Below are 144,179 nucleotides of genomic sequence, written 5' to 3'. Positions count from 1 at the left end.
TTTGGGAAAGAGCAATCTATTTTAACACTCGGGTATAAAACTAAAACATTGCCACACAAAGTACAGTCATAATTAAGTTCTACCTACATACTGGTCTATGCACAGATGCCTTTCGCAATTTTCCCAGTCAATATAAAAATGGGATATTATTCCAGTTTTATTATCAACCAGAATTCCATCACCAGATACCTTAATAAATAGTATTTGTTAATTAAAAGCAAATATTACCCCTGAAAGTTCAAACTAGTTCTGTTTTGCTCTTTCTTTACAACACACCTCAGTTAGTAGGTATTAAAAATGAAATATTCCCTAGAAAAAGCAGGAATGTGTTACCTTAGTCCACACCTGCTATAGAAAGCCACTTCTTTGTCACTTCTATTACAGTTGATTTAAATCTCGATTGCCAAAGGTTGGCAGGAAAAGAACCTACCTACAAAGGAAATGTACTTCCTGTGCTTACTCTTTCCTATATATTCTGTAAAGAACTTCTCCATCTCCACTTTTGGGGAGACTGGCTTTGTTCTAACCAGTTCTTTACATTTATACTCATAGGAGATGAATAATTTTATTGCCAATAATCCAGTGCTTCTCTTTCTTGTACAGGGTGGACTACTTTGGTGGCATTACTGAACAGTCTCTCCAAAGTTTTTGCAGTTTTATTTCTGTGTGCTGTTCTTTCTTTGTCAAATTAAATCTCTGACGTCACTGGGCTTTGCATCCAAATAATGGTCTTTTTGAAAACAGAGCTCTGGAATTTACATTTGGATTGTGTATAGCTAACTGGAAGACTTCAACTGTTGCAGAAATAGTTTATGTATACCATAAGCAAACACTGTAAATGAGGAACTGGAATCAAATCAATATTGTAAAAGGAATTTGAGGAGGTTCATCAAGCTGTCTGTCAGCAGCCTCACTCTCTCTAATTCTTTTATTAAAACCAGCTTTTAGTAGTTTATTACATGAGATCATTTAGGTTGAAACACAACCCCCATTCATCCTGTGGCCAGAGACTCTCCAGAAGCAGCAGAAATAGTATTTTAGAATGGGAAGAGCTGAAAAACTGTAAAGTAGCATGGAGAAATCCACAGCTTCCTTTTGAATCCTACAGCCGTGACACATGAAGGCATTTTCTATAGGTATGAGCTCTGACTACGCTGTAAATCAGTACACAACTGCCCTTAGGGTAGGAGAGGCAAGGATTATTCTTGGATATTTCCCCCACCAAAGCTCTTTACTCTTTCTTCTTGAGAGAAGATGGATTTCATCCTTAGCTGATGACTCATACTTCATTTATTCATTCTCTGCCATCTGGGAATATAAATCCTTTCACACTGGCTTTTGAGTAGCTTTTCAGCGCTTTACATCCCTGAGCATTTAAGGACTAATCACATCCTCAATGCACAGTTTTGTGTGCTGGATTATCCGTGACAGTGTGAGAGGGAGGACTTCTTTCCTGGCAGGCTGCATAACGAGGGATGGAGCACCCTGTCGGCCCGTGTTCATTCCCTGACAAGAGGGTGAAGAAGAGATTTCTTGCAGCTTTGGCATCCAACAGTTCTGCCATTCCCCATCCCTGCAGCAACTACACCCTGGGTACGGACTGAAAGGAAACACCCCCCAGCGCACATCCCAAGAGCGGCCACAGAGTCAAACACGGGTTGGGTTTCTAACAGCATCACCTCTCCCAATAGGAATCACAACATCGTTTCACCTGCTTTCTGGGTGGTGGCATTGGGCTATTTGTGATGAACACTGACTGGCAGACTTCAAATGTCCAACGGAAATAAGTAATGAATTTTAAAACAGTTGTGTGCTGGTTGGGACCAGCCTCTCCAGGAGGCTTTGGGCAGCCACAGAAATAAAGTGAATGCATGGAGATCGGTCTGAAACATTCTAGGTGTAGTTGGTGACAAATCAGGTACTGTTACCCCCCCTCTAGACAAGGACATCCTTGCTTGCTCCTGACCTTCTACCTCAGTTCCTGTGGAGACAGCGATCCTGCCGCTGAGACCTGCCATGAGCTGGTGGCAGCTGGGGTCAGGAGGTGGTGGGAAAGGGAAAGGAAGGGTTTGGAGCTGGAGACATAAACCAGGGACTAGAACTCAGCAAGTTCAGAAGACTAGAGTGTTGCCTCATTTAGTCCAAGACAGAGAGAAGCAAGAGAAGGAAGAATTGGAAAACTCAGGGTAAAAACGGAGAGACTGTTCACTCCTTCTCTTGAAGCTGATTTGAACAGGAGAGCATGATCCCTGAAAGTGAAGGAAGTGGCATGGTAGCGTGGGGCTGGTATAATATATGTTAGCTCCGAGTTATCTTGGGAACTACTTTTTCCCAGGAAGAAGACGACTGTACAGCCATGCCCCCTGCCCCCCTTCTCAGCTGGGTTGAGCACAGTCTTAGCACAGCTGACAATCTAGCCCTTAATCTTGTTTCTCTGGCTTTCATCCATTTATCATCCCTTCCCTTGTTGACTTTTACTTCTGGCAACATTTGTTTCCATTTCATTTTAAGGTCAGTATGAATTGTCTTGGGCAAAAAATGACTTAATGATGAAATTAATGAAATGAAAAAATGTTAAAGTAATACTACAAACACATCTTTTGGCAACCAGTTCAACAAAAGAGGCTTTGGATCAGATTATTCTATAATTATTTTTTGTAAATATACCTAAGCTATTCCTCATCATAAACTTTAAGATAGCACAGGCACGCAACAGTCCCTCATAGGTTGCAGATTCATATCTTTCAAAAAACACAGCAAGGGTTTTTTGCATGATACTCTTCAGTCTAAAGACTGTGATATAACTGATTGCTTTAATATATTTTTCTAACAAAATGTTCCGTGGAACATTGTGCCCTGAGATACCATCTGAAAGTTGTTGTTTGGGAGAGGTGTAGGAGGACCAGGAGACTACACTCAAGATTGCACTGCATCTGACAAAATGGGGTCCCAAAGTCATAGTAAAAATGATTCTTTGAGACAGGAAGTTCTGTTTATTCTTTGAAGCTGAGAGTAAGAGAAGAAAAACAGTATTTGATACCTAACCAATTGGAACAGGTGGGGCATTTTAAACTCCCATCAGAGGAAGCAAGTATGTGATTCATCCTGCAAAATAACAGCATGAGGCATGAAATAGGAAAGAAAAAAAGTCCATGGGAAGAAGAAAATAACATCCCTATAAAAAATGATTCCTTAGGAATAGATGAGTTTCCTAGCCAGAGGCACAGCAAATCAAATCACAGGCCACAGGAAGTGACTAGTCAGCCCACAGGAGTATATGGAGGAAATGAAGGCAAAAAAGACTGGAGTACATCTCTTCAAGCAAAAAAGCGTGGCAACACTCCAGTCAAGGCTAAGTAAGATCTGGGTCTAGAAGGGATTCATGAATACACAAGGTGTCAAATGATTTTCTGGTGCTTTACACATTGAGCTCAATCTTATGTCTGCATTAAAATGTGTAAAAAAGTGCTGCTGTTTTGCATAGATGACTACCTGAGGAGCAAAGCACTAGCTAGTCAGGTATTTCATCTTGATATTTACAGAAGAGGAGCAGAAAATGATTTTCCACTAATGTCATGACGCAACTTTTCTTCCACAGAAGACTAACTGCATTCTGTGAATTAGCTTCTACCCTTCTCCTGATAAGCAATGAATGACTACTTTAACTGAACACAGTAGTAAATCAAAGAACTGTGTATGCATAGTAAAATCACTTCTTTTTCTTTTTACAGTTACAAAAAGACCATCTGACTCTAATGATAATCAACCATTCCACATGATCCCCATTAGCTCAGTCAGTGGAACACCTGAATAATCGCCAAAGGAACTTGGATGCAGTCCTTATTCTGTCTTTTCTTTATTTTTTTTTCTGCTAAACATCTGTTTTCCCATGTTGACGTATGAGCTCATAACTTTCAGAACAAAGACAAAGCAGCCTTCGTTTAACAGCATGTTTATGTAGGCAGTTCTGGGCCCTCTGATACCTTCTAGATATCAGTTCTACCCTTAAGCCTGTTGCCCAAATTCACTGCCATTTTGTAAGGAATGAGAAAGAGGCACTGAATGCTCCTCATGTGGAGTTATTATTTTCAAAACATAACAAGAAGTTACAGCATAATTTAATGAGAGGCATTGGTTAAATGCAGTTTCACAAAGAAAACATGATCATGATTACTTCACAAATAGCAATGCTATGACCACTATCACCAGTCACTTCTATTTAGCTGCACGACACCATAGCATTGTCAAAACAAATGGAACACACGTGCCCTGTTCTGAAGCTCTTATATTTTAGGGTCACAGTGCACTGTAAAAATGCACTTTACATAGATGAGGGGTACCTCTTGCAACATCCAAAGCTAAGTACGTGTGCGTAGATCTTACAGGATCATGGCCTCAGCATCCAATCTTCATCACTTAAAAATAGAGTTATCCTATTGTATTTAAGATCACATGATCCTATGGGAAGGCTTCCATGTGTAAAGCTACTAAAAGTGTAAGTGCTTGCAGACTCAAGATGTGAATTTAGAAACAAGATGAAAGATAAAAATGGAGTACAAAGTGGGATTGCTTCGCACTGTAATGTGGTTTGTGCTTGTCCTGATGGTGTTAAATTCTCTTTGCTTACATTAAGAACTCTATATACAAGAATATAGTTCCTCCCTTGTACATATTTCCTAAGTATAAATAAAGGTGGATTCAGTGTTAAGCACTAAAAAATTTTTAAAGGCATAATAGTTTACAGTATTAAAGTTTTTCCTGCACTAAACACAATGACTGTTTTCTTTAGAAAAGCAGTTGATATGGTTACATTAAAAACAAATATCTTCATTTTATTACTTTATTCTTCTCAATTACATAAGGAGAAGCTGGAGTACTGAGATCAAGAAATTAAAGGGTAGTGATAGGTAGATGATAAAGGTAGTGACAGAAAGATGATAAAGGACATAGGAGTTGTGGGAGAATCTTGGAAATGAATGAAATAATAAATGTTGTCAGTAGGTTAAGAAGGTGAAGCAGTAATAATATGGATGTATAGATTTGTAGCCATCCAGGCAATCTGATTAGTAGAGAAATGCTGAGTGCCAAACACAGTTCTCTGTATTCTCCCAGTAAAGTCAAGAGAGCTGTGAGTGTCAGGAGTGCAGCGTTTGGCTCCAAAGGTGCAGTCAGGCTGCTGGCAGAGATTGCCTGAGCAAGCCGGCTGCAGGGAGCTGGGATGTTAGAAAGCTCCAGACACTGGTTGCACAGAAGTGGAGAGGATCGTGGGGGCTTAGAGAGGCTCTGTACTCTTTGGAAAAAGTCTAAGGAGGGGAGAAGCAAATGTGGTTTCAGCTGACTTTGGGTTCGTTCAGTTCCTTTTGCTGTGATTCTTCAGTCACAGATTCTTTTACCTTGTCTCAGCTCATTTCAGGGAGCCTGTGATGTCCATCGTGGACTTCTGGAAATGCCCGTTTCCATCATGCTTGTTGTTTGAAGGCGAAAGATCTAGTCATAATTACTAGTGATTGAGCCACAAAAGATAAACATGGCTTCAAGTATTAGCCACTACCACTCCATCAGCTACAGGAACCATCCCTGGAGCTTTTTTTCCCATCAAGGAACAGAGTTCAAATGCTAGTTTGATCTGGCTCTGTCCTGTAACAAGCACAGATAAAAAGAGCAATAGATTCTTAAATCAGCTCTATGTACAGCGGATGCAAGAGAAAGCAGTTGGTATCTATTCTTGTCAAGGTGTGTTGCATCTGAGGTAAAAACTGAGTTTTACTTATACTGTATACAATGGGGGGAGGTATTTATGCCATCCAGTGTGAGGGGGAGACTGGGGAGGACAGGAAGTTAATATTCCTGTATATAGGAAAAATGGGCTCTGGGTGACAGAATGTGCTTTAGCACCTTTAGCCAGCAATTTCTCCCACACAGGAAGCCCTGGAGTGTCCTCGATCCACACCAAAAATCCTTATAAGCATGTTAGCACAGATTTTGGGTGTGAAGCTGCCTAGCCTTCCTGCAGATTTTGCTAGTTCTTGCTTCTAGTCTTTCTCCTATCCTCTATTTCTGTTTTTCAGGAAGTAAAAGAAAATGTTTAAGTTACAAGACACAGAGGGGCATAGAAATGGGTAGAGTTCGTAGTTCTCCCCCAGATAATTTAGCAGGGTCAGGAAGAGTTTCCCAGCAACAGTATTAGGAAGTACTTTGCTATTGTCTCCTATGACAGCAGTGTGGAGCTTTGCTAGTTCCAGGGAAGATGAAAGCCACCTTTATGAAGGTTCGGGACAAAACCTGACATTTGGGCTCACTACACAAGCATAGCCACACTATGATAAGCTGAGTTGTATCATCAGCTGAGTTATGCTGGTATTCTGCTTGTGCTTCAGGATCCTTCTGAAGGCATCTCTCTCTTTTCACTAGGTAAGGAGCTGAAATGGTTCATTTAAAAGACTGGATCTGTTGTAAGTTCTTGCACAGAGAAAGCAACTGCTCACTGGGGGTAAAGGTAGGCCCAGACACTTAAGAGGTCTTGAGTCATGTGGTACACAGATATAGAAACTTATCTATCTGGTTGCAGCAAGCACTGCATAAACACAGCTACACTGCTGTCCCTTCTCTAAGAGACTTAAAATCTAAATTGGGAGAAGACCAAATGGAAAGGGAAAAAGGAAAGACATTAAATAATAAGAGCAAATATTTATATAGTTTCTTGCAAAACATGGTACCTGCAAGCTGCTAAATTCTTACAGATTCAAGCAAGATTAAACATCAATAAAAAATTTTATAACAGTATGGGCCACGAAAACCTGGGAAAGATTGCTTAGGGAGATTGTTTAATGCAGTTCCATGGTTCTATAAATTTGTATTATCCCCATCTGTCCCACAGAGATGCTCCTTGAAAGAGAGTTTAAAGGGGAAGAGTAGTTTCTAGGGAATCAATTTAGAAAATACATCCCACCCTTAAGGGGCACATGACCAATGGGCAACCATGACAGAGTGGATGGCTGAAAGAAGAGCAATGCTACACTAATGGGAGACTCAGAGTTATGAAGGGCCTTCACAGAAAACTTACATGCAGTGAAACTCAACGAGAACAAGTTTTACAAATCTGTAATCTGTTTTCATGCTCTGCATTTATATTCAGGGCTGATGAAAGCATCTATTTCAATTATAGCAGGTGCAGTACAAATTAATTCACGTAGTTTGGTTCTAACTGTTCTATTTTGATGTAAAAGAAGACCATAATGAATGAAAAGTATGTTCTTTAAATAACCTTTTGTATTGTGAACCCGGAGTGCCTCACAGCTGTACTCACACCTCTGTTAAGTAGGAAAATGCTGTTATCCTCAATACATGTGAGAAACTGAGATGCTGATATAGTAGACCTAGAACTTTAAAGTTTTTAGTTAGCTACATCCCATGGGAGCTCCCAATGAAAGGGAATGTGGGTGTCTGAGGATCTGAGTGCCTCATAGCTTGGCTGAGAAAATTGAGCCTGCCTCTTAGCACCCTCAGATATTCTCACAAGAGTGGCATCCTTCCTGCTACCATTCAACTGGATTTAAAATGTATTGTTCATACTACGTATTAAATCATGAGCAGGTTCAGACTGTAAGTCCTCCAGCCTTCCTTGCTTCCGTGTACACTACCTGGGAAATATTGTACATTAACTTCTAGCAATCTGTATATATCTATATATCTAACAGTATATATATCTAACAGTTTAAACAAATCTATGTAAAGTAATGTTGATTAAATTGCCACAGAATGGAACTGCAAGCAATGCTAAATCAGATGTAAATCTCAATAGTTTCTCTTAGTGACTGCTATTTTCCTGCTATATTGCTTCTAAAATGCCTTGGTTTGTATAGATGAATAGAGGTGTAGTGATACATGTGTTACCTACACCACTATTTACATCACATCTGGCTTACACCTTTTGACTCAAAGGATGAAAAAAATTATCTCCTAAGGTTGAGATCCCAAGGAGAGGATTGTTGTTTCACTTGATGTACAAAAACATTTTTGTTTCAGACCCCCAGTGCCTACTGCAATGAACAGGGAAGAAAGAAAGACAAGCAGAAGTGTTTAGGCACTCAGGCTTTGTCTTTTTCCCCACTTTCATCTTTCTCTCCTTCCAGATATATGAAAAGAGAATATGACAATTAGATCTTAACAAACCACACTAAAAAACAAAGAAATCTCCCGATCCTTATCAGAATAATAATACAGCAGCACAGTATTTTTAGAAGAATGAATGATAATATTTTGCAAATAAGGATACATGCTCCTTAGATATTTATATATGACAAATTGTCATATGTTCCCAGTTCTTGGTAGAAATTTTATTACGCACGTATCCTGTAAGAAGATCCACAGTGCATTCACTGCCACTGAAATCCCCCATCTGACTACAAGTAATTGCACAGATAGTTCAGAGAGACTTTTTTTCTTACTCATCTTTGAAGACTAACAGTCCAATGTTACATACTGGTATAGGTGCTAATAAACACTTCATGCCATATTTCACATCACCACGGGAGCTAGACTTTGCAAAAGTGTTACATTTTCTCCTGGACATACTTATCCCTGTTAGTTACCAAGCAGCAGACGAGGACTTGCTAAAGAACAATTTCAACACTTACTCCTTTCTTTCAGAAACAAATTCTGCAACACTTATTCAGATTAAACTGTATTCAAAATAAGTAGTTGGTGCGTCACTCAAGTTGATGCTGGATAACCAGGGGAAAACTGGGCTTATAATCTCTTTGTGAGGCCATATGGTGTATGGAATAGCTTGAACATTAAGTGTGGGTAAAATTTCTACCACATAGATATTCTGTAGTAATATCAATAAGGTGTCATCTGGCATTACCTAGTTTTGCCAAGCAACTTGCTATCAGAATAAAGAACTGTACTTCAAGACCTGTTTATTTCTAAGTGTTCATGGACCATTTTACTTTATATTCACAGAAACATATTAAACAGTAGCATAACAACATTTCCCATTAAGTGTGGATATGCTGCCTGGGAATGATTCTTGCAAAGTCACGACCTGATCTTTCTCTCATAGAGTGTTTCACTGTCTGAAATAGTAATGAAGAAAACTTAAAGTAAAATCCTGTAAAGAAATGGCTTCTAGAACACCATATAACCAAAAAAAATCTCAAAACCAACAGCCAGCAAAGAAAAAAAAACCCAACTCCCAAGCAAAAAAAGTTACAAAACTCATGTTTTGTCATATGCTGTCTTCAGGTTACCCATCAAGATTAGTTTTAGTCTTCTCTGCTGAATGGCTCATGAATGAATGCCTAGAGATCACAACATCTCCCATAGTACCTTCGGAGCTTTGATTCAGAAAATGTCAAAAAAAATTAGTATGAAAAGCAAATTTGATATACTCCCTACAGCTCAGATCTGGAAAATAATTCACAGTCTGGAAGAGAGCTCACAGGATTGTGAGTGTTTGTAAATATCAAGTCCCACTGTTTCCTTTGCCTTGCCTTTCCCCAGTTGGAGCATTTTTCCTAAGCATTAGACAAATCCACTGTCTTAATAATAGAATAAAGCATATGGCAGTGAAATCAGATCTCTCTTCAAGCTTGTATATTTTATGCTTCCTACACCATGACATGAATTTCTACCTTCATTTTACCTCCACTGACTTCTGTGAACTTCCATATAATGGATAGAGGGAACTAAAGAGTATAGTTTAGGAAGAATGGCAGTAAAAATACAGTAAATCTCAAGACTTACTGCAAAGTACATCAGGACTTCTGCTATATAGGACATCGGACATCTGCTACATATTGGCCACGCTTGTATGAGTTGTTCCTGTTAAAAAATGCCCAGTTGACTTCTGGTCTGAAAGAATTCAGATCCATTAATTCACATTATCAGTAGCAATTCAGGTGATTCGGTAACAGGAAATGTTAGTACTCAAATGTCATAAACACATTCCCAAATGAGAAAATTTCTCCTTGCTTTTAATCAGCTAAATTACTTATCATTACTTCACTTTAATATTTTTCCAAAAGGCTTTAATAAAAGCTGAAACAGAATTCTGTATCTAACTGAATATGTATGGAATAAGACAAACTTTAATCATGCTACTTCCGATTTTTTTGAAACGCATACATCTTGAAGATCTGTTATTCAGGTTTTAGTTCCTGCTTTTACTGATGTTTCAGGTCCTGCAGCTGACTTCTGAACTGAGTGACAGGATTGTATTGCATAAGCAGTATCTGCCACCTGGTGGAAGTATATTTTCCAGCAGTGAGGAGCCTTACTCGGTCAGATGGCCAGACATACAGGAAGACCGAACTAACAGGATTCTGGAAGACTTTAGAAATAGAAACTTAGCCTGTGACATAGTAGAGACCTTTGCTACTTACTAGGGGAGAAATGAAGCACAGAAGAGAAACGATTTACACAGCAAGCCAGCGGAAGAGGACTAGAGCCTTAGTCTGTGCAGTATCCCACCCTGCTCTCATTTTTAGCTTGTAAACCCGCTAAAAATCTGTTTATATTCATAGCATTTTGACAGAGCAATCTTCTCCACCATGCAGCTATTTGCCAGAAACAATGTTAATGACATACAGTAATACTGCACGTTTCAACAGGAAAGTGCCTGAGTTCTCCTCATTTTACATGAGAAGTAAAGCACTTAAGTTAAAGGAGTTACCTTGGTGCTAATCCATTTTAAAAAGGGAATCAAATCCAGTGTTCTTGTAATCATATTATGAATACAGATGGCTAATGTTAAACACATATATGTTGCATATAGATAGACTTTCTCATTATATTTCTTTGCAAATTTGAAAGAAGAGTATTATCTGGCTGTGCTTCATAATGCCTTTGAAAGTATTCCAGCTAGGCTTCAAATTCATATTTCCATGACGTGAAGGAACAGAGAGAATTACTATAATCACCTCTGAGCTAAAAGAAACTGCATATTGCCTTTGTTACTGTTTGGTGAGAAGTAATATGCTACATGATTTGGTTAATACATTAGTGTGCTGTAGCTGGACTGGTAGCATTAAGTATTACAACAATTATCCAACACTTCCTAACCCACAGCCCTGTTACCAGTTGCATATAATTTTGCCACACATGAATTGTTCAGTCTGGACTTTTCCATGTTGGATGTTTGCCTTGGGACAGTCTTCTTGAAAACTTAAGTCAAAAGATTTCAGCTGTTTCTGAAAACACAACTAAGAAAAAAATACATTGTTCTGACCATGTAAAAAAAATCTGGCACTCTTTTCTTTGAATAGCTTTAATGCACTCATCCTTTGGTATGGGGACTTCCTGTTTGCAAGCTGGGTGGCCTACATATCAAACATGAACTTCTTTCTATCCTCATGAAATTTTACCAAAATTTGGCCACGTTATAAAACTTGGAGTCTGTGCATACCAGATGTTTTCAGCAGAGACTCTCAGCTCTGGAATTAAACTCTCCAAGATTCCATCTAGCGGGGCCAGCTCCAGCCTCAGGCTGCACAGGACTTTCCCCGCATTTCTTGCTCTGAGCTGTTGTTGCTGGATAAAGCCTAGGCATGTAATCTGAGGACAAGAACGTACTTCCAACAGTCACAGCACCAGGTCTTGGTGGTATGGGAGAAAGCACAGGAAGCTGCTTGGGGCAAGAATTCTGTGGTGAGTGTGGGTGGTATGGTATGGGGACAGCAGTATGGGAAAGGAAAGCTGGAGCTGGCTGGCAGAGCGTTGAGATCTAGGATAGTTGTTAGAGGGACGGGAATATTTAGAGGAAAGAAAAGGCCGAGCTGGGTAGTTTAGGTTCCAGTGTGAGAGGGAATCAAGGTGAAGATCTAGAGAAGTCTGAGACTGAACAAATAGGTCTGTAGGAAGGAGGTGCAAAAGGGACATGGATTTACAGACTGACCAGATATGGTGGAAATGGTGGGAAATGTCTAGGAAAAGACACTAGAACTGAGCTGAGACTGGATGAAGAATCTAAAGTGCAGGACTGGAATTCATTGTGAATGGGGAAGCTGAGGAAGAAAGACTAGGTGAGATAAGAGAGAAGAAACTGGGTGGATAAAGGGAGTGTGGAAAAGTGAGCTGAAGAACGTGGCTGGTCAAGGAGATGGCTGGCAAAGTGGCTGGTCAAGAAGATGGAATAGGAGCACAGCTGGGATTTAGTTGGATCTGAGATTAGTACTGGCAGGAGATATCTGTCAGACTGAGTATTCCCAGCCGCCATTTATTTCAAGACTCCTTGGGCAATAGGTGATGTGTCTCGTGGTGGACTATGTATGGACATGGGCTGTAGGCTGCGCATTCCCAGATCACATGATTATATACCAACCACCTTTTCTACATAGACCCCTTCCTCCCACTTCATTCACTGAACAGCATGGATCTTCTCCGGCAGTGCATTTACTAGTGTAGTAAAGGAAACTGTGTCATTTGCTGCCCAAGATAGGTACCATTTGCCTAAGGCAATATGTTTTGACTTGTTTTTAGCACTTCTCTCAGAAAGGCTGTGTATGTGCGCGCGCGCGCGCGCGTGTGTGTGTGTGTATGCATGCATCTCTCTTAGACTATTCTTTCTTCACAGAATGAGAGGGCAGGTATCAAGTGGGAGACAGTGACCCAACACCATAACAGATTTTAGAGTTACGTCCTTCATTCATGCAGCTTTAAAAATGAGCTTCAAGTATTTTCATGCCTCTCCTGGTATGGAGAGAGCTGAAAAGTGTAAGCGTAGGTTCAGAGTGTTAGTGCATTGGGAACCACAGGCTGGAGAGGCCAAGATACCTGAGCAGAGCTGTGGGCAGCTGGCAGCAAGCACCAGCGATTGGCTGGAAGGGATTGCTGTATTTCTTACACTGGGTTATGTGAAGATCCCACTGCATCCCTGGGCCTACACTAATTTTGTTGAGAGATCAAGTCTTGAGGAATTCTCCAACAGTTTGCTCATAACTTTGCAGAACAGTACATTGGTCTCAGGGGCACTCTACTGATGGACAGTTAGTAACCTTTTATGCTTGGATTTTCATAACGATGGTTAAAATAGGAATTGTTTTGTGACTTCTGCAATAAACAGGCTACCATCTTTTCATGAAATTGAGGAGCAGGGGAGTGCTAACAAAGGCAAAAGGAAGCTTTCTGCCTACCTACAGAAGACAGTAGTGAAAATGCCAACTTCCATGAGAGCAAAAGAAAATATAACATATATACCAGACTAGAAGAAACATTTAGTCCAGTGTGTAACATTACAGATGAGTGGATTTAGAATATATACTGATTCCCTGACCCCTGAAAAATTGCACAGAAAATTTGAAACATCCTGTAAAAACGTGTATTTTACTAACTAGCAAAAAAAAAAACCCACAAGTATTTAAAATATTTCATGTTTATCCGGGGTATAAATTTAAGAGCGCCTCACTAAAGCTTCCACAACTGATCTTTAGTTTCTCTGAGACTGGGTTTAGAAGAATGAAAGAACAACCCATGTTATTCACTGATAGACAACGAAGTCTTTTAAACTAAGTGGGTGATGTGTGTGCTTAACAGCTTCCATTGCTCTCTGGTGGCAAAGGTTCCCAGGCACCAAACCTTTCCTGAGTGGTCAAAAACAGGTTTTTTTCTACCGCCTCTAAATTCTAAGCTATTTTCTTTCATCTTTTTCAGTCCACCCCTGCCTGTTCCTGTCTTGGGTTCATGTGAGTGCAAAGAGAGTTCTGTGGTATTGCTGCCTAGTGCCCAGAAAAAGCAATGCTCTGCAAATGCTGCTCTGTCTTATGTGCTGCAGCTAATTAGTGTCAGGCAGAACAAAATCAGAAAGAAAAAAAAATGACATATTCAAAATATTCTTCATTTTTATTTTAGGATCACGAAATGGTTTCACTTTTCTGGGCTGGTGTCAGGAAGACATAATCCAAACTATGCAAATATACTTAAAATGTAGGGTGATGTATTTTTATTGCCATGCACAAAATTTATCCTTCCCCCTCTTAGCTGGCAACTTTAAAGCAGAACTAAAAAAAAATCTTTTGAGACTCTCTTGGAACTTGCTCCTGCCTCTCTGTAGCCCAGTTTCTGGATGTTTGAGCTTCAATTCACAGGCACATGCCAATACAGAGCCCCATATCGAGCTCAGTGGGATCATTTGCGACACTTTTCTTCTTGACATGTTTTCATGGTTTTGGCAAGTCTTTAAGCCTCTCCATTAGGAAACATTTCAATTCCTTCATCTCTGGATAGTTCTTTTTGTTTTAAACTTCTCCCACTTGTTATCAGAAGTCCAAATTTCCAAAGCTGCTTAAGTGCCAAAGCTGGGAGAGAGGCACAAAAGGGGCAGGCATATGGCAAACATTTCTGAAAGAGGACACTGAATACCTGGGTGAGAAGACTGGCTGCACAGGATTCCAGTTTCTGCATATTGTCTCTGTGATCAAGGATTATAGGTTCAATAAATATTTTCAAACCAAGTAGAGGGGATAGGAGGTATCCTCCCGTTACAAGATTTATCATGAAGAATGTAAGGTCTCAGGGACAGGAACTATCTTTTTGTTCTGTTTGTACACTACAGCTCTCAGACAGTTCCTAGTCTATGATGGAGACTCACTGTACAATAGAAATAATAAGCAGGCTAAGAAGTTGGGCTATCTAAGGAACATTTAAGCAGTTAAATCCCAGCCCAATTTTTGTTCCTTTGGCATTTCTGCACATGCATGGAGCATTCAGCAACATCTGCTGAATGTAGTTCCAGATGTGTATGCCTAATCTGAATGTGTATGTCTAAAGATAAGCTGAAGGGAAGAAAATACATGTTTCCAAAACAGTCAGTATTGCTAATACTGAGTAAAAGCAAAAGCATTATCTGCATGCTCCTCAGAAAGCAGACAGCAGTGTGAAGTCTCCCTATTCTTTTTGATGGCTTCTGGCTGAAAGGACTAGTGCACATCAGACAGTTGTGCTGCTATTCAGAAGGACCTCAACAGGCTTGAGGAATGGGCAGAGAGGAACCTTATAAAGTTCAACAAAGGCAAGTGTGCCGAGTCCTGCCCCGGGAAGGAATAACCCCATGCACCAGTACAGGCTGGGGACCAACTAGCTGGAGAGTAGCTTTGCAGAGAAGGACCTAGTGGTCCTGGTGGACAACTGAACATCGGCCAACAATATGCCCTTGTGGCAAAGAAGGCCAACAGTAAGTGTGAGCTGCATTAGGCATAGTGTTGCCAGCAGGTCAGGGGAGGTGATCCTTCTGGTCCACTCAGCTCTGGTGAGATACATCTGGAGTGCTGGGTCCAGTCCCAGGATATCCAGTACAAGAAAGACATGGTTTTACTGGAGTGAGTCCAGCAAAGGGCTACAAAGATTAAGGGACTGGAGAATCTCTCATATGAGAAGCTGCGAGAGCTGGGATTGTTCAGCCTGGAGGAGAGAAGGCTCAGGGGGGATCTGATCCATGTGTATAAATACCTGATGGGAGAGTACTGGGAGGACAGGGACAGACTCTTTTCAGTGGTGCCAAACTGCAACACATGGAATGCCATCTGAACAAAAGAAAACACTACTTCACTGCAAGGGTAGTTGAACCCTGGTGCCAGAGAGGTTGTGGAGTCTCCATACTTGGAGATATTCAAAACCAAACTGGACACAGTCCTAGGCAACCTGCTCTAGGTGACCCTGCTTGAGCAGGGATGGGGTTAGACCAGATGATCTCCAGAGGTCCATTTCAATCTCAACCATTCTGTGATTCTGTGTTTCTGTGAATTGCACTTGTCCAAAACTTTGGTCTCAGCATTTTTCTCCAGACTCCACTTGCCTGGTTTCTTCTACTTGACACAATGGTGAAGTGCTTTCTAGGTGATGTGTGTGTCATCCAGATCACCACCAGCACTGGATAATGCTGTTGGCATTCTTACAACAAAATCCATCAAACGGGTGTGAATTTGGAAATCCTATTTGCTAATGCTTTACTGCAACATCCTAACAACCACATCCTGTGTTCCCAGTCAGTGGTTTCTTGTTAAAATATCACATAACTGATTAGGATTCCTGATAATGCAAGCAGATAAGCCAGTTTATTGCTTTTATTATTATTTATGCAGCTCTCACTTTTCCCTCATACCCTAGCAGGTTGCAAGCAGTCATCACAACAATTGATTATAGTGAAGGGAGCACAGAGGATAAGAAGAAAGGTTTCTTAAGTCATCACAGACAATTTCCTAGTATCATAAGTCTCTGACTAGCATCTTCTCTTTCCAGAGAATTAACTACTGTATTTTTCACCTTCATTATGAGAAGACAGTTCCAAAAGCTCTTTTGATTTCTGCTATAATTTTTTTTGGCCTGGATAGTTATCTACTTATACAATTGCACCATGTTGGAAATGTGCCAGGTGCTCCTTAGCCTGGAAAGATATGAGATTTCCAAGCCAAAAGCAGAGTACACCAAGTCAATTTTTCTTTCTTTATCTCAGGATGTTGTTCTTCTCTAAAACATGTAGCAGTTAGAGCCTTTTTCATGCTTTTCCCAGCCAAACTGATCTATTCAGGTATTTGGATCTTTACAACAGTAACTAAAAGCAATATTGCAGAGGTGCCCAAAGACACATCATGAACAGGACTCAAGTATACTGGATGCCACAAACAAATGATAATGACACATGGAAAAAAGCATTGTTTTGCCCTGAAGAATTTGCACTGTAACACAGACAGGATAAAAGCAAGATGTAATATACACAGAGTAACTGGAGTAAAGGCTAGCAAACATTTTTTTAACTATATATTTTAGTCTCTGTTTCTTGTTCAGTTATCCTTTCTATTGTACTGGGATATGTTTAATGAAAAAAATTAAAGAATGAGTTATAGGAATATGGAATTAGAAAAAGGCAAGACTGGAGGGGTAACACCGAAATGAAAAACGTGGAAGAATCCAGGAGAATAGGAAGGGATAGAAGGAAGGTAGGTCAGAGGACAGATAAAAAATGATGTTGCAGAAAAGGCAGTACAATGAATAGGGCCAACAAATAGGGAAAAACACCTAGCACCCACTGTGGAGCACATAGTATGTCATTTGTGCCCTGCTGAATAAATGAGCCAGCTACTGGCCTTTTTAAAAATCTCCTCTCTTCATTACTGTGTGAGTGCTACTGCAAGAAATGCAGTATTTCAGAAGGATTTAACCAAAATAACGTTGGGGAAAAAAATGGTTGTCATGTATAAAAATACTTTAAATGATTATCCAGACATCAGCATTAAAAGTTCTATGTAACTGTTAGAGGCGCTTTGGCATCTGCATAATTGTATCACCTTGGATTTTAATAGGGGTCCATTGTGTTGTAAATATTTTTTAAGAATCTGTTATTTCTTTCTTCATGCAGATGCTTTGCTGATATCCTGAGAGTATTTTCTTATTACTGTTCACTACAATTCCCCAAAGAATATCCCACACATCATGAAAGGATTTGAGCATATGATTATCATACAGGAAACAGAATATCTATTTTAGACATGGTAAAAATGGAACAGCAATTGTCAAACAGTCTCCATAAATGACATGTAATAAAAATAAGTATCATAAAAGCTAGTCTTTAGATTAAGAGACTGAATATTTGGTTTAATTTCAAAGGGACTTTAAAAACAAAATGGAAAAAAGAAGACAAGAAGACATGCAAAATTTTCTTCAAGTAAAAGACCATAGGCCACTAAGATACACTGATAGCACAAAGACTGCACAACTGCAGGTAAAAAACTGCAATGTTGTTTAGAAACTTGCTGTGCAGTCTGCAGCATTTGGATCTTGCCACTTGATTGATGCTTATGGGTATGCCTTGAAAAATTTCCTTTTTTGAATAAACTACTTACGTCTGTTCACCTTTTGGAAGCTATAAAACTTCTTAAAGTTGGACAAACAGAAGAATCAATTAATGATAAATTTGGTAAAAAAGGAGCTAAAAGAGGATTGAAAGTATTTGTGAATTTAAGTCAAACTGCTGACAGTTTTAGCTAAAAAGATGGGCAGAAAATTCATACAGGTTGAAACATTTCAGCTTCTTTGCAATAACATAATAACATATTTTTGTTCAGAAATGCCAAAACTCTAAAATACAAAGTTTTGTTTCAAAGATCAGTATCATTTTAAAAAACACTTCATGTTAAAATAAGAAAAAAATAAGCAAAAGAGGTAACTGGAAATGAAGCAAAAAAATTAGTGTTTCACATGTATGATTGGCCAAAATTGTGTTTCTGCCTTTTCTGAATGGAATTTTTCCTATTGTTCGCATTGTTTTAGTTTAGCTCTCAAATTGAAGTATCTACTTACTTCTCAGCTTTCTTTTTATTTATAATACTAATTTTCAGGCTCTGTAACTTCTATTTTCTCAGCATAACTTAATACTTAGAAGGCTGGAGCATATGATATACAAGGCTGATAGGGAGTTGGTTTTGATTAGCCTGGAGAAAAAAAAGCGAAGGGGGATTTAACTGCTCAGCAGGAGGTGGAAGTAGATGACCTCCAGAGGTCCATTCCAACCTACCTTACTTTGTAAATCTAAATGTGAATGTTTTGCATAGTAGCACTCTGATGCAGATCAAAACCATACATGGAATGATTAAGTAACAACTACATGACTGATTAAAAGCCTTGGTCTGGCAGTTAATGCATAGAACTTCACAGGAATACAGGTGCTCTTCTTCATGCTCTACTTTGGACTTTTAGGGTGAGCTTGGCTAATGTCTAAGAGGAAATTTTCAAAAGTGAGCACTCCTTTCAATGCTCATGTTAGACATTTTAGGTAGGCCTACGCAGAAAGATAAAAGAGGACAGAGAGTAAATCTGAATGTTCTGCTCTGAGCACTCACAGTCCTTAGCCTTCAGCTTGCATCCCGGGTTTGTTTTGGACCACTCAAACTAACTTTCCAAACACAATCCAGGCAGAGCGCAGAGTGCTCAGGATGGTTTCATGCAAGCACTGCTGCCAAAAGGATAATAAGGACAAGGTCTGGCTCCCTGTAACCTACACAGTCTTCCAACACTATTTGCATAGCCTTTGCACCCTCAGACATCTTCACAGATACTTACAATGCACAGCAAAACATACCACATCCCTCAGCTTCATTCTGTAAAAACCTCACTGTAGTAGGCTGCAACACAACCCTCACATTGTTTCAAGTAGTTTGAACCCAATCTCCCCCACAAAAAATAGCAGTTATGGCGTAGAGTCATACGGACGTCCCATGGTGCCCATGAAATCCAGAATCCTACTCAGCATGGACACAGCCCATCAGGTATAGGAGAGCCCTTAGCAGCATGGGTGAGGGTCAGTGTGCACCACTTCAAGGCCAGCAACTGAAGCAATCCCTGGGACTCCCTTATTTAGCAGTATAGACATAACCTTTGGTGTGCTCTTTCAGGGAGTCTAGCTTCAATGAGTTTTAAATGAGGCCTAGGGATTTTGTAAGGCCTCTGCATAGGAATGATTTCAATCTGAGGTAGATTTTAAAATTGTGTAGTTTTTTTTCCTATTTGATTTTCTAAAAAATCTAGTTAGTAGATAAATTCTTACATTAAGATTAATATCCAAATCTAAGAATGCCAAATCAAGTACTCAAAATTTAAGAAATAACAGATTTAGCATTGACAGTGCAGATTTAAATCACATATGTTATATTTATTACTCATAGTTTCATGACCAACTGATTTTTTTTTCCTCTCATGGGACTACTAGGCTTTTCATCTACTGGAAAAGGGACTGAGAAACAGAATAGGTTTTCCCTCTCATAGTCGTCACAGCCAAGGGTACTCAGGCTTCACAGCACCCTGCTACATGACCCATCAGGAGAAGAGAAGTAGGCTTCCAATGGGAGCCCTGGGTGCAGGTCATCAAAAGTTCACTGAAATAGAGACATTTCCCTCAGTGATTTCTGTTTCCTTGAACTGGAGTCTTCTGATACCTTTTGGTATTGTTGGGATATTTGCACCAATCTCTAGGTGAAAATTGCAGAAACTAGCCCAAGACTATAGCATAATTATTTAGGGCAGAACATAGAGGAACAACCAAAAGAGCCTGAATATGTCTACGCTGATGTCCCTGCTGCTTGTTACTAGCTTGCTCAGGTACTGACAGCAATGTACACTGCAGTGCAAATGGCTAAATACACAAAAGAGCCTGCACACTTTGATACTGTAATTATATTCTTATCAAATGAACCACATGGTTTTGAGCTAACTTGGCTCCATTTGTATGAACAGCAACCACCTCTTGATTAAAATGCTATACTAGGAAAACTGTCTTGAATATAAAATGTAGCTGTGAAAACTCCCAAAGATAAATGGTAGAAGACCTATTACAGGGGATATTTAATGTACACTTGAAAAAGTACAGAAAACAATTTTGTACAACCAGAGATATGAGTTAATAGGCCTATAATTCTGTTTGCCATCTGTTAATTCAAAGGGTTTTTTTCCAGCTGTGTAGTGAGTCTTTGCATATTTATTTTTCTAAGTCCTTAGGGCTGACAGAATTCTGAATGTGAAGAGTCTGCCAAAGTGTTCTTCACCTTCCAAGATACTCATGGGCTCTATCAGTTCTAACGACAATTTAGCTTTGATGACTAAATACTATTGATGTCAAAGATTTAATGGAACAGACTTATCCTTTGAAAAGGGAATTAAGTTTATGATTTTTGTCAGAACATTTCTATATTTGCATGATGTGGTTATATACAATAATGTGAATTATAATGAAAAATAACGTAAAATTAATAAACACTTTGAAGAACACGGTATTTCTTAACAGTGAATTTTTGATTCAGGATTCTGTGTCAAGTCAAAAAAATGAACATGTCAATAAGGAAGATAAATATGGTGAACTTCCAAGGTCAAAGTTGGACATGGGTGATTTATCTTCAGGAATCCTTCCTGAAGCACTGCATTAGAAAAAATGGAATTTTTCAAGATTTGGTGAAATCCTTCACCACTGTTTCTGAGGAAAGGAGATCACTGAGTGTTAGTCCAAGTCCCCTAGCTGTAGCCTAGATGAACATGTGCTCAGGGGACAATGCGTTTTGCACCCGACACCTTTCCATGGCAGCCCTTTCAAGCCCCACCCAAAATACAGCTCCCCATTTTCTCTGTCTCTCAGCCCTTACCCTAACCCTACACCTATGCAATGTCTGAGAGTTAGCTAAAAACCACCAAGCATTGTCCAGATGAACATGTTCTCTGGGGACAATTTTTTCTGCAACCCACAGTCCTTCAGCAGCACCTTTTAAGCCTGTCTCCAAATGGAGCTCTAAGCTTTGACTCTCTCCTGATCCTAAACCTAACTCTAACCATAAAACTGTGTGTTGTCAGAGTCTTAGCCCAAGATACACCAGCCATGGCCCAGATTAATATGTCCTCAGTGGATAATTCTGTTTGCACTGTACCTTTTCCTTTGAAAGTCCCTATACCACCCCATTCCAAATAAAGCTCCTCACTTTCTTTCTTTTCCAAACCTGATTCTTACACAAACCTAAAATATTGGCTGAGATTTAGCCCAAGACCCCAGTCATGCCTGGGCCCAGATGAAGAAGATCTCAGAGAAGAATGCTTTCTTCATGCCATCCTTTTCTTGGACAGTCCTCTTCCAGCCCCACTTCAAATGCAGTTCTACTCTGTCTCTTTCCCTATCCTTACCCTAATACTAACTCCAGACGTAGGCATTGGCTGAGATTTAGCCCAAAACACCCCAGCCATGGCCCAGATGTGTTTTCAGGGCAGAATACTTTTTCCAGTCCACCTCTTTCCTTGGCAGTCCCTTTTTAGCCCCACTCCAAATGGAGGTCCTAGCTTTCTCTTTCCCAACACTAACTCTAACTCTAACCCTAAACCTATGCAACAGCTGAAACTTAGCACAAGACCATGAGGCTTTACCCAGATGAACATGTTCTCAGGGAATACTTTTTTCTGCACCCCGGTCCTTCCTCTTTAGCAATCCCTTTCAAAACCCACTCCAACTGCAGCTCTAAGATTTGTCTCTCTACTAATCCTAACCCTCAGGCTAACCCTAAACCTATGCATTGGATGAGACTTAGCCTAAAATATCCTAGCCATGGCCCAAACAAATATGTCCTCACAGACAAATCCTTTTTCCAGCTCACCCTTCCCTTGGCAGCTCCTTTACAGCCCCACTCCAAATTGAGATCTCCACTTACTTTCTCTCCTAACCCTAACCTAACTCTAACCCCAACCTTAACCCTAACCCTTATACAAACCCTAGGCATTGGCCAAGCCTTAGCCCAAGATGCCCAGCCATAGCCTAGATGAAAGAGATCTCAGGTGGAATTCCTTTTGCCCTTCACTCCTCCCTTTGACAGCCCTTTTCCACACCAGCTCCAGCTGGAGATCCACTCTTTGTCTCTCTCCTAACCTTAAACTTAATCCTAACTCTAACCTAGGCATCTAACCTAGGCCCAAAACACCCTTGCCCTGTCCCAGATGAGAAGAATGTTATGAGAAGATTCTTCTGGCACCTCACTCTTCCTTTAGGAGCCCAGCTCCAGATCCACTCTGAATGGAGTGCCATTTCCTCTTTCTCGCCCAACCTAACCCTAATCCTAACCCTAGCCCAATGTTTCAGCCGGGGGTCAGACCCCAGCCATGGCCCAGATGAAAAAGATCTCAGAGGGTAATTCTCTTTCCACTCCATGCTTCCCGTATGCAGCACCTTTCGAGACCCACTGCAACTGAAGTTCCACTCTTTGTCTCTCACCCAACCCTAACCTTAACCCTAACCCCAGACATCGGATGAGACTTAGCCCAGGATGCCCAGCCATAGCCCAGATGTCCTCAGGGGAGAATTCTTTCTCCAGCACACCCCTTCCCTTGGCAACCCCTTTCCAAACTCACTCTAAAGGGAGCTCCCCGCTTTTTCCCTCTCCCAACTCAAAACATATGTGTCAGCTGAGGCACTGCAAAACATCCCAGGTGAACATGATCTCAGGGAATAATTCTTTCGGCACTCCTTTCTTACCTTTGACAGCTCCTTTCCAGACCCACTACAACTGGAGCTCCAATTTTTGTCTCTTGCTCAACCCTAACCTTAACTCTAAACCAAGGTATCAGCTGAACTTTGGCACAAGACCACCACAGCCCATATGAACATATCCTTGGGGGAGAATTTTTCTGCACCACTTTCCTTCGACAGCCCCTTTCCATCCTCACTCTAAGCAGAGCTCTATGCTTTGTCCCTCTCCCAGCCCTAATCCTAAACCTATACATTGGCCAAGACACAGTCCAAAACGTGGCCCAGATGAGTATGTCCTCAAGGGAGAATTCTTTTTGCAGCTTGTTCTTGCAGATTGCTGAGTAGCCTTGGAAGCTATCCCTTGGACTACAATAAGAATTGAGTCTGCATCATCTTCTGTGATCACAAACACGTAGCCTTGGTGGAAGGTATCTCCCTTGGCATCTGCTGAGGGTCAGCCAAAGATGGCCATCTAGTGCCTAGATGAAAAAATCTCAGAGGAGAAATCTTTTTGCAGACCACCCCTTCCTTCAGCAGCCTCTTCCCAACCCCACTCCAAATGGAGCTGTAGCTTTTGTCTCTCTCAACCCTAATCCCAGCCTTCAATACATGTTGGCTTAGCCTTAGCCCAAAATTGCTTTTCCACAGCCCAGATGAGCATGTCCTCAGGGGAGAACTCTTTTTGCCACCTGCCCCTTCCTTTTGCAGCTCCTTTCCAATCCCAGTCCAAATGGAGCTCTAGGCTTTTTCTCTTCTCCCAACCTGAGACTTAGCCCAAGATTCCAACCATTACCAGATGAAAAACTTCTCAGACAGCAATTCTTTTTGCAGCCCCTTTTTTGCCCTGCTCCAAAGAGACATCCACACTTCGTCTGTCCCCTGTCCCTAGGCCATACTGTAGCCACAACTCTAACACCTGACATTAACTGAGACATAGCCCAAGACCCACTGCCATAGTCAAGATTATGAAGTTTTCAAAGCAGAATTACTTTTGCAGCCTACCCCTTCCTTTGACAACCCACTTCCAAGTTCACTTCAAACAGAGTTCTAGTTTCTGCCTCTCTAAAACTCTAATTTAATCCAAATGCTAAGGAGGGATTGAGCTTCAATCCAAGACCCTGAGCTACCACCCAGATGAAAAAGATCTTAAGGGAAATGATTTTTGCAGCCTTCCCCTTAATCTGGCTGCTCCTTTGGTGCCCAACACCAGCTGGAGCTCTAGGCTTTGTCCCTCTCCCAACCCTGTATCTAACATTAACGCTAACCCTAACCTGAGCCACCAGCTCAGCCTCTCCCAAAATCCCCAGCCATGACCACCTGGAGAAAAGATCTCCAGGAAGAATTCTTTTTGTGCCCTCCCCCTCTTTGGCCACCCTTTGTAGCTCCACTCCAAATGGATTTCTAGGCATGATGGCTCTCATGATTCTAACTGTAACCTCAACCCTAACCCCAGCCCTCAGCCTTGGCTAGAATAAACCAAGACACCCAGCCATGACCCAGATGAATAATTTCCCAGGGCAGAATGCTGCATGCTGATCACCCCTTCCTTTGGTGGCCATCTTCTAACATTGCCAAGGATGGTGGTTGTTGGATATGAGATTTTTTGTTGTTGTTACCTACCTCAGGATAAATAGCGAGTAGGAGACCTGAAGATTATTAAATTTATGTTATTATAAAAACTTGAGTGAAATGGAACATTTGCTTTATTTGATGGGTATACTTACTGTGTGTGTTCCTGCCATTTTTAATGAGACTCCAAAACACAAGCTTTCCTTCAAATATTTCAATCTCTTATAAATGGTACATATATTCGTTTTTGTATCATGATAGTTCAGAATAAAAACATTTTTATTAATTCCAGATTAATCTGTTTCACCAGCCTAAGAAAACTGAAACAGGCAATTTCCAAGTGAGGATCAGCTATCTTTGTTACTGAATCTGTTTCCTATGATTATACTGCTATTCATGAGGATGCCACTCGGTGGCGCCACGCGGCTGCATTTAACTAACTTCAGCGGTTCTGAAATTCGAACACTTTTATTTTGGAATTCAGCACTCATCCGGTTCTCGCAGCGTTGTTTTGCCTATATAACTTTAAAATGAACAATAGCTATTGTTCTCTAGCTTTTATTTTAAAACCATCCATTGTAGCTGAGCAATGCTTTCAAGTTTCATAGGCATATTTTCTTCAGAAAGTGTATTTTGAACTAAAACTACACAATTCTTGTTGTGACACCTCTCTATATATTTATATAGTGTAACATCTTAACCAAGGAAATTGCACATAGAATAAGAATTTATTCAGCATGTGGTGGCTGAACAGTGCAACAACCAATGCATTGGTAATAGATATCTTCCAATAAATGTGTACAGTGTATACTAGAGTTACCAATATGTGAAAACAGTGTAAGCTGTAATTAAGAGGTAGCTCTTAGGTTCTGATGGGTAAAATTCTGCAGCAACTCTGGATGTTTTGAGACCAGAGCTTTGAAAATCAAGGCATGCACTTGGGGTCAATTTTTTTTAAGAGCACATTTTTTAAGTGCATAAAGATGGGTCTGATTTTTTAAGTTCTTAATGACAAAAAAACTCTCACTGTGATGCATGCAGCTGTATTTTGCATAAAATTCAACATTTAATTTGATGTTTGTGGAAGCTAAGATATTTTGAAAATACGGTTCTTAGAAAATAACTACGTTACTATATTAACTTGACTAGTGTATTTAGAAACAACTGAACTACGGCATACAAATTTTATTGAGACATCTTTTAAATGTTCTGTGTGCAAAAGAGGACTGAGGCCTCTGAAGCTTGAAAGGATGTACCACCTTCCTGTAAGTTGCAGTAACCCATTATATTCGCCAGGTTTGGTTGCTTTCTGTCCTGTTCTGCTTTCTGTGCTGCCGGGATTCCCATTCTTACACGCCCATCTGCATGTATTGTGCAGGAAGCCTAAGGCTCTGGACTCGGGTGCTCCCACAATGTTCAGCACTGCACAAGGCCTGAGGGCGCTAGTCCCGCTGCAGGCTTGAGAGGCAAGAGAAGGATGTTCCCCTTTTCGCCCTGCGACCAAACACCCCACGGCAGCCGGCCTGAGACGCGGAAGGGCCCAGAGGCACAGCCCGGCCTCCCTTTGGTGGGCATCAGCTGGCAGCAGCACATACCCACACCTAACCTGAGCCATCTCTTTGGGGCTATTACGAATTAAAATAAAGGTGATTAATGGCTGTTAATTAGAAAACACTCCCAAATTATTTGTAAGTCTGGAAACCTCATGCGGAAAGCAACAGGCGGACAGCTTCGCCTCTTTCCTTCACCCGCTTCCTCAGCCCAGCAGCCCCGAGCAGCGGTGCTCTGCCCCGTGAGGCAGCCCGTGCTGCGCAGCAGGGCTCACGCGGGCGTTCAAACGGCGCTTACTTCTGCCGCGCCGCGCCCGCCGCCCGCGCTCCCACAGCGGTGGGGGAAGGAGCCAGCGAGGACCGACCGCGCTAGCGGCAAGGAAACGGGCCGCTACGAGCGTGTCTGCCCCGGCACCAGTGCGGCCACGCAGCCCCGGCCGGCGGCCCCGCCCAGGCGCCGGCATCGCGGGGCCTCCCGCCCCAGCCGCAGGGACGGCCCTTCGCGCGGGGCTGCTGCCGCCGGCCCGGCCGTCGCCCGACTCCCTCCCCGCGTTTCCCGCTGCCACGTCGAGGTTGCTCGCCGCGCCGCCCCTCCGCAGCCCCCGGCTCCGCCCCACGCCACCGCCTCCCGCATCCGCCGGCGGGCGCCGAGGGAGCGCGGTTGGCTCCTCCCGCGACGGGGCGGGGCGGGGCGGGGCGCCGCGCGGCCGCCGAGGGGGCGGTGGGGGCGGCGAGGGCGGGGCGCGTCTTGCCCCGGCGCCCGCCCAGCCGCTGCCCGCCCTTGAGGCGTCGCCTTGCGCTCCGCGTGCGGCGGCGGCGCGCTGCGGCAGCGGCAGCGGCGGGGCGGTGACGTTGCGCGCGGGCCGGCGGGGCGGGGCGGGGAGGAAGAGGAGGAGACCCGTGCGCCTCCGGGCCGAGCCAGCGGCGCCCCCTGCAGAGGCTCCGTCTCCGGCGGCGATTTCGGCGCGGCGCTCGCGATGCGCTCGGCCTGAGCGCTCCCTCGCCGCCGCGCCCGGTTGCGGCCCCTTCGCGGTCGGGGGCAGCGATGGCCGTGGGAGGCTGGCAGGAGGCGGCGGCCCAGCAGGCCGAGGAGGCGGCGGCCCGGGTGCGGGACGTCTTGTCGGGCGGCCTGGGCCTGCTGCGCGCCGAGCTGGGCCTGGAGCTGGGCCTCGACCCGCGGGGCCTCCCGACCTGGCTCGCCCTGGCCGCCCCGGCCGCGCTGGGGCTGCTGCTGCTGGGGCTGCTGCTGGCCGCGGCCTGCGGCGGCGGCTTCCGCAAGAAGCGGGCGCGCAGCGCGGCGGAGCGGAAGGGCGAGGAGGCGGCCGCGCCGGGCCTGACAGGCGGCGGGGGCCCGAGCAAGGCGGCCGCGGGCCCGGGGCCCGGGCAGCTGCTGCTGAAAGGCGAAGAGCAGAAGAAGCGGAACAGGAAGAAGCCGGTGGAGAAAGCGGCGCGGGTGAGGGGGCTGCGGAGGCAGGGGGCCGGGGGCCGGAGGCGCTGGGCGGTGAGCGGCTGGTTGGCGGGACGGCGGCGGCGGCGGCTGGATTTCCCCTGGCAGCGGAGAGGCCCCTGCGGGAAGGGGGAGAAGAGGCAGGAGAGAAGTGGGAGGGCGCCCGGGCGAGCGGCCCGGCGCTGCCGGTTCTCCCCAGGCCTTTGCTGCGGAGCCCCGTGCTCGGTGAAACGCCTACTCGTTAAACGAGCACCGGAGAGAAGGGGGCAGGAGCGCCCGCAGAGCCCGGAGGCGGCAGACCCCCCCCCCCCCGAGAGCGGACGCACAATTTACCTGGGTGACATTTGCCTGTGTGCGCTGAGGGCGAGGCGGGCCTGGCTGTGCTGTGGAGCTGACTTACGTCGTCTGGGTTACTGAGTTGCTCTAAAAGCCTAGAAGAGTGGTAGGCACACAAATTATTTGTTAATCTGGGGAATGAGGAAAATACTCTTTTTTCTTAAGAAATTTTTCAATGGAACTATGAAGTATTTGAAAGCAGTATTTATTATTAGTCAAAATCTTACTCGGTTAGGAGCTGGTATTGGAGACCTTAACATGGTTTAGGTTTTCAAGCCAACAATTGCAGCCCAGGCAGGTATAGACTAGTAGAAGCGGCATTGTGAGACCAATAAATACTGTAATGATACAAACTTGAGGAAGAATTTTTTGCTGCGTCTTTTCAGCAGACCATGTAACATCAATCTTTTGATGAGTATGCCCCAGGAGGAATTTGTCTGATTTAGTAGTTACAGTAAGGATCATCTTCTTTAATGAGGAGATCTGAGTCGTAGTGTCCCCTTAAAAACAGGCCGTTCCTGTCCCTTTTTTTTTTTTTTTTTATCTTAGTATATGGTGTGGGGGCCCTGTGTGCTTGCTGATATGCTTGTACTTCATGAGGAAATCAGTAGAATGCAGAAATCATTGACTAGTCCCTTTAAAGCTTCTACTTATCAGAGTTTTGGGATTGAAGGGATTGTTTCTATAGCTTTTCTTTTGTTAGTATGTTTGTAATCCTATTTATGTCCAAATGGATTATAGGAATGAAAGTGCAGCAGATGTCCCATGACCTATTATAACTGTGTTTTATATGTGTGTATCTTGCAATATAAAATCGGAATTGGCTACCTGACAACCTGAAAAAGGAGAGAAAGTGCACTGTACCTTTGATTCCTTTGTAATGCTGAGACCTGAGATAAGGTTTTTTGGGGTTTTTTGTAAGTATCATTTTTTTTAATGAGAAATTGAGGCTAGAATATCTTTTCAAAAAAAGAAAAAGTCTGCACACACTACCAAACTGCCCTTGGTGACCAGTGAACTACTGAAGTTGATTCTGAAAGTTGCAAGAGACTGAAAGTTGAGCACCAAGAAGAGGAAGCATTCTGATTCAGAATTTTTCAAGTGTACGTAGGTCTCCATTTTAGAGAAGACATGAAGATGCAGTATTTTTTGCCATCTTGAAAGGCACATCCTCCAAAATCTAACAGATTTGTTAGTCTTTGTCTTAAAGAAAGCATAATCCCAGAAATAATTTAGTTTTCAGTTTGTTTTTTTTTTAAACTCCAGTGTAAAAAATAGAGTATAAACTCTTGCAAGTCATCACTGAAGACATTAAAAACTGTCTCAACAGAAGATAGGATGAAGAGATGCCACTAGTTTGACAATGATCTGAAGTGCAGGGCTTCATAAAGGAAACTTTGTATTAATTGTATGTAAATATATTTAACTAACTGACATTGTATTCGGTGAATTTAAATACTTGTACTGTTTGAAGCTTAATTCACTCAGGCACAGAATTATGAAAGTTAAGGCCATGTAAGACCAAGTATTTTCATAGTCAAAGCTGAGTAAAAGTTTTCGGCTGTCAGCCTGTCATTCAGTATTTTGAGGGGAGTTAAAGTCATTTTCATACTACTGTGTATTTATTATGTCCATGCAGAGTTTAAAAAAAAAAGTGTTTTCTAAAAAGAAAATGCACAAATTAAATCATTAACTATAGAGCAAATAAGTGTATATCAGTGATGAAGTTAAATGGGCCTGCCTCAGGCTCATAATCCAGATAACTTCATTGGAACCTCTATTAGCATGTTTCTCTTAAATGTTTTCTGACTTTGTTTCACCTGAAAAATATTCAAAATAGCATTGAAAACTTAAAGATGCAACAAAAACTCTTCTTGTAGGTTGTGTAGTGGTTTTCAGCTTATATCTTTGTACATTCTCTGATGCTAATAACGAGGACTGTGAAGGGAAAAGAGTAAGCCTATTACCAGTAGACTTACTACAGGGTTTGCTATGGCAGGGTCTGTATTTTCATTGCCAGCAACTCAGAAAACTTAAAACAACTGATCTATATGGATTAAAAAGCACACTACAGATGTCTAATTAAAAGCTATATGGTTATTTTAATATAGAATTGCTGAGCTCATTATATGACAGGTGGTGCATAACTGATCAGTGAGGATCAGAAGTATTCTTGACTGTACCCTTTCTGAGGAAGCCTATTGATCTGTTTCTTGCAGTTGGCTTTACTCAGTGTGCAACCTACCTAATACTTTTATTCAAATAAGTTTAGTTGAGTAGCAGTATGTTGACTAGATACACTAACAACTATCGGGCTCTGTTTATTTACTTCCTATAGGCAGACTGAGGTGAAATGAAGCTGAAATAGTTCAGCGTTCATAAACACAGTAGCTTACAGAGCCAGTTCTGGTTTTCTCCAACTGCTTGGAGCAAGGTAGTGCCACGGGATCCTTACTTTTGGTCTCATTATAGTATCTTTTTGGTCTGTCTTTTGTGTCTGTGTTTAGATACGTTTGTAATAAACTTCAGACTACTTCCTCTCTCTTTCTTAAATCCTGGCAGAGGAAGAGCTTTTTGTCTCCTGTCCTATCTCAGTGTTCTTTGGCCCCTGTTAAGATTTCTTTTTTTTTTTTTTTTTTTTTTTTTCTCCACTCCCAAGTAACATCTTTGATTTTGATTCCTTTCCCTTGTGAATAATTCCTGTGCCTGCCTCTGCTGCGTTTAGTTTCACCTTTTTCTATTGAAAGCTTATTCTTACCAGACTTCTGGACAATGTGCAAAGCACTGTAGAAACTTAAGAGTAACCATTTTCTCTCCTCTGCTCCAGCTTTTAGAAAGTCATTCATACCATCTATTTGTAGATGCAGAAAATGCGTAACTGACAATGCACTTCATATCATTTCATGTATACCTTAACAGAAAAGGCTAGACATTGAAACTTTGTAAAAGCATTGGCATTCATTTGGAAAACCTTACTGCTTCACCTGCTTGAATGTATTTTTTCAAACTACATTTTCTTTGTATTCTTATTACACTTAAAAATAGACTGTATAAAGACTCTCTCAAACTTTTTAACTATTTTATAGGTACCTGCGTATATGTTGTGTCAGATTGCTAGAGAAGTAGGACTGTAGGTTTGTCCAGTGCTCAAAGAGAAATTTGCGTAGTTTCTTACTCAAGAAAATATTGCAGAAAATAGTAGTGATAGACAGATTATTTCACTGGCCCAAAACATTCCAAGTATATCCATCTTTGTAATGTGTACCTAAGGGCTTTGACTAGCCTAGCTTTCAAGAAGCAGATGATCACAGTTTTGTTACTGTTTCTTGGAGAATACTGTAAAACTGAAGTATCCATAGCACTCTATCTTAATACCCTCAAAAATGAATGAGAGTGAAAAAAATATTTAAATAAACCTTTAAAATCAGAAGACAGGTTGGAAACATTCAGAAATGAGTATTAACAGGATTATTTCTTCAATGTCCTATCTTCACTATAGCTTTAAGGATTGAGAGGAAAAAAGGAATACAGTAGCAACGTTGTGGAATTTGACTGATTTAATATTGTTGGTGGAATGTTAATGTTTTTGGTTGTAGTTATCTTTTTAAAAAATTGTAGAACAGCTTTTCTTTTTTTTTCCCCTTTTCTCTCCTTTCCCATGTCTGTTACCATCTTTGGTATATGCAAAAATGGTCACAGAAATTCTGCTTAAAATTCTGTGATTCATCTGTGGACAGAAATTAAATGTGAAAACCTTCTACTGAAAAGGTAAATATTATGGATATTAAGGGAAAAATATATGAAAGTACTAGTTTTTAAATTTGTTTTAATGGTCATTGTCAACATGATCAGATGATTAGACAGTGATTTAAGCAGTCATGTGGATAAATCTTTCCTGAGGGCTCTTAATGGACATAAATTAGTCTAGAACAAGACTTCTGAGAAACAGATGATTTTGAGAGGGATAAGGAAACTGGTTTTCAAACTTGAGGTATTTCTAGTTTGTACGGTAATTCAGGATCATTTCACAACAGCTGAACTCTATAGTGTAGATGTATTACCAATGAAGTAAAGCAAGATACAGAATTAAAGAAAAAAGTTGGTTACAAACATTTTTTGGCACAAGTCCAAAAACTGATGTATCAAATCATTTTTTTTCTAAATATTCTACTAAATAACTTAGAAATAATATTTCATTATGTTTCCAACTTGAGATCTTAAACATTATGGGTACTAAAATGAATTAGAAGATATCACCCACAAATAATATAGCCATGTAGAATCTGGAGAAAATAGAGAGGTTCAAGAAATGTTTCTGGAAACAATTATTTTGAAGATTGTATGTCAGATCTTTGGTATCCCTGTAGAATCTACTGCTGAGAGGTTTAATGGGAGGAACTTTACACAGAGTTTTGAGATGCAGCTCTATAAAATATACTCCATCTCAGGATACCAAGAGAGTTGTAGGGTATCTTAGATGTAAAATATATAGTTTAAAACTATGTTCGTTGCAGGAGAAGAGGGATTAGGTGATCTGATCTTTCAATTTCTATTAATAGTTACAAAATAAGAAGTTGGCATGCCAACTAACTGCACTAAGCAATACTGTGTTCTGCACTGGTGAAATCATGTCAAGGGTGCTTTGTAAGCATGACATAAGCATGACATATACTATGGCAAGACTTAATACCCAGTACCAGTTAAACTGAGATTCAGACCTAGCCTTTAAAGGAGTAGCTCTCACTAAGTTATAATGTGATCTTTGTTTTATTTTAAACTAATCAAATTGGTGTGATGCAGAATTAAGGTATTTTTTAATAAACAAAACAACTGAAAATAATACATGTGTTAGTTTAAATTTTATTTAAACATGAAAAATCATCTTTGCACAGAAAATGCATTTGTCCCAAATATTAAAGCAGTTACAAAGTAGACTTGGTCTTTATGCTTAACATCCTAAATTAAAGACTGAAAACTGAATATCTGAATCATTATGAGTGTGGTATAACCAGAAACTTGTTTGCACCCAGCATCAACTACTGCCTTTGGCAACTGCTTTTGACTCAGTGAGATTAATGACTAACAGTAGTATAATATTTAGCGTATTTTCATCTGTTCTGGAGTTAGGCAGAATAACAAAAAGCTAAGACTGAAGTTAGCATTAAAAATGACTTTAAAAAAACTGTAATTATAGTTTTGTCCTGTATAGGTATTTATATAAGCTAGGGCATACACCTTTGCTATCAAAAGTGAAGATGAAGACTAATTTAAGGATCACCTGGAGTTTTAACTTTACCACAGAAACATATGGTAATTTTCTTGCCTTTATTATTATGCAAGGAGAAAGAAGTAGACAAATGTAATGAGTATATGCAAGTCCATCCATCTGAAAAGAACAGCAAGATGAGCTTTATTCATACTTCATGTTCAGTTTCTAATTTCTATTCTGCTAGGAAATTTAACTTGTGAAGGAAATGAGCTGTGAGTGATATGCACAGGTTCTTGGAGAGTAAAGTGCAGAGACTTTTTTAAGCTAGAAATTATTTTAAAAAATAAGCCCGTTGCCAAACTACTGCAAAGCATTAAATGTGTTCTTTTGATTAGATAACTTATGGCACATACAGCTGGTAGTTTTCAGAAACTTATGTTTTGATAAGTAATTCCTGTGTTGGATAGGCTTGGTAAGAGATGAGTAGACTTCTATGTTCTTTTTCTCATTCATACATTTGGTTAATATAGAATTGCAGTGAGTATTTTGAGAGCCTGTCCAAAATTTAGTCTGATTTACTTAGTAATCTTGTGAGCTTTTTTCAGTCAATAGCTGCATTTCAGTAATCATGTAAATTTGAACTTTGCTTTATCTGCTTTCTCCATGTTTTTTTATTATTCACATTTGTTGTTTATACAGCCTAATGGACAGTCTATCCTTGACGTATCTGAAGATGAAATACTGCAGACTGTTCGTAGAGAAAATATAAAGCAGCCTTCGGATGCAGAAAAGAAGAATGAGAAGGTCAGTTATGGGTTTGAAATTACAGTATGTCAAAGTTTAATGTGTGTTATTTCTGTATCTGAAAACCCTACTTTGTGATTTGAAATCCTCTTTCTTATTCCTTGAAGAGACATCTTTCTTACTGTGGAGAGTCCTAACCTAATTTGGTGTTAGAAAGAGCTAAAGTAGTATTTTAAAAAAAAAAAAAAAAACTTCTGCGATCATACGTTATCATGGAACGTTTGTGTGAAGCAAAACAAAAAACCCTGCTAAAGGCGGAAATTTCTGTTCACGTTAAGTCTACAGACGTAAAGTTTGTGTTTCATCTTCGCTGACTTCTGTGGAGATGCAACATAATGATAGTATTGTTAAGGGGCTTGTAAATGATCCAACAGTTGAGGGACTGCTATTCAAAGAATAAGACCATGTTCTTGTGTATTACTTTTGTCAGATCTATCCATTAGTGATTAGAGTTCATAATTTCTGATGACAAACAGGAGCTTTGAAGTCTGTCAGCTTTTTGTTATGCAAATTAAACAGCTAAATTTAAAGCCTTTTAAAGCTGGGTCTGTAGCTTTATCTAAAATGTAACCATATTAATGGCAATGTGATATTTTTGCACTAAAAGGACTGATTTCTTCCAGCCTTATCAAAAATGCTGTCACTTCTAGTCAACGTAGATATATTTATGATAGGCTTGTGACCAAAACTGATTTTTGCCTTGGCTTGTCTGCAAACATTATGCATGAAACTTTCCTGCTGGCCTGGATTTCTGAAAATACGTAATACATCTCCTGATTTATGCTATAGTGAAGACTGGGCTGCCAGTTATGTTCTGGTAAAGATTGCTGCATTGTTTTTTTTCCTATTAACTATGATAAAACTTTTTTCCTTTCGAGAGCCTTTTTTCTTTTTGACAGACAAAGTAAATTAATTAAAACTGTTTGGTATATTTGAGGGTTAATTAGTAGAATTGATTAATTCTCTTCACAAAATGCATTTGCTATAAGTAAACTGAGGAGTATTGGAAAAAGAAACAATTCACCTTGTACAGTGAGACACCAATAGCTTGTTATTTTTGTAGTTCACTCGAACTTCAGTAAACTGACTTGACTACTTTTTAGTTATTTTTGCAGTTAGTATGTTGGTTAACAGACTTTATCCAGTTAGTTGGCTATAGGACTATAGAAGTTTTTAGAGACTTTAACTGGCAAATAAAAAGACTTCTCTGTGAAATGGCTTTGCCTTAAACTTTCATCCTGTACACTGCTTTCTATTCTCCACAAAACACATATCAGATTGACTTTGTGCTTTGTCAAGGACAGAATAAAATGTGATCCTGAAAGAGTATCTAATTTTTTTTTTCTTAAGCAGATTTCCAAGTAGGTAAGGTGTTAAAATGCTAAAGTCTAGCCTTAGCTTAAGATTGCAAAGGTGGTAATTTGAATTTTGAAATGCTAAGTTGAAGCTGCATCTCCCGGAAATCAGTACCACTACATGGGTATGGATGCTCATTCAACAGATTGTATGTTCACCTCACTTTGGGGAAGCATGGACAGAGCATGTTTGCTTCAATTAAGAACAGCCCCAAGGACTTTCTTTAAGCTTTGTGCAGGTAACTTTATAGGCATTAATTATTTGATTAAACCACTCATAGCATCCATTGCATTTGTAACATTTTGAGCCCCCTAAGGTTCTAAGGGGTCCTGTGTAGGTGGGTGTTCTTTGTATTGCTTGGGAGCATAAATTGATGGGTGGGATTTAAGTAGTGTTTGTGTGTGGATGGAGATATATGTAGTGTGTGTGTGTGTGTATATGTATATATAAAATAGCTATGATCTGAAGAGTATGGGGGTTTTTTCACTTAAATACACATTTTTTCAGTGAAAATAGTGCTCACTGTGTTTGTGCATTTCTTTGCTGCTTCAGGGTTGTAAATGTCGTGTTTTTCAGAACATTCATTTATTCTAAGTTGTATCTTCTTATTCTACTTAGAGGGGAAAATAGGTTTGGGTAATGTCAGGATTGTGGCTGTTCATATGGTATATGATGTCATGTCTCTTGGCATTTTGAATGGGATCTTCCCTTTTTTGCGTTTTTGTACCTTGAGCAGTGCCGGGTGTGTTTAGGGGTAATTTTTTTGTTTGATCGTCTGTTTTGTTTTCAATATATTGGACTGTTTCTAAGAAGTGGTTCTCTGGATGAAACTGCGAGATCTTAAAACTTCATTGCCAATTCTGTTTGCAGATGCACAAAACTGCATTGTCTTGAATACTAGAAATAAACAGACTGTTAGAGATGGAGGAGAAAGGCTTATTTTTATATGGTTTATTCCTGCCTGGAGGCCCATGCATCTGATTGACTTTAAAATTCTGTCCTAACTGCTGATTCCTCATGTGTGTTTTGGCTAGTAGCAGAACCAACACTGACATCTTTTTAAGATCTTTTGAATGAATGGGGCTGTTGCAAAGTGATAGCTTAGATTACTTACTCACCTTTAATGTCTTTGCTACTTCAATCAGTTGTGTTACAGAGAGAGTGACCGTTACAGCACTAAGTTTGGCTGGCAGGTGATGAATAGTTAAATATCAAATTCCAGTTACTCAGGTTAGGAAAGCAAATATATTTTCAATATTTGAATTCTTGATTAAAAAAAAAAAAACAAAAAACAAAACACTGCTTGTTAGTAACAAACTTGTTTTCAAAACTATTAAACCTAGTGATGCTTTAATGAGAAGTGTTAAATTTGATGTCAGTACTTCTGTAGAAGCTAGTTATTTAAGAAACTGTGGAGTTGCAACTTGGAGGAGCAGTCGTCTTAAACAGTTATCTGAGAGACTTCCAAAGTCATTTCTGAAGTTCTCTTGACACCAAAGAAGGAAAGTTGAGTAGTTATGGTTTTGTGAGTTGAAAGATTCTGAGACCCCAACTTCCATTGTGAATGTAGCAGAGAATAGAAGGCCTAGGTACAAACTTACTAACCTTTCCTCTAATTAAGCTGCAAGCAGCAAACCATAACTTTTTAATGTTGTCCATTGTCCTTTTTAATTCTGTATTAAGAAGATACTCTTGCAAATCATTGTGCTTATTTATACTCTTAAAACCAGTTCTTTTCAAGTTGATTTTGAAACCAGCCTTCTTCTTTTGAGGGCATTTCAGAAGTTATGTAGTCAGTATTTGGGTAAAGGTAGCTTACTGAGCAAATATGTGAGCTGCGTCAGTTTGGGTGTATCTGTGTTGTGTGATAGCCTTAGTTCAGTGAGCCATGAGCTAAATCCGTTCAAATAAGTTCTGTAAGTGCTACAGGTATGTTAGTGCAGCCCTGCATATAAACAGTGATTTTTTTTTTTCTTTTTTTAGCTCTGGTGCTGCACTAACAAAACTATACCTCTTTCAGTACCTGTGTTGAAGTTGTATGATGTGTTTTGGACATGCTAACTCAAAGGCATGTGCACCACATACCACTGTGGGACCCATAGGATTTTTGCTGCAGCTCTGGTGGTAATTTAGCTATTACCAATTCTTCTTGGACATCTAAGGCTAGCAAATCATACAGTCTGAACTCCTATAAAAAGCTGGCTATTAACCATCACCCAGTTACCAGTCCTATTCTGGCATTAGCATGTATTCCAAAAGGATATCCAGTATTGTTACAAAGATATTAAGAGACAGGTAACCAGTGCTTCCCCTTAATTCATTTGAGTAGATAACTGTCTTTCTTTAAAAACATCTGTTTTTCTCATTCAGTTCTATCTGGTAGTTCTTACATCTTTCTTTGCCAGATTTAGGTTTTTCAGTACTGTATTTTCTTTCTGAGAAGGTAATCAAGTCAATTTGCCATCATATTAGCTTATCAAAAGATTAAACTTCAAGGCATTCTGTGATATACATCATCTCAATTCCTTGGACCATTTTTTGTACATCTTTTTCTCAACCTCATCTATTTAACATGGTTTATTACTACCTGTTGCACCAAGACAGCTTGCAGAAGTAAATTCCTCTCTTCCTATTCATTTATCTCTGCTTGAATAGCCAAGCAGCAGTAGCTGGTGATAACTTGAAAAAAACTGTGAATTCACACTGTAAACTCTCATCATTGTTCTGTTTCAAAGTAATTTTCCATGCTGGGATCCTCTTTCCACTTCTTTTTTTTGTTGTTGTTTTGTTTTGTTTTTAAGGCCTCACTGACATTCTTTGTTCCTCAGTGTATAATTCAGTACTTCCTTCTGTACAAAATAGATTTTGCCTGAATAGAGTCTGTCTGCCAACCAGTTCATATTCCCCTGCGATTGTGGTGCCATCAATATAGCTTCCTCCACCAGTCTTTGTGCTTTGTAGCATAAGTACTCATTTTCCTCATCTGCCATTTGCATACTGCATAGTTCTTCCATGTTACTTCAGTAGTCCTAATTTATATTTAGGAATCAATATTGTTTAATATCCCTTTCCTTTTTAAAGGGACTGTGTGTACAGAGGGTTATTCAGGGAATTCTGTTTTAAATTTGCTTCTGTTTTTTGGAAATTCTGAATTACTATGTGATCAGTAAGTAATTATTAAGATAATGTTTTATTTTTATTCTAGTCAAAGAAAAAAAAGAAATCAAAGGGAGATGCTAAAACGGTTCAGGATGTGTCACGTCTAGATGGAAAGGACGTTGATGAAGGTACTGAGTGCAAACACACAAAAATGCAATTAGATATATTTTGGCTTAAATGCTATTTAAGAGTTACTTGTTTGTATGTTTCATAAAGAAACCTGGGAAACTCATTTTGTCATAATTCCACAGTTGCATGTTACACCTGGAAATCTGACTTTTGAAACAAGAACATGTTTTACTAAAAGTTGTTAAACCTACAAAACCTGAGATAAGTCATGCATAATAGAGCACTCATGTTGTTCATGTTTTTCTCAGTTAAGCAAAGTGTTGTTGCATTGCATCCAGAAAAATCTAATCTTCAGTGAATTGCCCGTGTTCGCATACTAATGTTGAAGTTGACTGCCATGTCTGTAATTTTTAAATAAATTGAACGTAGATTCAGACTTCAGTTTGATCTGAAACAAACTCTTTCCTTCCTACTTTCTAACTAATTTGGTTATGTTTTTATTTGGGGGGATATTTCAGGAGCCTGGGAAACTAAAATCAGTAACAGAGAAAAACGACAGCAACGTAAGCGAGACAAGGTATTAACTGACACTGGCTCGGGAGAACTGAATCTCCAAGGAATAGAAAATGCAGTTACTGTGTCCATTGAACAACTGATGCCTACAGCATCACTTCCAGTCGGTCTCAGAAAAAATAAAGGTATGGTAGAGAGAGGTGTGGATGAATACTAGAAAGATAATGTATTTTGAACGTATAAAGTAGTGACTCTGGATGTATCCTAGATAGATAGGGAAGGTGTACTCTTGAGAAATCTTTTCAAGCCATTTAAAGATACTCTGCATTGTGTAAAACTTGCCCCCCCCCCCCCCCCCCCCCCCCAATTTTCTTTTTGAGCCACACTTTCAGGGGAAGCTCTGAAGAGAACACTCAAGCCAGTGGCTGAAGCACTGGCCTCCACACTAGTGCGCTCTCAATTCAGACTTGATATATTGGTAGCTAGAGTTGCACAGGCATATGCCCCTACTCCTTCATCTGTGCTTCTGCTGCCTCTGCCTTTTATGTTTCCGGAGACTTCAAAGGCACCCTCAGCACTGTTGCAGGCAGCACCAGCTCCCTAACCCTGTTTTGTGAATGCTTGCTTGTGGGAAGGTTATGCACGAGTTCTCTATTCATTCAGGTCATTCACTGGTTTAACTGCTTAACAAGTAGATTTTTGCTTCAGCATCTGATTTATTAGCACCTATGTGAAACCTGTTCATAATAATCGGGCACATTTGACTGAGATTTAGTAACCAATTATTATAGCTAAGGAGTAACTATGGAGTTGCAAACTTTAGCTTTTATGGCTGCTACTGTTTCAGAAAAGTAATGGGTTGAGTTGGTTTAAACCACATGTAGGCACAGCCACTCATATGTGGCTGCAGTTGAGAAGCAGTTTAAGAAGCTAAGAGTCTAAAGACACAGCCAGACAATTTAGATTTTTATGTACCTTTAACCTATTGATACACTTTAAGTAGAGGCAACTTTGATGTTCTAGCAAAGTGGGAAAAAGACTGAGCCTTACTGCTATCTGGTACCTTGTAACAATATATTGAGAGCTGCATGCCTTAGCTCACTGGTGTTTTTTAATGGCACTTGGCATTTTACTGATTGTGTTCTTCTTGTCCTTGAGGACTAAATTCAGTCATTTTTTTTTCTCTGCCTTTGTACATGCAAACAACTTCAAGAAATGCATAACTGCAGCTGCTTGTATATTCTGTGGCTATCCAGGATTTCTGTAACCTTTCTAGACAGAGTCCATAACACATCATGTGCTCTTATAGATCACCCTGTACCACGTTAATTTGAAAAGAGTTCAGCTGTATCTAGTGTTTTCATGGTAAGGTGAAAGTTAGAAATAGCTGTATATTTCTGAAAGACTTGAAGTTCTCCTTTTCTTGAAAATAGCAGCCTCTGTTTTGGCTTTCTGCCTGCCATGCCTGGGAAGCTAGCTAGAATTCTTTGAAATCCACATTTACTCAATTCATAGGCCCTAAGTCAGCTTTGAGCTCAGTCTGTCTATAAAATAAGCACAAATAACAATCAGAACATTTAATTTTATTTTAAAGTTTCCTAGTAATGCCTTAATTTACTTTTAAGATATCACTGCGCTTCCCCCCCCCCCTTCTCCCCTTAGCGTGTCAGTAACAAATACTCTTTTATATTATTTTTACAACTGTTGCTGCTTGCAAAACTTACTGTCTTCTCACACCTCTTAATCAGGTGACGCGCTTCTGAACGTACAAGTTAGCAACTCTAAAACTGCAAAGGGAGAGTCAGCAATTCCACAAGGTAAAAGGGTTTCTTTACTAGGCATCCTAATTAACTGGAAGTGTTGTACAAAAGTGAAAACACAAGTTGTCAGTGTAGGGTGTTGTACAGATACTGATCTGGAACTTTATTATGCAGCTGGCTATTTTGGCTATGCAGATGTTATACTTCTAAATTGCAATTGCTTCTTAACAAACTGAAAACAGTTTCTGTTACATGTATAGATGTGTAAAATATAGAAAAGAATGATATGATATCTAAAATTTTCAGCCAGATTACCTGTTGTACAAATTGTTAGTTACACAACAGTGAAGCTTATTCTCAAGCTCCAGTTAAGAATCATCATGCTAGTCTTAAGAACTTACTCACTTTTTATGTTAACTAATTGTTTGCCCAAAGAAAACCTTAATGTAAATAACTACAATAGAGTTCAAGAGTATCAGTCTTGGTTGTAATGAAGTCTGTGCTTGCTGCACATTGCTCCTTTGAGAGGCATACTGAAGCTATATTCATTTTAAGAATATTATATGTGTCATATGCAAAATTGTTAAAATATTTGGCCACTTTTTGCCTGAGTGTTGAATCAGCATTTTTTTGATGAGAGATACTGATCCAACAGTGTTGGAAGCGAACTAGTATGTCAGAATGAAATCAGGATAGTTCTTTCTTTTTTATAGCTGTATGTTAAGCCAATATTAATGGTATTGCTTTAACTAAAAGTAGCTTATGTAATTAAGCAAGCCAACAACACCCAGATCCAGAAAGTGAATCACTATCTGCTAGTTTTTCAGAGCTTTGCTTCACATGCAAACTTTTTGAACTACAGCACAGAAGGAAGGAGCCATACTCTTCTCAGAGATGCATAATGAGAGGACAGGAGGCAATGCTCAAGTTGAGCAAGGGAAATTCTGATTGGCCTTTGGGAAGAGAGCTCTTCATGTTGTCGAGAGATACTGTGAACTTTCTAGCCTTATCGATTTTGAAAAGTTGAGTAATGTGGTATAATTTTGAAGTTAGCCCTGCTTTGAGCAGGAAGTGGGACTAGGTGACTTCTAGAGGCCCCTTCCAACCTTAAGTTTTCTGCGATATTGTGAAATGTTGCTGGTTATAGAGAATGTAAATTTCAGTGATGAGAGCCTACTATGATAAACAGAGTAATCAAACTCTTGCCTCAGGACTTTGGCTGTCTACTTGCAAGGTCACAGAAAAGTTTTTTTTCGCCATGGTACAACTTCTTTTCTGTATGTTCACTATTTTTGTTGTTGCCTGCCCCTAAGGCATCATAGTATCCATAGAGGATGCTGAGTGACACAAACAGTACAAGTGCTCTGAAGCTGTGTAGAGAAAGAACAGTGTTTTTAGGTATAGAAATGGTGACTTTATGGGTGTCTGAGTTTGGAAATAAGATTTGTCTACTCAAACTGTCTAGGCATATCACACCCAATCATTTCCCTGCCAATAAGGCTGCCTTGGATGCAGCAGGTTCATGTTTCCTGATAGATGAATTTATTTGAGAACTAAAATATTTAGTCTGACTCATTTTCTTGTCATATCTGTCATAGCTTTTGTTGTCATATGAAGTTGACTGAATTATGCATCAATTTTTGATTGACTCTAAGTGTTATGTTCACAGTATGCAGATATTTCTTAATCAGTTTAAATCAGCAGTTTCTCCATTGAGAACTGTGATATGTAGAAGATCAGTCTGGGTGTACCAGGTGACCTTCACATTTTGCAAGGACATAAAAAGATTTCATAATGATCCTTATACTCTATTACTCAGTGTACTACTGAATCCTCTCAAAATATACATTAAAACTTGCTATGACTGGTAATTCCTTAGTAGGACAGACTGTTGTAGATAAAAACTTGTGGTCTTATGCATTAGTGTAACATAAAATATATTGCTTATAGGTTATAGTTCGAGAGCTTTACCGCCTCTTTTCCTTTAAATTTAATGGACTTTACACTTGAGTATAATAGCTGTGCTCTTTGAAAAGTCCCTACAGTGTTTGTGTTTGGGAAGCATTTTCTACTCCTTGATCTCTTCCCCCACCCCCAATTCCTGCTTGGAGAACTTCTGTATGCCACCATAGCTACAAAGCAGAAAACATTCTCCCATTCAGTATATGGCACTTCCTACAAACCATTCAGTTGCTCATTCCCTGCTGAGTAAGAGAAATGACCTGGCAGCACTGGCAGTGTTCTCCTCCCATACTTTTTATTATTATCTAGAGGCACTGGTGGCTGCAAGATACTAGCCCTATAAAGAAGAGGACATAGAGTATCGGGTAATTTGGTGGTGGTGTTTCCCCACTCATCAAGTTAGTAGACAGATGGTGATTATCATCTGAACTGGAAAATCAGCTGAGAGCAGCAGCTCTCTTCTATATTGCACTTGTATAGCAAAGCTGCTATTCATTCATACTTGCTTTTTATTGTTAAGTATATGTGCATGTACATAATATTTCAGTTCTTCATCCAGTTCTTTTTTACATAATGCTTTCGTAATGTTTTTATTTAAGTTTCTCCAGGACTGAATGAAAGCCATACTGTAAATGGAGGAAGCTGGAATGAGAAGCCTGTAAAAATCTCCCCACAGATTGGTGTAGGGGAGGAAAAATGGACATCTGTGTCCTCAGCTACAGCTGGGAAGAGGAAGACAGAGACATCAGCCTGGGGCCAGGATACTGGAGATGCTAATGGAAATGGAAAAGACTGGGGTGTAAGCCTGGTGGGCAGGCCCTGGAAAGAGCGCTCTTTGTTCACTCCTATTGGTAAGCTATTCTGAGAGAATTTTCTTCATTTAAGAAATACCATTTTATAAAAATGTTCAATAGTGAATCTCTTGAATAGCTTTATGCTTATGTGTTTAAAAAAAAGAAAAATCTTAGAGTGGTCTAGTGAAATGTGAATCAAGCGTTTTCTTGTTGTAAGTTCTGACGTAATGGTTTATTTTCTGCGCCTCTGATTTAACTGGGTTTTCAAAGTGTATCTGAAGCAAAAATCTTTCTGTGAAGGAAAGTTATATAAAAATTTTGATTTCTAAAATTCTGATAGTAAATGTTAAATCATTTTGATATGTAATCTTTTTTTAATATGAATTTCTTCTTAGAACACAGGTCATAAATCAGTTCTGTTGATCCAGTACAAGATCAGCTGTATCTCCGTTATTTCTGACAGATGTTTGGTTAGGCTCCATGAATGAAGATTGTTCAGCTCTCATGACAGTCTCTTGAAGTATTTCACTGGTTTTCCTATTACAAATTCTTCAGTCTTCTCCAGTATAGTTTTTAGACTATTGCCACTTGTACTGTCCAGAATAAACAGGGAGAGGAGATATTGCTTTTTGTCTTTGCAACAACCTTCTTAATAGCAGATACTGCATTATGGTCCCAATCTTTAGACTAAGTGGTCCTAGTTTCCTCTAGTGTGGTGGGTTTTTTGTTTGTTTTAGTCAGCAGAGTTGCTTCAATATAGATGTCTTCCATTTGTCCCACATATCTTGATGTGGTGCTTGAGACTGGACCTGATATTCCATCAGAAGCTTTACTATTGCTGGGTAGAGCAATGGTTTGTTTCTTATTCTGCACTAACGCAGTATTTTTTTTTAGTGACTGTGAACAGCTTGAGGTTGTTATGTTACCAAGGGTAAATCATGCTCGATCAGGCTGATTGCCTTCTTTGTGGATGAGGGGGGAGCCATGGCTGTTATTTACCTCGACTATAGTACAGCTTTTAACGCTGTCTCTCACAATATTTTTGTGTCCAAGCTAGGGTGTTATAATTTGGATGGCTGAAAAACTAGATGGGTAAAAAAACTGGTCAAGCCCAGAAGGTAGTGGTTGATGTATAATACTTTGTGGAGGCTCCTAACAAGGGAAGTTTCACAGGTGTCTGCGCTTAGACCTGTCCTGTTTATCATCTTTATCAATGACCTGGAGGTGGTGACAGAGTATCATTCACATCATATATGCAGATTACATCAAACTGAGGGGGGACCAGTCGATACACTCGAGATCAGGACTGCCATCCAGAGGGACCTAAGGAGGCTGGGGCAATGGACCAACAGGCACTTTAGGAAGTTCAACAAGCACAAAAGTGCAAAGCCTTGCAGCCAGGAAGGAAGAACCCCCAGCTGGGAACTGACTGGCTGGGGAGCAGCTCTCTGGGAAAGGGTCCTGGTGGACAGTGAGCTGAATTCGAGCCACCGCTTGCCCTGGCAGCAAAGGGCACCAGCAGTAGTCTGGGCTGTCGTAATGGGAGTCAGTAGATAGGAGGCAGCTATTATCCCCCTCTGCTCTGTGCTCTTTAGGTTAATCTGGAGCACTGCATCCAGTTTAGGGCCCCCCATTACAGGTAAGGCACTGATCAGCTGGAACAAGTTCAGCAAAGGGCAACCAAAATGGTTGAGACTGGAGCACTTCTCCAGTGAGGAGAAGCTGAGAGAATGGGGCTTGTTTAGCATGGAGTGGGGAAGGCTTCAGAGGGACCAAACAGCAGCCTGCCAGTACCTGTGAGGTACTGCTCTACCCAGAAGACAGAGCCAGGCTCTTCACAGTGGTACATGGCAGGAGGACAAGAGACTATGGACACAAGTTGAAACAAGAGATTCAGTCTGCAGAAGGGAGAAACTTATTCCCCATGAGGGACCGTCAGGCATTGTAACAGGTGGCCCAGAGGGGTTTTGTGCTGTCTCCATCCTTAGAAGTTTTCAAGACCCAGCTTGATAAAATTCTATGCAACCTGGTCTGACCTCAGAGCTGACATTGCTTTGAGCAGGAGATTGTCCTAGAGAGCTCCTGAGGTCCCTTCCAGCCTCATTTATTCTATTTGCACTTCACTGTAGCCCCAGTAGTTTTTGTTTAGAGCAGCATTCTAACCAGCTATTTCTTTGGACACATTTGTGCCACTGATTTTTTTCTGCTTATTTTTTTTTCTACCTTCTAGTTGACATTCAGGTATATCTTATTTTTTAAATCAGTATCTCCTGTTTGTCAAAAACTGTTCTGAAGTCAGTTCTGTTCTTCGACATATTTACAACTTGCTCCAAGACAAGCAACCTCTACAGAGTTAAAAATACGTTTTTAATAACATAGATGATAATAATGGGAAAAAATGTAACAGTATGAGGCTCAAAGTACAGTCTTCTCCTTTGCAAAAAGTTTATGTATAGAAATGGCTATAGAGGGAGAAATACCTTAGTTGAATAATTGTTTCAAATTGAACGTTCATACATGCGTACTTCTCTCAGTACTGATTGTCACTTAGTAAGTGAAATAATGCCATCGATTATGTGAAATGTTGTTAATATGGCTGGAGCTTCTGTTTTTCTGACCCCATTCATGGTTAAATAGCTAACTTTATTTTCAGCAATGCCAGCAGTGGGAAGTTAGCTCTTCTTTTTTTCTTTTCTTTCTTTTTTTTTCCTTTCTTCCCCCACAGCTGCTTGGAATGTGGATGCAAGGATTAATACCTCTGAACAGAATTCTACTTCTTTCTCTTCATTTGGATTAACTCCTGGAGTGTCTGGTATGTACATCCTTCCAGAGACTTTCCCCTTGCTTCTCCCCCACCAGGATGAAATAGAATTTGCCAAGTGTTGTTAATTTGAGTCTTTCCCACTGTTCTTTAAGAATAGTCTTGCTAGCTGTAAACAAATTGAAGACAGGTTTTTATCAGAGTTTGGAAAGGGGTTTTTTTGTTTGTGTTTTTTTTGTAGTTGCATTCAAATTATTAAATAAAGTCAGTGTTTTAAATTCATAATCAAGAGCTAGATCAGAAGGTAGTACTTCCTGTTCTTCTTCATATCCTTCCTGTTTGTGTGTTCACTCTAAACGATGGGCATAAGGGATTGCTCAGTCATTGCTTTGTCTCAAGCTGGAGATCTGAAGTTTGCTTTCTAGGAAAGTCTGTTTACTCTCAACTTGTTTTTTTCATCAAGGAACTGAAGCACTACTTTCTAAATATGTTCCTTAGGCAGGATTTGAACTCCTGAGTCTTTGCTCTGTAGAATGGGTGAGAAATCTGAACTCTGGACTTACTTGTTTCTAAGGGTGAAATTGCTGTAGAGTACAGACCTGGCTTCCTAACAACTCTTGCGTGTTAAAACTACTGACATCCTAAGTGTTACAGCAATCTATTAGTATGTCAAGTTTTCTGCTCTTGCTTGTATACTCCCATGGTCTAGCAACCTTGGCATGGCTGTCTTCTTTTTGGAGGTAGTTGGCAAAGTGCTTATGCACTTCAGGCTATGTTTACTTGCTGTTATTGCAGTCCATAGTCTGTTAACTGAAACTAGAGCTCAGTGTCCTACACCTCACATTAGTGCTTCATTTTCTACATGCACATTGTGCCAGTATAGCCAAGAAGTTATGTATGCCAGGGTATAATTTATCAGACTTTCCAAGGAACTGACAGCGGTTCACTCAAAGACTGACAGAAAGCCCGTTTTGAGGAACGGGAAGAAAAAGAAGTCTTAACTATACAAAGGGTTTTTTAATATGGAAAGTTACATTTCCTAGGGGAGCCATTTAAATTCAAGTTCAGTCACTGGGCTAAAACTTAAAAAAAAAAAAAAAAAAAATAGTAAATAAAATGAGATGACTTGTTTGAGATTAATCTCCAATATTACCACTGCAACCTTAATTTAGAGAGAAGCACAAAGACAATGAAGTATATTCATCATCTTTGCACATTAGCCAACAATGTTGTGATGCAAAGAGACCGTTTTGCATGAATGTTTATAAAGTAGAGAGAACCAAATAACTATATTCATATTTAAACTTTGTTTCAAAAATAAGTCTCATCTTAAAGTTGCATGTTAATTTCTTTCATTATGGTCTCACACTTAAGTAGTTCTAGTTTCGTCCTTTTTTCCAAAATTGTTTTTGTTTCATGATGCCTTATATTTCAGATGGTCTTAAAATAGTGATATTAGGTGTTTAGTACTTCCTATTATCATGACTGGTATTGGCCTTATTGTTGCTTTTCATGCATCATGCTGCTTTTATGTTCCTGAAGTGTTTTACTTGAGAATTGGATGTTTTCTTAGTAATGAATAATTTAATGCAGTGTAACTTATCAGGTTTCTTCCTAGCACTCTGGGTCATTGGGTTTTGGTTTTTTGTTTGGTTGGTTTTTTAGCTACTCTCTGTAAGAGTTCTTGCTGGTACAGGGATAACTTTACTACCCATAAAAATTCATTGTGCTTTCCAGTTTAAGAAGACTGCTGTAAGTCTTATAGAATGCTGTTATTTATCCTTCTTTTCTCATCCTTCTTATCTATCTTAATCCTTTTTATCTATCATCTTATTCTTATCTATCTTCTCCTTCTCCTGATCTATCCTTTTTATCCTTTTTTTCTTTTCCTGTTCTTCCCTGACTTAACTTTGCATCTTCCATCTTCAGTTCCCTTGTTTTCTGAATATATCTCATTTTGAAGAGCTTAGTAGAGTTCCTGTCCTTCTGTGCAGTCTTTAGAGGCATACTTTTTTTCTTTGAGCCTTCTGTCTTTCCTTCTTATTTTGCTTTGAATTTCTTTACCCAAGAAAATTCGTGAAGCTCGTAACTAACAAGTACAATTGTGTTTATTCCCTTCCAGGATCCAACAGTGAGTCAGCTGCTCAGGCTGGTGCTTCTGATTTTCAGTGGGATTTAAGTCATGCTCAGCCCCCTGTTGATGACGAATGGTCTGGGTTAAGTATGTTCCTCTAAAATGCTCATAAACAAAAATTGTAATTTCCATGTCTTTACAGTGTTGTTACTTCTATTATCTACTTGCATTAGCCAGTAGCTAGCCTCTGAAGAAAAAAATGAAGTATTTTACTTTTGTAAAGCTAAATATCAATTTGAAGGAAGCAGATTGCAGGAAAAAGTATTTTGATGGATGATAAGAGATAATAATTACATTTTTAGACAAAATAGTTGGTTATCAAAACTCGGAGTGAAAGAAAGCTCATGTATTTTAGGGTAGTTCTGGCTTTTGCTAAAAAAGTTGATAATGAATTAAAATAGTTAATTTACTGCGAATTATAGGAAAAGTCTACTACAAGACTGGAAAAGATGTGTTGGTATTAGATTGTATTTGTACTGAGTTTGCTTTTATGTATTGTATTATATTGTATCTTACTGAAAACTTAATGTGACATAACTCTTGTATGTAGTCCAACTTGCTTCCTCATTCAGCAAAATTAGGACGTTTTAATATGCATAGAAGTATTGGATAGAGGTCACTGAGATTACTTGGGAATTGTAGTCAAGCTCGTGTTTGTTCTCCCCTCCTGCTGATTTCAAAATGTATGCTGGTAGTTCTTATCACAGTCTCTCCCAAAATCAGGGCTGTAGTATAATGAAGTTACAGGCATATCCAAATATTTACTAGCAAAACTACCTGTGAAGAAAGCTTTGAGCCCAAGGTCACCTTTTGAATTGTGTTATAACTGATATTTTCATTTAATCAAATCTAAGAATGTTTGATTAAGAACAGTAATGTAGTGTCTGTCATTAGGTGATTAACTTTAAAGAGAAAGAAAAAACTGACCAAAAAGGCTGCTTTGCAGTCATTAAACAAAAAATTCTTGTTAGAAAGAAGATAACACACAAAAGTAGAGTGGAAGCACTTGACAAAATCATTGATTCCACCAATTCTGGCATGACCATTCTGATACTAAATCATTTCAGAACTTACCTTTTCTCTTGTCTGGGTTAATGATAAGTAAAGCACACTTCAGTTAATCATCTGAAAATGATCATTTCTCTGTATTAGCAAGAGCATAGTTTATTCACATTTCTGAGTGGAATGTTTATAGCTTCTGTTAATACAGTCATTTTGTCATAGATTTCAAGTAGTTGGAGTGTGCTAAAAGAGAAATAGGGGCAATAATTAAAGTTCAAGCTACTGTGATGCACCTTACTGTGGTAGCAGGTTTAGTACAAAGAAACTTGCATGTACAGATACTGCCAATGTTTCATTTTTTATTAAAAAAGAATGGAGAATTTTCTTTAAGAAATTGGTGAGAAGGCAATAGATAAGCCTATTAATTGTTAGCTATGTTAAGCAGCGATTCATTATTCAGATCAGTAAATTCTTGTATAGACTGTCCAAAGTATATTATTACCTAAATATTTTAATATTTAGGTAATATTTTTACATAGAAGGAAGAGATTGGTCTTGGAACATTTGCTAGTAAATGTAATTGGGTTTATTACTGCTTTTCTTTTTGACTTAAGTTTTCAGATGTTTAAAATGAATCCTGCCACAGTTTGCAGACCAAGTTTAAATCTTCTCCCTCAGTTTGGCATAGTTTAAGAGTAAGAAGTATTTGCGATGTTGGTCTTTATTTTGTGCTTATAATTCTGTTACAAGGTGTTCAGTTTTGAAACCCTCTTTCTGTAACTTTCTACTAATTGACGTGTTAATCTGTCATTCATGACAACATAAATGTGTGCCATTATAAGTGGACGCTAGTGGCAAAACAGAGTACGGGCTTGCAGAGCCTTAGGAAAAAATAAGGTATTTAAGAATGTCAGTGATACTGAGCCAAAAGTCATTCTTTAAGTTTAACATTTTCAGATATGTCACTTCTATAGAATTCGTACCAAAAGTAAGATTCGTCAGTGTTATTCACAGTTCATCTTGGTTTTTTCACCAGCTAGGAAGAAGGCTTAAGATGGAGAACAACTCTTAAATTTGTCCCTCTTTACACAGTCTATTAAAATGTCTCAAAGCAATTAAATCTAGCTAGCTGCTGCTGTGACTAGTTGGTAATCACATTGCTCTGTAAAATAGACAAAGTTTACTTATTACTCGCAAAGTCCTCCACTTGTCATTAAAATCTTTATATTTTTCAGAAATGTGGCAAATGACTATATTATATCTTGATATCAAGAAATGGTTATTTGCACAGCATTTTTTTTCTAAGCTATTAAGAGCACCACTAGAGTAAGAAGGCATTCCTGAAAACCTTTTTAATCTTTGCAGATGGGCTTTCTTCAGCTGATCCCAGCTCTGACTGGAACGCACCAGCAGAAGAGTGGGGAAATTGGGTAGATGAAGAAAAAGTTGCTTGTGTTCCACAGCCTGAAGAGACATCATCAGATGTTCAGAAGGTAAAGGCAGTATTTTCTCCTAAGCTCTATAACTTTGTCCTTACCACTGCCTTTTCTTAAAATGACCGAAGAATGATGATAAAGGGCATCTCTTGTCTCTGTTACATTCATAAAAGCCGCACAAATATGGTAATGTGTACACAGAGAAGGAAATGCTGAATGTTCTTATTGAGAGAATAGAATCCACTCTCTTCTAATGAGCTCTGTGTCAAATCTTACTGTCTTATATTAACGTAAGGTATTACCTTATCACTGCGTACTAAGAGAGGTTTCAGTCCTTCTTCATAATTGCTCTTTAATAATATTTTTATTCTGTATGAAAAACACTATTTCCATGACATTAGCTCCATTACCCTTTTCATTCCTAACTCCTCTGTGTTTCCAGATAGCATGTTAAGAATGTAGTCTTTCTAAAATGAACTGAACAGATACAATTGTATTCACTTAAACATCGATATGTAATTAAATCCCTTATAACTATTATTTTTAGGCTATAGTTTCATTGTGCTTCTAAATGTTAAATCCCTTATATTCCCATATGAAGGCTTCAGATAATGAAAGAGAAAAAGCAGACCCACTTCAGAGTTCTGCAAGTGGGAAATCCAAGAAAAAGAAGAAGAAAAAGAAGAAGCAGGGTGAAGAGGCTAACTCTCCTGCAAAGGTAAAATCTGGACAGTCTGTAAAGCAGCTTGTGAGGAATTCACAAAATGACTTTATTTTTGTTTATTATTGACTTAATGCAAAATCCTTTTGTGGAAAGATGAAGTTAATTTCTTTATGGTATTGGATTAGTCTACTACTGTTTTGCAAGAATTAAAATGATCCTTAAAGCACTTAACTCTCATTAGCATTTTCTTAATTTTGAATGATTCCATGTCTGACTTATGAACACAGTCTGGTTGGATTTATGGAAATGATGAAATATGAGGAAAGTGTTTATCCTGAATTATTTATGCTCTGCCAAATCATTATCCTGTACCATAGGAATACTGCTAGCAGCAACTTTTTCCTCTTCATGGGACGTCCTCTCGTGTTCTCTTGAAAGACAGCCTCTTAGCCAGCTATGCCCACCAAGAAGTAGAAGAGAAATTGAAGTTCTCTTTTAGGCTGTCTCAAACACAATTATACTAGGATATAGTGGTTTTCTGAAGTACTGTTATAGTTTGATTTATGTGAGATTTGAAGTACCAAGGCCTTGTAACTCAGTAGATAGAGCTATTTTATGTAAATGAGATCTGAACAAGCTGTTATTTGCAAACTGAGGATGGTTGGAGTCTTCCATGTTATTTAAATGGTTAGTAGCTTTTGAAGAATTACTCGGAGAGAAACAAATTTATTGTAAACATAGCAAAAGCAGATTACACTTTGCTTACAATTGAAGCATGCTTTAATAGATTAAAGCAACTACTTTCCTAATAGAAAAAAGCTTTTAATAGTTTACACTCAGAATACATCTCTATTTCTGTGTGTAGTTGGTAGCCATTCGTAACTTGTATTTGTTTCAAGACGTTAGCTTCCCAGCTGAATCTGACTAAGTGAATTGGAGGGAGGAGGAAAGCATTATTCCAGTCATACTAGTTTTGGATTTGTTTCTTGCGATTAGCATGTTTTCAGTCTGGGAGACTCTATGAAGTCAATGTGAATTTGCAGTGTTTTTTTTTTTTTGAGGTGAAGAGGAAGAGAGGATACTCAGACTGCAATGTAATTGCTTTTTATCTTTGAAATCTGTCATGTTCTGATACCCAGTTTCTGATCTCCATCTGTTCTGATATCCATCCATGACTGTAGATATAAGTCATGATTAATAGGTTATGGTTAATGAGAGTTTTCAGAGGTCTTATATGGGTCTTCAACTTAGCAAGTGAACTCTGAAATTAATTTTTTTATTACCCATAAACTACCTTTTAAGCTATATGTGTCAAATAAATCCTATTGTCCAAATTAATATTGCAAATTCATTTATTCTACCATGGGCCTCCCTTGGTTCTGATTTTGAGTTACCTTTTTCACTCAATACATCAGTCTAAACATGAAAGTGAACATTTTTGTTCTATATTTTTAGAGAAAATTAGAGGTGTTCGTTCACAGGAACAAAACGGCTAATACATCACTAATAGGTTGTTCTTCTGTTACAGCAAGTTACTCATTTAACTTGCCAGTACTACTTGAAAATTCACTTAAAACTTGTATATTTATACTCTGAAAATTGAATATGTTCATATAAATAACATCTTACGCATTGATTATACTTTTGTGTTCACTGTCATGTTTGTTGGCTTGAGTGTCTGTCAGAAACATGAGTAGAAACTATTATCACAGCTAGTAAAAGGTAAGATACAGTCTTTCCTCTTCGAAATGAACAGACTTGGACTCTGACTGCATTTGTACAGGGTTCCAGGGAGAATAACAAAAGGAAAGAAGCAGAAGAAACTTCCAGCCTAAAACGAGACATCTGTGGTCCATTTACTGTTCCACCACAGGGTCCTTCTGGTACTTTAAACTAATGTATCTACTCTGTAATTCCTAGTGTAAATGAAAACTTTCCCACCATAAGAGTGTTTGAAGACTAAAGGTTCGGACTCTTAGATACTTTGGAAATCTTTTCAGTTTGCGAACAGAAAAGTTAGTTATACAGGCATCATGGAAAACTGAATTGGATTGCAGAATACTTGTTAAAGCCTAAACTAATGTCTGTATAGATTTTTATCATATTAAAGGTTGCATTAAAAAAATTGTATTAATAGCCAAGCACAGAATTGAGAAAGATCAAATCCCTTAGTGATACTTTTACAGAATTTTTGGAGTAAATTGTTTGATTTTCCCACCCTTGTAATTTCATGCAGGTATAAAGTGCAGTTCATTCTGATAGGGGGTTTTTTTGTTAGTAAATAGCATGAAGAGTATTGCTTTCTGGGTTTCTTTGGGCTCTACAGATATTTTTGTATTACACTGTATAAATTGAGTGTTAGCATAGGCTGACTGTATTAGCCCACTATTCCGTAATTTGTTTTTTAGATTGTTTTTCTTACTGAAACAGATTATGGCATCAAAACTGATCTGGAGGGTGAAGAGTCAGAATATTTTTTACAAATATGGGCTCCTGGTTTTTACCTCTTTTGTAGGACACTGAAGAACTGGATAGAGAAGCTGGAGAAGAATTTCAGGAGGATACCTCAAAAGCTCAACCGCAACAGGAAATAGCTTTTTCTTTGAAGACCATAAATACTAGTGAACCAGCTAAGGTAGGAATAAAGAACTGGGTTTATGTAATTTCCAGTTTTGAAGTCTTAAAAGTTCATTGAAGCACTAAGATTGTCTATGATAATGTCACAGTGAGGATGCTGCTTCAGGCTACATGTTTATGAAGGTGATTGGGGTCTTGAATTTTAGATAATAGGTCAGTTACACTGAGTTTTAAAAAGCATGTCCTCTCTGAAAAGCAATATTTTCTAAACTTCTCATGACTGCCAACTTATTTTCTTGTTTGAATATATAAATAATACTTTAAAACTCTGAGATCTGGAGAGCTAAGAACTAATAGCTCTTGAGAGTAAGACAAATATCTTACTATATTTTATTTTTCATTGCAACAGAGTGAAGTGTTAACCCAACTTTTTATATTCTCACTTAAATATAGTCTAAGTTTGAATTCTAGTAGCTATGCTGAGCTTAACGTTAATGATTGAAAAATAAAAGCTTTTGCTGAACCATTTCATAAACTGACCATTTGCTTCAGCTGGCAGTTCAAAGATATTCTACATAATAGGAGCTCTCTTTCACCTTTCTCCAGCCAGCAGGTTCCTTAGGTACTATTATTCTACAGGAATCGCATCGTAGGAAAAAAAAAATTAATTTTTCTGGTGGTATTGGTTTTATCTTCTATAAAGAGTAGTTAATACTACTGAGACAGCAGTTCAGTATCACAGAGCATCTGTCAGAATACTGAATTTTACATTTTTATGTAACAAATGCTTGGTATTTAAGATAACAAGGTCTTAAAGTTCAAATGCAGGTGGCTTAAAATGGAAGCTTTTGCCAAAGGCTAGAGATCACCAAAGAAACAGTCTTCCCTCCTCCCTTCCCCCCCCCCCCCCCCCACCCCCTCCATATTGGGCTGAACGTGTTAGGGAAAACCTTTGGCATCTTTCAGCAGGCACAGACTTTTATATTGAGAGATGCTGTTAGAAATCACTCATAAGTAATAACTTGTGAAACTTATTACTAACTAATAAAACTCTGTAGAATCATGCATATAACTACTTGTATCAGCAAATTGGTCTTGTTGCTTGTTTCAGTTTTCTTTTCTGAACTGATTTGTTACTGTGTACAGTAAACACAGAAAATCTCAGCTAAGAGTAGTTGCGAGTTTTTAGCATTCAGTATCAGTAACCACTTCCCTTCATCCAGAAGTCAGACAAAAATACCTCATTTGGAAAGATGTGCAGATAATGCTATATGCAGCTGTATAATTACCCTTGCAGTAATACTCCATGCTTTAATGTTCAGGCTGAGACATGTTCACTGGTCTGCCTGTAACAGCTGTATGCCATTTAAATCTTAATTGAGTGGCTTTACATGCAGTTGCATAGTAACTCAGTATTAACAAAACTCTGAACAATACCAATGACCTGAATCAGTTACAAAAGAGTTCCCAGTTGTGCCAGGTAACTCTTCTTTCTGCTTTAGAGGTCACATCAATCCTTCTATAATTAATGATTTTGTGTAGGTGATGATTGCTAACCATTAGACAATACAGAATTGGCCAAGCTGGAAATCCTGCAGCATGGAAGATTACTTTCTCAACATAGATGATACAAAAAGTTTTTTGGTTTGGGTTTTTTTATTATGGTATTAAGAGAAATATTGCAATTCTAGTTCAAAAAAATCAGTTGCTGTATAATGGCACAGTAAACATCTTTCGTAAAAGGTTTAAGAACTCTTACCCTCTTTTTTTATGTAAGCTATTAAAGCTCTTCAACTTCATGCTTGGTGTGGTATGGTAAAAAACATAGATATATCTGGTTTTGGTCTTTTGTATGTTCTGATTAAGGTTTTTTTGTGACATGCTTGTATGTTACAATGATGGAAACAGTACCAACTGATATCTAGGATCCGTATACTTCTGGGTTGGATGTAGACTTCACTGCTTTGTTGTGACAGTTCCAGGTCCTGGTTGTTGTGGCACAACTACAGCCATAACTTTTTAACAACATGCTAAAATTTGGGGGTTTTTTGCTTGATTGATGCACTGTTCCCTAATATAATCTTACTTGAAGCCTTTTGCTAATAGGTGACCTGCTGTGGGATCATATGGCTCTCTTACACTCTTTTTTGCTCTGATATTTCTACTGGAACATCAATTTTTTTTTTTTTTTTTTTTTTTTGGCATTCCAATTTCTGTTTTACTGCACTTAATTTCCAGTGATACACAGTAAGCTACGCTTAGTTTCTCTGCAGTGGGAACCTTCAAAATGCAATGGATAATTGGAAAACACTAAGAATATCTTCTGTATAGCAATTCATCCTACAGTAGTTTCCATTGAAAAATTTTTGACTGCTTTTGCAACTGTCTGAAGTTACTGTAATATAAGCACAGGGCATGTTTGGACCAGTTGATAGAAATAACTACAAACACTTTCTGAATACTATAAAAGTTTCATCTTTTGAGTTACATATTTGGACCTATTTGCCTTGAACAAAAATGCATACAATGTGTCACTGTGTCTTGCATCTATTCTGCATATGTGTAATAGAATCTTTTTAGAGTCTAAGTGATTTTTACATTGTTCTCCCTTTCTCTACACACTATGCATTTTAATATAGATTAACTTGTTTGGTTTATCTTTGGTTGTATACAAGTAAAATTTTTGGCGCTAGATGGCAGTCATAGTCTTACAGCTTTGATTAAAATTTTAAAGGATTTTAATATTGGCTTAATTTTTCAGTGCCATCTTCATAGTATCTGCCAAGTATGCTGCCAGAAAAGACACTGCATAAGAATGCTTTACTGTTGTATGATTTTATTTAAGTTTTGTAATTATTTTTCTGGGTTTTTTTAAATAGCCTGAGGAGGCTCCTTCGCTTGCTGTTTCTACTGAGCCATCTGTAATTGTATCAGAAAGTGATTCTGACAAGATCACTTCCCAAGTGCCACAGATGCTGCAAGAGACAGATGTTTCTAGTCCCAATATTAAGCAAAACAGTGTGCCTCCTCCACAGAGTAAGTATCTCAGTACAATTCATGCATCCTAATTCAGGGTGTAGTTTCCTCCCATAAGCATTCTGATTACATGTGCTTTAACCATGTGATCTGGGTGTCAAGTCCAGTATTTGTGTATTTTGTTTATATGTCTTGCTGTATTTTAACTTTGGTAGAAGAAGTTCAACAAATGTCCTTTCACTGTAAGGAAAACTGGCTTCATATGCTGGAATGACTGTGGAGATGTCTATTGGCCTTGTACAGTCCTCACCAGACATTTGGACATACTCTTTGCCATCAGGACTAGAGTTTCATGCTGTGACTAAGTAGTTCTGCCAACATGATTTTAAAGGCCTGTTTGCAAGTCTTCACTGGCACAGATGGGTGCTAACCTACCAGTTGACAAGATGTTTAGCAATCAGAAATTTGGAAAAGTATGAGCAATTGAATTTTCAACCTACTGGTTTTTTCGCTTCTCAGCTTAGCTCATTAACATCTTCCCCTTCTCCCCTCTCCCCCCCCAATGCTTCTGTGAAATGTAGTAGTCATGCAAAAACACACGTGCTAAGTAGCAAGGTGTTGGGTGATGCTTCCCCCCCATAGCTTAACAGTGCATAGCTCAACCTGAACAAAGGAAGGTTTGTTGCATTTTAAAATTAAGCTGTGCCCAGAGGTCTCAAACACATCCTCTGTTGCACTCGGAAAAGATACTTGTACCATAATACTCACCTAACACTACAAGAAAGATGGTATAAGGGATGTCAGGGTATGAAAGCTTTAAAAACAAACAAAACAAAGCACCACCACCACCCCCCACACATACTACTGAAGCTTGGTTTGAATTAGACTTTTTAATAAATACCGACTTTTCATAAAAAATTCCTGGCTAAGTGCTGAAGTACTAAACTTGTTTTTAACAACAGCAGAAGAAACTAGACTTCATAGTATTAACCTCACTCAACTACATTAACTGGCTTCTTGGTTGTGAAGAAATTAAAAACTGAAACAACAGAAAATCTTTCAAGTCAGTGTCTCAATTTACTGTTTTTATTCTGGTTCTAAGATGTCAAGGTTTTTATTACTAAATCATGCCTCAGGAAGAACAACATCTTTTATTTTCAACATATATTATGTTTTACCTGACTTACCATTTCTGATAGCCAGCATGTTTTAAGGTAATCTCTTTCAATAAACTAACATAGTGCTTCTTTATTTGATTCTGGGTTCCACATAACCACATCTTTACCTGATTCCTGATTTTAAAAATTAATCTTCTGACAGACAAGGGTCACTTACATTTCGTGATTAAAAATGGTGTAATCTGATAAAAATGAACAATTAATGTGCATTGTTTACATGTACATAATTTCAAGTTAGTCAAAAAATAATAATGACCTTACTGTAAATCTTCATTAAGTAAGAAAATGAATGACCTCCTTTGTGTCTCACTTCTTGTATTTGTGATGTAAAAAAGGAATTTGAAATTAGCAAATAAACTTTTGTTTTAGCTGCATTTTCAATTATCCTATTTGGGGTAAGAAGGTAAAAAGCACTCTGCTTTCAAAAATCATGCTAGTTGACATTTCTGAATAGTGTCAGAATATGGGATGTGCTCTTGAGTATTTTATAAGTCAGTTCTACATAAACTTTCTCAGTCATAATGCTATAGTTATGTTTTGTTTGTTTAACCTTTTTAGCAAAGTCTGAAGAAAGCTGGGAATCCCCCAAACAGGTCAAAAAGAAGAAAAAAGCAAGAAGGGAAACGTGAATTTCCAGAGATGGACATGTGTTGCTGAATATTATCATGAAGATTATGCTGTTTATGCAATAATTTGTGAACATGTACAGAATTTTATATAAATTTCAACCAATTTTTAAAAACAGAACTGCTGTGAACACAAACATCTTTAAAAAGGAGTCAAAGGAAAGTAACTATGGTATAGAAAACAGAACATACTACATTTGAAAGACATTCTGAAGAGTGTTTTTTCCAACTTATGGAGAGAGATCTTAATTAAAAACTGGTTTTACAACACAGTGCCCTGTTTACAACAGATTATACTCTCATCTACAGCTGCGGATAAATGGTTAATTTTAAGGGTGTTCTGTAAAATAATTGTCTGTACAATAGTGGGTGTTTCTTGCCTCTCTTCTGAGTGATGCATTAGAAGCACAGAATGTCTACCATTTGAATTTGTTTCATGCCTAAATCAAAGTGCTTTGATTAAATACATAATCTGCCATATCTTTATAGTAAGTTGGTTAGCAACTCTGCTAGCTATTAAAGGAATCACAAGTGCAAATCATTAACTATTTGTACAGTCAAACCTTCATGGTTTATTATATGAAGTTAACACAATAAAACTGCTTTGAGTTAAAAGTTTGAGAATGTGATTTGAAACTTGAGTATGGTTCATGAAGTTATTTTTGATAATGTCTATTACCTTACTTGAATTGTTGAAAATAACAATATATTTTTAAGAATGCAGTAATGTGCATAAAATTAGTTTTTTCTGCTTCATTCCTTACAGATATGTTTGATTCAGACTCCAGTCTAAAATTGTACCCCTTTAACTTTTAAACTCATGGAATGAATTTAAATCAAATGTCCCCTTCTCTTAGCATTTATTTACTACACCCAATTCTGTTCTGTATTACTAAAACTCTGAAAAAAGCAAGGTGAACTGTTTTCACTCACAAATTATATGGGATTTCAAAAACTTTTTGAAGAATTGGCGTGGCTTCAGACAGCTTTAATTGACATTGTCTAGACCAGTTATCAGGAACACTTTTTCTTTTTTTTTTTTTTTTCTTTTTTCTTTTTTTTTTTTTTTTAACTGCCTTAACCTGTAGTATATAGAATGTGTCTAGACTTCTGGACAGGAGTTAGTGTTTTTATAAAAAAAAAAAAAAAAAAGAAAAAGAAAAACAAACAAACATTCATGCAAGTATAGCAGTTGTAAAATAAAGAACCTTTCCTGCTTGAAATTGTTAATTAAAATGGTGTTTTAAGATGTGTTGTCATTTCTAGGCACTGTGTAATTACATGCTATCAAACTGGCAGGTGCATTTGTATCTATATGGTGCATGCTCAGCTGTGTACATTGTAAATAGCCTTTACAAAAACTTGTTTGGTAAGGATGGTAATTAACATCACCTGTTGAATTCTGTTACAGAAGAGCCATGATTTTTTTTTTTTTTTTTAAATGGCTGGCTTTTGGTTTTGTGGAACAAACAGAATTGTTAACAGCTGTAACACATGGTACTGTAGATCAAAAATCTTTTACTGTCTTACTGTACTTGACTGCAGTTCAGCAGTATTGCAGGGCAAGAATAGTTAATGAAACAAGCTGGGTTTAATTGTACTGAAAAGGCACCTTGCTAATGGAGAGCTTTCCTAATAAATGGATATTAACTTGCACAGGTATTAACCCCTGTATATCAAGAATATGCTTACATGTTCAGAAGTTTTGTTTAATTCAGTGACATTCTAAATCAACTTGTTACAATAAACTGAGCATATTGACAGTATTGATTTATTTACTTGGGAGGGGTTAATGCTTAAGATTGAGACCTGTCAGGATTTATGTAAACTAAAGTTAGAACTGAAGTACAGTTTTCAAGGAGTATTAAACACACAGACTGAATATTACAAAATCACGTAGAGTCCTCTGCTTATAAATAATACTTTCATTTTATTTACTTATCTCTTTCTATGTAAAGGTAAAACAAATAGCCTTTGAATTCAGGTTTGTAATGTATGTCCAAAATGTGTTTCCAATCTGTATTGTGCTACAAGCCTCTTTTGTGGAAAACATGATGATCTTAAGTATGAAAGACTGCCCTCAAGAGCTTTCACTGCATAAGTCGTCGTTTTTTTGGTTTTTTTTGTTTGTGGTTTTTTTTTTTGGTCTCTTAAAAATAAAATTGGTGATAGTAATTGGTTAGTAAGCTCTAACTCTTGAATAGCTTGTCATTCTGAATAAAAATTAGCTAACAACATAGGAAACCTGCTAATAACTGTTACTGCTAGGCAGCATCATATAAATGCATAGCCTTCCTGTCAAAATGTTACCTATTTAGCAGCACCTCTTCTTGTGTTTTTCTTTTTTCAAATGTGCAGCTTCAATGTCTTAGAGAGTTAGACTTGCTTTATTTGACATTCATTAAAGAGGTAGTAACTATATAGCATATTGTCTATAAACAGAAACTCGGTTATCTATGTATTGTCACGTTTCTATGACTAAAGCAGTGGTTAGTCTTAATGATACACTGAATCCAGACTTTGGTACTTGGATAGGAAGAGAAAACACCATTTAGAGAAACCTACAATTAATTTTTTTTTGTTGTTCAGTGCATGGAATGGTTTCATAAATCCAATATATTGGGTTTTTTAAATACTCTGAAATGATTTGTTTGCGTAATTTAAACTTGTTGTGATGATGTGTAATTGGATAGTCATGGCATATTTTTATTTCTTTGTGGGGAGGGAGAGGTGTACAGAATTCACATGTGCTTGTTACGAGGTTAACCTGTGCATTGGTTTGGAGGGGGATGAAAACTGTATTTCTGATCTCCTTTTAGAAATCTAAAGGGAAAGTGCAAGACAACAGCACTACTTTAATATTTACTAAGAAAGAATGTACATATTAAAAACATTTCAAACTTTATAGAAATACAACTAGTATTGTTGTGTTTGTAACTGAATTGTATCTCACTGGAAACTGCTTTATTAATGGTTCCCTAGCCATGGGATTAGCCTGTGAAATAAGGCTTTGGATGAGTGCAGATGACATGAGAATGCATGGTTTTAAGCAGCCTTCCAGATGCTATTAATCAAATTGTTCTGCCTTTAAATGAGTTGAGTAGGCCTCTGATCAAGATTTCAGTGTTAAAAGCTGTAAGACTTTTCCAGCTGTTTGTACCTGTGAGTTTCCTTCTGGTGAATCAGGCATACCACTGAAGTACAGAAACTCTGTTTTCCAGACTGATACTGAAAAGATTTCTGCATTATTATATTGGAAAAGGTTGAAGGAAAAGACTTCAAACTAGAGCTTTGTTTTAAAAGATACTGTTACATATTTTAATGTTAGAATTCCAACTGAATTGCTACAGATAAGAACTAAGGGCATCAGTTGAGTGAATTTGGGGAGGGGAGCTAAAAAAAGGAGCAGAAAGGGTTCCATAGCCAATAGTTCTTAACCTGAAAATAGTATGGTATCGCCATTTATTTTTGTTCCCAACAGGGTTAAAACTACTGTTAGTTGGGGTGTGGGAGAAATCTCATTTTGTCAGATGGGGTAGGGTGTTATTTCCTATACTGTAGAGCATGTTCCTATTAATGATTCATGGAGTGCTCTTTTTGAAGCATAGTTGAATTGAAAATTATCTGGTCTCCATAAAGAATCCCTTTCTCAATTTATGAAACTATTGAACTTCTGTTTTTAAACTCTGGTTAGTTGTACCAAATTGAAGATTTCTAGTTCATTGAAAATTAGTTTCTTTACTGAAACCATGGTGTCTTTAATTTTGGTGTATTTTGTAAAAGAACTTGGAAAGTTACACTTAAAACTCTTATGATGAAACCACTAGCTTCAGGGTTTCATACAGTGCTCTTAAAAGAACGTGCTGAAGAACATCTGCAGTTTGAAGCAAGTAGATGTTCTATCTGAAATGTAGCATCAAGGGACATCTTAACTTGGCTCAGTATTTCTAAAGCAATCCATGGCAGAGGATAAATTACAGACCATTCAGAACTGGATCATCACAATGAACTCATGAAGCTGACTATAAGCAGGTCCATGTTTGCTCAGGAATACAAAGTCGTCTTTACACAGAATATTTCCACCTAGCTATCAGTAGAATCTGACTTGATTCTACTGTTACGTGATCCCTTCTCGTTTCAAATGTCCAATGAAGTATAAACCAAATATCTTGTTATTGAGAGTTTTGTTTTCAGAGGCCTTTCTGTTTGCAGATGACTGCAAAAGAACTTTACAACTACAGTATTTCCTCAGCCATCCTTATCTACATAGCTAACAAGCAAAATCACTTGCAGGTGGAGCCCTGGATAGGGGACAACTGCTCTTTGATATGATACTCTAACTTGGACTTGCTCACTGTTTTGTACAGCCAAGCTTTAAACCGTCTTTTGTAGAGTTGTCCTGTGGTGTTAAACAGGAGATCCATCTCCTTCCAAGCCGTAGCCAGTTAACTAAAGGGGTAGGAGCTGTATCAATTGATGGTCCTTCTGCTGTTGAGGGACTGAGAGGCTGGGTATGTATCTAAGAGATGCATAAACTTTGCTTTTGCTCTCAGGAGTCTCTGAAAGCATTATGAAAGCCTAGGCAACCTTGCATTTTCCCCTTAATACATACATAGGCATTGTATTTGAAAAATGTCTGCAGTCAGTTGCCTAAGATTACCGCAAAGTAACTTTTCTCCAAGAGTTGCCTTTGCTGGAAGTTCAAATCTGACCCAAATCTGGTTCTTGTTTGATCACACTCCATTCAGATACCTATTGCCCCCATTTGGTCTGTAATCTGTGGATACTAAAAACAAGGCAACTTTCCTGTCTGAATGAGGTATGCCTTTCTAAAGGAGAGGGAAAGAGGTCTTTAGAATTTAAGAAAAGTACAGGCTAGATTCTATATTATCTGTAACTGTTAAATCATCTTGATTTAAGTGTTTTATTTCTAGATTGAGTTAATTAGTTTTTCTACTTTAAGTTATCTTCTTGTCTGCTAATGAATAGCTTTGAATTTCCTGTTTGTGTATGTAAATATTGTGATTAGATCTTTCCTTAAATTTTACTATGTTGTTTTAAAAACTGAAAGAAGTCCCTTGCAAAATGCTCAGAAGAGCTCAGTGTATTTAGTTCATTCTTTCCTCTGTACCCTCAACTGGTTAGTCATTGATCTGCATGTACAAAACTCCCAGAAGTATCCCAAGTGTGGCTGTACTAACATCAACCACTGTTACTTTGTGCTTGTCTAGGAAAGAAAGGGCTGCTTAAAGTAGTAAATCCATACCTCTATAATAATCCATACCTTGTGAGCAGAAGTATTTCAGGTATCTAGCACAAGTTGAAAATCCAGTTTTCTCTGTTCCTGATTAATCTTTTAGTTCCTCATCTTCCTTACTCGAAAGATGATTGCCACTTGCTTTGACATCCAAACCATGAATGGCAAGGTAATCTCTTCCTGACTAAGTGTAATCACTGAAGTGTCCCAGCTTCAAAACATAATTGACAAAGCTAATTAGACTTTTGCAGTTCTTTGCAAGCATTATTTTTTCCTCAAAGTATCTTGTCCAGTTTTCTATCTGCATATCAGGAAAGAAAAGTTAAGCTTTTAAGGTAATTTTATGGAGCTATCAACCAGAAGAGCTGAAAAACTGAGTGCTTTTCCTACAGGTACCTATTTTGCTAGGTAACCTACTGATGTGACTTCCTCTGTACCTAGTGACTTTGCATCTGCATGTTATCCCTTAACTAAGGATCTTGGACATCTCGAGAAGGGATCTCGAACTAACCGTAAGACACGGATGGTACATCTGAATGAAGAGGAGTTTCACTTTAAGAGAAAAGGGGGAGGGGGAGGAGCCAGACATAAGCTGATCTGCTGTGCTCCTGCTGTTTGAACATAGTACAGGTTAAAATTAGGAGCATTCATGTTTCATTTGACTTTTGAACTATTTTAGTCCAGTTTTGTGTCTTAGTTGCGTAACTATTTAGCTTGGTTAGAAAGTTAGAGTTGAAATTTCAAGTTCTTTGAAAATTCTTTGGATAAACTTTTTCCTCTGTGCTTGTGGACATGTTCTAAGCAGCCACTTCAAGAATAATCAAAATTTGAGATTTAATCTTCTGTTTCTTTATGAGCTTGTATGGTGATTTGTGCTCTTTTGTAGAACAACTGTCCCCAGTGTGCTTCACCAACTGTGACAGTTACCCATGTCTACACCTGCGCTGCCTTCTTGGAGTCTCCTCCAGAAAGTGACAGCGTAGCTGTTGAGTAAAGCCAAGGTTAGGATGACAGTTCAACAGTGTTCTCTTACTTGAGTTGGCTGCTCAGCATTTCTACTGTAAGTGTAATCAAATGTAAATCATATCTGTGGTTTGTATAGAGTAGGATTAAGGTTGGTGTCACTTCAAGTCCAAACTTTGGCAGGTTACTTTAACATGACTCCCCCTCACCTCTGCCCCCAACCCAAGGTAGATCTATTCCCTTACTTGCTGCTACATTCATGTCTGACTGATATATATTTTTTTAACTTTCTAAAATTTTAATCATAGAGACTTGAAATATGTTTTTTTTTTCCTTCTCACTGGAATTGTTTGTTGCAGAAGCCAGGGATATAGGTTCAAAGAGCAGTTTGTTCTGAACTAATGAAGAAATTAGAAAAAAGAACAAGTTGACTTTTTATTAAGCAAAAGAAATCTTATTCAGATTCAACTTAAGGATTTAACAACTTTGAACAGTTTGCAATCATCACAAAATTAAATGGCTCTTTTTCTTCTTCCTTGCACAATGTGTACCTATGAAAAGGTGTGAAAATCTTGACCAAAATACTGCATTATTGCTGTTACCTCACTTAATAAATGTTGTATATGGATCATGTGGTATAAAAAGAAAATCTTACCTGGTACCTTAGTACCCGAGTCTTTTAAAATATATATGTGCGTGTATGTGCGTGATTACATTTGAGACTGCTGCCATTCATGTACAGAAAGGGAAGGAGTAGTCAATGTGCCTGGGTAGCTGTGCTACTGCTAGTAATGGAGCAACAGAGAACAGAACTGAGCAAGGTCTGAAAATTCTGCTTGAAAAGCTGGCGATAGGAGGCTGTTGGCCAGCATTCAGCATCATGCCCCTATGCCACTGCTTACATGGGATTTTTTGGAAGTGGACTCATCTGTTTTCTCTATACAGACGCTGGTGTTTAAGGTATCTCTATTCTCATCTTGTCTCCTCTGCCCCATAAAAGGGGCAAGGCTGAGGATCTTGTACGTTGGCTTCAGTTAGCCTATTTGCATGAATGAGAGGAACGATATTTAAGTGCTTTCTGGAGTGGTGTCAGAATGCTCAGCACTTGGCAGAACTGAGCTTGAAAATCAATACTGTGGTATTTTACATTTATGTCCTTTAGAGCTTCTGTTCAAAGTCACCCATCATGCAATCTACTAACTGTTAACAGTGGATTTCTTTGTAGTGTTTTAGGTGTGTTTCTCTTACTGCAAGTTATTAGCAGACACACAGAATAGCAAATTTAGCTACTGGTTTTTGTAATGATTAAAATACTTGTGCTTGTACTACCTCAAATATAAAAAAAAAAAAAAAAAAAAAAAAAAAAATTACTTTATATGCTAACAGAAACCTGTAACTGAAGGGTTACAAAGTCCGGAATATCCATGACTGGAAGGAGCAGGTTTTTCATACATGGTTACCATTTGTTCTGAGTTTCAGTAGTTAAATCATCTGAATAGTAGGCTATGGGGAACTTGAGGTCAGATGTAGTGTGTCACACCAGAAAGTAGATTTTTGTCTCTTCGCTTCCAGGTAGCATATCTATGATGCAGTATAACAATTAACATATGGAAGTATGATTGCAGGTGCTTCACTTTGTATGAACAATTCTGTCGTTAAAAATCTTGATTTTATGCTAGTACACTGCTGGGATACATGGTTCTGTGTTGCCAGAGAACATCTTACTGGAATGGATTTTGCTCTGTAAATACTTAATCTAATACCAACACTACTTGAGAGCATGATGCCACACTTCTTTCACATAGCATTTCACTACTTCTTCATGTTGCTGCTGTATTGAGAAGATGACAAATTTTGAGGCTTTAACTATAAATTCTTTAGACTTAATCATTCCAAATATTTCATGAACAGTCCACCTCGAAGACAATATTTTGGCAGGTTAACTGGAAGAAAAGCTCCTAACTACAAGTCATGTCCTTTACTTCTGGCAGACTAGTGGCACAGCACTGTTCCAGATGAAATGAGTATTACTGAATACCAAAGTGATTTGGGAGATCCCTGTAGTGTGGGCTCAACTGGTATTTCCAACAGTTGCTTGAGAGTATAGTCAAACATGTTCAGATATATGATGCATGCCTAGGAAATGTTTTACAGTGGTAATACAGTAATATACTTCGTATTGATAACCTATATAGAGACACAAAACAGAAAACGGTGTATGTGAGACATGCTTTTGAAGTGATGTTTATACTGCACTTGGGGATCTGTTGCCAAATAATGCTATTTCAGTACAATTAGATTAGTATTTATGATGCTATTTGCTGTACAAAGTGAAAGATGAAAGATCACGCATATTATTTAAACTATCAATCTTATTTCTGGCATGAAGGATTCTAAGAGGACGCTTCGGACATTTTTAGGAGCCTATGACGGAGAGAAGCCAAGAGTATCTCAGGTTTCTATCTTTAGAAGAACATTAGCACCCCAATCAATCTTTCTTCAGAAGAGATGATGTAAAATACATGGTATTAGAGAGCTTCAGTCTCACCCTCTTCCCCCCCCCCCCCCCCCCCATACTCCTGGCCCCATCTCATGTAGCTTTTAACCTATATTCCTGGCTGCCTTTCCTGATATGCACAAAGGATTTATAAGATGTAACAAACTTCTACTTAAACTTTGTGCTGATAGTACAGAAAGTGTTTGGTTTACTCTTGAAGTAACAAATCCATCTGTGCTGTATCTGCATTTCATAAAGGACAAGCCATGACCTGTAACATGTGAAAGTATTACACTGCATGTGCAGTACATGAAAAAAAATGCAAGTATGAGCTAGCAGTGTTTGAATTGCTGTCAGATACTCAGCAAGTCAACTGTCAAGGGGGCTTTACCTAGAGATTCAGAACAGATTGCAGAAGGGGGCAAATCCAGTAGGCACTTCTGCAGTATGAGGCCAACAGCTATCGTGGCAGGCTCTTCCAGGTTTGCTGGCAAGCAAGTAATCTCCATTGGTGACTCCGTATTAAGTAGTAGATGGATAAATTTGCAAAGGATGTGAGACTAAGAGAAAGTCGAGCACTCTTCTTTCATAGAAAAAATAACATCTTTGAGATTGGAAAGCGCTGTAAAGGTCTGTGGTAAACTTCAGTTTGCGGTGGACAGTGGTGAGAAGAATTATATGGCATGCCCTGAAGCTTACTCACAACTTCAGCAATCTTGGAAGAGAGCAGAAAAAGAGGAATAATTCCAGAGATCATTCAAAGTAATGACAGTGATTCTGCTAGTTGGTTTAAAGCTTGATAAGCAAACTGATTAGGAACATCTAGATTCTTCTATTTTAAAAAAAAAATCTTTAAAAGAAGAAAAAAGAACCCATTATTACATAATGAAAAAGGGAATAAAATTTGGCAGAATTCCCACTGTCGAGCCATACTTAAATGAAGTCATAAATTAAAAATTAACTAATCTAACTAATGGAACTAGGAGGAAGTAAATATTATTTGATGTGTATTAGTTTTTCTTAGAAAGTCTGCCTCTCCCATCAGCCAAAGACTTGTGACCTCTCTGACCACAAACTCAACACAGTATTAAAAACTGTCACTTGGATTTCCTTTGTTCAAGCAGTCTGGCAAGCAGTAAGACACTGCTGGCTACAGAACAACCTATTTATCCTGCCGCTACAATCTGATATGTCAGAATCTGCCTCATCCTAATGCACTGCATTTCATGTTTTATAATTGGTTACACAATAGCATTATGGATAAAATGTACACATCTGTACCAGCCAGTTTAATACTATGCCCAGTATATGCATTCAGGCCACATTTCAAGTTTCTCCAGTTTGCAGTATCCTTGTGAACGAAGAATTACACCTTTGGCTCTCTGCAAATGCGGCAGGGTTCAGTTCACTGCAGGTTTTGTTTAGGGCATTAACACTGGCTTTACCCCATTCCCCAAAGGGTCCTGTGCTAGCTGGCAGCTTTCCTACTGATTGTTACATGTAATTTTATGATTTTTGTCTTGAGGGAAGGTAAGCGTAAGATGACATTTACTTTTTAAATAAAAAAGGAACAAAAAATTGCTAGCAACAGCATGAGAACGTTATGAAGTGGAGGCTGTTAGCCTCTTAAGGATATGGAAAAGGCAGACTACTGTTGAAAATATTTCATTCTGGTTTTTTATCAGAAATAGATCAGGTTTTTACTGGTGTGGTCAGCCTATGGGCTTACAGCTACAGGGTGCTAGAAGCAGCAAATCACCAGCTGACAGGACAGGATCACTTGTAGATCTGCCTACCTGGCCTAACTCTCCCTGCCTCAAAACAGAGGGATGGATTTGCTGGAGGAGTTCTTGTCATCTCTCACAGATGAACTGCTCCTGGTCTCCAAGGTTTGTGGGATGTTATATGACAGTTATGTGTCATCTCTTGTCCACATGAGGATGATGAAATACCAAGTTTTTAACAGAACAGAGGGGAGATTAGGGGTAAAAATCCAAGCCTAAGAATCTAAAGTAACTCACTAATGAGATCTGATTCAGTAGATCATTTGAAGGAGTACAACCATACAACCATATTCCCTGTGATTTTGTAAAACTTAATGTGCATGTATACAAGGAAGTACTCACATTAGAAGAGGTCTATGTTCCTTAATACAAAACATCTAGGGAACTGGGAACCATAGTGTCATGAAATATTCTCTGAAGATAATTTAGATGTCAGAAAGGCCAAAAAAATGAAGCATGACCTTCCAGCGGGTCACTATAATAAAATGCCAAATGTAAATCCTGGGATGTCCGAATTTGAACAGTGAAGAGGAATATGGGGTACAATCCTGTTTATGAGTCCATTGATTACATAAATATTGTAATATCCGACATCTGCATTTTTAAAGGCTTTTACAAAGCTGGCTAGATCTAGACATGAGTGAGAGAAGCAATAAACATACATAGAGAGTCGGAAGCAGTGGCTGACAGAGACATAATTTATCAAAAAGTTTTAGAGAAGACCTCATTGTAGAGTAGAAGTTACTCCACTGGTGGAAGATACTAGGAGCTAAAGGGTTTATTAGTCTGGTGGAGGAAAACATAATGAGCTAGTGGCTGTAAACAGACCAAAGGAATTTGATTTGGATACAAGACACCTATTTTTATCAGTCAAGTTGATAACGGTTCAAACAAAGCTGGCAACGTTAGCCTCCACCTCTTCACGTCCTCAGATGAGGAGCAGTTCCCTTGCGGGGAGCAGGACGCTAGCTGGATACAAGTTACTGAATTCAGCACGGGGGTACCCGGGTGAAACGTAATGGCTTGCGCGATAGATGCTAGAGTGCACTCGCTGAGGGTTTCGTCTGGCCTTACGCCCTGTGAAGGGAGCAGCCGGTGCATGACGAGGGCATCCACAGGGGCGGCAGGCGGCACCTATGGCGCTGCGTTTGGGCAGCCAAGCAAGCTGAGCCAGCAGCGTGGGGAGGGCAAGAGCTCTGCGCTTCACAAGATGTGAGATGGGGCACAAGGTTTGCTAGTTTTGTTTAACCAGGGGCACTAAAATTATTACAGAAAGTCACAGATCTAGCCAAGCTAAAAGAAGAGAGAATTTATTGCTAAGCTACTGGCTACTTGTCTAGAAATGCTGCGGTGTAGAAAGCTTCAAGGAATAGATGTGCCTCTAACACAGCATTGTACTCCATCTTTAGATGTACTTTTTAGACTCCTTTACTTTTACTTTATATATCTTACTTTTATATATTCATCCTATAAGCATTTTAGTTCTCAAATGACTTCAGACAAATTTGCATTAGTACTGTTAAAATTTCTGCAGAACTTGCAGTTTGTTACTAACCAAAACTGATCCTAGCCAATAATCCAAATGCTCAAAATTAGCAAACTTCTCATGTCTTTATTCTTCTTTTAATCAATATCTAGACCCATCCAATCTGCCTGTGTAACAAAACAGTTCTCGTATACCAGCGTGAAATGATGCATTTAGGCTGCTGGAATATCTTCTGCCTTGTTTGTTCCCTCTTAGAAGTCGAGACATTTTGACCCTCTGGAGGGCAGGACAAACAGCACTAGAAGGTATTTGAGTTTTAGGGTGCGCCTTGTCCTCTGCTTTGGCGAGGTCACTGCGCAGCAGCCGAGGCTTGTGGTAGGTCTGATCTAACCCCAGGGGGAAAATCTCCAGCATTAGTCACGCCTGCGTTTCTGGTAATTAGTGACTACCGTCTCCGCTATCTCTAAACACTGCTGCGTGGTGTTTCATTAGCTGGTTAGCTAACTGGCACCCTTCAGTGTTGGCGTTGAGCATGTACTTTTCTTAGACGGTTGTTGTACTTCTCTTAGACAGTTGTTTCGTAGGAGGTGGGCTCACGGCTCCTGCCGGCGCCTTCCCGTGCTCTCGCCCGGTGAGTGCAGGGGAGCCATTTGCAGCGCTGGGGTGAGGGCATGCAGCTCGATGGGGGCTGTGCCGCAACCCAGGGCACTGCAGGCCACCCACCCCGGGGAAAACGGCAGGGTTTGGTGGCAGCAGCTGCAGGGGGGCTGGCTGGGGTCGGCCATGGACTGCCCCGCGCTGGTCACAGCTGGTTCCAGCCGGTTCCAAGACCAACCTGCCACCTCCTGCACCGCCCTTCGCGGCACTGAAGGGCCTGGGAGGCACCGAGCGTAACACATGGCAAAAGCGAGGGGAGCGAGGAAGACGAAGCGGGGAGGACAAGACGTTGGGTTGAAGCTGAGCCTGGGGAAGGGGGAAGGAAGGTGCTTCCCGAAGTGTTGAACCATCTGTAGTTTCTTTTTCTCAATGTGAATCACTGACCAGAAGCTTGTGCTAAGTAAAATTCATTAAAATTCCCTGCATCAAGACTGTTTTGCCCACAACACGAGACAGCTTGTCCTAGTTCACAGGTATCAAGGCAAGTTTAAGCTGCACTTGCTTTGCAAGAGCTTTCTCCACTGTGGCCAAACCACTGGCTCCCCTTGGAGCAGAGTTTGGATAGGGAAGTGGAAGAAACGGAAAGGAAATTACACGGACTGTCATAGCGCAGCCCGCGGGCAGCAGAGCACGCAGCACAGGATACGCCCCAAAACTGCAGCCGGAAGCGACTTGCTTTGCGAGGTTGGGTGCGCTAAAAGAGAATATTCCCCACGGACTTTCTGAAAGAGTATTGCGACTGCTCATAAACTACTTAATAGTGTCAAGGCCTCACTCCCACCATGCAAGAGTTGCAAGGGCAAGAGTTAATACCTGACACTCAAGAAACGCTGCTAGTATGTTGTTTCCAAATGGCAAATCTGCTGCCGGGCAAATAATTAGATAACCTCTTTTTGAGGTTTTTAGTGGATGTAGCACAGATGTGTTGTTCTTATCCGGAGTGTTAAAATTAATCTGTGAAGCTCGTGTGACTGGGAAGGCCAGAAGAAAGAGCTGGTTCGTGGTTCACTCCAGGACTCACCAGCCCTGTTGCAAGCCCCGCATCTTCACAGCAAAACTAAGAGCCTCTCAAGTAAGAAAAGGAAGAAGACAGGTGAGCTTTTTCCTGGAGAACATTTGAAATCTTGGGGGTTTTATTTCTAAAGGCAACAAATCAAAATGTGTTAATGATACAGATTTTAAAATCTGTGCTTTTAAAACAGGATTACATAAGTGACCCATGTTTCAGTTTCAAACAATGAATAATTAAAAGTTTCTTCTTTATTTTTTAAGAAAGTTCTATTTTGACCTTTGAAAAATTGTTTTTACCATCATGAAAGAACATGCGTAAGTATAATATTTTTTTCTATTGCTTCAAGAGATTAGAATCACCATCTTCCAAAAAGCCGATCATGACAAAACGCCCTAAAAGTGAGATAAGGTCCAGACATCTCTCCCAACAATTTTTCAAAGGTTAAAAGAGAGCTTAGAAAGAAGAAGAGACTTGTAATTGTTACTGTTCGGTGTTGAAACATGTGTGTTCGACTAGTGCTGTGTAAGTGGTTATGTACCAAGCTGTATCATTGTGATGGCTTTCTCATCGGCTTCTAAAATGCATTCTGAGTGATAACATGTTGGAGAAAAATACTGGTCTCACCTTGAATTTTTTTATACAAGGCAGGAGAATGAATGACCTTTTGAATCCATTTTGAATTGTGGCAGCACTCCTATTTTACTGCTTGTTAGTTGTTCTCTGTGACTGCAGGCATTTACTGGAAGGTTATAGTTTTTAAGTTTTTTTCAAGTCTCATTACATTAACTATTTCCGTAGCCATGAATATCTGAATGGTTCACAGTCATCCTGAAAAACAAGTTCTGAACCAGACTAAACAAGAACTTGGACTCTTAAAAAATTTTCCCAAATGCTGTCACCACACTGGGTCCAAGGACAATGCCAAAACCTTGGTTTCTAGACTCTGTTTAACCCTTTTTGGTTTTAATCTGGCCAAATACAAAACGATTAACAACAGATTTGCTTGCCCTGGAGCACATGGCTAATCCCACAGAGCAAAAGATGCGGCTTGGAGGGGCTACCCTTGAACTGCCCTTTTGTGGGTCCGTGCAACAATGTAATTGCATTATTCAAGGCCAGCGGAACTGTACTCCACCATCTCTGTGGACTGGGAGTCCAGACACAAGGTGGGAAGGACATGGCAGCTTCCAAGCCAGGTGTCCTTTTTAAGCAATCTAGAATTGAAAAAGTTGTATATTTTTTCAGTACAACTGAAGTAATTGCCTGTTTTATACTGTCTACTCACTTAAGTTTATATACATCACTTTCTGAGTAAGGCAGCAATAATGGTTCTGTTCAAGTTTTGATTTATAAAGATGATAATCCACATTGTGTCTCACATCTCTAGTAGTCTTGACAAAACTCAGGTCTCATCCACTTCAGAAGTGGCAATGGTACACTTCAATCTTATCTTCCACTATTCTGGTTGCTTTTGGGTGTAAGACTAGATATGATGGATTCACAGTCATCTCTGTAAAGAGTGTTTGTTGTTTATGACTAAGTGAATGGCACAGAGGCTTGAAATACAAAGAGTGTGGTTATGGGTCTATAACTATGGAAGCACACAGGCACTGAAGCAAATTAGTAAACGCTAAGTTTTGTGTATTTCCAGGCACTTCATTTCTGTTGAATTTCTCACTTGATCTGTACTTGACAGCATACTTCTAAGGCCATCAAAGGTTTGTACAGTACTGTATTTCCTTCTGCTAAACAGTGGCTGTCCAAGGCCTTTCAGGCTGGCTGCTGGCAGAGGAGTGCACAGCAATGGGGGCTGAACATAGTCTTCATCAGGCCTTGAATGAAACGATCAGCAGGATGCAGGGACTGCCTCCCCCAGAACTTGCAGCCTGATGCTGATGTCCTGCCAGCCAACCCTCCTTCAAAAGGATTTGCTCAGATGCCAAGGCAGGAGAGCAAATTCTCCCACTGAATGAGGTTTTGTAGAGGAAGCTGCATGCTTAACTGACAGTCAAATGTCTTCTCAAAATCTGTTCACCCATTAGGAGACTAGATCGCTGTACACAGTGAACCTCATGCTGTAGTCTGGGTTGTGATCGCCACCACTTTTACTGCCTTGTATCTTTTTGTTTTAATTCAATTTGCAGCTAACTCTTTGGCTCCACAGCAAGGGGAGTGAGCTGGGATCAGTTGTTGGGGGTCCCGCCAGGCTGGTGGGGCGCTATATGAGCATATGACTTGTGCCTATGCACTGCCAATTACTGAGTAGAGCTGAAGGCTACAACTGCTTCAAGGCAAGGACTAGGTCTTGTATCTGCAAAGTAAGCAGTATTCCACAGAAATGAAAGCAGCTTGGACTTGGTCATTTCCCTAAACTCTGCTTATGATTCACTGGTTTTAGTTGTCTGAACTTCTAGAGTCAGTAATAAATCAGGAATGTGATATAAACCCTGGTGTTTCCTGATCTTTCCTGTCAGGCCTTTTGAATGGAAGTTCATAATTATACAATACAGGAAACGACACTGAAGTTATTAGCATTTACCTTTTCATTCTTCCTTCCTTTTTCTTAGGTTATCCAGATTAAAGCCATTGATGGGAAACCTTGAGCAAAAGGAGAAATTCAGTTAATTTCTCTTTACAAAGATATGAGTTGTATATTTGAGAGCTTACTCTTTCTACCTTGCTTATTTTCTGGTACTAAATATGTAGGTCAGTCAAGGTTACCGGTGAGATAGTACAGAACACATTATTTAGGCTCTTTTGCCTCTTGATTTTATTTTATTTTTTTTGGTCAATATGGATGTTTCATTTTACTAGAATTGTAGTGTCATTTTTGAATATGATTCTTAAAAAGTAATATTTGGCTTTGGCATATAACCTGGTCAAGATTATAAATTCAGTCTCAAGCAGCGTTTCTCGTTATGCACAATTAAAAAATGCTTAAAACTTTCATAAGGACAAGCTAAAAACAGAGGTTATGTAAAGTTCCTACTTAAGGTATTTTTAATTTAATTTACTGTAGTGGTTTTACAAGAAGGAATGAGGCATGGTTAGAAATGTTCCTCCATGCCAAGTTAGCTTTTATGTCGGAGTTACTATTCTGTGCAGATGTATGGAAGTAATAAAGAGGAGCCCCAAAGCAGCCATGTAGGGAAACATCTGAGTACTTTTCAGTGTTATATTTTGATGATAAATTGTGGAATTTGGTTGCTAGCCAAGACAGACATCAGTAAATAAATTATTCTTAGGATCAAGCTAAGCATACAGACCTCATGGTAGAATTTTCATCGTTATTTCCTCTAGAGAACGATACAAGTCTCAAGTAATAAAATACGAAGAAGTCAACTCAGTAGTAAGCTTTGCTTCTACCTGCATTGGTGGTTCTGCTACTGCTTAAACACACAGAATTGGATCCTGTCTCCTAATGCTGCTTGCACTGCCACCATCAGTGGAAAGAATAAAGCTGATGACAATGAGGTTAATGTTAATTTGTGTATCAGTTAAACAAGCCCCTTTCAGCCTCGTTTGTAGGAGCGACCTTGGAGGGGATGAGGAGGACAGCGTGAAAGAAATACGGCTTCGGAACTTGGGCCAAACCCAAAGTATTCCATGATCATCTTCAACGTTACCTTTCTCCAACAGTGAGATGGATTTTCATGTCTACTAGTTTGTCAGTTAATAATTGGGAGACAAACAGCAAGAAGCCTCTTGCTAATCCACTGTCGTGGATTTACTCTCGTCGCACTAATTCTCAGTGCAGTCGTGTCTGGGAAGGGGCTGGCGGGACCGCAAGAGGAACGACACCGTCCCGGGACGAACCCTGCGGTTGGGGGCGACGAGGCGTTTGGGGATTTTTTTTTTTCTTTTTTTAATATACCAAATTGGAGAATTTCTCGGCAGCAGCCTGCTCCGAGGCGGTGCGCCTCCCGCCGCGGGAATCGGCAGCGACTTGATTTCCCACCGCCGCCGCGGTCCCGCCCGCCGCAGGGGCGGCCCCGGCCCCGGCCCCGGCCCCGGCCCCGGTCCCGCCCCGCGGCGCGGCGCGGCCAGAGGCGCGGAGCGGCGCGGAGCGGAGCCGCGGAGATGCTGAGCTCGCCCTGGGCGCGCTTCTACTCCAACAGCTGCTGCCTCTGCTGCCATGTCCGCACCGGCACCATCCTCCTCGGCGTCTGGTACCTGGTAAGCGGCCGCGGCGCGCCCGCCCCCCGCCTCTGCCGGCGGCTGCTCCGCGCCTCGGAGCGCGGCTGCCGGCAGCAGCCTCCGCTGCTGGGGCGATGCTCACAGCAGCCGCTGGGGCTGCTTCTGCAGCCTAGGCATTTCCGGCGATAATTCTCTTTAGCTGCGTAATTCTGGGCTACGGCGCTTCATTCCTGGCTAGGCAGGCGCGGAGGTTGCCTACATTGGGAAATAAAGCATGTGTATGATGTGGAAAAGCGGCCGCAGGTATTGAAGGGCCGGGGGGGGGGGGGGGGGGGGGGCGGGGCAGGAGCTGCAGGGAGCACGCAGGGTCGTGAGGGTCTCAAGAGAAAGGCTCGGTTTGCAGGGGAAGCGTGGCAGGTGAAGACCCCCGGCGTGGGTGTTTTCATAGCTCCCCCAAACTTTGAAGCATCGTTTCTCAGGTCGATGTCAACTGCAGTACTGAGATCCTGCAAGCGCGTTAGCTACATCAGGGTTGCCCTGACCGCACTGCACGGAAATCTTATTTTGTCATCTCTGCTTGCCACCTTGTGAAGAACTCAGAGGTTCTTATATCACTGCTGTTCCTTATTTGTCAGATAATTGTTTGTCCTGGTATTCTGGCCCACCTGATGGAGATCTGAAACATTTTAGGCAACTGCTGTCAGGTACTAGAAAGCCGCCTTTTCCTCCATCGGGCATATAGGAAGTGAGTGAGGAATTGGCCCTCAAGGCACGAGTTTCATGGTTATCCTCTGTCCCAGAGGCCATTCGACACCCAGTTGTTCAGTCAGGGCAAAGGCTCCTGCAGGAGGAGGTGCATCAAGCGCTCAGTTCCCCTTCGGTCTCTGTCAATCTTTCCTCAATCCCTTGGGGAGCAATGCAGGGAAAGCGGCTTTCCCAAAGCCTGCTCTGCCATAGTTGCAGGGTTTGCAAACATGTGTCACAACAATAAAAAGGACTGGTTTGTCACTTTAGATTATGTAGATGCACTTCTCAACCTGTTTAGTCTTCAGCATCCCTTGGTATGAGAAATAAGTCTCCATCTGATGCCAAGGCCATGCAGAGCTTTCTGCCAAGCATCATTTTTCAAATGATCACAGACGGAAGCAGATTAGACCCAAGCAGGCTTATTTGCTACCTACTGAAACTCGCTTCAGAAGCAAGTGAAAATTGCAGGGCTGTCCTCCATCGTAGGACATCTTGTTAAATAAATTCAATCAGTGTAATTAAAAGGCTAGGTTGACATTAATGTCCTAGAAATCATATAAAATGATCTATGTCCTATAAAATATGTGTTTCACCACTGAGAAAATGGTGCATCGGTTGAGCTATTTATTGTTCTTCATTTAATACAGTATAGTTAAATGAAATATCTGCAGCCCATGGTATCTGGGATCCTTACAGTGTTGAAAAAGACATCCGTCTTTGTCTAGCTACAATGGAGTTTCAATAAGTTTTAATATGATGACCTAAAAGCTTTTGAACATTTCTTCCAGGATGCTTATTTATTTCATTCTGTCTTCAGTTGAATGAAACCTCTTCATATTGGCTCAACAAAGACAGGGATACAGATATTTTAGCTTTTTAATGGACCTCAAAGATATCTGAGGAAGAGGAAATTAAGTGCATCAACTAGCCTTGGATACAAAGAAAAGCCTGGCTGTATGTTAGACTTAGTTACCTATTGTATTGCCAATGTTTAAATATTACTGACCCAATTTGACGTAGTATTTTTCTGCAAAGTCTGATTTAAAATTTTCTTTTCTAACTAGCAGGTATTTCCTAATTTACACATCTTCCTACTTTGTTTCTTTTTTCTTTTCATAACCTTTTTCAAGGCAGATTTCTGAATGACTTCAAACTGACAATAACTCATAACATGTCATGGTACCAGTTTCTTTCTGCTCTCCCTATATTGCAAACCTTTTGATTTTAAGGTTGGAGACTATTAATAATAGAACTGTAGATGCATGCTGATAATAAATCCTAAACCTTTTTGTTAGCTTTAAAAAGATTTAAAGTATTAAGTAAATAGGGGTAGCTCCTTGGTTCAATAGCAACCCTAGTTGAAAGGCCCTGGTTCACAGAAGCATATATGAAATCATATATCAAAATGTGGATTTATCTCAGAAGATCAGTTATGACCTGATACCATATGCTATTGAGGAGAGGTATGTGTAAAAATAGATGCTGTTTTGGTGGTAATCTTTTTCTTTGCATGCATTTTAAGTGGTTGTGTTACTCGAAACCACAAGTGAGCTATGGATATTATCTCAAATAAAGTTCAAACAAAAAAATTTTGATTTTTTTCAACACACAAATAGGTATTCTGTACACTGTTTGCCATTATGCTTTACAGGAAATGACTTGAAGAAAAAATCCCTCTAGGGAATTAATAGTTTTCTTGTAATTTTTTCATATATCACTACCTGTGAAGTATAAGTTTTATTAATTCTGGGACTGTTAATAGCATGATTCAGTTGAATAGGCTTCTCAAGGAATAAAAATGGTAGCTTGTAAGTTTTGCCAGGCTTTCGAAATAACATTTTCACATGTTGAACTGGTTTTGAGCTAGGATAATTTCTGGAGGCAGAATGTCATGTCAGAGTAACTGTGGAAAAATGGTCTGTTTCTCTGGGATAATGTTTTAGCTCTTTAGCTTTAATTGGAGGTTTGTGACTCTACAAATAGCAGAGAGAGTGGAGAGCTGAGTGCAGGTGGCTGCACTATCAGAGCACTTTGCCCCGTAGGTGCGAGGAAGGAATGCTGCATTTCTAGCGCACACACCCAGCAGCCATGCACACTTAACGGTAGTCTCATGATGTATCAATAGCTAGGAAATAAATATTTAACTTTGCCCTGTTTTAGAACGTAATGGCTCTCAGAATGCTCATGTTTCCATAACTATGGTGTTTCACTGGTTTCTTCCTGGTGGAGCCATAGGCACTGCATCTAAAATAATACAATGCAATACAGCGTTGTTTAGTATTCCAGTATTGTGTATATAATATATATACTATCACACAGCACTGAGGTACTTTAGTGCCAAATGTAACTTCTAAAGAAAGAATGGGGCAGCCCAGTATCAGTAAGATGGCAATTCCTGAAAACAAGATCAAATATGACTGCAAAACAGCCTCCACTTCAGGAGCTGATTTGCTGTCTTGGGGAGGAAAACTTAAGAGGGGGTGTCACAATGTTGAATAGTGTGTCAAAGGTAAAAATGGCAGTAATGGCAGTAAAAAGTGGCTGGCTGAGGGGTAATATTCATTCCAAAAACCGGGTGATCAGCTCAATTCAGTTGGTTATTTTAGCTTTTTCTCACATTGGCCTGGACTTCACGCTTCTCTATATAGTATCAAACATGAAATCAGAGGTCACAAGTAATAACACAGGAACATTTATTCTGGGCACAAAACTCTTGCAAGTGTCATACTTTGAAAATAAAAGAAGGAAAATGAGAAAATTGCTTCCAGTTACTTCCTTTTCTTTTTGACACTTGTTTCGGTGTGCTGTTCAAGGCAGTGGCACCCCTGAAATGAACCAACTTTGGTTCTGAAATCTTCCTGGAACTGGAGTGCAAGCAAAAGCTGACGTCTTTTTAAGTTCTGAGTGATCCAGTTAGCGTTGGTGGGTCAGAAATAATACCCTCTTCGGTAAGCTCTTTAACAGCATTTATAAGCACAGCATGTCATCTTCCTGAGTAACTGGATTTCACTTTCTTTTTTTAAAAAACAAAGCAGGAACAATGGCAGGGGTGCTGACGGCGTTACTGAGGGATTTTCCATTGCCTCGACACACTGCAGTGGGGGTTTATGCACACACCAAGGCTCCACTGGCCCATCCAGGACAACAGGAATTATTTTCCATTCACCTCGGTGGAGGGAAAAGATAAAACTTGAAAGCCATGGTTCAGGACAAAAACATCAAGAAGAAGCTTTAATTTTTGAGTGAATGTGTGCCAAAGTGCCTTCTGCCAACTGCATTGCTGCAGCGGTGCCTGGGGCAGGGGGACTGGTAGAGTGTCCCCTCTCAGGGCCCCCCCCCCCCCCCCCCCCCGGGACCCGGGAGCTGCCCGGCACCACCAGAGCTGTCCTGCAGCTCAAGACACCTTCGTGCTCCCTGGGGCCCAGGGAAAGAGGGACTGGAATAAAAACTAATGGAAGAATAAGAGCCTTTTATAGCTGAGAGTTATCAAGGTGTTCAGGTACCCTGTGAAGGACACGTGGTAAGGACGTAAATAGAGCAAGCTTAAGTTTTTCGCCAGGATGGATTCAGCATTTGAGCTGCTATTTAGGGAAAGTTCAATAAAATGCTAGTGTTGACGTTTCAGTTCTGGGTTTTACTCAAGATATTGCTATGAAAACTGGTATAATTTATGTCTAGATCCCACTTGTTTTTTAATAACATGACCGAATCCTAATGGAGCAAAAATGTACTGATAGTAGCCTTTTGATATTGTAAAGCAAAAGAAAAATATTGCTTACTAAGGTCACACTGTACAATTGATTTTCAAGTTGAACACCCTGCTGAGATCAGTAGAGTGTGCTTCACTTGATGTCAAAAGGAGAAAGAAGGTAAGCATTTTGGGACTGGGCCACACTTACTTTCTTATCTTTTTCAAGCACAGGTGCAAAACAGCATGCATGGCAATGTGCTTAAATACCAGTTAAGAGATACCTATGGTAGTTTTATAGAGAACTGAAAATGCTGGTTTATGTGGCAAGGAGCAGAGGTCCACACTGACTGCTCACGTAAATAAAATATACTTATGCTGGAGGTCCTTACAAGCTCCTCTAGCCCCACTCCTGCAATCCTAACACAGCTAATGCCTGCTACTCCTGCTCAGTTTAATAGAACTGCTCACACTCATGAAGAGTTGTAAGCATGGGGCCTTCTAAGAGGCCCTCTCAGGGAGAATGAGTAAAAAGAAATTTTAAGATGAAAATGTTAATTTATCACTTATTTTCAAACCTGTGAGAATGAGGAGATTTTGAAAACTGGAAAAAAGAACTGAAATAGTGGAAAGGGGAAAGTACACCATTGGAAAGCTCAACATGTGAGGCAATTGGAAGCTTTGTCATTGCAGATGCATCCCAGTGTGGGGCTGCAGGAGTCTGCATGAATACAGGTTTGAGGCCTGTTTTATTTAAAAATCCAGATTTCTTTGTTTTTATATGAAATGAAATTGGTTTAGAATAGAGATTTAAAAATCTTTTTTTTTTTTTCCTAGATATGAATGGTCATAGTGCTTCAGCCAGCCCCCTCAAGGCTCTGTCCCTTCATATCAGCCAGGGATGCGACTGCCCATGTTGGGCAGTGTGACACAGCTGGGTGCTGTGGCGGGTTACTCCCGCAGGCACCACCGCCTGCACCAGCTCCACCACTAGTCCCACCCTGAGGCCGCTGCTGAAAGGGATTTTGCAGACCGGGGCTAGCTGTGGGTTTGCCAGGTCACTGGCCCAGACCTGAGCCGTGCATTTGAGAGGACAGAGCTGGGTGGTGCCAGTGAGATGAGCAATTCCCCTCCCTTGGTAGGAGATGTAGTGTCAGCAGCTGGTGATGTTTCTGCGCTGGCAGGGCAAGGGATCATGATCTGATCTGAAACGACTTGAGCTTCCTGATTCTTGTTGTGGAGATGGCTGCAGTGAATAAAAATTTATATCCCAAGTTCTGTGTCTATAAAATGATCCATAATTTCTTTGTTGTTTGTGCTTCCTTTCATAAAATGAAAGCTGAGATCTTGAAAAAAGCAGTAATATTTCCCAGTAATTCCGGGAGAGTTCCTGCTTTCTGTACAGGCCTGCTCCTGAGGAAAGTGGGAAGGAAAACTGGAATTTATTATGGATAAAGAAAAAGAAGAATACTGCTTTCAAAGGCCTCCCTGTATGATTGATTGCATGTTGAATATCCAGCCGAGACTGGTATCAGAGGAGATTCAGAGTATTTATTCTTAGAGTGGATACATCCATTTCATTATCTTCAGGACAAGTGGGAAATACATGAATGATCCTGCACTTAAATACCTAATCAAGACGTGCGGCATTTTCATAAGAAACTGAAAATATATGTATACATTTTAGACGTGATACAGCAAGGAATAGAGACCAGCTCTGATCATTAGCATGAACAAAATATACCTACTCTGGAGGACCTTCTAAAGAACTACATTCTGTAACTTACATAGAAAAACAGTTTTAAATAAGGTAATAGTTAATTGTCTGCTTCATGAAGGAGAACTCCTTACGTAACACTCCTATGCACAAACCCACGTTAGTGTTTGTAATGTAGGACCTTATTCCATTTCCTTTCTTCCTCACTCCAGTTCATACTTGAGGGCCTTTTCAGTTAAATTACAAAATAAAGTACCATCTGGGAGAAATTAAAAGCGTAGGAACAATAAGGCTGCTTGCAAGGATCCTACTCCTTCACCTGTGGCTGACAGATTCAAACTGTCAACAGGCCAGGAAGATTATTTGGAAAAAGGATGGATTCATGGGTCCATATAGTATCCCAAGTTACCTGTGTTTTCTTTTCTCAGTGAAAATATCCAGGTTTGTGTGTTTACTGTATTGCACAAAAGAGCAGAAACAGCATTTTGTCACTCTTACCAGATTTTGTCATGTATCAGTGTATCTATGTTTTTATTTTAAAAGCTTTTTTAAGGCATTGGAGAGCTAAAATTTTCTGTAAGTGTCTTTTGGAGCATGATTTTACCAAACTGTTTCTTAGCCTGTAACACAACATGAGGATTTCTGTAAACTTCTTTAAGCACTTACCACTGTGCGTATCCAAGTTTTCTTATATCCCCAAATACCACACCAAGATTTTTCACACAGTATATGAATCATGCAACTATAGCTGATAATCTGCATCAGCTGTCCAGGATAATGACACACTGTTTTCTCTTCCAGTTAATATAGTTATCAATTCAGAAAATGAAAACTTTTTTTAAAATATACCCCTTTTTTAAGTAAGCCCTTCATTTGAGGTAATAAATTCACTGGGATTATAGGGAACAGTTGTCTCCTGCCTGTGAGAAAACAGATGGTTGGTTGTAAGAGGAGCAAAGTTTACATAAATGCTTGTTAAAGAAAATAAACACACTAAGAGTACAATACACTGTATTTATACTTGTTTTTTATAAGATGTCATACAAACACCATGAATATATTTATGAAAAGGAGGGGATGTATTACATTAATCAAGTAAAATGTGTTTAGAAGTTCTGTTGAAGGTTAATATGTTATCTCCTAGTGAGCCAGAGGTAGATGTATTAAGCTTCGTAAACTGATCGTTGATTAGGCTGACGTCAGTGAAAATGGAATTAGTCTTATGTATTCCTGGACATATGGAACGGATATTGCAAAATAGCCAGTGATTAATTTCCTCTATTGCTTTCTTTTTCTCTATTTTATTGTTAGAGTTATCTTTTGACTGTAAAACTATGAAAGTTTAAAGTTATTGAGGCTTGAAAGTGGGTAGGCAAGTTTCTGTGTTGTTCTGCAGATGAATATGAGGTTATAGCCCCAAAATCTCCAAACAGCAGGATAAAAAAAAGAAATTCTAGAATAAAGAAAAATCAAGCTCACTGCTGAGGGAGCAAGAAAGTGCTCCTGGTCGATCAGATGTATTGAATCTGCCAGCAAGGCATCAATGAAGAAATGATTTGGGCTTGAGCCTAGTGCACTGTTCCTGGACCCCCTCTGGGTTTGCCCTCTTTCGTATGTCTGCAGTCAGCTCTGACTACAGTGATTTTAGTCCTCTGGCTTCGAAGAGCTTTTTAAAGTGCTGTAGCTGTTTTTCACTTCTTTTCTGGCTTATGCTGAAGAAAGTCTTGTTCAGCCAGGAGATATATTAAGCTACTTAAAAGGGACGAGACAAATGCTTTTGTCAGAAGTACAGATTTGTGGGAGATTTTCACCTTGCCAAGGTGCATTTTCCAGCTGTGGAACAGCTGTGCCCAGACAGGTCGGGTAAATGCACCCACGCTGTTTACTCTTTTAGGAATTATCTGGCTCTAGTCAACTGTACCATTCATTGTGGCATGCTCCCTTCTTCCTTATGTAACTGATTTGCTGTGCTGGGCTGCAAAGTGATGTGATGTGTTTGCTACCGACAGGCCTGAACCCTTGCATGGTTTCCATGGGTATTGCTTATGGTGATTACATAAGAGTAATTGATCAAAGCTTTGGTGTTTTTTCTAATTAAGAGAATGCAGCTTGGTGTCAAAAGTTTGGGCACACTTCTGTCCGCAGGGCAGCAATGCCTGTCCAAGGAGGCTGCAGGTCAGCCTGAGCATGGGCCGCTCCAGAGACATGGCTGGGGCATGTGAGCTGCTAGCCAGGGCCAGCTGCCTCTGGCAATCCTGTCTGCACCCTCAGCTGCCCAGTTACAGCTGTGCGGGCTGGGCCGTTCTCTGTCACAAGTCCAAATTCAGGTTCAGACCCCTGGGAGCTGCCATAACTCACACCAATGACAACATTTTGACAGCTCTGCCCTCAGTCTTCCCGAGTCACCTGCAAGACTCAACCATCCATTTTTGGAAGTAAAGAACAAATGCAGAAACCAAACAAATCCCAACTGATGGTTTCAACAACTCTTTTTCTAAATAGATTTTAATACTCACCAGTTCTTTGCTAGCTCTCCGCAGCATCCTGAACCAGGATGTGCTTTGGTAAAAACTGTGAGTGAGTCTGTCAGTGTTGCAACATGAACATGGGAATATGGTTATATTTCCCCTAGTCCGAGCAGAAGATCTCAGCAGTCATTTTCAGGACCTTGCTCAGACAGGTTTAACTTTCGGGAAGTAAAAATAACAAAGACTCCACCAATAAATTTACATACAAATATCCTATTTCCTTAAACCATGAAAGGACTAAGTTTAACTATATAACAAATTAAACTGTATCTCTAGGGAGGCAGAAATCTCTAGTGTGCATCCTGCACAGTCTCTCCATCTAATTTTTCCTTTACAAATTTAGTCATTACCATATTTCATTAGTGACAGGCCTCTTGTGGTTTGGGCTTTAGGACTGCTAGAAGGCTGGCAGTAGGCATTAGTTGAGTCATTTGTATAGAAGAGTGCTGATAAATTGTGCTGGACTTCCTATATCAATTTAATCAGCATAGACTTTAAAGTTCAATGCCTTAGTGTCATTATAATAATCCAAGTTGATATTACATATAAAGTCTGATTAAAATATTTTATGCAGCTCTCTAAAATATGCTCTCTATAATATGCTAGTCTGAGCCTGCCTGGACCATTCTTTAACTTCTCATGAGTAATATCAAAAAAATAAGCCACAGAATTCCAGACTCAACCATCTTCTCCAGATTAAAGAACATAAAAACTTAATTGCTACTTCTGATCTGACTAATGTTCTCTCTATTGCAGTGCAGTATTTCAGATAGCAGCCAGCAACATATGCTTTAAGAAGCCACACAGGGTAGTAAGAAAGAATGATTTGTGCAGGGAAAGCATTTTCTTTTATTCCCCTATTATTTTTTAAGGTTGGTCAATAGCTTGAAGCATTAGGGCTTACATTTTGTTTTTTTAAGATGATTTGTAATATAGCTAAACACATACATTTTCTGAATAAACATCTAATCCTTTTCTGTATTCTTCCAACCTTTTGGCTTCAGTAATAATGTCTGATAATGAACTCCACTAGTAAATGGCATGAAGGATTTCCTTTCAACCTGTCTTCACATGGCCATGTTTCTGCTTCCCTTCAGAGTGTTATGCTTTCATTGGGGAAAAAGGTAACTAAATGTGGCTGGGCTTTCGTCCTTGTACCATTCATTTTTTTTTGTGTATCACTAACATATCTGTAGCTTGTCCCTACCCCCTGCGTTAGAGAGTAGATACATTTTAAGTAGCGTGAGGCAGAAGGCTTCCATAGCGGAGAAATGAAGCAAGAAGGATCTTCTCTGACAGCCAGAATTCTCCTGCTCCTTCTTTCCTTAGGAGTTCAAACCACTAAAGGACGTGTGCTCACATACAGCTCCTAGATCCTCACATACAGCTCCTAGATCCTATGCGCTCTGAGGCAGATGATGAATTGTTGTCATAAGATCTATAAAGAAACCTGGGCAGATAGGAGACAGCTTGTTCCTTCTCACACCATTTGCCTCCTATCCACAGTGGTCAGACAGCTGTCAAAATGTTATTCCTAAAATTGCATCCTTGTTTTCTTTTCAATTAGAATTAAAAACATATATGCTTTCCCTGACTGTTCAGTTAAAACCTGAATGTGAAAAGGTTGTTTTGTGCTGCAGGATTGTGTGTCCTCTTAATGGAAAAAAGTGTTCTTGTTTTTATTAATGTCTTCTATGTTAAACATTTCCCTGCAAGAAAATGCAAAGAACATGCCAAATGGGAAGCAAAAGATAAATGGAGCAGAGTTAAGGATGTTCAGATTACTTTAACTATACATATTCCATAAATTCTCACTTTTTTTAATAGTAATACTGACTTCAAATATCCAAGTAGTATAAAATAGTTACAGTAGTATAAGATACTTACTATACTAAACAGTAGTGTAGAATACTTAACTTAGGTTCAAGGCGCAAAAAAATTTAGGAGTGGGGTTTTGCTTCTGTAGCAGATGGATACTTACAGCCATGAAATTACTAAGAGATTTTTTGGAAGGGACAGAATATATGAGGTTTTGCTTGAGACTTTCTTCAGTTTTATTAAAAACATTTAGGATATCTTGCTAGCAAAAATAATGTAATAAGTGGTTTCCTTCAGTGATATCTCTGTAGAGGTAACAAACTAAATCCTCCAGTATTGTGGATTTTTACTGTCTGCTGTAATTGTATTTGCCAATTCAAAACATAGCCAAGGTTTAGGTGTTTTCATTAGCAATCCCAGAGATGGTCCACCCTTCGAAATCCTTGCAGAAATCTGCTCTTACTCACTGCTCAGTCACAACCATTTTTGTTCATAAACGCCATCTCCTCCTGCATCTGGTGAGTAATACTGTGTCAGGTAGAGGACTATAGACTCAACTATGGTGATGTTTATGGTAATTAGCCCCCTACATCGATCAATTTTAATTCACTAATACGGATTACAGAAAATTGAGGATGTTAATCCAGAATGACTGTTTTCATTAAATCTAACTTTTCATTATTTTCTATGTCATAGCAGCAAAGTTTCCTTTTCGAGTTTTCTGTTTTTCTTCCCTCATCTAAACAAATGGTTTTCCATCTACAGATTACTGGGGTGTTGTTGTCATTAAACCAAGTAACTCGGAACAGCTCTCTGGAGCTGTCGAGGACCCAGCTGGCCGGGAACACAGGCACGGGGTGGTGCTCCCCCGCAGCAGAGGTTTAAGGAAGGAGCTTCTGCTGATCTCTCGTGAGTTCAGTGAGGCTGAAAGCAGCCACAGAATTAAAAGTGTGCATAAATCTTTTCACCAAAGAGACAATGTACAGAATGTTGCATACATGGATCCAGGGACAAATTGAATTCTCAGTACAAATAAAACTAGTTCTTTCTTAGTTTTTCCTATAAATATAAGGACCTCTCTTCACCACATTGGAAACTGTTGAGAGAACTGTAATAGAATATTTGCGCACCAGACCCTGTGGTGTTTAATAGAAACATTGGTGTGTTTTTAATGCAACATGTCAAATTAAAGTGTGTTTAATATTTCCTCTTATAAACTGCTTTATCAGAGCCATTTTATTTCAACTCTTGCCTGTAAGCTAGACAGAACTGGCAAGAAATTTAGCTAACATAATTCCTGACAATTCTTTTAGTATTTATATACTTATATCTAAGTCACTGGCTTGAATGTTTCCCCCTTTTATTTTGAGTTAGGAAACAGAAAAAGATCTGTATTAATGATATGTTCTTAGGAGCTACTGGAACTAGTTTAATGTCAGATAAGAGGGGATAAATACCATGCAGTTCTGTGAAGAGTCTGAAATGATACTGTGTTTTTCATTTTCGCATCACCCGTTGATACACAGGTTCCTGACATCATCTTTCTCCTATGTTTTATCTCTGCGGGTCCCCATAGTTTACTGCTGATCGCTGAAGCAAATGATACGGCAAAGAAGACAATTAACTCTGCGGTGGCAGAGGTCTGAAATTTCAGTGCATTATATAGTTTATAAACTCTGGATGCTGCCTTCAAAACACTAGCAGAGCTCCCTGGGGTCAGACATAGCTGCCGAGCTCTAGGTCTGTATTGCTGCAGAAGTGAAAGCAGTAAGAGTGGCTGGTGGTACCAGTCCTGCTCTCAGCACAGGCAACCTTTCTCTTCTCATTCTCACATGTGGTTGGTGCTATTTAAAATATCTTGTAGTCAAATTTAAAATCATGTTTGATAAGACCAAAATAGGAAATCCAAGTAATGCTTCAATATTTGGACCAGCTGTCTCTTCCAGAATATTTCCTGTTGTACATAGTGGGAAAAATCCATTTTTCTCTTTTCATTAAACATTTTGGGCTCTGTGCAAAAGCATTGTGTTCTTTTCCTGCCCTACATTGACAAGAAGGTGTATGTATTTCATCTGTTTGCCAGAGCAGCAAGATTTTTTTCTTCCTGTATTAGGCAACAGGACAGTTGGGCACTTTTAGGAGTCTGTGTGAGAACTGTCTCCCATGTGCAGTCTCCTGTTAGGACACTCTTGGTGCCTCTCAAGAGCTATTTCTTCAGCCCGAGATCAGTCACCCTGTTTCACACCATTATCCGTAACAGCTTCACTCCCCTGTTTGTTTTTGTGCAGAACGCAGTGCTTTGCTGTAATACCATTTCGCATTTTTGTTCTCAGTCACATTTGTGCTAAGTAGTCCACAAACAGAGCCAAAGAGAGCAAGGCTTTGAGAAGGTAGCGTCATTTCACTTGTTCCTTTTCAGGGACCCTCCCAAAAAAGGGCTGAATTTGTCCTCTTAGAAAAATCTCATAGGGGAGCAGCAGGAACGGGGCTGCTCCCAAGGGGGACGAGCCGGGATGGGGGGGGGTGCCCTGTGCAGGCTGTGCTGGCACCGACGAGCACCGTGCCGTGGGGCTGAGCCGGGGGCTGGCAATGGGGTTCATCGATAGCCCCCAACACGGCACGCGCTGGACCAGGGCCAGGGGCCATCCAGCAGCCAAAGGGGATGGGGCCAGAGACAGGCCTGGAGACACGCTAAAATGTGCGTCTGAGAAGTCCACCCAGGAGCCGGGGCTGGAGCCAGCAATGCTGTGGCATCACAGGGTAGAGACTGAGGGCCCTGGGCTGGGCTGAAATGGGGGCCTGGGCCAGGGCAGGGTGGGGGAGCCTGGGGGGCAGCAGGGACGGTGGGGGCTGTCGGTGCCCGCAGTGCCCTGTCCTATCACTTTGGGCAGCACTATGGCCATAAGCAGTAGTAGGACCAGCTGGTCACCGTTCTGAGTTGAGTGGAAAATCTTGCATTTTATTCTCACTGGTGAACACCAACCTAATGCATGCTCTTGAACATATGTCCATTTTTCCATCTGTGAAAGGAGGACAACATGTCTCATAGGGGAGGCATAGGGATTAGTTTCTTCCTGAAACATTGCATAATGTTGATTAGTCATTACATTATTAGTTATTGAAGTAATATAAAATATCTTGAAGGAAATTGTGGCTCTATTGAGAAAATAGCAACATCTACTTTGCTTTTCCTATAACAGAGATTTCAACCCTCATACCAACTGCACATGTCAGCAGGGAATCACTTTATGCTCTTTTGCTTGATTATGTCTCCTAGGAAGATGCTACATCAGTAAGTTTTTAGACATACTAAATTTCTTTGTTAAAGCATTATTCAAAATGCTATAGTTGCATCACTTTCAAAACAAAAATCAAATACAATACATCCAACTGTGCACACCAGAAAGAAGTTGAGAGAATAAATACATGGTGTTTTTCATTTGCCCTGCTGACAGTACAGTTGGAAGGTGCTCAGAGACTATTATGAGGAGCTCAGGATAAAAAACTGATAGAAAGACAAGTGATGCACTAACGGCACTAGAGAGATTCCCGTTGACTGCAGGAGGTTTAGATCAAGTTTAGATCAAGCAAACATATCCTGTGTTTTAGAGAGAGGCACAAAGACTGTGCTGACAAACATATAATCTGAATCTGGACATATCCAAGTGGAGAAAGTAGAGTGCCTAGATCAGTGTTTTATGAATCTTTCTGTATCTGTACAAAAGATTAAACTTGTATGCCTTTAAAATATCAACATTATATACATTTGTAATTCCTGATTGCATGATTATTTTGAGTACTCCTCTTAAGTAACATTTATTTCTGGCATCTATCCTCTATCTTCCTACAAAAGAGTATAAAGCAATAACTGGATTGCAGTATAAAATTATAAACAATGTTACAAATTGAGAGGACTTATGGAATATAAGTTTGGATCTTGAAGATCATCTGATCCATCTTCAATGCCAAGACAAGACCATCTATGGCTACAGCATTCCCAACACAAAGTTATCTAACTGTTCTATAAAAAAATGCAGTGGTGAAGACTCCCTAACACCCCTAGACAATCTTTTCTACTGCCTGGTTATTCTTATTGCTCTGCAAGTTGTCTAACCTAAATCTCCCTTTGCTGTAATTTATTTTGCTCACCTCCCAGTGTATCTGGAGAAGTGTTTATTACCTTCTTCTTTTCTTTGCCTTCCTGCATATGAAAGACTCCATCATCTCTCCATCTCCCTCCATCTAATCTTCACTGGACTAAACAACTGCAGTTTTTTTCTCCACCAGTCATGCTTTTTGGAAGCCCGATGACCTCTGTTCTTGTGGTCAGATCCTCCCCAGGGTCTTTCTTGGTAAGTTCCTGAAGCCCTGTGAAGGGGACGCCGTGGTCCTGCAGAGGGAAGGGTGCCCTGCAAGCCTAACGCCCGTGTTCCTGCCGTACTGCCCAGCATGACGCAGCAGCAGAGAGGAGCTAACAAGATGGCACTGAGTCACGGTCAGAGTCTATTCACTGTCATACCCAGACCCCCTTTTTGAAGAACTGTTACCTATCCAGTTATTTTTCCTCTTGTACGTCTGCAGTTGTTTGTCACAAATGCAATGCTTTGCACATGTCCTTACAGAATTATGCTCTATTTATCTCAGGCTTCTGCTATAGTTTATCAAAATCTTTTTAATCGCGTCTCCTAAAGTGCTTACAGCTTGGCATTGGCTGCAAAATAAATGAAGATACAAGTCACAAGTGACAGTACTGAGTATTTCTACAATACTGGAGAACATCAGAACTTTTCTTTCATTACAACTGCCTACCTGGCTGAGCACTCACCTGTCTGCACTTTCAACCCAGGGATATTTTCCTAGCTCACGTATGAGAATCTCATAAAGGATAATGTCAAAAGCCCTACTAAGATGGAAAGAAATGATATCTGCCAGTTTTCTGCTGTCTGTAAGGCCCGTTAGCCTGTCAGAGAAGGAGGATAGGATGGTTTAACATGGTTTGTCCTTGACAAATCCATGCTGGTTGTTGCTTCTGACCATACCAGTTCTGAGTGCCATCAAGGAGACTGATTGATTATTTGTTCTTGGGCTCCTTTATTCTTAAATCTCACAATCTAGCAAGCAATTCTTTGCGTGGCCTTTCTTCTTTTTAAAGGCCCACACTGTGCTTGCCCTTTCCATGTCTTGTGAATCTGGTCTATTCTCAACTGTTTTTCAAAGATCATTGCTAACAGAGCTGAAATTGGCTGGACTTGATGGAATTTACCCATCAAAAAACATGTATCTTACCCGAGATAGCCTGTTAATGTCTTATTATAGCCTGTGTTCTTACCCCTTTTTGCTGCTGTTAGTAACCTGTGGTCAGGTTGGGATTACTTTGAAATGAGAACCGAAGCAATAAAAATCCAGCTTTCCCAGCATACTCTATAATCAGCTTTTATTTAATAGTTTTCCTGTTGATCAGTCCTGGAGAATAATCTTTTAGCCAGGTTTTGTTGTTTCATACTGAGCAATCTTTTTTTCTACAATTAGTCCTACTCACCTCAATGTGATATGAGCATTTTGTTCAGATCTGTTTTAAAATACAGCTCTTGGCTACCTCTGCATTCCTCTAATGTCTGATACTTGGCAATTAGTTTCTACGAATTTTCTCACTCTATATTATTTTCTTGCTTTTTGTTCACTTACTTATTGCATCTCATATACAAAGTCTTAGTGTATGTGAATTTCTGTCTGTGGCATGTGACATAGGAAAATGTGCATGTGACATTGGGCTAATATTGCCACCTACTCCTGTCTCCCTGGGCCTCCTGATTTAGGAGGTTCATGTGAATCAGCTTGTCTCCCACAGCCTCTCTTAAAATTCAGTCTCTTCCAGCAAATCAGCTCCTCTCTGATCATCTAGCAATTTAACAGGACATGTCATCAGTTCCAGCTCTGCCATGCTAATAATCGTTGACTACAGTGCTCATTTATAATAATCTCGGAGTGATTATTTTTTAGTTGATACCAGTTTTTGTAACAGAAAAAACTGAAATGGATGTTTTAGCATGTTTTACAATCTGAAAGAGCAGTGGTAACTTGTCCGATGTTGTGGGGAGGGAGTCTGAAGGAAAAGGGGTAACCTATGCTGTGTTTCATTCTCCTGCCACTTGGGGAAGAAATATATCCTGTTTATGCAAACTAATTAAAGTGTCAGTTAAATACTTACAATTTTGCAGTCAAAACACAACCTCTGCTATAGTTAGCATAGCCTGCGGTGGGCATATCTTTTCCAGAGTGTTTTCACTGTGTACTTCCATACCCTGACCCTTTTCCTTCTTCCTCTCTGTAGGTTATCAATTCGGTGGTATTGCTGATCCTGCTGAGCGCCCTGACCGATCCTGACCAGTACCACTTAACGACTGCTGAGTTAGGGGGCGAATTTGAATTTATGGATGATGCCAGTAAGTACATAATATTTAACTATTAGCACTCATTGCTCTCCAGCATTTATGTAGCTATTCTATAATTTCAGTAATTATTATACTTTAATTATTTCATCAGCTCGGTGTCTTATAGTTACATTTTTATTGTGAAAGGTATATTTATGGCACAGTTCAAAAAGGTTGCCTATTAGTAACCTTGTCTGTTATATTAGTAATCTTATCTGACTAGGTGAGGACAGAGCCTTGACATCTCCTTGACATGGAGATGTTATCCCTTAAGTGATGCTGGAACCTCCCAGTGGGATTTTGCGGGATACAGGGTGATGTGGAGTCTCTGGACCTCCATGCAGCGTGTCCTTTAGTGCCTGTACATGCATAAAGATACATGCTGCTATTTATATAATTGTCTGAAAGTGTTCATTCCCATTGCGCATATTTACGCACCCCTCATGTGCATATGGCATGACTTGTGCAAGCCTGTTGTAACAGATGCAAGAATAAATATTAACAGTATAGTCATAGATGTGTTAGCAATAATACAGAGCTGCTTCCTTTGCTTGCCAAAGGATGTAGCAAAGCTTCAGTACAGTTTCAGGGAAGGGTGATTTAGGCTCATCTGTGTCTCCAACAGAAACTTCCCATCTCTTGTGAGGAAAAATACTTCTTTCTTCCATGACTGTTTTAAATGATTTGATGGTGCTTTGGTTTGTTTGCTTGTTTGTCTGTTTTAAATTTTTGAGTAGTATCTAGAAAATTTTCTCCTCTCTGTGATTTTGATAAAAATGCCTGTTTATCTGCAGTTTTGCTTGTAAGACTGATACAATCAACACTATAATCTGAAATAAGGTCTCATACTAGTTATAGCGATATCTTGCTGCTCAGAATGACACACATCCACAGCAAAAGGTTTTAAGTCCTTTCATTATTCCCACTAAAGTCCATAAAAATATCAGCAGGAGAAGGAACAGCTCCACACATGAGAAAAATAATTATGACCATGGTGTGTCAGAGCTCCTGGACATCAGTTGAGGGATAACTTGAGGGCATAGGGGCAATTGCTACTTTACTTGTCTTGATTGAAAGCAACTACAACTTCTGAGTAAAAATCTTTTTATATAACTGGGTTTAAGAAAGTAAGGACCGTAGTAGATACAGATGGGCTCCTAGCTGCTTCTGACATATTAAAACTGACTGCCTTGTCCTAATTCTCAGAGATTAACCTTGGTAATGACTGTCTGTCAGTGTGGTTTTATATAGCCGACATCAGAGGCCTGCCAGTGCCCAAGGCTTTAAAATAGTAATTCTGTTTTGTAATGCTATAGCTGTCAGATCAAGTACATTGGGGATTTCCATCTACATTTGAAAATTGTATTTTCTGTATTTTTTATTGAGGCTTCTGAAGTGAACCCTGAAAGACAGTAAAAGGATGGCCTGTGGGCCAAGCAACCTCATTTCCATTTGGTAAAGGGAACATTTGCCAGGCAGTTAAATTACGAATGAACATCTGAATTAATGTCTCCTTTTATTCTTTGACTCCCTCGGGTTTAATGCCTTACTGAGTAAAGGCAGCTGAATCGGGCTACTGGCTTTTCTAGCTACTGGAAATAGTTGGCAAGAGAGAATTAGTTTTGGGGTTTTTTTACAGTATGATCACATTTGTTCAAATCTAAGGAAGCATTTTCTTTTTGAGATAAAACATCAGACAGATTTTCACAGGTTCTTCTCTTGTCCTGTTTTTATTTGTCTTTCTCTGAAGAAATGTTTCCTAGGTTCGTTACGTGTGCTGACATTCTTACATGAAACCATGTACGCAAAATACAGTAAGTTAAGACTACAGGATACATCAATGTCAATGCAGGTCTCAAAGTTGTTAACAATATGCACTTGTGCTGACAAATAATAATGACAGAAAGATTAGTAGCCATTATTCTCAATACTGTTCTACCAATAGCAAACAAAAAAAAATAGACACAGACTTTGCATGCTAAATTGTTACTCCCTTTCCAGATAGGCTCTTTAACATAACATTTGAAAATATCAGCTGAAAATAAACTTATCAACTGATAGTGGAATTATGGCTCACATGAAGTTAATGACAGATTTGTCTTTGACTTGCAAGAAACCAGGATTCCCTTAATATTTATATTCATATTTATTTGTAAGTATGCACAGGCCTGGTTTATGGAGTATTTTCAAACTTCTGTTACTGCAGTGGGAAAAGGTCCTGTCACATGCAGAGAAGCAGAGCCAGTCTGGTGCAAAATGTCTGAAAATGCCAATGTAGCATCAGTTCTTCTGCAAATGACTTCTTATCCATAATTTCAGGATTTAGCATGGTTCCTATGGCATTACCATAGGGTCTGCAATGACTGTTCTACTAAGCAGAGGAAGTATTTACCTGAGCACTTACAAACAGCTGTAAATTATAGCTTATGCCTTCTCTTTTAGAAAGCGAACAATGGCAAAAAAAAAAAAAAAAAAACCTGCCAAGATTTGCCATGTGGCAGATGGATGTACTGGGAGGACACCGGTGTGTGTGGTTTGGCTGACTCACATCTGGGAACCAAGGAAAACTCTAGGCTTTCTACTCTACTGGATATTCCACTGAGTCCAGTTAGTCTCATTTTTATTTTTACTATTTCCTTAGGGCCTGAGGGAGTTTATGAACTAGAAGCTGGACTAGGAAACACTAGAAATGTGTTAGCTGCCCAGTGTAATACCTCTGCTATTAAAAGATTTTAATAATCTCTGTGCAGAAGATGGAAAAGCCCTATAAATCATCTTGACTTTCCTGAGGGTTTCACCTGAGACTCCTGCTCAGCTTGCCCAGATATGCAGACTGTGATCCTGACATTTTAACAGCCCAGCAGATGTGCTGCTTGTTTTTATTTACTACCTCCACAGTGTCGCAGATGTATGTAATGCTTCAAAAACCATATGAAAACTAGGACAGAAATTCTCTGTGTGCCCTGCAGAAACTGATGGGAGTTTCAATCCCAGCGTTAGTGAATGGGGCCAAAATCAGCCTGTGTCCCTGCCCAGGGACACGTGAACGAGACGAATGAGGGGATTGTGCAGAGCCCAGAGGAATGAAAGGCAGGGTACGTTGATTGATGGTCTCTTTGGAGAATGTGACATGCATCTGGGACCTAAAAAGATTAATTCGAATAGAAATAAGGAAGCCTACAGATAGCAGGCTTGGATTTCTGTTGGGGATGAAGGCAAATTGTAGGGCATGTACCTTTTTGCCCCCCTCCATCAGCATCTCCAATGTAGCATAAGCCCCATGACATGGGGGGAGGAAAAAACGAAATCTCTGCCCAGCTTAGCCTGTTCAGGGCTGCATCTTCCTGTCTAGCCTCATGCTCTGGAGGAAATGAGCTAGGCTCAAAGGTAAGGAAAGCTCTTTCCTTCCCACTGGCCTCCCTCCTGTCCTGGAGAGAAAACGCCACTGACGCATGGCTTGCTCCGGGGCACCAATGCCATTAGGCCCACGGCCGCCAGGAGGAGAGGCACAGAGCTCACACAGTTGCTTGGAGGATACACCAAGCAAATAAATAATCCTTAGCTAGCTGGAAAGAAACCAGGCTACTGGGTAAATAAGGCTGGAGGGGTCAAAACTGCCTGAAGAATGTAGGCTGCTGATCAGGAGCTTTTTAGCCTCTGCCATAGGAGCTACGAGCCAGCAATGAACTCCAGGGCTGGGGAAGGCGATGAGCTGGAGATGTGATGTCTCTGTCACTCTGTGCTGGTCCCAGCTTGGGGACTGGCCCCCTGGCTGCTGCTTGCTGCTTGCCCACTGCCGCGGCAGCCACCACCAGCCTCCTCGGGGAGAGGCGCAGGGAGGAAGGCAGCTCTTGCAGGCAGGGAAACGCATCTGCAAGAGGGGCCGGTAGGGAACTCCTGCGGTGGGATGCCTCCTGTGTTGGCCTCGATGGGATGCTCGCACTGCTGGTGGGGTGCTCTCAGCCTTGCTCTCCCACCTCTCCGTCAGGTCCTGCTCCCAGGCTTGCGCTGCCTGGGTGTATTGAGCTGCTCCATGCAAGTCAGTGTGACATGGCAGGAGCTCTGCCCAACACCAGCAGCACCTTCTCCCTGGTGTAGGAAGCAGGAGTCCTCACAGGCAAGAAGGTATGATCTCACTGCAAAATGTAAGAGGAAAAAAATCCAACTGGTTTCTTTAGAACAAAACAAAAAACTCAAAAAGCCATCAAAAACAGCAGGGTATGGAAATACTGTGTTAGTCCAAATAGAGTTCTTCTAGTCATGAATACCGTGGAAAGTACAGCAAGACTAGTTGCTACAAAAAAAAGCACACACCCCTGTCAGCTTCTCAGTTAGTATGCTGCATATCTAATTTCATTCTCATTAATTTAAGCAAACACAGCTCAATAAACCCAGTGAAGTCTTAAATGAGAAGGAACCAGCTTGAGCCAAGCAGGACCTGGCATGGCAGAGCACAGCTAGAGAGGCAGAAAATACTGGGAGCATGAGTGTGTCAGATCAAAGCCTGAATGTCAAGTTTATAACAATTTACTAGGCTCTGGCTTCGAACCAGTACTGCCGTGATCATAAGCAAAGCAAGGCCTGTAACTCTGCTGCATCTGCCATCACTGACAATGAAAGCAGCTTCCCCTTGGAGACAGTGAATAGGTGACTGGGGTTAAGAATGGATGGAATAAATAAATGAGCAGTACCTTCAAACTGATGACTTAAAATAACACAATTGATCCAAGAGTATCTTTATCAGGAGCTTCTGTTGGGTTAGTGGCTGTTTCCATTCTTTTCTTTCATTATCTTGATTGTACCTGGTCTATTCAAAATCATTTTGATTTCACATGATGCCTATGGGGCAATCAGAGTAACTGACAGCATAAATAGGAGTGAGGGGAGACTGTGGTAGCTTTTGTTAGCACAGGCTTGTTTTTTAGGTGCTTCTCTCTCTTGAGGACAGAATTCAGCTTACCTATAATAGGCAAACAGCACAGCTATTACAGCACCTAAAAAGCCAGAGACTAGTCATGGCAATATAACTCAGATGCCTAAGCTGCCTATCAGTATTCCCTATACAATCAAAGAGGAGAAGGAGGTTCCTCCAAAGAGCAATTTGGCATGCACTAATGAGGTGTCAGCCCCTTCTGAATCACAAGCAGGGACCCTAGATGCCTTTATATGGCAGTTCCCAGCATCCACAAAATAAGCTGCTTAAAGCCACCTGGTAGGAAACATTGAGTGCTGGGCTGCAGCTAAACTCAGGGCTGAGTGCTGGGTGCCTCTGTCCTGGATGAGATTTGACAGTGGCACAAATTATTTATTTTGATAATAATGCAAAGATTCAAGTGTATGCACTGTGGCTAACAGCCAGGCCCTTTGAGGTTCACTGCAGGCTTGAGGGCACCTACAAAGAACCACATTTTGCTGCAACCAAAGAGGCATCCCTTAGCTATGGGATGCTTCTCATCATGTACTAGAATTCATATTTAGATGGCATGGCAGCTCTGTGATCAAATGGAGGCATTTTAGCACCTTACATGCCTCCAGGCAATGATGGGTAGTAAACTGTCTGAATACCTGTCTTGCACTTCAGTGTGACCCAATTCTACCTGATGCTTCATCAGGGAAGGTAGTTTAAATGCACCTGGTAACAGAGCTGTAAGCAGCAGACATCTCACGGGCCAGCTGGGAATTCTAGAGATTATGTCCCATATATCTTGCATCCTCTTTTCTCTTTGTACACTGTCTTAGCCTCTGAAAAGTAGATGCAGTGTTTGGTGGCATCCCCAAATAATGCAACGTCAGGCTCAGAAATACAGTCTTTCTTCTGGCATTCTGACTATAGCCAGTAATAGTATCCAGGGAAGTCTATAGGAAAAGGCCAAACATCGTTTTTCCCCCAGGATCTCCTTCCAGCAGTTCATAGGAACTCCTAAAATGTACTGAGAAGTTAATTGAAAGCTCAGTGGCCATAGAAGAAAAAGATAGGGCTCCTGTAATTGTTCCAATCAAAACCTTAAAGAGTATTTTGCTTCTTATACTACTTTACCTTTCCGGACAGTCATGCATTTATATTATTAATAAACAGTATAACTCTGTAGTATTCTCAGTTGAAATTAAAGTTTTCAGGATTTCTACTCTAAGATACCTCTTCCTGCCTTGTCCAGTTTTTCTTTTAAAAATTCCTTTCTGCTTTTCTGAAGATTTTAGAGATATGTGAGCAATGGTGCACAGAAGCTATTAGTGCAAAAACAAGCTATGGTGTTTGTTCTCTGTTTGTTTGTTTCCAGACCCATTTTAGCTTGGCCATCCTTTGGGTTAGTCACAGAGTAAGAGTGGTGATAATGAGAAGATCCCAGTCTTGCTAAGGTTAATTTGAACTTAGCTATTTAGTTCAATAGGGACATCACTTTTAAGGCTGTGAATTTGTTTACACTGAGAGACATGTCCACAACAGTGGTCGAAGATGTGACAGTAGTTCCTGCTGACCCACATGAGTTGTGCTGATACTGGGAGCCGTGTCACAGCAGGCAAAGTTTGGTGCAGGATGTAGATGTACCGGAAGGGGTGGGTAATAATAGCCAGGCCACTGGCTCCTGCTGAGCCTCATGTGGGTCTGGCAAGCTCAGATTTATCTGCTGCGGTCACCTTTTCACTACAGTTCAGACACTTTGTGGATACATATGTCATCATCACAGGCAAAATAGTCTTCTAGTCAAGTCTTCCCCTGACTATTGAAAGTCCTCAGAAAAATGAAAATATTCACAGCATCTCCTCAGCCTGGTAGAGGCTGCAGATGCTTGTGCAGTGTGATGTGTTCATCAGATGCTGCTCTTTGTTTCTCATTTTGTTTGGGAGGTTTCCCACAGGAGCCAGAGGTTTCATCCAGTGTAGGCTGAATGATCTGCTTGCCCCCATCTCCACCTCACTGGACCATCTTGCTCTTCAAGATGCACTGCACTAGGCAGATGGCAAAATAACAGAACTGAGCTCTGTATTTATCTGCAATCATTTTGATCTGTTTTTCTTCCAGATATGTGCATAGCTACGGCAATTTCTCTCCTTATGATTCTGATCTGTGCAATGGCTACATATGGAGCATATAAGGTAATTCATTATAGTCAGTAAAGGCATGAATCAAGCGACTTATAACTGTAGAAACAAAATTAAGAAAACTACTTCCTAACGATTTCTTGTTTAGTTGTTGTGTAGTTGAAAACAGTGAAATAAACAAGAGAGAGAACTGATTGTTTAAATCCGTGGTATCTCGCAGTCCCATGCTGATGGCAGGAAGACTGCCCAGTTATGTTTACTGTCAACAGTTTCAAATATGAGTAAGCTCTGGGGAAGCTGTGATTTCAGAGAACTGAATCTTGTTCCTATAAAAGTTAAGGGAATTTTTTCCCATTCACCTCCCAGCCTGAGGTTCATACTGATACTAATCCCATTAATTAAAGAAAAAAAAAAAAAGGCTGATGTCCAAGAAAGTGAGGGCGGTGTTATGTGGTTTCTACATGTCACAGTTAAACGAGTCACGGGACATACACTGTCCATATTGTAGCAGTTTAGCAGCCAAGTTGGCCTGGCCAACTCTTTTGGCTGAATGTCATGTTTCCTTTAGCTCATTTAAACAGTTATTTTCTGTTATGGTTTCATGAAATGTAACACTGAATTCTGTCAAATATTCTTTAGATTTTAGTGCAGAAAGTAATATCTCCTTTTTTAACTTGTGGCTGATGAGTTTTATTTTATTTCTTTTTTAGCAACATGCAGCTTGGATCATTCCTTTCTTCTGTTACCAGATCTTTGACTTTGCTCTCAACACATTGGTTGCCATCAGCATACTTGTCTATCCCAGCACAATTCAGGACTACCTCCGCCAGCTGGTAAATCAATTGATGTTCACAAGTGTTTTGAGGCTTTAGGGAAAAATGAAAAGATGCACAGTTTGTCCTTTATTTCCAGCCAACACTTTACTGTTGACTTCCTATGCAGTCCTTGAAAAGTCCTCTCAGTCTGAGCTTGCTTGTCTGTATTCAGCCTCCTTGTGAGGTTGCATTAATAACTGGTTACAATATTTGTCCAGAGCTCTGGAATTTTGCAATCTTGTGAAAGCTCTAAGCACCATTTCATTTAGAATGAGAATTGTATTTCAAGACACAGATCAGTAAGTGATTGCTTTTGGATTCAAAGTTATTGTGTTGATATAGAGTTGATCAATTAGTGACTTAATTTTGGTGCTGTTTCAAGGATGTTTTGTTGCTCCTTTGAATTAATTTGGTGACTTTAGCACAGATTTCATTAGGCAGGAGTTTGATTCAAGATAGGTTTGGTTTTGCTAGAAAATATTATCAGATTCTTTCTTACGGACAATTACAGGCTCCCTTCTTGTCATGATCTACTTTGGACTAACAACCATAGTCATGATCCTTTGAGCTTACATGATGTGATTGCAAGCACCTACAGTGAAGACGAGAATTTATTGACCTCCCTCTCATCACAGGACCTTGGTCTGTGGGTTCGGATGGAGTTACAAAGCTCTGGGAGCAGCTAATGCTGCAACTTTCTCTGCAAATCTGCTCTGAGAACTTGAATTCAGATTAGCTTGGCTATGAACTTTGTTATGGCGATAGAAAACTAGGGAATTATAAATAGCAGGTAATGAGAAACAGTAGGCAGATAAGCAGTCACTCACAGATCTGTGGGAAGTGGCAATGTGTCAGGCCAGCAGGAGCTGAGTGTATCAGGAGGCTGTGTTATCCTTCGCCTTATTTAACACCCTCTTGCGTTCACAGCGGATGTTTCATTGGAAGAGAAGCAGAGGAATAATTCAAAAGATATCTAGAGATACAGGTGGAAAACAGCAAATTAAGGTCATAGCTTGGTGAGTGCTTTAAGTGCACTGCCACTGGAAGGAGCACTCCTGTCTGTCCTTTGTCTGCAGTCCCTCATTTTTGACTCAGTGCCAGCCCTCTCTTGGAGCAGCACAAGAAACTGTATGCTTGCATGATGAACTGGGGCTCTGGAGCTAACTCACCCCCCTTCCCAGAGGGTTAAATGTAACCAGGTTTAACACTTTCTTGGTCACTGTGCAAGAATGTGAGGGGGAAAGCAGCAACCTGAGGACAGGAACAGGCTGGGAGTTGCACACAGAAAAGTCACTGCTGTTCTGCAGAAAACCCATTGTCTGGTGCCACAGCTGGGATTTGCACAAAGGAGGGGAAGGAAGAGATGATTCTCTCAGAAAGTTTTTTAAAACATCACTGTCATCCCTGTAATTTACAACTCTTCCACAGCAGAAATATAAAGAGCACACCTTGGAATATATTTCAAATCGTGTAGAAAAATGCTTTTTGAGCCATGTTGCTACTTTGACCTACGTGTCTAAATGTAACTCCAATGTGTTACTGATAACTCCAAGAAGGACATGTTTTTGCCTCCTATCCAGTGTAGCCACCGTCTGCTGTCCACATCTGTCCACAGAAGCTTTTTCTGTGGTGTGCTGAGGCACAGAGATGGGTCCTACTGTTTGACTTGCAGAAAGGAGCATATTTCCTAGTCTCCTCTTAAGAATTTGTGATGCTGTTGAGATGCTTTATTTCTGGCTAGCTGAAGTTAATGAAAGCTTCATTAGAAGTTACAAGAGGTAAAAAATAATTAACAAATCTAAATACCTCACAGAAAAATCTATAGCTGGAAAGGACAAAAGCTATTAGTGAGTGTAAGGATATTAGAAGTGAAAAAGAAAAAAAAAACTATTCCAAGGAAAGGCCATTACTGGGCAGAGGCAATGAAATTATTGATTCAAAAAAGGAAAAGGTGTTCACTAGCTATGTCTGATCTGCATTTGGAAACAAGCAATATAGCATGTTTATATTTCATGGGGTGTTGAAGTACTTTCCATTCACTGACAGTCAAGGAACGTTTTAGACAGTTTTTGCTCTGAATACATCATTTTTAAATGAGCGGGTCCAGATAATTTGCACTCTCGAGTGTTAAAATGCCTGGTTGCACACATCTGTGTCTTACTGATGTACATCTTTTTTTGGATTGGTAATGAAATTCCACAAGACTTCATGAGCTGAACTGTCAGTGCTCAAAAGAGCGATGGGAAATTCCAAGATGATTATAGGTTGATTAGCCTGACATCACTACCAAGCAGAGTAACAGAAGTGCTGAGATGATAGTCAATTGATAAAGGATTAGAACAGAGGAATATGATTAATGACTGTCAGCATGGTTTTATGGAAAATCAGTTCTGCAGGCAAACTCATTCTCTCTCACTGACAAGATTACTAGGTTAGTCAGTAAAGATCGGCACTGGCATAATGGACTTTTGTAAGATGTTTGACTTTGCAGCACGTTATTCAGAGCAACAATAAAGCACTAGGTCAATAAAGGATATATAAATGGATTAGAACAGGTTAGCTGATAGACTGCAAAGGGTCATGGTCAAGGCAAGCATCTTCCAATGGGTCTTTCTCATGGGTGGAGGAAGGTCTTTGGGAATTTAGACTTGGTTTCGTGTTCTTCCTGATTTCCATTAGTAATCTTGGTACACATGAGGCTGTTCACAAAGGCTCACTTCAGCCTCAGGAGAGCTTTGCTAGGCTCACTGTGTAGACGAATCAAGTTCTCCAGAGGGATGTTCAGCCAGGAACCTCATCTATCTGTTCCACATCACTCTTGGAAAGACTTTATCCCTGCATTGCCCAGAGTGAGTACTTGTGACTCTTCCCAGCAAGATCACTTCTAATAAAATCTGTGGGTGACACAGAGACTGATGGAGAAGTAAATAACACTAAGGACAGAGCCATTACTCGGAGTGAGCGAGACAGACTGGGACCTGAGTCCATTTCAGCAGTGTGTTGCATTTCTAACACAAAGAAATGCTTTTAAGAATGAGGAATACAGATGATCTTACTGTATGGCAACTGTACCTAGGATGCAGTAACTCTGGAGGCAATCTAAGGAGTAACAAAACAGGTGTCTCCAATTCTTTTTTTTGCTGTTTGCAAAAACTGCTCATGGGATTTGTGGACATAAAAAAATAGGAGCAGTGAACAGTAATAGAATACTTTCCTTCTGTGTTGGTGTCATCAGTTGCATCTGTCTATTTCTGGTGTCTGGGTGTTAAGAACAATGTTGAAAAGTCAGAGAATATGCAAAAAAGTTCCTCCAAAAACTCTGTGAAAATTATACACTGTTGTATGATGAGAGACAATCAACTTTTCTTTCTTAGCTTACCAAGAAAGGAGACTGAGAGGTGATGTCATTACAGTTTTCGTATGCAGAATAACTAGGTATTAAAAGGCTCTTTAAATTAGAGGAGAAACATAATGAGAATGAGTAGCTAAAAACTAATCCAGGTCAAGTTCAGTTAGAAACAAGGACCTGTTTTTATTTCACTGGTCACATTGGAGATTAGTGGTTGGCAAAAACTACAAAGATCTGTGGTGAATTTTGTACAGTTAATTTCAGCTGATGTACAATAGTCTTGATTATCTTATATAACTTTCTTTGAAGCTGTTTACCCCTCTTTTGTCTTAGCTGTGGCCCCAAGCCCAAGTAGCTCAGCAGGAATCTGTTCGGAGGCTTCTTCGTGAGGTCTGCATCAGTCAGCAAAAGGACATTGCATTTGGTCTACAGCAAATACACTCTGAGTGGGTAGAAGCAAAAGGGACAGGTGAAGATCACATCTGCTGGCATCAGATATTCAGATACAGGACAAGAGGAAACTAAAAACAAGCCTTTCCAGTTAATAACAATGCCAGCAATGCAGCGCTAGAACCCATATATTGATGAACAAGCTTTGTACCATAGATTTGTTTCCCTCCTTTAATAGTGTTTGTGCTAGATATGTTTGTAGTATTAAGCACTGTGCTTATAACAAGACTGTAATTAATACCCTTGTCCCCCAGAGGTGAGACCTTAGTCATGCAAGTTGGGAGTGATCACTCCCGATCCCTTATAAATAAGCCCTAGAGGCATCTTGCCCACGTCCCCTTTGCAGAGGCCCGCCAAGGTAGGCGGAAAGGACAGGACTGGGTTGTCTTTCTTCCTGGCATTCTTAGAGTGTTTGTTCATCTAAAATTGCTGTGAATTTGGGGAGTGATATTTTAGGGGGCACAGCTCCATCAAGGAAATGAAAAATCCCAATCATTTTGTAAATCCATTATTGAATATCTGGACGAATGTATGCATTTGGTAATGGAGTATTTTTGGCTGTCACAAAAGAACATTAGTAAAACTTCAGTCCTAATTTTCTTACAATGCCAATGGTCACTCTAAGGTCAAAACACCATGTTTTTACCTTTTCTACTCCCCCATGCTAGTATCTGGAATTATTTTGTCTGTTCACTTTGGTACGGATTTAAGTCTAACAGTGGTGAGTTGGAAGCTACTGTAGAATGCTCCATGTACTTTCAGCAGGGTGATAAATAAAGTACCTATCAATAGTGTAAGCTGAGCCCTAGCTAAAAATGGTGCAGTTCTGAAATACGGAACATTATGTCCACAGGCTATTTTGTAATGTCAGCTTATGCTGACTGCTTCTTTCAGAGCTGCAAGTGTCTTTGGAAACTTTTTGTTGCCTTCTAATATCTAATTGCACACAGGTGTGTCACAATACCCATAAATTTCAAGAACATCTCAACATGAAGAGTCATGTAAAGTAAGTAGCTGTTACAAATCCAGCGTTTGAACTGTTGTACGGCAATGATATGTCATAAAACTTTGTAAAAGTTATACTGGACATTATGACTGTCACTATAAAGGCAAAAAACCTCTTCCCTTACAGTAAATACTGCATGTATAAAATGAAAATTGCTTTGCTTCTTGGAGCAGTAGGGGTCTAAAGTAGTTTGACCTAAAGCACAATTCTTTATCCCCACTAAGTCTTTGATATATGTGCTTTCTAAAACCTTAAAATTAAACACTTAATCTTCTACATTTGATACAGTATACATAAGGAATTAAACCAGAGGTGCAGAACAGGCTGCAACTGACTTATGCAAACTTGGTTTTTATTGAAGTACTGAACTGTTGCAGTTCATTTAAAGAAAATTTCAAAGTATATTAAATAGCTTTACTATGCAACTAACTGGAGTACTGCAGTCTAACAGTTAAGGTTGTATCAATCTTGCTTTTAAATTCTAGGGGCAATTTCTATAGAATGTAAAAGAGAATTAACTTAAATAAATTATTCCTATGAACTATATCTTAAATAGGGAATACCCTTTCTGATATTTTTAATGTCATTTTATAATTCCATAATAGGAGTATGATTAAATTCATAGCATAGCTTAAAAAATTCTACAGACACGTTAATGTTTTCTTTAAGTTCTGTAAGATGTTAATGCTCAGAGGATTATAACTGTTGAATGAGAATCCATGCTGTGTTTTAAAGTGCATTTTTGTGTTCCAAGCAGAAGGAAAATATGAAAGGTTATGCAAACAAATTGAGAGAATGGCGTGGAGCTAGAGGCTTGAGTTTTTTATTTTTGTTGTGGATTTGTACAATGTACGAGAAATATCCTTTCCATGTAAGTTTTAGATTCTTTTTAAGTGAATACTAGAACTTTGCTATGCGTGAGCAGTAATTCTTTTAAGTTGAAAGTTCACCAGGTTAATTATTATGTCTGTAGCACTCTCAGTATTCATGACAATATGATGAATGACACTTTAATGATGACTTTAGCATGCTGGTCCCACACCGCTACAACTACTTTCTTGTTCTTGTATAAAATTGCATAATGTCCTGCTGCAAAATCACTCGTGTATGTCTAATGACAGGCTTGATTTTCCCCATGCAGCTGGATTTCTGTCTCAGCTTCATCAAATCTTGCACAACATTTGACACAGAGCTTGTCCGTGGAGCAGCAGCACCGGTGCCCTCGCCGCGTGCTCGTCCTGAGCTCTGTGCCCGGGACCTTTCCCCCAGCAGCATTTCACCTCCTGATTTCACCACGGGGGGCAAACCTCCAGCACAGCAGCAGGGAGTGAAATTTGTCCCTTCCCACTGCGTACACCTGCCTCCATACCTGAGGTCACGCCATCATCAGCAGAGGGCAATGGGTGTTTTTAAAGAATGAACTGTCTGAACAATTTTTGATACCTACTTTTAACTAAAACGGAGGGCAAAGCGGTGTTAAACTTCTGCTGTTTAGAAGGAGCCAGCCAGAGCAGGTGCCGCGAACTGCTCCCTGTGGTGGGATGTGTCCTGCTGATGGGTGGGACGGTGCCTTAGCCTGTTGGGGTGCATCAGGTGCTGCATGTCCAGCTGCATCACCAACAAGTGGGATGATGCCTTAGCCTGTCGGGGCGCGGTGGGTGCCATGCGTCTGGTGGGACAGCTCCGGTCATGCCAGGGGCCGAGGTCACCTCGCTGCCTGCCCATGGGAGCGCGCCAAGCCCCCAGGGCTGCACCCCCAGCATCCCCTGTCTCCTTGCTGCCTGCTCTGGCCGTAACTTCTCCTCCTAACATTAATTCAGGTCTTCACCATACTCCTTGTATAACATGTTTCTGCATGGTATAACATGTTTTTCGCAGCGTGGTGGCTGCCTCAAGGAACGGTGCCCGTCGGCATGTGGTGAACCTCCCCCAGCAGCCATCAGGACACTGAGGCCGCGGTGCCAGGGAGCCACCAGCCATGCTGGAAAACAAGGGGAGCTTCTTCCCTGTTGCCCCGCTGGGCCTGTGCTCTTCATCAAAGCCCAGCAGGCTTCTCCTCTCACACGGCAAGATGGGAGGCCGCCACGAGGGAACGACATGAGTCTTCACACTCTTTGCCATGCGCTGCCCACACCCTGGCAGTGGGGGCAGCTGCCGCGCGGGCACCTGGCCCGCCACCGCAGGGGACTGGGGAAGCCCTGTGGAGGTTTCCCATCAGGGCACATCTCTTTGGGAAAGAAAAGCAGCCAGCTGAGCTGGAACGATGCAAACCACAGTGCTTGCTCCTTGCGTCTCGCGTGGCTTGTTGCTGCCAAGGCTGTTACTGTCCTTGCAGCTGAAACCCAGCGGGCGCAAGGGAGACCCTGGAGCCACTCAGCAGCGCGTGCTGCACCGGGCTTGGCCACCTCGGAGCCATGGCCCCAGCAGGTGCTCCTGCTCTTTAGGGCAGCAGAAAGTGTATTGGTCATTTTCCCACCCTCTTCTTGCCTCCATGTACATCCCCGTTGAGCTGGGTCTGGAAAGAGGCTGTGAGGCTCTGGACAGAGCACCAGCAGGTCGGTCATCCCATCTTAAACTGGTGACAGGTTCCCTTGAGTTCCCCAAAACCCGAGTGAAACAGGGCCAAAGCCTCACTAGGAGTTTTTATTTCATTCACAAACTAGTTTGGTTAGTACAGTCAGAGACAGTCACAATAAAACTGTTCAAATACAATTTCATTTAGCGCTGACCTACTATCAAATATTAGTCAAAGATGTGACCTCACTACTGCAAGCAGCAGGGTCAGCTGTGGCATTAATTCTTGAATTTTGCACATGTAATGTTTGTGTTTATTTTCCAGTGCGTCTTTCATTGACATATGCCCTTGCTTTCTCGGTCTCTGGGTGACTGCATCCACTATGTTTAGCAATAACCTTTTTGCATTAAGTAACAAGTAGTAACTCAATGAATTATAGCAAGCTAGGTGCCTACAAAACTGTACTTTGACAAAGAAGATAAAGTGATAAAAATTTCAGTCATGAAATTCAATACGAGAACAGAAACATTGCTGTCAAGAAGCGGAAAATGTGCTTATGTAACATTTAGCTTCAAATGGTTCCAGCAGCTGTTGATGTTAACCACTCATAACAGCTCATGGAAGCGCTAAAGAACGATTCTCACTAACAGCTGTCAAAAAAGAGAATATCCTGATGCACTGAGCAAAGTTCTGGTGTAAGCGGTATTCAGGAATTGCTCTGGATTTACACCATCATAGCTGAGAATGCAGTTAGCTTCCTCTAGTTAATTGTCCAGAGAAGGATGCAGAGCAGACCTGGTTAATTAATTAGACCTGTAAAGACAAAGGCAGTTGTGTATAAAAGGGGCTGATGCATTCATCTGTAATGAACTAGTGTTGCAGTGAACTTATCTTTTGTGGAGAACAGCTCTATCTGTGGACTATAATTTATTCTAACTGAGACAGGAAGTTGTGCATTGCAATATTTCATAACAATCTGGAACACTCATTTTAGAGGGACAGCTATGGTGTGATTTTCTTTGAGCCATAAAGAATATAGTAAAATGTTGTTAGAGGCTGTTTTTCAGCCAGTGATCCTGAAGTGCTTCACAATTGTAAATCACTGGAGCCTGTTCTAAGAAGGAAGAAGAGTTTTGTCATTTCCATTTCATGTATGAGATAACAGAAGGACCTGAGGCACAAAACGAATGTGCACAAAGGAAAAAAACCCCACAACATATACCAAGCAAAAAGCGGATCCCTCAGCCCTCTGGTGAGCACTGGGCAGGCTGAGTCTTTGCAGCCCCTGTACTGCCTGCTTCAGCCAGGCTTTCAGAAACTGGTTATTGGTGCAAAGGCCCCTTGATTTAGTACATCACAAGTCTTGTGAGCTATTAATTACAGAGTGCATTAACTGAATGGCTCTTAAATGACTCCTGAGATTAGCTTACAGTGTTTTCCTTTTTTTTGCTTATGCAGCCCACCAATTTTCCCTACAAGGAAGAGATCATGTCAGTGAACCCGACCTGTCTGGTTGTGATTATACTTCTTTTCATAAGTATCATTTTGGCTTTTAAGGTAAGTGCATTACTGTGCATAAAATTTACTTCTGGTCATGGGTGAAATGTCCCCTGCTGCGAGACCTGGCTCCAGAAGGGACCTAGAGAACTACAGACCAGGCAGTCTGACAGCTTTACAAAGCAAAGTGATAGACACTATAAAAAAGAACAGGTTAAAAAAAAATCTCATGGACAAACACATGAACATATATGCCATAATGTGTAAAGTCAGCATGGCTCTTGTATGGGGAGCTAATGCCACAAAAGTTTTTTAAGGAGTGGATGATCCTGTGGACAAGGGAGAGCCTGTGGATGTTGTTGTCTCGTTTTTTCAAAAGGCTTTTGGCAGAGTCTTTCCTTGAAGTCTTAAAAAAAAAAATTTAAAAAGAGTGTAGGGATAAGAGGGAAGGTCCTTTCCTAGACTGTAGCTAGGAAATAGAGGGTAAGGATTAATTATCAGTCCTTGCAACAGTGAGACCCATGCAGGGAGGGAGGGTGTGTGTGTGTGTGTGTGTGTGTGTATCTTTTATGTGTATATATATCTATGAATGATCTGGGAAAGGGGATGAAGATAAAGTGACAACGTTCTTTGCAGTGTCATTCAAAACAGGGAAAAGAAACAGCCCAGAAAACACCAGAGATTGGCACTGAGTGACTGAGCAATAAAATGGCAGATGAAGCTCTAGGGTGATGAATTCTAAGTGATGGCATAGGGGAAATACAGTCCTTGTTTCACGCACACTACAGTGGACTCCAAACTAAGCATGACCACTCTAAAAAGGTTCTTGTAGTTAGAATAGATGGACCTGTGAAAATATTAAGTTAGTGCTCAGTCATGGTCAAATAAGTAAAGCAAATGTTAAGAATATCAGGAAAGGAATAGAAAGCAAAGCAGAAGCCATTACTGTGCCAGTTTTGATGTCTGCAGTGCACTGATTTTTTGAAGCAAACATTCACTCCTGGCTGGTTGCCCCATCTCAAAAAGGATGCTGTAGAGTTGCAGGACCTGTAGAGACAGAAGCAAAAATGGTCAGGAATATGCAACAGTTTCTGTATGAGGAACAGCTAAATAGATTCAAATTGTCCCTCCTGGGAGGGACGACATACAGGACTGTCACACCGGATGGCTAAGGGGAATAGGGAGCGATTTATTTGCTGTCATGCAAAACTCCAGGGTGAGGTGTGGAAGTGGCAGGTTCCAGGCGAGGGGAGGTGCAGCTTTGCCTGGCACGGCCAGAAAGGACTCATGCGAAGCCCCCGCACCAGATTCACAGCACGGCAAGGTGGGCCAGGAGTCCAGAAGGAGCTTAAAATAAGATTAGACAAATTCATGTATGAAAAAAACCATCGCCTATGGCTCAAGTAGTCCCCTGAGGCTTTGACTTCTGGAAAGTATCCTAGTATGTTTGTCTCATGCTCTTCTGCAAGTTTCTTATAGCCGTCACTGTCAGAGACAGGGTACCACACTGCATCTACCTTTGCTCTGGTGCAGTGCCGCCAGTCTTGTATTATTTGTGTTGCTTTTTTTTTTCATAATAGTTCTTGCCCTTTCTCTGCAGAGCAATTATGCTTTAGGTTAGAGAAGTCCAAAAGTGGCAGGATGACAGCTGGGATGTTGCTTACAAACAACAGACCTGACAACATGAAGAGGGAAAGTTATTGTGATAAAAAAGGTAGATTAAATTATTGAAACTGCTTCAAAATAGAAAACAAAAGATACGGTATTTTAGGATGCCGTTGAAAGTGATACACATTTTTTTTTTGTGGCTTAGAAATTTAATTTAGCCTGCTGGCTTTGTGGGAAATGTCTGTGCACAGCAGTGCAGTTGATTTTGTTTGGACCTTTAAGAAATATGTATAAATGTAATAAATATATAGACCTGCCAGATGACACAAGTGACATTTTCTTTAAAATTCTCATGTGCAAGGATTACCTCCTGTTTATCTCAAAAGAGTCTGGTATTTCACTGGATAAATATGACAAGGTTGTCTCAAGCTTATAGACAAGGTTGTCTCAAGCTTATAAAGAAATGCAACTAAAACTGAAAGGGCAAAAATGCTTATTACAGAAACAAAGAAAACCTAAGAAATTGATAGCACAAAAGAGTTATTCAATTTTAAAGTTGCTAGCACATTTTCATACTCTTATTTCCAAGAATAGAAGTGGCTAGTTGATCGAAGTATTAATTGATATCCCATTCTTGCATTCATGTGAACTCTTTACAGCGAGTGTTGTTACAGACTCTTGCTTTTCTTAATGCTCATTCTAGCAACATATTATCGTACAAATGAGTCAGAAAAAGTATGACTCACACAGAAACAGCCACTAAACTCCACTTAGCACTGGCATTTTAATTTGAATTTCTTGTGTTTCCAGAAGAGCTGCTATGCAGATTTATGGAATCTGCTACATGACAAGAAAGCTGGGCACTATTAGATGCCTCGCACTTTACCACTGATAGATTTAACAGATGGCTCCAGGTTTATATACTGAAAGTGAAAAGGTACCGTGCATAAAAATATGCTTGAGCTCCCTCTGGATTTTGACCAGAAATAAAGAGAGGAACCAAAACACTGTAACCTAGGAAAAGCTACATTAGGAAAAACTGTATTCAGTTGTTGGGAAATGTGAAACAGAATCACATAATTCATCAGAAATATTTGGCATCATGAGACTTTATTTCAGGAGTGGCTACATGCAAAGGAAAGCACTACTGAGCAGAAATCAAGATACAGATGTATTAGATGGTGGCTTTGTGCTTGGCAATCATGGCATTGTAAAAAGGGCAGGTGGGAGGAAATAATAAGAATTAAAGCCAGCTAACCACGCAGAAGCACTTGTCTTTTTAATCGTAGTTACTCACTTGGATCCCAAGCAGCTAATGGATATTTCAGGTGCTTTCACCGAGTAGAATCTTTTTGAAAACAGAGTGGACCAAAACGTGTTATATCACTTACTGTGTTTGTCTAGAAACTGAACCAGAATTACATACCATGAAATATAGGTGTTTCCTATCTGGCTGAGGGAGGACATCCAGCAGCATAAATGTATTTATATATATATATACGTACAAGAAACTTCGGATGGCATATAACCAACACAGTGGCTTTTGAATTGCACTCTTGTCTGATGTTGGTTTGGGGAGCAGGGCCATGGCTTCCTCTGGCCGTCCCCAGCCACCAAGATAGAAAGGGTGAGGCTTCGACCTCCCCTCCCTGCCCAGGGCAAAGCCCCGGTGCACAGATGGACTAGACTCAGGTGAGCACAAATACAGCTATAATAAACCCTTTCCCAAGCTGCCCTGAGCACTCCTCAGCTGCAGAATAGGGCCTCTTGTCTGTTCTTTTTCCTTCTTTCTTCTTCTGGAAGAGGTGGTTGCCAGTGAGGCAGCCCAGAGGTATTCCAGTTCTGGGATGCAAGCTGCTCCAGCAAAGCAAATAGCACACTAGTCTCTGCAATATGCATATAGGCCACATGTTCAAACTGTTGAGCGTGGGACGTGACTACTCTGTGTGTCCTGGTGTCCTCAGCAAAGAAGAAGGGTGATGCAGAATGAAGTTTCGTGCTCATCCTGAGAGATTTAGTATCTTAGCCCAGTGGGATCCTGCTGGCAGGGCTAACCCTGGCCTGTGGCATCTTGCCCTGACAAGTGGAGCAGCAATCATGACTGTGAACACAGGGCTCCAGTGGCCAAGCGCCGATTGCCGCACCCAGGAGCAGCCAGCACCGAGTCAGGAGGTGTTGCCACCCTCTTTACAAAAGGCTGATAGAGGTCCCAGCACTGGGCCTGCTGACAGCGGAGTACTTACAGAAGATGCAGGAAGCCTCTCTAAAGCATGAGTCACTAGTTTTAAGTTACATACCCAAATATGTGAGACTGTGAGACAGCAGATGATGCCCTGGCCCATATAAGGTGCTATTTACAAACTTGCGGGCCAGTGGTTTGGTTTTATGTTAATTCTTTTTCAATCAGTGCAGCATTTCTTTGCAGTTATAAAGAATGGTTCTTGTTCAGCACTCTTTTCATGCTCATAAGGAATATTTTTATTGTGCTGACAAGGTAGATTTAACTGCAGATTTCATCAGTATAGCAATTTCATAAATCTGTGTTGTTTCTTCCCCTGCAACATTGAAATGAGAAATATGAATGGCTAACTGGTCTCTCATTAGCACCCCTCTGAAACCTTCATGATAAATTTCAGTTTGTGCAGCAATTTTTATCTCATTTTTATCGGTAATAAAGACCAGCCAAGCTTTGTGAATAGACAGAAAATTCAGAACAACTGGAATCTAAAATGTCTCTGTGCAGACAGCCCTGACTCCGAGCACCTTCTGTCAGATCCATGGCATTTGCCCTCTGCTCGGCCGCTAGCTAAGGAACTGCCCAGAGGGCTGCTGTGACCCAGATCGTCAGAGGTTCTTCCTTGCTGTGTTGCAAGAAATGGCAGGATACAGGAACCTCTAATTTCCACAAACATGTTGGTCAGCAGCTGGTCAGGCACATGTCTGATGAGTAGGAGTTGTGCAGTACATTAGTATTGTTATGCATGCTTCACAAGTGCATATGAAATAACTACTGTGAGAGGCAGGGTTATAAAATTTTGTGGGTTCCATTTCCTTAGAGGCTAGTTGTTTACTGCCTTTGAAATGGCAAGATTGAAAGCTGGTAGGAGTAGGCATGGTGCTCGTTTCCACACTAAGCCCTTCTCGTGCACCCATCCTTTCAAGTGGTTGCTACTTCATTGTGCTCCTCTGGAAAAAAGGCTGCCACCCCAAAATGAGTCTGTCTGCAGCCTGTGTTGTGGTAGTCATGAATACCACTAAGGGTAAGACTGAGGTCATTTAATGCCTTTTACGTAGGGCCTATTCCAAATGTGAACATTGCTCTCCAAAGAGAAGACCATTATACTGTGCTGTGCAGCCACACATTTTAAAGCAGTCATTGAAACCCCATCCAAGTCTTTGAGGAAAAAAAATTGGTAACTAAATCAGCAATTCCATTTAATGATGCAGCAGCATCACTATAAAACAGTGATTAGGAACAAGTTTAAAGGAAAAGTTATAGGGTTGTCAGTACATCTTGAGCAAAATGAGTTTCCATGAGTTGTGATTAGCAGGCCAGGAACACATGTCCAAAGCACTTGGACAGTGAAATGCTCTGAGCCTCCTCTATTCTCAGATGTATGTGGGTCAGTGTCCTGGAGCCGATTACTTGCTGTGTGCTAACTGATGACCTCTTTAATTCAAGGGCTAAAATGGACCTCACCCCCTGAGAAACAGCCCTTGTATTCAGGCAGCAGGGCTGACCAGAGCTGAAGCTCAGGGACGGAACAGCTCCACGTGTATATTGTGCTGTTAAACATAAAACTGAATGAGAGATTTGAAAAATAAATCTCATGTTAGCTTCTCCCAGAAGCCTATATTATCTGAAGCTGATCACCTCTGAGACTGGATTTTAATCAAAGAAATACAGAAATTAGTTTGCAAATTGGTAGCCTTAATGGACAAGGGTTTCTTATAAAGATGGGTTCGGTGTCTCCACAGAAGTCTACCGTGTTCAGTGCTCCGTTGTCTACTAGCTCATATGCCTTTCTTGGTGCACAGTAGCTGAGCACTGAAAGCTGTTGAACTGCTTACTATTATATATAATAAACAGCAATGGCATTTGATTCTACAAAAGATTCAATTCCTTGTTTATACGCCTTTACACCAGTTGTTTCAGTAGCCTACCGCAGGCTTTCATAGCCCGTAATTTGGGACGAGGAGCCAGTCTAACTTTCCCTTAGGGCTCAGCTCACTCCAGAAGTCTTTTGCCCTCTCCATTTCATGGTAAAAGTATTGTCAAAGTCAGTGACACAAATCATCCAGGACCTGCAAGATGCCATAAAGAAGAAGCAGCAAACTTACTAGACTTCAGCCAGTTCAGCCCCAGTGGAAAAACTTCTTCCTGATCTGCCAGGAAGCAATCAGTGAGTCTTGTGGCATCCTGAAAAACACAGCTCCTATGTGACAGCTCTGGAGAGGGCGGAAACACAGGGCAGCTAAAGAGGATAAGAGGCTTTTGGAAGGTTACCAGTGCAAGTGAGTCACGAAAATATGACTCACTCTGAGATACACATGCAAATCCAATCAGCGCTGGCAGTTTAATTTGCACACGTTATGTCTTTGAAAGAACTGCTATGCAGAAACTACTCATTAAAAAGAAAAGTTGGTCACTATCAAAGTGCATTTCTCTCTCTGTCAGTTTCTTGGGTGGAGAAGCAGAAAGCATCAGAGTGACCCAGTTGCTTAGTCCCACCAGCCTTGTCCCTGGCATGCTGAGGATCTGACTCCTGCCCCTCCGCATGAAATCCTGCCTCCTGTCTACCTTCCAGCCTCTTAGTTCATCTCTGCTGGCCAGGCTGGAATCTCTTCTGCTGGCAGAGGAGATGATGGATATGAACATTTTGCCTAATCAGTTTTAAAAAATGGAGGCTACTAGTTCATTGCCAGGCAGCAACCCTGTCCTGAGCCAAGTGAGCTCCAAGAACAAAAACAGTGAAGTTTATGGTCCTATAGTAGGACTGCTGCTACAATAACAACTTTTGTGCATTATATTGAAAAAAAAGTATTCGTAATAATGATTAAAAGGTCAGAAGTAATTTTGGATTTCAATAAAAACTGTTATGCAGGCAGTTTTCTCTGGTCAGACATGAATAGTCAGACCCCAGAGCATTCCAGTCATATGGAATACCTTGAATTAATGCCACATTAGGTGAAACAGAGTAGCAAAACAATGCACATGATATATGGGCTCGTCAGCTTCTTAATCATAGTCACTGGCCAGCCTTCCACTCACAAGGAAAGGCGGGGGTTCTTCGATGGTTCTTCAGTTCCCACCTTGCTTGTGCTCTTTTTACTGAGATTTGCTTCCACTTTCTCAAAATTGGTTTCTGTTTACTTTTTACCTTGTTTCCTGAGATGTTCTGCATCTGCAGCACCTTCTCCTGTTTGTCATGGTCTGACTTATACTTTGTTTTGTATTGTAAAACTCCCCCCCCCAATTATATGCAGTATCCTATGCACAGTAATGAGACCTCTGATTGAATTCGTATCTCTCTGTTTTCATAGAGAGGAGTAAAACAGAAAGCCAGCATACATGACCTGCTCATTTGAGCAAAGCAGACTTTATATACACAAAAAGGTGTTACTTTGGCAATATTCAGGACCAAAGAAATTGCTGTTTGTTTTCAAAGCAATTAGTCTATGCTAAATTGAATATACTACTGAAGATGCTGTAGTATTAAATATCTGGAATAATAAACTTCACTCAGATAGGTGTAGATTATAGTATCTGCCTAAACTGAGTAGCACTTAGTCCAACACATTCTCCGTAAACTTCTGCTCAGTAAGAGGTAGGGTATCAGATTATTTAGTGAATCCCTACACATCCTTCCTTACAGTCAGCTGTAACAAGCAAAGGCACTGTCCTGTGCTTCTGTCAGACTCGTGTCCTTATTTACATCTGTACTTTACTGTTTATCTGCACTGGTTCCTAAAAGGAGCTCTGAAGAGCATGATACTCTGCTGTGCACGCCGCACTGCTCTGCCTGTTCCTCCTATCACTTAACATCACAAGAGATTTAGGCAAGCACACAATTTACAGTGCATCATGGAAAGCTATCTTTGTGGTATGGCCTTTCATTAAAGGCCCAGAATAAAGAGAGTGAGAAGCTGAGATTTCTCTAGCAAAAGGGGTAATTTAATAATCATATGTACCCTTTTTCCCTAGTAACTGGGGTTTTTTTTTTTTGGGGGGGGGGGAGATTTTGTACAGAATACGCAGTAATTGTGCTTTCCTTCTGTTCTTACTGTCAGACCAGGACTTTTAACCAGCCCAGGTTGAATAATTTACACAAAGCTATGGCAGAAAAATCTATATGGTTTATTTTCTGCACATAATGATAAATCTCTTTTCTTTACAGGGTTACTTGATAAGCTGCGTGTGGAACTGTTACCGATACATTAACAGTAGAAACAATTCGGACGTGTTGGTTTACATTACCACCAATGACACTGCGGTAAGGATGTTAGGATGCAGAGCAAACATTATGTCTAATAATTTGCATTTAATATCTTTATTTTCTGTTCATTTCTGACTCCTTACTCCTCTTAATTCCCTTGAGAGTCCTCATCTATTGGGTGTGTTTAAACTTGAGATTCAACAATGTGGTGTGCAGTGGTTACAGATGGCATCTGTTGCTAAAATACTGGTTTTATTTTATGCATATAGTCTGATAAAGAATCTGTGTTAAAGATAAACTACAGCTAATCTAGTGGATCCAGGAATGACCCTCAGCTCTGAGCTTTCCAGGTACCTGATAATCCCAAGTCAAGCCATGAGCTGACGCAATCTGCCCACTGCTGTGAGGGGCACCCCCCATCATTTACACTGGAAGACCATCCCATGGCATGTCCCAGCTGGAGCTATGATCTGGACAGTACTGGGACTGATTGGGACCCAGGGCATGCCATCGTCTACAACTGCTGTAAAATGTGGATTTAGTTGCAGAGACTGTGATTTAGTACACTCAGCAATTGGTGTTTTACACCATCACAGAGATGGTCTAAAGTAGGTTTACACCAATGCAAAGTCAGTGATTGATCTCCCAGCACATGATGGTTTTTGCGTGGTAAGGAGACAGAACAGGCAAAGATCAATGTGAAGGAATGAATAAACAGATTTTGACGACAAATAGGAAGGCGTCCGTTCACTTCACAGTAGTTTAGCTCTGACATGAGTATTAGAGGGCGCTACTACTAAGCCATACCTTGCTCATTGTAGAAGACGATACAAAAAGAGAGTCCCTGGAAAGCGCTAGTTCTGTTTGCAGTGATACTTCTGCGGAGCTGCTGCACACATACTCAGGTCCACCCAAGCCCCGCACTGAGGACACTGTGCCAGATTAATCTTTGGGGTGACTCCCCTGGTTTATGTAAAGAGGGCTTTTACATAATTTACATAACAGAATTACAGCAGCATGAACTTAGTCCTTTAGATTGTCTGGGTAAAATTTCAGGACTGCATGCCTCAGGCTTTCCAAAAGCATCGGTGGTCTCTGCATGTTGAGGTATTACAGCACCAACTTGAGACCATTATAATGAATGATTCCTGTGCAACCACAAGGATTAGACAACCACTACTATTTTTACATAAAAATTGTAACTCTCACATAGCTATTTGTCCTCAGTACCTGGAGCTTTATGAAAAGCATCAGAAGTTTTGCAGACTATGATCAGAGCTGGCAACCAGGACATTTAAGTACAAAAATATGAGTTTCCTGAAAGCTAACTGAAAGAAATATTGCTATTTTGTTTACTGGAATCTACTTTGAGTAAAACCAGGAATTTTATGTGAAATAATTTTGACAGCTCTTTTGTTCAGCCCATAGGTAGTTGTAACAACTTCAAACACTGTTAACTTTATAATCCACACAACTGGCAGGCTTGGTTGTGGGAGACCGTCAGCTGAATTATTTATGAAACTAAATTTACCAAGGTTTCTAAAAGTTTCGCTGATCCCACTGTTGCCTTTGTAAGGCAGAAGACTGGTTTTCAGAGATGCCTGGTTACCGAAAATCTCCTTGGTACTTTTGTATTTACTAATTACCAAAGTGACCTGAGCTGCCTCATCATCTTTAAAGCATTTGTAAGTGCTTCTGTGAGGAGAAAGGAAGTCCTATTATCCTTTTTTACAGATGAGACATTCTCGCACTGAGAGTTTAGTTTAACTATGCTTATCTTTATCTTACAAGACAGCTATGGCAGAGAGGCAGGCTTTGAGAAACTCTCTGAGTTCCTAGCTAGTGCCCTGACCATTGGACTCTCCTCCTCAATATTGGCACTCTGTTAAGGTGAATATGGTCAGAATTTCGTGCTTTCGAGTATGATGGATTTGTTGTTTGTTCTTTATAGGTGAGATCAGTATGATGCCGTTAGAGCAGGGTCCGTGGAAAGAGCTCTTCTGGCATTTTGCAGCTAACTTTGCCAGAAAATGCTTGTTCATCAGGACAGGAAGGTGCTGCTGGGGAAGAGGTCCTCAGGCCCAGAGTGGGATGAGAAAGCCAGAGAGAAGCAGGAGGAGAGACAGACACAAATGGCCTGTTTTTTGAATGACTTATTTGGGATAGAGGCAGGCCTGACTCAAACCCTTATCTGACTGCCTCTCTCCAGCCAGCGCGTTGCAGTGAGGGACGAGATGGAGGAGCCAAAGTGCTCCGGAGCAGGCCCCTTTCTGCTGCTCATTGCTGAGCTTCAGTGAGGCACAACAGTTTGTCAGGTTAAATCCCAGTTATTCTCCATTGTGAAACAGAAGATTGTTCTTCCCTCTTTTGATCCCTCAAAGCATAGACTGAAAAAGATCTTTTTTCTATGTCTAGGTTGAGAGATCAGCAAAAATACCTATTCACACGTTTTTAAAAAGATAAACTCAATAGAATTGGATAAAAGTGGTTTCAAAATGAAGTGTGGAAGAACAGGGCTTTGAAAGTTGAGTGCTGAAGACCCTTGAGAGTTGAGGACCCTTGAAGAAATCACATGAAATTTTGAAATATCCAGATAGGTCACTGCTGTCTGTTCAAGTGTATAATATTCCCCCAACACTCAAGTGTACTTATGTATTAAAACGATGGGTTTTCATTCTCTTTGATGCTGGGAAACTTCTACAGGCAGGTCTGTTTCACCCTGACATGTCTTTAAATTATAAACTACATGTTTCTTAAAAAATGTGGGCCAATCTTTGCCCTCTGCTTTCAAAGAAATGCATCATTTTAGAATCAAATCTGCTACCTGAATTCCAGCTGAGTTGTAGGTCATACCTGCTGGGCATATTCTCATCTTCAGATATGGTTGTTTTGATATATAGAATTAACTGAAAGAATACACAAAAATTTCTGCAACTGAAAGTGAAAATCTAAGCTTAAATATGGGACTGGACATAGTAGCTGCAATTCAGAATAGGAAAGTTTAAGTATATCCCAATACCCCCAAAATCTAGAGATCTGCTTCCAGCTGTTACCTGCTACTCTCTTTTGTACTGCATAGTAAGTAATGACTCTTACCTTCACTCAGCAGCGCTAGATCTAAAAAAAGATTATTAGATATCCAAGATACTGTACTACTAAAAACATTTAGTGTGGAGTTTAGATACAAGCTGGAGTATGGGTGAGTTTACTGCTAAATTCAAAAGATCTGGTTTATTAATTGGGATGGTTAGAAATTCAAAGTCTTTCTGTAGTTACATGAATGTTTTCAAAAAAGCTAAGATATTTAGTACTGCAAACATTTTATTATTGTGTCTTACAATTTTGCAGGAGTGCAGTCTCAGAAATATATCCAAAAAATGAAATTTGTATCTTAGGTCTTTCATAATACTCAGGGGGGAAAAAAGTGCCAATAAGAAATCTCTGTGCCTTCAATAACACATCATCAGTGGCAGACACTGCATTTTTCCTTGAGTTCAAAATGCTGTATACTGGCAAGACTTGCACGGAAAATGGAAAGAGATAGGTAAACTCACATTCTCTAATAGCTCTTATTATCGGTCATTAGGTAGTCATAAAAAATGCTTGAACTGTAGCTGTTACGATTACTTGTTGATTATTGTATTCCACTTCTAAAAGAGAGACCCGTGTTTGATGTAAGATGAGACATTTCAGTTACAATAATTATCTGGTTTCTGGTCTATTGAAATCTTGGCAAAATCAAATTCTTTGATGTACCATAAATACAAATTTACCTATAGCTTTATCTAGATCATTATTTTCCCTCTTTTAAGTTTTGAACTAGAATTGCCTGATTTACCTCCTCAGCAATTGAAAATATATCTAAGACTTCCAATTTAAATGGAAATATGGCATTAATGACTGAGCTTTTCTAGAGAAAAACACTCAAATCCATACTGGCTGAGATGCTACACCATTGGAGAGAGGAAAGGTCTATAGTTATTAGCTGGCTGCAGCATCTGTGAACCCTTCGCAAATGTTTGGATTGCAGGGCCCTTTCTTAGGAAAAAAAGAAACTTCTTTAATATACAGCATTGGAATTTGATTCAAAAGAGAAGGGCGTTGTGGTTGTGTATAATTGGTTCTCAAAAGCAGAAGATGGTTTTGTAAATAATAATCAGATTATCTTTAATCTTACTGCATTTCTTAATTTACCACTGGCAAGCTGCATAAGCACACTTAAACATTATGTCCAAACTCAGTTAGGAGCATGGGTAATTTCTTAAGCACAGTTATGTGGGCCTACTTGTTACTGATTTGTGGATTCAGGCGTTACAGCTCTGTGGATTCAAGAAGTCCTTGACTGCTCTCACAATTAGTTTCCCCTATTTCTTTCTATGGGAAATCCATCATGATTTGTTAATTCATGTTATGAGTGTATAGGTCTCCACAGCAATATTCCTCTATCTTCTCCTTGGCTTGCCAGGTGGTAAAAAGCTACAGGAATGGCCTTCCAAGAGATGAGCTTTTGTGGCTTTTAGCCTCATAAAGAACTGTTCTGCCAACTCCTGTCACTGTAACTTTCCTACATCTGTTGGACTTTGTTCTCTCACAGCTCCTTGTGAGATCCGCACTACAGGACCTTCTCTGTTACAGCCCCCCAATAGTTATTATTACCAGTAATACTTCATTTAAAAAAATAGTCAGTTGCCTCCCTTCTTTCCTACTAATTGTCTAATATTCATACCTTGGAAAAACAGCAGGCTGCTGTACATCTGAAGTGTGGACTGTCTTAGTTGTTTGACGTCCAGCACAGAAACTGCCAGTTAGTTTCCCCCCAGTCAGACTGGTTCTATTATAAATAACACTCATACGTCTGAACTGTAACTAACCTGATAGATAGAGTTATCAGCTGCCAAATAATCTGATTTTTGTCACTCAGTGTAAGTAAATGATTTAAGCCATACTTTTTGCAAGTGTGCCATCTGGAACATGAATTTCTTTCCCACTGCACGCTGTGAATGCAATATTCCCATTATCCTTTTAAGTGAGAGGCTTTCCCTCTGTGGCCTTTGATCTAAGTATGACTTTTTATGAATATATACAGTGTGGCTCTGGGAATGGGCCACCATATGGGACAGAGGGACCAGCTGGTGCCTGACCCCAAGCTGTGGGAAGAAGTGACCCTTTGATGCTTTGGAAGCGGATAATGCCAGGACCTCAGGGTCCAGCTGTACACTTTAGTCACAACGGCCCCAAAGTCACTCAGGGATATGTTGTCATCTCCCTCCTTTCAGTTTTTCCCAGTACTTCCCTCCCATGCATTTCTGGAGGTAGCTGTATAGGGAGATTTTGGCATAGGCAGTAAAGTGGCTCCACCACAGTAAACCATAGTCACCTGAAGCTTATTTTTTCCACTTTTCTAATCTGGTATTTCTTTTTCCTACCAACTCCAAGCACATCACGGATGAAGATCAGTATTCTGCATTAATTTAAACTGTCACAGCAGGGCCATGGAAACGTTAGTCCAATCTGGAAAAACTGCCAGCCTAGAAATGAATGCAGAAGGTAACCTGAAGTTACACATTTTGCTCTGAATAATAGGAAGGGCTCCTTCGTGCTCTTGGGCAGCCAGACGATTTCATTTTGTTTATTTTTAACTCTCACAGCAGCCAGTCGAGTGGAAGTTTAATCTCCAGTCATGCTGCCAGTGAGGATAAAATGTAAAGCTGTAAATCTCCCTTCAAAGTGGGATTTAGATCTTTATGTACTTGGCCAGATCGCTCCACTGGGTCCTTTGAGACATCACATTTATCCACAAGAGCTAAATAACTTCTCTGGTTTTGCAGTAGGGCTACATTCCTTCTGTGGGCATGACAGCAAATAACTAGTCTGTAATTAATCTGCCAACACTTCCCTTTCGTTTGTTCTCCTTTTCTCAAAGTTACAGGAGGCCTGTTTGAGAAATGCAGAGTTAGGTCTTTCATTGCTGCTGGATGATTCCTTGAGCAGAGGGAGGAATATTCTTGGTAAGGTTGGAAAAGCTGTTCTTTATGTTATTCTGTGTGTTTGGAAGGCGATTAGTTTGGGTAGAGGAGAGAAGTATCCTTAGACTTGTGCCAGTTAAATAGACAAAAGTGTGAGAAGCAGCCCAGAGGCAGACAGACCATGCACTTATTTCTGAAGGGTTCTGTGGGACCTGTGATTTCCAAATATTGACCCAGTTTTGAGATGGTACATGTCTGAGTGGAGGATAACTTCGAGAAAAATCCTGCTTTAAAGATATTTGCCATAATGTTCCAGAGAAATCCTGGAAACTTGTCAATGTGCACCAGGTAGCTGAAGTCTTGGGTGGTAGTTTGTATGCAAGCATTATTACTAGGCCACTAGATCAGAGGCATCTTTTTCCAGTGAGTGGTAACTGTGAACATACTTTGAAGTGAGCTAACACCACAAATGAATACCCTGGCATGACCCTGAGCCCTTCTCAAAGCCTCCATCTGAGTCCAGGCAGAGGAGCTCCAACCTCCCCTTGTGGAAACAGTCTGACAAAATCTGCAAGAGAGAAAGCTGGTAAACTGGGAGGCAGAGAAGAAGAAGAAGAAGAAGCAGGAGCAGGGAAAAAAAAGAGGTATATGAGCAGAAATACACAGCACTTGAAGTAAAGGGGTTGATTAGTTATTAGCCATATGTAATAGTCTGCATGGGACCCAGAAATGTTGCTGTAAGGCTGAATCTGTTTTTCTGCAGCATTGCTCTTACAAGCTGGACTTGCACATTCCCAAAGCAATGTCTTTAATTAGAGAATCTTCAGTGGGCTCAAGTTCCACGGGGATGCCAGACTTGTGTCTAATACATGTATTCATTTCCTCTTCTTCAGTTTGATTTGGGGTTGCAGAAAAATATCGTGACAGTCTGCTCTGTCAACAAGCACCTATTCGGCTGCTCCAGCATTTCCCATTCTACCTGCAGTAATGTCTCACCCCTTGTTCCCTCTCCTTTAACCTTAATGAATAGTTATGTTTCTTCTTTCTGCTTGTTTTCCTTTCCCATCTTATCAGCTATACTCAACTCTTGCTTCCCTGCAAATGCAGCATTCCCTGTGGTCTGTATTGCTTCATGTTTGCTCTGTTGCTTCATGCTATTTGTTAATCTAATGTCTTGTAACAGGTTTCACCTATTACTAGGTAGCTGTTCCCAGAAGCCAGCTGTGCTGTTTGGGACAGGTTATTAATGATGATGATTTAGGACAAATGCCCACTGAAGTCTAAAAGTAAGACTTCCAAAACATCTTCACTTGTCATCTCAGTCATTCCAGTGTACATTTATGTGCAGGTTACATATTTATGTGTATTTATATACAAGTTAAATTTGAATCAAAATGTAGGTTTTATCTATTTCCCCCAGCAGAATTTTATTTTAAACAAAAAACATCTCTAGTTATGTTTGCAATTCAAAAACTGGAATTATTCTAATATGTGAAAAATAGTGAGAGAATTGCAATAGAAAGAGATAAATCTGTTCTCATTGTTCATAGGTTAAAAATAAGACTTGAAATGGGGATAGGTAAAGCAAATCTTCCAAATCTTTTTAGATTCAGTAATTGGAAGTGTTGCAGTGTAGGAAAAAATAGAGTGTTTATAAAGTTGCAGTGTTCCTTTATAGACCCTGTTTTCTAACAGGGTTGATTCATTACCATCTGACAGCTGCTGTTTTGTGGGCTTCAAAAGTGAGTTGAAGTCTTCAGTATAATTCCAAGGATACGTATCAGTGCAGCAAAAGCCGATGACAACTTAAGTCCTTGTTGCCAAGGATAGTCGGGTGTATAAACTGATAAACTCAAGCTGATACTGTTCAAGCAGTGCAGTGCAGCAGGGTGCAAAGATGCCAAGTCCTGGCAGCAGTTAGCCACACTGTGGCTATATAGCCCCGCAGTTGGCCCATGCTTATAAACCCTGCCCTTCTGCAAAGCTGCTCTAGCCAGAGGCAGGGCTGCGCTGTGCCACAATGCTGCTTTCAGCTCCAGAGCTAGCGCTGTCTGGTATCTTTGCACCATGTCCCTGTGCACAGCGCAAGCCTGCCCATTGCCAAGTGGTGAAATATCCTTGCATATCCCAGTTCCTCCAGCCCTGAGCCTCTGCTCCTAAACTTACCCAATACCATACTCTGTGCAGAGGCAGAAATAGTAGCAGCTGCAACGTAGGTGGGAGGAAGACGCTGTCGCTGGTGGTTCAGTAGGTGGCATTGTTCTCTTAGAGATTGCTTTAAACGTGTGCGAAGCCTCGTATCAGGGAGGAGCGTGCAGCTGGGCTGTTCTGTTGAGGGTGTGACAATAATCCACAAATCCAATCTCCTGCAGTTATTAAGGGCTGCTAGTGATTTCTGGACCATTCTTCCAGTCCATTTTCAACCAGCTTTAGTGGCAACAAAAGGCAGTGGAACAACTGCTTTTTTCCCAAACTGCCTTCTTATGGACATAGGACTTCCTCTGCTGCGCCCTGTCCAGAGCTGCACCGCACTTCCAGATAGGGTCCTCTATCTTATGAGCGGTGAGGAAAATGAAATACGCTTTAATGAACTCCATGACAAACTCTGCTTAATTTTAGAAGAAACAAGCTGAGTTGTCATTCATGTGCCAAACTTAGAAGATTTGCAAAATTCATGAGAGTTTCTCGTTGGCAGGTGCTTTACAAATGTAATTTGTTAACATTAACAGGATTTATATAAACATAGGATTTTTTCCTCAAGCTGTCAGTTCATCACCTTTTATGACACTAGAGCTTTGACATTTTAAAACAGTATTATAAAAATTCTGTTATAAACAAAGGCTTTCCTTCAGCTTTCACTAGGAAATGCCTGAGTGCAATGTGCAATAAAATTTAGAGCTTATATGGCAATATCATACCTTACTTTTTAATAGCAATATAAAAAAATAGTTGTAGAAAAAATAGTAATTAGTGCAAAATACTTGTGGAAGATAGAACCGGAGATCGGTCAACTCAAAGTTTCAGATTTAACCACTCCCAAACATTAGAATGAGGTTTCAAAATTGACCTCCAAATTTTACAAATGGCCCATTGGTCTTGTAGTGCCCAAAGACTTATATTGGGTCACCCCATATTCCTAGGCATATAGACAGGGAAAATGGTCCATCTGGTAAGATTAAGATAAGCCTTTCCAGTCACGCAAGCTAACGATTACGATTGAATAAGCAGTGCATTATCTGTAATGCAGGCACAGATGTGATAACAGTGCTCATAGGAAGTGACCATTCCTATTAAACAATTTGGCTGCCCCATGTGAGCTGTTAATAAGTTCTTGTGTTAGCTGACTATTGAGTAGGATATAAAATTGTAAGAGCAGATGAGTTTGCTATGAGTATTGTTATACAGAGATGCAGGTTAGTAATTAAAAAGCTCATCAAAAGATTAGTGCTCTGTCATAGTCCTTGCAGTCAGAACAACACACATTAACCATTTCTCTGCAGAGAGTATACGTCTTCCAAGTCACCAGTGCTGGTGACCCGCAGGCAAGTACTCCCTGAGAAAGCACATGCTTATTCACCAAATGCTCATTTTGAAAGCGTGAAGGATGTGCTCTGTCCGTACAAGATCATGATGTGCAACAAGAGATGAAGCAGAGGAGTCCTGGCCAAGATATAGGAAAGACTTTTGTGGCCTGAGGTGAACTATCCCTCCAGCCCTTTGAATGGAGAGTAATTTAGCCATTATTCTGGATGACTTTTATGAAGTTGCACATGAGGGGAAAAGACAATAGCTTCCTGAATCCAATTTTCCTCCCACACAAGAGCAATCACAATCTGTCCCTAAATATTGCTGTGTCCTTGTAATCTATACACTTATTCATCTATCTGGAGTGCTGAAAACATTCTGTTGTTTCATTATAGAAATCTATAAGCTCAAGTAATGTTTCTTAAATAGTGTTTTAGAGAGCTGGTGGCTTTAAGAAAAATAAGGAGTTTCGTCAAAGGAAAACAAAACATAGCAACTATAACTCTGCACAGATGATTTTGCAGCACTGAGGCCTACTTGTTCACTGACTGCGGTTATAAATTATCTCAGAGACATTCTGCTTCCAGTTATTCCATCTGTAATCATTCTAGTGTGGTTTCTAATGGAAATGCATACATGTAAACATGAAAATACTTCCTGTCCATGTTGAGAGGTTTCCTGGGATTTACTTGACAGATAACATATGAAACACTCAAACAAATAGTAACTAACTAACTAGTGTGTTTCAGACAAACTCTTCAAGCAAAGGCATCTGTGAATGAAGAAAAGTAAAACATTTCTCATTCCATATGAGAATGATTTGGCTCTGATATAAAGCTTTGCCCTGTACACAGGGCTTTTTTAATCTGAGGAGAAAAAGAAAAGTGGGCAGCTTTTTTGTAAACATCACCTCTAATTTCTTCAGAAACAGTTGCTTTGACTGGACTCATTTGAGCAGAGCAGTGATTTACTTTGCAAACAGCCACCTCTGAGGTAGTTATTTATAAGCAACAGAGAAAAAGAATTGCTTCTAGAGGGCAGTTTATCTCATATGGAAGAATGTACCTAACGCAAATCAGGTGGGCAAAAGTGCCTGACAGTGCACGTGTCTCTCCTGAGCATGAAGTAAACCTCATTCAGACAGAGGTCACCTACCTCCCCAGCCAGGGATGTGAGTTGCCCCGCTCCTGACTGTAATGCTTCTCTGTCATGTCTGCTCTTTAAGCTCTTTTTTCAGCCTGGACTCCAAACTCTCAAGTTGTCTAGTATCACAAAATTAATTGTGACTGTACTGCAGGGAAGCAAGGATGCTTGAAGGGAGGATGGAAGAGGGACAGAACAAGAGAGAACATGATAGAAGTCTTTAAAATCATAAGTAGCAGAGAGAAAGTAAATGAGGAGTGACTGCTCACTGTCTTAGCAAAATAACTAGGGGACATGCAGTGAAACTAGCTAGTGGCAGATTTCATAGCAACCAAAGAAGGTATCTGTTCACACAACACACAAATTAACTGAGCAGCACCTTGCTAGAGGACCTCGTGGATGCTAAAAGTTTACCTGGGTTCAAATACAGGCTAGAAAAATCAATGAAAGAAAAATTCTCCAAGACATGACCAGTAATTCAGTACATCCTTAACATGTACATTTCTGATAGTCTGGTGAATATTTTGAGCAAGTCAGGACTATATATGCTTACACTGCTCTTTCTTCCCTTTTTGACTATTCTTTCTTGCATTTCTCTTTTTTCAACGTCCATCATTGATCACTGTCATCTGGATGGACTTTTCACCTGAACTGGTAGAGCTGTTCATACATGTACAGGTTTAGCTGCAGTATGATGAAAGCTAATCCACAATTCTTTCTCCAGTGCTTATCTTGTATGCAACATTTAATTAATGCTTCTCACCATAGAATTACTGTTGTTTTTCTGGTTTCCTCAATATGATGAAAAAGCTCCCCTTTCTCTGGAAGGCTATCAGTCTTTTTATACAGTGAGGGTAAAATGTGTCTTCATGTTAGTGGGTTAAAGTGATTTTTCTCTGAATTTCCAAAGGATTTAGTCTTGATACTTCCTAACTGTTTCAGTCAACCTCTCTCTTGATAATTGGAGTCTGTGATCTACTCTTCCTCCAGGTCAAATACTCCCTACTTTTCTGAAGTTACCTCAGAGATGACCAGATCAGATGACCAGAAGATTTCCACCTACAGTTTATGAAATGAATTTTTAAAAGTAGCAAAAGACTTCAGGTGACTTTATTCTGAGATACCGCAAAAGTCCCAGAGGTTCAGAACTTTTGGGCAGTCATTTTAGAAAAAAACACATTTTTTCAGAAATTCGTGCTAGGCTTTGCTTCTTCCCACCATATGTACTGAAATGTTGGAAACTTTTGAACAGTTTTCCTCAATAAAATCAGTATATATAGTAGCATTCAGTAAATTTATAGAAGAAATAAAATGTGTGCTACATTAATATGCTTATTTCAAGTAAAAGGCAATAGTTAGTTAATTATATCACTGATATTTTCACAGTTTGATGCTTATCATTATACATAGTATTAAAGGAAATAACTGCCACCTGGTGCCTTAGGTCTTTCGAATAGGGCTCCACTGAGAAGATTTGGATTTCTGAAAATTTTCAGGAACAAATACAGATACGGTTTCTTACCAAATATTTTCGCACACCAAAAATAGTATTTTCAGCCACTCTACCAAGTAGACTAATGATACCCAGAATCAACCTGGGTTACCCCACCTTTAATTTTACATTTTCTTCTATAATCTCAGACTTCTCAGGGGGAAAAAAAAAACACGTTGTCAAACTCATTAGGAAAATGTTACAAAGACAGAATTATTCTCTGCATTTTCTGTATACAGAGTGAAGCAATCAGCAAGCTATAGCTGTTTACGCACACAGAAATCATCTTTTTCCCTGGGTGATCTTCATAATATTTGTGTAGTCAAGATCCCAACATTATGAGAGGGCTATTGGGACTATCTTGAACTGGACAGGTGGTCACATCAGCAGCCTTCCTTTTAGAGCTGTTTTTAGGCTAGCTGCTTGCTTCTTTGCAGCTGAATATAGTTTAGGTTGCAGTTAAAGGCTTCTCAAAGCACCACAGCTGTGGGATGAAATTCCACTCCTCTTGGCTGGGTGAATGACAGGAGAGCAGAGAAGTAAACATGAAATTAGTAAATCTGATTGCACACTCATTAAAACCACTTCAAACAACAGAACAGTAACAACTGTACATTTGGCAATGCCTGTCATCGGATTGGTACAAGTAGGTGGTTGGCCTTGTGTTGAAATCACCAAGATGAAATGAACCCCGAGAAGAGAATTGGTGCAACTAAGCACGTGCTACTTAAAACCTCATATTTCAACTATATTGTCACTGAACCTGATGTATCAGCTCTGTGCTACATCAAGGAGAAATTTTATCCTGAATTATGAAAAGAGAGGAAAAAAAGACCAGCCACAAGAGAGAAGATGTGCAGTAACTCTTTATTTCATCTTTCAGCACTGTTCGTATTCTTTCAGTCACCATGTCAGGGGCTACATATTGGAGAGGTTCGTGGACAAAGAAATCCCTGAGGCTCCGCACTGCTACCTGCAGTACAGAGCAGCAGTAGATCCACTGTTCCTGTCGTGGTTTTGGCTTATGCTCTCCATCTGGTTACCAGTATTCACTTTGTGGTTACTCTCCCTCCCTTTTTAAGTAAACAGAGAGTAAGGCCTGAATCACAGAATGGTTGGGGTCTGAAAGAGCCTCTAAAGATTGTCTGGTCCAACCCTCCTACTCAAGCAGGGTCGCCTAGAACAAGTTGCCCAGGACCACGTCCAGTCAGGTTTTGAATATCTCCAAGGATGGAGACTCCACAACCTCTCTGGGCAACCTGTGTCAGGGTTCAACTACCCTCACAATAAATAAGTTTTGGTGTGTTCAGATGGAGTTCTCTGTATTTCAGTTTGTATCCATTGCCTCTCGTCCTGTCACTGGGCACCACTGGGAAGAGTTTAGCCCCATCCCCTTGACAACCTCCGTCAGGTGTTTATACACACTGATAAGATCCCCCCTGAGCCTTCTCTTCTCCAGACTGAACAGTCCCAGCTCTCACAACCTCTCGTACTATGAGAGATGCTCCAGTCCCTTAATCATTTTTGCGGCCCTTCGCTGGACTCGCTGCAGGAAATGCATGTCTTTCTTGCACTGAGGATCCCAGGACTAGACCCAACACTCCAGATGTGTCTCACCATAGCTGAGTAGAGGGAAAGCATCACCCCCCTTGACCTGCTGGTAACAAACATGCTGCCTAATGCAGTCCAGACCTTTGGCCTCCTTTGCTGCAAGGACATATCACTGGCTTGTGGTCAACTTGTTGTCCACCAGCACCCCCAGGCCTTCTCTGCCAAGCTGTTTTCCAGCCAGTCAGCCCCCAGCCTGTACTGGTGCCTGGGGTTATTCTCCCCCAGGTGCTAGGACTTTGCCATTCGCTCAAACTTAGTGAGGTTTCTCTCTGCCTGTCTCTTCAGCCTCTTGAGGTCCCTCTGAATGGCAGCACAGCCCTCTGGTGTATCAGCCACTCTTCCCAGTTTTGGATCATCAGCAAACTTGCTGAGGGTGCATTTGGTCCCATCATCCAGGTCATTAATGAAGATGTTTAACAGTATTGTCCCCAGTATCGACGCCTGGGGGACACCACTAATGACTGGCCTCTGGCTGGACTTCATGCCACTGATCACAACCTTCTGAGCTCAGCAGTTCAGGCAGTTTTCAGTCCACCTCACTGATGACTTATCTCTCCTGTACTTCATCAGCTTGTCTGTGAGGATGTTATGGAAGAAAGTGTCAAAAGCTGTATAAAAGAAAGGACTCCTTTTGCCCTCTCTCACTTCTTCCCTGCGTATCAGCACAGGCCCCTCATTAAGAATTCTTAGTAGTGGTTTAGTTGTCTGAACAGCTAAATGTCATCATGTCATCAATGTAAATGTCACTTCTGCAGAAGTACGGTATATAATGCACACATCATTGTGGTGAAGGGGTTGGGTAAACATTTCCAGGTATAGGCCGAATTTTCTGCAAGTACATATTTAATTTGTAAGTATTTCCACAATTTAGTCCCTATCTCATATAATCACATGCAAGTTTCATCCAAGAGAGTTTTAAGTCTTTGTTAAGCTTTCCAGCTCTCATGATGTTGCAAACAATGTGCCTGTTTTACAAATGGAAAATCTTTCAAAGACAAAGTCAGATGACTTGCCAAAACTCAAAGGGTCAAAGACAGGACCAGGATTAAATTGCAGTAGTGATGACCCTAATTTCACTCAACAATTTGTCAGCTGTTTAACCTGCTTGACCCTGCTTAAATATTGTGCATTGATGCAATGTCCTTTATGCAACTGTCCTCTACCCTGAAATTCTTTAGCCTAAAGGACTGCAGCTTTTATTGAAAAGCTCTTAGGTAGTTGTGTTTGTTGTGTTTCCCTGAAATGAGTTCACTGTTGCCCTGTGGAATCTTCAACAGTAAAGTCGGGAGTTACTGCACCGCAGAAATGTTCCTCCTGGCTACAGAGAGGAGGAAGATGATCCCTTGTTTTATGGAGTGGTAGAGTCTTGTACTTCCCACAAATTCTCCAAGAAGGGATACTCTCTGTGTTCCACAGGCAGTTGTTGAAATGCTGAGAATTCGTAAGGCTAGCACCAGAATAAACCATTCATTTTGACAAGTAGAAATATCTCATTCATGTTTGCAGGAAGAATCTTCAGACACTAGCCAACAGCTCAGTCCACTTTATTTCATATGATAAAAATCAAAATTTTAATTATTCTGATGTAAATTTGTGTTTGTCTTAGGATTTCTTTATATAATATGATGCATAGAAGGATTTTTTTTCAAATTTATTCTCCAATTCATAGAAAAATCCTTGATTTATAGAAAGGGGACTGAAGAACTGATGCATCTGGAAAATAGAGTTTGAGAAAACATCTTGAGTGCTCCCTACCACCATCAGCACTTACTATTGGAATTTTTAATCTATAGCTTTTTTGGCATCATCAAGTGCATTTCTGTTCTAGAAAATGTTAGAAAAAAGTATTTTAGGATTGGTTCTAACAATGTTTGTTTCTAACAAGACATCAACAAGGTATTTTGCTACAAAATCTCACCAAAAAAACATACAGCTACCAGCCAAAATCCTGTTTTAAAACTGGGAGCTTTCAGGTGATAATTGTATCATTCCACTCAGTGAAGAATGCAAATGGCTGTGGAAAAATGTGATCCAAAGCTCTCTGAAGACACAGCAAGGTATTTATAAAGTTCAGTGGGTTTTGAGTGAGACCCTTAAGAATGCATAAATAATCAATTAACTAAATATTTACATTTACTCATACAGAACTAAGTATATTTTGTGTTTTAGAAACCAAATATATCTAAGATCTTTAGTTCAGACATGAAAAAATGCAGCAATGCTAGATAACCTGTACATATGTTGAAGAAAGAAATTTTTCTACTGAAAGTTCATGTAAATATGGAAACAGCTGCAAAAAATATGGGTGGATCATTGACATGATGCACTTGCCAAGAAATCTTGGGGCCAAGATTAATTCCAAGCTGTTTTAGTATACAAATATTTGCCCGTGTTTCTTCTTAGGCATCTTTCTAAACAGTATCTTTAAAAGTTTATTCTCCAAAAAGATATTAACCAGGACATAAAAATTAAGATACTACATATGTTTATATTAACTGAGTATGTCATAGCCTTTGGGAAAATTGTATGGTAATTACTTCTTCCAGAGAAGGTCATCCTGAATCATGTGCTTTAAAATAGAGAGAGGTTTACATAACACAATTATCCAAACAACTTGTATGACATCAGTTAAGACAGGACCAGGATTTCTCATGGGTCAGTTCTGGATTATTTCTGTATATTACACAAGAAGACTGCTTACAACAAAATGCTTAAACGGTGTTGGGAGCCAGACCCAGCACCCAGGACTCTCTGTCCCACATGAGTACCCTAACCATGGGGCTATGCAGCCACACTTCCTCTTATTTTCCTTCTTTCTTTCCCCATGGATTCTTGCATACCTGGCTTCACAATGTCTGAGTTACTTCTCAGCCTCATCAGGAGGGTGGAAAATGGCCTTGCCAGTCCAGCTGATAACCTTGTGCTTGGGGCATTCATATGAGCAGTGGGCGCTGTGAGTTTGAACCCCCCTAGAGCTCTGGTCTCGCAGTCTCTGGGCAATGCTTTTATCATTAGACACCTGTACAAAGAGCAAATAATGTCACCTCCTCAGTGGCTGGCTTCTATTTTAATAGTCTTTGGACAGCATAAGGTATTGCTTGAGCAGCTAAGCTATTCTATGTCCAAGGCACTTACCTGCTTCCATTAAACCATGTTGAGATTTAAGATTAATGCAAGAGAAGAGATAACTAATGTAGTCCAGATTTTCATCTTAGCAACTCTGGTATAAATCCAGTGATTAAAATTTTAATGATATTCTCTTTTCCTCGGGATTTTTTTGAACTGTTAAACAGCTCAACAGTAAACAGTTAAAAGCTGAGATAAATCAGGTTTTTTCATATTTTACCCTTTGGCCAAAATGGACTTAATTGAGAAAAGATTGAAAGATTATTAAGGTAAAGTAATGGCTTGAAACTCTGTGTAAGTCAAAAATAATTGGTAATTCTGGACTGCTTGATGAGCTGTTCAAATTGTCATGGTAGCTTAATAATGACTATTTTGACTTACAGTTGGCAAATGATTAAGTACAGTAACAAGAGCACATTTAAAGTAAAATGGTTAAATTAGTTAAAAGGACTTTCACTGTTCTAACGACATAAAGATGCTGAACTAAGTTATGCTGAGGTGCTTAGGGTCACAGCTGGCCCCATGCATTCCACAAACTCGAGTGCTTTCTTCCAGGTGTTGTCCATCCTCTTCATTCATCTTAACCTTTGTGTAATATTCTGTCCATATTTTCTTTGTCTAACACAAACACTGCTAGGCAGAGGTAGTAATTTTGCATCCTACTTTTTCTATATTAATTATATTTTACAGCTCACTATCCTGTTCATGTCAAGGAAATGCAAGATCAGGGTATCTAAATAACGAATAATCTATATTGGGAGTAAGTCTGTAAGCTCATTAGTAATAGACCTGTTCAGACAAATAACCCTTTCTGGCAATAGAGTGACCCTACCCTTACAGACATTCCTTCCAGCATGGATATTTTCTTGTGAACCTTCTGAAACTTTTTAGTGGCCTCTCCAATTCGTACCCCTTATTGAATATTTCTATAGGAATGCATATGCCGTAGGATTTAGCCAATGGCTAAAGTGTCTTCTGAAGCTGTCTTCTGAGGCTCCTTGGGGTCATTGACCCATGTGTGAGTGAAGCGTCCGTAGTGCAAAGCAAAGTGTTCACTTCCCAAGAGCATGGGAAGAGCCTCACTAGGAGGTTCTTCCCCTACCTAATGGACCTCATTTCATGCAGGATGCCCCAGAGTGAAGAATCTCATTCATATCAGTAGCCTCTTCGGCAGACCTCTTGAAAATGACAGTATCCTAAATGCTGAAGTAGTAATATTGATGTAACTACAGTAGTCTTAGGATACATTGATCAAAAAGAGGATCTGAGCACATCTGAGATGTATTGATTTGGGAAATGGACAGCTTTTTGGATCAAGTCCGCTGTCATTTCTTATCAGCCCTGTGGAAATGGACTCTGAATCTGAAAAGAAAAGGCCACAGTTTGGGGCTTAGCCTTTGAAAGAGTGCAGTAAGAGGGCTAAATCATCATAAAATGTACTTGATTTATTTTCAGACTCATCTGTAGAACAGATTTAATTGCTAATTATAGTGCTTCATAATCAACTAATGAATATATTTCCGTACAGTTCAGAAACTTTTTTTAGTAACACAAGGATTTTACTAGAGATCTTGCTACTAAGGAAATGATCATCACTAGGGAGAGGATCCCAATTCAAGTGTCATTTATAGTTTACATATTTTAGCAGTGTGATTTACCGAGGTTACATTGTGCCATATATTTAAGACTTTTATTATAATATTTATTTAAAGTTCCATATGTTATTATAATTTCACTAGATATGTAGTCTGACATAAGTTGTTTGCACCCTTTAAGTTGACATAATATATTAAATGCTTTTTAATACAAAGCTTTTCAGATTTTGTACTGGATGCATGCATAGTATATTCCACTTACAAGCTCAGACATATGGTATTAATAAAGAGTGATGATTCTGGCAAATGTGTTAGAATTTCCTTTTCTAAATAATAAAGGTTTTTTTGACGAAGAGCTGAAGATGCCAAGGTATCCGTTTTGTAATCCAGCAAGCATGTGCACAGATGTACTTGAACACATGCTCATCAATGCATGTCTGTAAACTCACAGAAGTATAATGTGAATCACTCTTGGAGCTGTACTGCAAGACCCTGATCCAAAGTTTATTTAAATCTATAGAAAAAAACCCATTGATTTCATTGTATTGTGTTTGAGGTCTGAAAGGGAAGATTATGGAAGTTCCTTTGCAGAAGGCAGACTATCAACTTTAAGAATACTGATGAAATCCTTTCATGGCAAAATATCCATTGACTGTAATGGGATTGGGATTTTCCCTATGTATGTTTAGATGTTCAGCTTTATGTGCCCTTTAATGACCAAAAATTGATGTCAATAAATCTGAAAATTCCATCATGAAAAATCGATCTTCAGCTACACAAAGTAACTCTGCCAGTGCACCATAACTGATGTTCATATACAGTATTGAGATGTTTTAGGGAATGTACATGCATTCTTCATTTGGCACCTGTTTTACCTTCAGTCCCTGTTGGGATTCACAGACCTTGTGCCTTTTCACATCCCAGCCATGTAATGACAGTACTGGTGCCATTACACATTGCATGATAGCTAGCATGCTTGTTTAAAGTAGTAGAAACCTTGGTTAAAATGCCTCCTCTGCCCTGGATGGCCTAAAATTTCATCTCCCGTGTCCCAGGAAGCTGTCTTGCCTCCCAGCTATGAATGGGGATGATGTCTGATTAAACCTGTCCTAATTTCTATCAGATATTTAAATATTCACTGAAGGGTACTTACAGGAATCTAGGCCTTCCTTCTCACAGCTGAATGCCCCATAAGCACTAAATTGGAGATTTAGTTAGACATTGGGTAATTTTTTCTCCACTTTCTTTCCTTTTCCGCAATCCAGAATAATTATTAGTTACTCCAGTGTGACCTCAGCCAGAGAGGGTTGAGGGACTTTTCTTTTCTCACTCTAGCTTAACAATTTGAGCTCTTCTCCAGGAGACGTGGCTTAAGAACTCTTGAAGAGGATGGCTGCAGAATAAGCAGCTACTGTCACTGCCAAATTGACCAGATTCAGGTACCAGCAAGCAGTGGTCTGTGGCTGAAATCCAGCTGTCACTGGAGTCAGTAAGAAATGAGAAGAAATCACTTTTTCATTCGTAATGAAAACACACACAAACTGAAATGGTGGAATATTAAGCTAACAGTGTTTTGTTTTGTAAATGTTCGTTTTTGAGACAGCTCCTGTTTACTAATTTGTTCACTTCTGCTATTTTTAGGACAAGGCCTTAAGTTTTTTCTCTGACAATTTTAGCAGCTGGCTTCTGTTTAAAAAATATAACCTTCTTTCCTCTCCTGCAGGTGCTGTTGCCACCATATGATGATCCTGTGAATGGAGCTGCTAAAGATCCACCACCACCTTACGTGTCAGCATAAGTGAGAACGTGCTGTGGACCTAGGGAGGATAGGTTTACTTTCCAGATGTTGGAGCAATAGTGTGATAATTTCACTTGCAGAATATCACCTCTATGGGTTATACATTGCTGTTTTGCTGACATATTGAAACCTAAACTGTATGATTAAAATTGTGTAGATAGTTTTAATAATTTGCTGCAACTACAGTAGTGTGCTGAACTAGTTTCAGAACCATTCTAGGTAGTGATAAGGTTACAGTAGTCACTGAATAGCTTTTTCCACCCTGTCTGACATGCAGTGCTAGAGAACTCAGAACTCTGCAGTCTCAATCAGGTTCAGAGTAACTTTCCTTTTTTTATTTATAAAAGTTCCAGAGCATTAAAATGTGTTTCTCAAATGCCCACTTTCCACTTGAGAATACAGACCAAGTCCAAAGAGGTGACATTCTACTTCATTCCTGTTCCACAAAAAATTGTTAAGTTATTGTGCTATGAAAGATGATGACTGCAAGAGGAACAATGAGTCTCAGGTACTATTCTCATCAACCTGGCTAATGGCAAACATTTAATTGGAAAAAATGGGTATGGGAAATCAGAGTAGACAAAGTGCTCTATGATGTACTGTAGCAAGCCAGGATCTGTGGACTACATGGTCTCACTTTGTCCCAGCCTGCAACCATTCTAATGATCCCCCCCAAAACAATTGTTGCCCACTTCTGGTAATTTTCTTTTTCTGTCTCTACAGCTTTTTCCTCTCCAGTAACCTCTCAAATAGTCACAAAGCCTATGCTTTTGGAAGTCACAAAACCTAGGCTTTTAAAGTCACATGGTTTGGTGACAAAGCTGCATCTTTGGCACTCAATATGCAAATATTTTTCCATTGGAATGTGCCTGTAAATATTGCAATGTTCTTTTGAGTGTGAAGTAAATTATGCAGATACTAAGGTAAATTTTCCCAACCTATGGGAAACTTATGCATGTAACTTCCTCGAGCATTAGCAAATATCTTTTGCATGTTTCTCATACACATCAGCATGGGGATTTTAGAGTCCGTTCTATGACTGAACTGGTTGTGCTGAGAATCTTTCTCATGGGACTCATCCATCAATGAATGTTTGCGTAAGGTATTTTTTCCTCCCCCTGAGAAGTGCCTCCTGCACATGCAACTTTTTGTTGTTGATGAAAGTTCTACTTTTAACTGAAAAGGAACTGGAAAAGTAAATATAATGAGTGTGTTTCTACCTCTCATCACTCCCCCCCATGGTGCCTCCTCTGCATTTTGGGGTGATTAAACATGATGACTGATGCCATTGCACACAGCACCAGGCAAAGGGCAGTGCAGAGCTGAAGCATAGTTTGGAGGGACACCAGAAGAAACTGCCCTTGCAGGAGGTGCCATCTCTCCTGTAAGTGGCCTGAGCTGTGAGTCTGCACCCTTCCTAAGGAGGACGCATGTTCTTGCCCACTGCGCACTGACTCCATTGTGCAGACCAAAGAAGAGGTTTTCCTGCCTTTTTCTGGAAAAGAGTTTTCCAGAGAAACACAGGACCAAAAACTTCTTTCCAAAGAGGTTGCTACTGAGATCTGTCCTTGCATAGGCCGTGGGAGGAAAGGCAAGGCTCGCTTTCTGCCTGTCTCTTCCACATACCTGGAAAAAGGCAGGTCCCAATCTGTCTGCTGACTTTTAACTCCATGCTTCACTCACTCTGAGATCAAACTCGGCAGTGCTTTTGATTGAACTAATCTCAAAGTCTATCCATTGCTCTCCACCACAGTCAAATTGCTCTCTTCAGGATAAACTCTATGTACTATCGTCTCATTACAATTAGCTTTCAGAATTAAACTGAATTTGGGGGGTTAGGCCGGCTTTCTGGGCTTCTGAGCTTCATTTTCTTTCATTCTTGATTGATTTATGAGGGATTTTAAATAGTTATTTGTTTGAGAAAAGCAGGTTGTAAATACATCTCATCGGTGTATACAAACTTCTCTACAATAAAAGGGTGTTTCCTCAAGACTATGGAAATCATTTTTGCTAGTTTTTCCAGCACAAGCCTACACAAATTCCTGTCCAGTCAATCCAGCGTGACAGGATTTTCTCTATAAATGAACTAAAAAACAGTTTTTCAGTCCATTCACCAACCTTCCCTACATACTGTATAAGTGCAGAAAAGAACAGTAAGTTTATCAGGTAATTTGTTGTACAATAAAAGCAAGACATAATTCAAGCTTTTAGTTTGTTGTCCAGAATTGCAGACAGTTTCCTAGGCCTATTGCGTGGTGCTGATGAAGTGCCTAATACAGAAAAGGGCTCTCTACTGAAAGCTGTGGTTTCTTTTTCTCCCCATCATCTTGGGGATAACATTGTGCTAATTCACATGTAATTTCTGTAGACTTTAGCTTGGCTTGCTAAAAAGGAAGATTTTTTTTTTTTTCATTCACACCATATGTGTATGAGTGTGAGTACATGTGTCTTTCTGCCAGTACTCCTAAAATCTTTTGGATTTTGGCTAATTTCAGTTAAAGCAGGCAGAGAGGTTATGGTATCAAAAATATGACATTCCTGCAGTCAGTGTAGACAGGCAGCTGGGTAGGAGAGAGCAGAAAACGTAGCATGAGCTCAACTCTGTTGAAGCATCAGAGAATCCACATGGGAAATGAGTTCTCCTGCTCCCAAAGACGAACTACATTCTCTTGGTTACAAGAAAAGCTACAAACTCCAGCTGAAGGTTTTTTCCTTTAGTTGTTGAATTCATTCTCCATTTCCATGTCAAATTCAGGTGAATTCACACCACAGCTTTTCTATAATTCATTTTAAAAGTCAGTCATCTGTGACATCAAATCCATTAAAAACCTGGCTTCTTAAGATCCTGTGCTTTGGGAACTGCTTGTTCCTAACAGTGTTTTTCTCCGTGTTCCTTCCACCAAATGCATTTCTTCCTTTCTCCCAGATACTAGGAGCATGTGCTTACTCTAATTCTGTCCTTTTTTCTTATCTTAAACTCTGTTATGGCAGTTCATTATTAATAATGCCTAGTAACTGAAGAATGGAAAGAAATTATTTCCAAGGCATGTTGACATGGAACATCAGACTTATGGGGCCAAAACCAGCAAATAAGAATCTAAACCTTGATTGCACCAAAAATACAAGCAGATCTTTTGTTGAAATCTTCTAATTTTCCAAAAATCGGACATAGGATTTTGAAAGCTTCTCAAAGCCAACATGCGCTAAGGCACAAATACTGTTTCTCTCATCTGTGATGGATGGTTTCTTATCCCAGACGGAACAATATAGCTTCCCTTTCTCATACACGCATGCATGCATTGTGAGAGAGCCAGAGAGAGCGCAAAGAGGAATGTGTAGTGGTGACCCAGCAGTGTGTCACTTGTGCTTGTAAATACATCATTTTTCTAAAACTATTATTAATAACCATTATTTCAGGTGCTATCCTGTTTGTATTCCTGTGGGAAAATCTCTAGTTTGTAAAAACAGTCCAGACTCATTATGCTACCAAAGACCATATCAGATCAATTTATGGCCAGAGAAAATCTTGGCAAGGATGCAGAGGGAAAGATAACTAGTCTGAAACAAATTCCAAATTCTGTGCTTTCAAAGTGGTGCATTCATCACCACTACCCTATTGGCCAAAGCATAGCAATTAGGGACACCACAGACAGTTTTAACAAATTTTTCCTAATCTCAGGAAATCTGCACACTGGATGGAAATCTGCAGGATGGAAGACATGGCTACTGGTAAGGAGAGAATGAGGAGAGAGGAAATAGTAACAGAGCACAGGAGGCAAAGGCCCATGTGTATCCTTTCAATAGCACAGAGAGACAGATGTCTTTGTATTGACAGGGTTCACTGCTACAAGCATGGATAGTTTATATGTTCTCTTTCTCCTGTGCTATGGCCAGGAGGAAATGCGATTGTTCCTGTAACCTGTTATGTTAGCTGTTACACTAGCTCTGTTTCAGAATTTCATCACTGGAGTGGAGGATGCCTTGGTCTTATCTGTTCTAAGACTTTAGATATCTACAGATTTTTTTTCTAAACCTGAAGGAGCATTGGTTAAATACCTACCTAACTGTCTCGTTTGATGGAGGGCTCCAACCATATAGCAGCTGCTTCCCTGGAGTTGTAATATCTTTCCCATTTATATGTCTATATTAGGTGCAGAATTTGCAGTCAGGTACCATGACAGAGCATTCCTTGCAAAATTGCTCAGCCTTTGGCTAAGGAGATGTTCCAGTCCACAGCCCTGAGCAACCCAAAATCACAGCCATAGGTATCCAAAGGGAGGTTTGGCTCTAATAAATCAGGATTAGAGTTCTGTCAGGAAAAGACTTTGGTATTTGTAAATGATGTCTCCACACCCATGGATTTGACCCAAAATGGTTCTGCAGCGTGGCCAGTTTTTCAGCTAAATAGCTCAGCAGGGTGTGGAAGCCAGATCTGTGACCTTCTGCCTGCAGCCCATATCTTACCTCCAGCAGAATAGGATACCAAAGCAAAAGGAGTGAAAAACCTCATTGTCGCTTAGCCAACAAGTATGAAGATACTCCAAAGCAAAAAGGCTATTCTACAAGCATATATTAGAGCCCAGACAATGAACTGAAACAGCTGCTTACTTTAAACGGAGAACTTAGTGAAATTTAAAGTAACTTTTTTTTTTCTGTCACATTATTCAAACCTTTCAAACAGGATGGTCTTCAGAAAGTCATAAAACGTCTCTGTCCTTTGTAGCAAGGGCTGGACTAACTAATTGGTCTGAGCCAAGGACACAGGGTCACTTGGAAGGCTGAACAAACAGCGAGGAGATGAATCAGGCATGTAGCAGGGCTGGCTACTTGGCTTACAGAAGCAGCTTGCTGGCCAGCAGAGACAGGAGAGCTGTGAAGCTGCTCTGAAAGAGGGAGCTGCGGCACAGAGGAGCTTCTGCAACCATTTCAGAGGTCCTCTACTTGCTGTTTAAGGTCAACATGACCAGGAATATCAGGGCTGCACCACACACAGCTTCATAGCCCAGAATCTGAGCTCCATTCCAGGACAGAGGTGGATCCTGCTAGTAATTCTAACAAGCAGATGTTTGCATATAGACTATGTCTAAGTATCCAAATGCTTCTGGCTTTTTTGGGTCTGGGAATTTTTTTTTTCAGATTCCTTCTAATTCAATATCAGAAACCCTAGGGAGTTGATTTCCTGCAATTTTGAGACTGTTTTCCCATCCAGAGTGCCCAGTTCAGGTCCCTTCATGACAGCAGTGACAAGAATGCAATTAGAGGCAGACATCTAGCATTTGGTAGGCTTTTAGCATCAATTCTTCTGAACATGTTCAGTGACAGCCTGGGCCAGGTGTTCTTAAATACAGATACCATCCTAGTAAGACGGATGTGTAGCTCTTTTGGGCTCTTCTCTGGGCTGGGAGCAAGCACAAACAGATGTTCCGTCTCTTATGGAGAAAACGTGGCTGGCCAGACTATTACTGTTACAGTTTTATTTTGAACATTACCAGTACTCCAGTTTAAGACTGCTAGATAAACAACAAATTGGTGGGACACTCAAGGAGGCTGGTATTGTTTATTTTAGTAATTTTTGTATATTAGTAATGCAGTCATTCCTGACACAATCAGATGCACCCACCTG

General features: G+C 40.1%; 2 protein-coding genes across 5 annotated transcripts; both read left to right on the top strand.

The window, feature by feature from the left end:
• Positions 1 to 26,930: 26,930 nt before the first annotated feature.
• On the top strand, positions 26,931 to 60,932 carry MTDH (metadherin). 3 transcript variants are annotated; one of them, XM_064507693.1, is made up of 13 exons: positions 26,933 to 27,550; positions 33,789 to 33,893; positions 38,455 to 38,536; positions 38,996 to 39,175; positions 40,739 to 40,807; positions 43,321 to 43,563; positions 46,232 to 46,318; positions 48,390 to 48,488; positions 50,769 to 50,896; positions 51,441 to 51,557; positions 54,019 to 54,138; positions 56,960 to 57,116; positions 58,793 to 60,932. In XM_064507693.1, the coding sequence occupies exons 1-13, from the start codon at positions 27,143 to 27,145 to the stop codon at positions 58,861 to 58,863; spliced, it is 1,866 nt and encodes a 621-aa protein (XP_064363763.1). In that variant the 5' UTR covers positions 26,933 to 27,142; the 3' UTR covers positions 58,864 to 60,932. The 3 variants fall into 3 exon arrangements, with proteins under 3 accessions (XP_064363764.1, XP_064363763.1, XP_064363762.1); XM_064507692.1 differs by having other exon boundaries at positions 26,935 to 27,550; positions 43,312 to 43,563; XM_064507694.1 differs by lacking the exon at positions 40,739 to 40,807 and having other exon boundaries at positions 26,931 to 27,550; positions 43,312 to 43,563.
• A 15,581-nt stretch (positions 60,933 to 76,513) lies between these two features.
• Positions 76,514 to 140,546, top strand: LAPTM4B (lysosomal protein transmembrane 4 beta). 2 transcript variants are annotated; one of them, XM_026099826.2, is made up of 7 exons: positions 76,514 to 76,692; positions 93,483 to 93,594; positions 100,604 to 100,677; positions 101,334 to 101,456; positions 110,217 to 110,315; positions 118,262 to 118,357; positions 138,482 to 140,546. In XM_026099826.2, exons 1-7 carry the CDS (start codon positions 76,597 to 76,599, stop codon positions 138,554 to 138,556), a joined length of 675 nt encoding a protein of 224 aa, XP_025955611.1. In that variant the 5' UTR covers positions 76,514 to 76,596; the 3' UTR covers positions 138,557 to 140,546. The 2 variants fall into 2 exon arrangements, with proteins under 2 accessions (XP_025955611.1, XP_025955612.1); XM_026099827.2 differs by lacking the exon at positions 138,482 to 140,546 and adding an exon at positions 129,925 to 131,741 and having other exon boundaries at positions 76,523 to 76,692.
• Positions 140,547 to 144,179: the final 3,633 nt, after the last annotated feature.

The sequence above is a fragment of the Dromaius novaehollandiae genome, chromosome 2 (genome assembly GCF_036370855.1).
Source record: "Dromaius novaehollandiae isolate bDroNov1 chromosome 2, bDroNov1.hap1, whole genome shotgun sequence".
Lineage (NCBI taxonomy): Eukaryota > Metazoa > Chordata > Aves > Casuariiformes > Dromaiidae > Dromaius > Dromaius novaehollandiae.
The sequence above is the reverse complement of the archived record's forward strand: the minus strand, read 5'-3'. Positions and strand labels throughout refer to the sequence as shown.

Excerpts from the sequence above, each read along its gene's own strand:
- LAPTM4B (XM_026099826.2), top strand. The coding sequence starts at position 76,597 with ATGCTGAGCTCGCCCTGGGCGCGCTTCTACTCCAACAGCTGCTGCCTC. Across the intron at positions 93,595-100,603 it reads TGAATTTATGGATGATGCCA|ATATGTGCATAGCTACGGCA; the intron begins GTAAGTACATAA and ends TTTTTCTTCCAG. Across the intron at positions 110,316-118,261 it reads GTATCATTTTGGCTTTTAAG|GGTTACTTGATAAGCTGCGT; the intron begins GTAAGTGCATTA and ends TTTTCTTTACAG.
- MTDH (XM_064507692.1), top strand. The coding sequence starts at position 27,143 with ATGGCCGTGGGAGGCTGGCAGGAGGCGGCGGCCCAGCAGGCCGAGGAG. Across the intron at positions 43,564-46,231 it reads CTCTTTGTTCACTCCTATTG|CTGCTTGGAATGTGGATGCA; the intron begins GTAAGCTATTCT and ends CTTCCCCCACAG. Across the intron at positions 54,139-56,959 it reads ATACTAGTGAACCAGCTAAG|CCTGAGGAGGCTCCTTCGCT; the intron begins GTAGGAATAAAG and ends TTTTTTAAATAG.